Genomic DNA, 102688 nt, shown 5'->3' with positions numbered 1-102688 from the left:
CCGCCGCAGCTCCGAGCCGAGAGCCAGCTGCCGGGAACCGTCCGCCGCCGTGCCCCGCACCAAACGCTTCCTGGAAAGGGCGCGACGGAGTTCAGGGCGGCGCCCGCACCGCCCCCTCCCGCCCCAGCTGCGCCCCGTCGGGGCGGTGCCACGGGCGGGAAAGGGTTGAAGTAGCACGGCCCAGCTTCGAGAGAGCAGCGGCGTGTGGAGGGAAGAGTGGCGTGGGTGGCTCGTTCTTCAGGTAACGTCAGGATGGTTAGGTTGCTCAGTCGTTACCTGTTGGAAGGAGAAACTAAAAGTTTCTAGAACGGGCGATGTGGGGAGTGGAGGAGGACGCTGTGTCCTTAAGCTGTGGTGGCCGCACTGCTTGCTGCGGGGGCTCCGAGGACGGGTTACAGCTTCTTAACTACCACCTTCTTATGGCTCTTGCTTAGTTTCTCGTGCGGTATTTATCAGCTGCTTAGAGTGCGATGAACTGAAGCTCTCCACGTACCAAGGATGGAAACGCGGATGTCCAACCGAGTGCCCCCCCCCAGCGGGCTTCAGAGGGTGTGCACCCGGCTGGTTCCTCGCTGTGCCACTTTTAGTAAAGTGGGATTCTTTCATTGGAAAAACAATTTTATTCTGAATATGTCCTGACTTAGGACTTCCACACAGCGTTCACTGGAGATCAGACAAAATAAAATGGCTTGTTTGAAACTGAGCCCCCAAGCACAGGTGTGTTTAACATCAGAACCTTTGAGCAGTGCAATTAACATCCATTTCTGGCCTTTCCTGACATCACTTTGCCCAGTTTTGGTGAGGTACTTTTTGAGCTGAGGGGCAGCAGGTGCAGACTGAAGCACAGAGACACAATCCTTGCTGTAGTTGTAATACACCTGATGATGATATTGATTTTAGTGCACTTCATGAATACTAATTTTGTAAACAGTGGTGTTCAGTCTCTATTTTTTCTGCATGTTGTAGCTTGCCATTCTTACGTTGGTTGTGGTTTCTTAAAAATAGGTTATCGTATTATAGAGCCACGTAAAGAGAAGACTGAGTTTCATGCAATTTGAGGAAGTGATCCATGAGAATACTGGGGTTTTTAAGCTGAACAAGCCTAGAGAGCTTGTTAAGTCTCCTACAGAGACATTCAAGACCTGTCTGGATGCTTACCTCTTAGGTTACCTGCTTTGGCTGGGGGGTTGGACTAGATGATCTCCTGAGGTCCCTTCCAACCTCTGCAATTCTGTGATTCTCTTGGTTATTTTTGTCTTGTGGAACCGAAACACCAGTTTTCATCTCCAACAAAATAGTTTTAGTGATGGCACCTCAGATGTGTGTGCAATTTGTGACTCTTTAATGTTTGACTGAAGTTCCTTCTCGGGGTCGTGATCTAAACTGTCCTGCACAGGAAAGCAAGCAGCTGCATGACTAATACTGCACTCGGGAAGAGCACCACCAATGAACAATTTAGTTTTGGAGAATCTGTTTAATAAATGATACTATAGATCCCTTGAATTGTTGAGATGGCTCACGAAGGCAGGTAATGTGCTACATGACTGTTGTGGCTCCTGTAACTGTTTTTGTAATCGGGGAAGTTCATCTGAGTAAGAAGGAAAGAGATGAGTTTGGGCTGGTAGTTTGAGCATTGTTTGTATTCTGAATATTCACAGCATTCATACCATGCTATTATAATCTGACTTATGGGTGTGTACAGTGTCAAGTATGATAAGCATGTCTTATAGTTGCCCATTCATGCAATTTTTTTGTTATATGTAGTAGAAGGCTACTGAGTCTGTGTCGACACCGAGAATTTGAAGATATTTCCTTTGTTTCGTTGCTGTAATGAAAGTAGCTTGTGCTGGAGTCCTGGTATGGAGAATTGCAGGGTCCTCATTAACTTCTTCCATTAATGTAAGATAGTTAAAACTGCAACACCAGTCAAAGCCTATTTGTTTTTAATTTTTCTTACATATTCTGCTATGTGAAGAGGCTCTACTCTGTGCTGTTCTAATCATGGCCTGGACCACAGCTTTTCTTTCCCAGGGAAGAGTTTTTGGTGACAGTTAGCTTATTTTGCCATTGACTTTTCCTCTAATAGTTGAGATCTTGTCTGCTAGCTAATGTTCACCCAGACCTGTTGTTTTGCTTCTTTAAGTTGCTCTAATAGGGATAATAAGTAAAAATGCCTCCACTCAATCTCAGTTTTCCCCTCTGCGTTAATGCTGAATTGTTTCTCTGGGCAAAGAGTGCGTCTTATTCTGTGTTTGTAAATTAAGGTTAACATATTAATGAAGGTGCTATGTGGACCTGGCTGAGGTTTTCCAACCAGCTAATAATGAGGCAATTAATTATCAAAACAAGTGAAGAACTTGTTCTGCTTCTTTCTCCCAGCTGCACTCGGCATCATTGTTGTCAGCAGTTTTCAAAGAGAAGGAATATTTTGTTAAAATGGATTAACCAGGTTCAACAATCATGTGTGAATACTTTTCAGGCAGTCTTGCTTTTGTTCAGTTCAGTTTGCATGTTTAATTCTTGCTGTTTGTGTCTATAGCTAAGATATCCTTTGTTTGACTAACCAAACAAGAACTTCCTATTAACTTCCTAGGGAGGAGATCAGCTGTAACTGATTTCCAGTGTTTGCTTATTTACTTGCAGTCTGCCTTTTCTGGTGGAGAAGGGTTTTTAATTAAAAGAATTGAGCAGAATTCAATTGGTATGGAGCCCAGGAAAAGGAAGTGATTGAGGAACTTTTGCTGTGGTAAACTGACATCGATCACGTGGGCACTTTTCTTTTACGTGTAACTTTGGAAAACATCCTTTGAATTTTTTTGAATCTAGAAAATGAATGCAAAACATTCCAGCATATAAGTAAAATTATCAGATAGGAAATAATCTGGAAGATCTAAGTTACAACATTAAAGGGGATTGTTTTAAGTAATTGTTTCTTAAGGATTTTGAAGGTAGTTTGGCTCTCTGTATTTATAGCCTCATACTTATCACTTTATTTTTATATATAAAGGTGTTATTTCCCAGTCTAGACAGAGAAATTCACGACTTTCACTTGAGAGGTGGTGGCAGTGGTTAGAGTTCCTGTTTGAGCTTACAGGAAATGCAGCGCCCTTTCACAGAAATAATTTTCTAATTTATTTATTTGTGAAAGACTTGACTTTGTCAAGTCAACCAACTAACTTTAAAAAAACAAAAACAACAGAAGAATATACAGTTACCTTCATATAATTTGTATGTTTTTAGACATGATTACTTACTTAAGCAAGGAGACAAAGACTCATAAAATAACATGGAATTTAATACTCATTGAGTGAGGGACAATAAATTGTATTCCATATAATAAATTTGATTGGTACTTGAGAAAATTAAGTAGTAAGAGTTTCTGTTAGGATTGTTCTTGTACTTCTCAATCAAAAGAGTCTGAAGGACTTGATGGTCCTAAGGGACTGAGAGGCCTCCCTGTCCTGGTGAAATAAGCCCTTGGAGTCAACCGTGATATCATTATATTCAGCCCAGAGCTTGTGTTTAATAAAAGCATGCTGTTTTCTGAAGTATCTAGTCTTTAACTGAAGATGCAAGAAGATGGAAAATAGGGTATCACCAACGGTTCTTTGTTCAAGTCCTTAAAGGCCCAAGATCTGTAGGAAAATGTCTGTTGTTTTTGAGTATGAAAGAGATTGGATGAAATGATTGTAGTAATTATGCGATAGAAGACAAAGTGAGGTGATGGATGTTGTATTAAAAGAGTACTGAAGCTAAATAAAAGAATATAATGATGCAGTGGTGGAAGTACACCATGGGAAATACAGTACAGATATGAGGATGTGGAGTGTATAGGAATTGAAGTGATCAACTTTGAGATGTTTTATAAGTTCATCTGAATGGAAATGTATGTGTGGAGAAATCTAGGCACCTACTTCAAGCTAAGTGGATTATGTTTTCAAAGATGATGTTTCTCTTTTAGAGCAATTGAAAGAAGGTTTCTGATCTGTACATTTACCTGGTGAAAACATAAACACTTAGGTACATGTTAGACTGCAAGGATTTATGTACAAAATAATAGAGTAGTAAGAAATGAAGACTAAACAATATATCACCTGATGCTGTACAAATGAGACTAGAAAAGCTGTTCTGAAATGCCTTTCTTCCTTACAGATAGCTTTAATAGACTGCACTTGTGAAATCAATTTCTTCAGTATTTTTAAAACATTAGAAAACGAAACAAAAAGCAGTGTGCTACCAAACTGCCTTGAAAATGTCTGCTTAGGATTAATTTAGAGAATTCTTTCAACCAAAAAGTATGTGTACGTATTTATCATGTTAATAAAGATATATTCAATTAATTTTGAAAACCAGAGTAGAAAATTAATTTCCCTCCCACAGTCTTAATGAAGAAATAAAGAAACTAATTTCCCATTGCTGTTAGAGGGGTAATCCACTCCTTCACATATTAAGAAATTAATGTAATACATCCACTCAGCCAAAGAGTCCCCGCTTCCTCACCTGCCCCCAATCTCTTAGATCAGTTTGTTTTGTATAGTACAATTATGAAAAAGAAAACTGGTAGAAACTAACTCTTATTCTTTTCAAATGATGCTGTGCACTAAGCTTAGTCTAATACTGTTCCCAATGAAGCCATCCATTGAATTGGATGACATTTGCCAGCTCTGGATTTCCACTAATAATAGCAGCAACGAATTTGTCTACCTGATAAATTAACTTAAAGGAATGCAGAAAAATATTAATGAAAAATATTAATGAAAAATCGTCGTTGGTTTTATGTTTTTGACTTTTTCAATGCAGTAACAAGGCAATCCTTTTTGTTTGACCTAGAAGAAAGCTGTTTCTGTGGGGGGAAAAAAATAGAATAACTTTATCTGTTTTGTTTGAGGTATAGGAAATGTGCATTTGAAAGATGGTCAGGATTACAGTACTGGAAACTATATTTTTTTAAGACTGTTTACTTGACTTAAGTAGCTCGATGATTTTAGCAGTGCTGCTTGCAGTACGTGGCAGTGCACTTACTGTTAGTGTGGTTTCTCCTTAATGTAGGGGAGCAACAGAACATTTATGCAGTCTCAGCTTAAGGGAGGCAGCTTAGATTTAAAAAATAAAAATAACAGCTGTGAACTGTGATGCTAACAGCACATGGCTGCAGGACTTGGACCGTATCAATGATATTTGCTATATGTTGGCTTTGTTAGAAGCCAAACACTGCTGAAATAGCAAATTAAACAAAAAAATGCGTGTTCTCCACGAACGTTCAGTGAGTGTTGGTGAGTGTCAGTGGGCGCCATTTTCCCGCCTGCGGGAGCTCAGGGACGCCTCTTGGCTTCCTCCACGCTTCCACACCGGGCGCCATTTTGCCAGCGTGCCCCTCTGCTGCCCTCTGCCCCACGGCAACAAGATATCGATGGGAAGGGCTGCGGAGGTTCACACTTTTGTCAGAGACAGTATTCCTGCTGCAGCTCAAAGTGGTGTGAGGTGGATAAGCGGTGCAGAGCTGAGCACGGCCCCTCAGCCCTCACTGTGGTGAGGTGGGAAGGTGTCACCGTGCGCTGTGTGGTGGCTGCTGACTGGTGGTACGTGCACGTCTGTATTTACTGAGTCAAACTAAAATATCTTCACTGCAGAAGGTGTTGCTGTCCTGTTAGACTGCATGCACAGGGAGAGGGAGAACATGCACCTGTGTCTGCAGCCCTGTAAGGTCCCTTCCAACCCTAAACGCACCATCACCCTCCCACGGGAGTCCCAAAGTGTTTAATGGTAATTTAATGCAAGTTGAGTTGAAGAAGAGTTCTGTGGAGGAAGAAGTGTTAAAGTATTCCTTCATTATGCACACTTTGAAAAAAATAATAATAAAAAGCATAAAACAGAGGTCAGGGTTGACTACATCTTTGCACAAATGTGATTTTAGGAAATAATACAGTAGTTAAATTTTATGCAGACAATGGCTGTAATGACAGTGCTCAGTGCCAGCACAGTTCATTAGGTTGTCGACTAGGTGGCACTGTTGTTATTAAGGAAAAAAAGCAAGCTGCTTGAATCACTCTGCATGCAGGACCGACAGAAAGATGTACAATGTCTGTTAAAACAAAACAAAAACATACAATGAACAGTGCCCTTATACTAAGAGTTAAAAGGGCATCAACTGAATACTGAAAAACATTGGAAGGGAAAGATTAGGAAGAAGAGAACTTAACCTCACATACCAACGTGTTGCTAATACATGCACAATTATGCAATTGTCCTATTTTCTCTTAGATATTACTTAAAATAATTTTGTTTCTCCTGATTTTTTTAATCCTCTTTCTTGCTTGCACATGGAGAGCAAACAAAAGCTTAACTGTAGTATTGTCCTATAAACGACAGGTAACACTTTTTTGTTTGTTTTTTTTTAACTGAAGAAGGTAAGGCTCCTGAAAACTTCTGCATTTGTTAGACCTTTTAGCAAACTTGCATGATATGCAAATTTTAAACCACTTGGGTTTTTTTTTTTAATTTTTAAATGCCTGGCACTTTATGTATTTTAATCTTGAGAATTCTTAAGGAGAGGGAATGCAAATCTCAAGCAAAGCTGTACTTGGACAAGCAGTTGAGTTCTCTTAGATTTCATCCAGAATTCAACAGAAAGCAATACAGACTGGGGAGTACCAGACAAAAGTTTAAAAACTTCAAGTTATGTTTACTGCAGCTCCATGCTTGTTCTTCACTGGACTCTAGTCCAAAAAGCTTAATTGGAGCACTGTGATGGATTGAAATGCCTATTATCACTTGAAAATCTCATCTTACAGATGAAATAAAATAGGATCTCACTTAGAGGAACTTTCCCATGTGCTTTCCAGGTCACTGGTTTGGTTCTCTCAGGAATGTGTTTGGTTCAGTTTGCCTCACTTTTCATTTGTGTACACTTGAACATAGATACAACAAACAGCAGATTGTGCTTCTTTGGGGATGTAATTTTGGCCTACTCTGTCCGCATGTTCTGGACACCCTTCTTTTCCTGGAATTTGACAGAGGCAATGTTAGAACAAACACACAGCTCTCAAAGTAAAAAATCTTCGTGCTCCCTTGAATGTAAACAAGTGTAGTTGAATTTGAGCCAGAAGCTTCTAGTAGTACAGATGAGGACAGCTTAATGTGGCTATTACTGTTTTTTTTTCCCTTGGAAAAGAGGAAATAACAGCAGGTTCACAAATCTCTTCCTTGGATAAAATGTGCTGATTAATGGGGTATCTCATACATGGAATAAAACTGGTATTTTAATTCTTTTTTTGTTAGGGTGGTGAAGAGTAATCTCTTTTTTTCCATTATAATTGCTGCCTTAGTTTCAGAATTTGTTGTGTACCCACTGAGTAATTCTGTTCTAAGGTAAACTAACAAATGTATAATCTCTAATTTTGTGAAAGTGTGAAAAGATAGAGCTAGCATATGAAAAAGAGTAGGTACAATAAAATATTATTAATCTATCAATAAAGATAGATTGTGTTCTCCCAAAAGCAGCTTGGTTCCACCAATCCCCAAAGGTATACTGTCGAAACATAAATTGCATGCTGATAGGAATGTTGTACTTGACTCTATAAAAAGCAACACGTGATCCAAATTAGTGCTCTGGGCTAATTTAAGAATCCTGTAGTTGCAAGGTCAAGGAGAAGAATTACTGTTCTCTTCCATTTGGTAGAAGAGAGTTACAACTGGACTTTTATGTATTATCAATAAATTAGTGAGCTAGACAGACCCTTTGCCTGACCTAGGGCAACTGTTCCTAACTTGTATGTGTTGCCCAAATTCATATCTATGTAGTCAGGAGATAAAAGAACAGTCTATGGTATTTTTTTGTGTGTGAATTAATGCTTAACCAGAATCACAATTAGTGTGAAGTAGTATTTTAACATAAGTGCACGACATTGTCTGTACTACTTGGTTTTATGTAAAATTTGATAAATCGTGCTCTTCTGCATTTTAAAATCACATCTTTTAAATGATTTTTGCTTTAAGATCCAACTACAGATACGTTAGATTTTTTGTTGCTGTTTTCTGGTTTTGGTGTGGTTCTTTTTTTTCCTTTTAGCATTTCTGGAGTCCAATTTTTAATATGACTTTGTCATACGGAACAAAAATATTTGGGAAATAAAACAACAGTATCTTGGCTTTCAGAAGTGAGTTGTCTGCTGTTAGCAACGTACGCTTGAGATCTGAAAAGTTTAGTATTATTTTAGAATTAATTTGCTATGAAAGTTTTAGAAGACTGGAAGAAATAATGTGGTGGTTTTTTTCCATGATGCTATAATGCTTTTTAGATCCTCGTGATGACAATGAGTAGATGCAGTTAATATTTTTAAAGTAATGGTAAGGGAGCTCTTCAAAATGAGTTGCGTGATAGGTTCTCATCTAGGATGGAAATCCTTCTTTAAAATCATACCTTGCTGCTTGTCAGTATGTGGTTTCTGGAACTGCTAGAGGCAGAACCTTCTTCCCTAGGTCCTGCATCTTTGTGAGCTCTCAACTCAACTAAAACTTCCTCAAAACACGCATGACCTAAAAGTAGACAAGAAAAAGGGTTACAATACTGCATTTAATTCAGCAGTGTTATACGTTGTCTGTACATGCTCCTCGTGGGCAGGATGCAGTGCTGTCAGCACTCTAGAACCTGAGAGGAGATCCAGGCTGGGTGCTAACCTGCCAGCATGACTGTCTCAGCTTTTGAAGGGGCTGCACCTTATGGACCTGCATTTGAGTCATGGGTAGGCAAATCCTGCGTGTCAGTTGGATGTGCTTCCTGAAAAGCACTTGTTTGTCCTAAAGGAGTGGTGTGTATTCTTGTTGGAAGATGAAGGATGCAGGAGAAGGAGTGCAGTGTTCCACTGAAAGTAAAAAAGGCTCACTTTTCCATAAGACCCTATATTAAGAAATGAATTAATACAAAACGTAACTGCATGAAATATTTTTCATCCTGTAAAGGCTTAAAAATAAACAACCCTACCCGTGCAGTTTCTCTGAATCTAATGGGGGGGGGAAATAGAATACCATCATTAAAAAAGCCAACAAAACTGTGGTAGAGGGAGTGCTCTCTAGGAATAGTATTTTACTGAAGTGAGCCTAAGCCCTTTAATATGCTGTAATTCTCTTGGTCCAGTAACACAGATTTTAACTCGGATAAATATTTAAATGGTGGGTTGAGAACAAGTCTATGGTTCTTACCTGGTGTAGCTTATTTTAATCTTGTCTCCGTATCTTGTTGTCTCTATGCAGAAGATGTACCAAACTCTGTTACTGTCCAAATTTTATGGCACTGTGTCAGTGGGTTATCTTCTCATAGTGGAATCCCATCTGGTTTATGCAACGAAGGTGTAAGATGGACTTGATGGTTGGAATCTGGAAAATGGTGAACATTTGCTTCCCCCCCTACAGTGCTTTATAGATCTTTACAGAGCCCAGAACCTCTATGAAGGCCTTTGTAAAGCCTGTTCAGGTTCACCTGAACACTTGTTGCAGAAGAAATTAAGGTTTTATCCTTTATTTTTTAAATTAAGATGAGAAGCATGTTCAAGTTTAAATACTAGCCCTTGACTTGATGCAGCCATGTGCATGTGGATGATTTATGTACCTGGCTGAATTTATTTCTGTTGGTGCTGGCTTTTTCACGAGTAGTCATAGGAGCATTTATTGCAGTTAAAATGTCCAATTTATTGGGTTGCTTCTAAAGTATAGGGGCGATAGAATTATTTCTTATTGTTAGTGTCTCCCCAGCTGATGGGGTAGCCATATTTCTGTGGTCAGTCCTTGGATCAGAAGTCACTAGATGAATGCAGGTAAAGTTTCTTCACTGATGTTTCTGATTCCTATATTTCACCAAGTACACAATTTGATGCTACATTTCAGCTCATCTCTTTTTGCATGCCATGTTTGTAAACATTTTAAACATAAAGCACATGCCTTAAGGAAATCAGATCTTTATCTTTTTTGTGTGTGTGCCTCTGTGAATACCTTTAAATGGGCAAGTGACAATAATTAGTTATCAGGGATGATACGTACCTAAGAACTGATTAAACCTTAGCTGAAATACCAGGTATTACCATGTTTCCAAGCAGCCACTCAATATGTTACTAAAATACAGGTAAAAGGGTTTTATTAAAAAAAAAAGATAATAAAATTAAAAAAGACCCCCCCAGATTAATTCTACACACACATACAGTGTTCAGATGTGTTAAGTTGAATAGTGCTAGGAGGAATGTCCTTTAAAGTAGGGTTTTTTTTTGAGGTATCGCTGTCAGTTGCACTTCTGGTGTTTGAATGTTTTAGTTAATATCAAAACCTACAGTTGTTATTGTGGTAAAATGATAGTGTGAAATTGATGCTGTTATAGTATAACAATAAGGACGTGACTCATGTATTTTATGTACACATGCATTCAACTGTAGTGACAAATGGCTTCATGCTGAGTGATTAAATGCATATTAGCATTTGCCCTAGGCATTTGATTATTACCATCTTTACTTCATTACATTACTACACTGTATGGCCGTATAATTTATAAGATAATACAGACATCACTTTGTTGCTGATAGGAATTATTCTGTTTTATGGATGGTGTCCTTTAATTTTGCCTTTCATGGATTATAAAATTGGTTAATATCTGCTGAAGTGAATCACTGGAGAAGCAAATAAAGATGTTGGCCTCAGGTCACAGTGTCATTTGTGATACTGGCAAAATCTTACAGCCTCATTTATCCCTGTACATGATTGATAACACCATGGGTTAAATGGAGAAAGCTTTGCTTCCATTAAAGGATCATCATGAATGAAGACCTCCCACTTAAAAGTCAGGCATGATGAGAAGACAAGAGACTATCTACAGGTCAAATTAAATAACTTAAATAATTTAAGTGGAATGACAGTGTAATTTGTTCATTCTGTGTTATTACCCTGACCCCTATCAGGCTTATAGGCTAACTTACTTTCTGGTGTAGGGTATTTAAGATGTAATTTTTAATAAGTGCTTTTCAAAGTATATAAAGCCCTTTATGGCACTTAAAAATGTGTTAAAATGGATTTTACAACACGCTTTTTAAAAAGTAATTTTTGTTGTTCTTTTGTCATGTGTGAAGAGAAAGAAAAGTGAATGCTTCAAGTTTGGAGCTTTAATCATTTTCATTTCATTTTTACAATTTTATTGGGTGTATTCTCCGGAGCATTTTTTGTATTTAAGTATCCTGACAAATACCAGTTGTTGAAATAGTATCTACTTAACTAGGAGTATTTCTAGTTACAGGAGAATTGTTTTTGTGCTTGCTCTGTCAAAAGGGCACTTGTTATTATCGTGCATTTTCAGAGTATCTCTGGACAGCTGTATTGATGTGGTATCAGAAGTGGGCATTTCAGGAGTATGTCAGCTATTTTCAAGTATTTAATTTTGTACCTTCATCATGACATTTTGTATTGTTTTGTTTCTTTCAATCACAGCGTGAAGTACTTTGCAGGTGACAAAATTCTATGATTTCTCCGTGGTAGAAGAGACCCCAGGAGTGTCTCACATTCAGCTCAGTGGAGGAGTGCATATAACACTACAAAAATGCCTTGCAGTTTTCAGCAGTCGGCTGTGAAACGTTTTGTTGCAGCCTCAGAAAAAGCAGTCTGACCTCCTTGCAGCAGAAAGAGTACAAATTGCACATGAGAAAATGGAATTTGGTGATGAAGGGATGGGTGAAGACTCAATGAGCATCACCCAGAAAAGCCTTTCTCCTTACTGCTTTAGGGAGGTGAGATCTTGCTTGTCAAGTGCTCCTGCTGAGCTCAGTGAGCTGAGGGCAAGCCCAGGGATGCCCGAGGCCTGTTTTCCTTCATTCATTAGAGTATAACATTGGCTGCAGAATATTCCCCTAAGAAAGTAATTCTCAAATGTGATGGGAAAGGAAATCACAAACTCCAGCGTGTATGGGTTAATACACATTCTCCTACTGGTTGACTTGAATGGGAAAACTGACATTCAAATGCACCCAACTTGGTAGGTCGAGGCCCTGAATTTGGCCATCATTCTCCTGTGTCGAAATTTTTTACAGGAACAGTTATTTTTCATCTCCTCCGTAATAAAACAGCACACTGGGATTCTCCACTTGCCAGTATTTGATATAGTGTTAAAAATGACGTTGGTGCTTTGTGAGTTACTGGTACAGCAACTATCAGTAGGGAACAACTTTGAGAGCCTGGAAGAAAGAATTGCTATGTACTTTTGGGAGCCTGATTTAATCGATTCTAAATACTTTGGCTAAAAAGGTCTTATTTAACTCTAAAAAAATTTACTTTAAAAAAACAACACAAATAACAGAATAGGCCTGTGCTGTCTAAAATGCTGCAGATTGGCTGCAATATGTGTCCTGTACATGTTGGGACATTGATACAAGAGGTTGTCTGCCTGAAGTGGTAACTGTTTGTACATGGCTCTCATTTGGACTCCTGTTCATCTCTTCTCCTTTAGAAACCCTTCAAACATACGCATTTTGACACTGAAAAAGTAATGTAAATAATTATCTCACATTGAATTATAAATAAATATTGGTGAATATTAAGTTTTTGAGGTGGAAGACATAAATGAGCCAGAGTTTTTCCTATTTTTTAGCAAAAACATTTTCAGTAACTTAGTTGAAATAACATCTTGTCGTGCGGCAACAGAAGAGGGAATCAATCTATTATCCATGACCAAGCAGCTTAAATTTGATCTATGTTAGGGTTTTATTTAGACAACAGCAGAAAAAGTAGAGAGTCCTGATTTGTAGTTGTTATGGCCCCATGATACAGACCAGGTCTCTGCTCTTCCTGCAGGAATTCCTTCCCAAGAGCTCCGTGGCAGTGGCCAGGTCAGTCATAACTCCTGTGCTCTGCCCCTGCCTCTCCAGTGCTTAGTGTACAGAGTGCATCCTGGGGAAGGGCAAGTATGTCAGAGCAGTGCATGTTACTAAATTAATATTAGTGGACTGTTGGAAGTTCAGCTTCAAACGAAATCCATAAATTTTGGGTAGTACAGCTAAAATAGGTAAAATTAGATTTTTAATTTTTTTTTAAAATCAAATGCTGACTGAACTGACAAAAGTATACTAATAATCCCTAATGTCACTAACAAATGTGCTTTGTCCCTAGAGACATGTATGCAAGTGAGCCCAGCTCCTTGCTTGACAGCAGTTCAAGTGACCAGCTTAGAGCCCAGAAATCCGGACTAGATCTCATGGGGAATAGGAGGGAAACGTTTTCTTGAAGAATCAGAAATCCCAAGTATTGTCAGTTAGAAGATCTCCTTTAAAACTGAGCCTGAATTACTATTATTGAAGTCTCAAGCTTGGGAAAATTATACTTTTTAACAGTTGGATGTATTATTTGCTGTACCTGCATGCCAGTGTAGGGCAGTTGCTCTGAGGAAAAATTAAGTTCTACTTCATGCTCACCATGGTCTTCATTTAAACTGAAATCCAAGCTCAAAATATAGAGGAAAGTAAGTGAATATGGTGAGTGGATGGTAATGCTGGTGATCTTTCTTTGTTTTTTTCTTTTATCAGAACCATAAATTTACAGTGGAAATGTAAAGGACTGAAAATACCTTTAACTAGTACTTTTACTATTTGCAAAGTGCATTTACTTGCATATTTGTTATTTTAATTTCCTCTTCAAGATCAACTGAAGAGAAAATGTACATTTTTGCATTGCAGACATGTTTTAAGAATGGATGAAGACCTTAAAATGCAGGTGGTTGATTCTGCTCTTCAGAGTCCATCAGAGACACTGCTTTCCATTCGTCTCTTGGACTTTAAAACAAGTTTATTGGAGGCTATAGAAGAACTGCGTATAAGAAGGGTAAATGTGCTTATATTGTTTCTGATGTTTTAATTCTGTTTTCCTGCATGTCATGATAGAAAATGCTGCATAAGAATGGGTAAATTTAATGCTTTATTTTAAGGACTTCACCAACTATAATTTTGTTTATAAAATTACGTGTAATTAAGGCAGTGACTATAATAGGAATTTTCTCTGACGGTTTTACAGTAAAACAGAGTTGCATGGGAGTCATGAATTTGACTTTAATTGACATATAATTATGTACAAGTTGCTGTTGTTGATCACCAGGCTATTAACACATTGTTTACATTAGACTTCTGTAGTTCACTGTAGTTGTTTCTTCTCCTTAAGTGTGGCTATTGATAACAAAAGTCACTGTGAAATCTATGAAGTATTAATAGATGGATTTAGCATGTGCTAAAAGTATATGAAGGGGGTGGTCGTTCTGAAATAAGATCAGGATCATCCTGTAGTACTGAAGTAAAATTGTTTCTTCACAGTTGAAGGCAGCTATATTTTTTTTGTGGTTAATTTCTCAGTTGTGTATAGGTACACAACCTTTTTTTTCCTAACTGTTATGTTTTTGAAAGACCTCAATTATGTCTTTCTGCATTTGATGAATTTGACCTGTTCAAAGGATGTGTACTATTACTTTAAAAATATTAGCACCAGTGACATGTTTGATTTATGCTTATTTTGGTTTAAGGTAAATGCTTTAATCCTCTCATTAAAAGCTGCACGATCCCACTTCCTTGGTGCAGTGGTGTTTTTGAAATACACTACAGTTTGATCCCCAGACTCTTCTTACAATGGCAATTTTAGACAAGTCTATTTATTTTTCATATTAAAGACTCTGAAGGATGTAACTGCTGTGATAATGACTGGAGTGTACCTTAGAAGTTGTTAGCTAAACTTCATTTGCACTGTTAATCTAACTTTGTGGAGTGAGACCTCGCTTTGCTGTAATAGCTGTGCTTTCCATTGTGTTACAAATGTCAAGAGCCAACTCCATAGATAAGGTGTTACTCGTTTTCTAAAACAACTGTACTTTCCTTCATCCTTAAAAATAATTTACCTGCTTTGAGTTAGAATTATATCAAAAAAAGTTAACTGTTTTGCACCTAATCTATCTGAAAGCTTGACGTATCTCTACATGTGTTTTATTGGCTTTAATGATGAATTTAGGGCTGTTTGCTTAGTATCATTGAAATCTGGTTTTCTCTCAACTGTGTCTTTGGCCTGTGCCTCGACCTTAGAGGAGTAATCTTACATCTGTTTGCTTCTGTTTCTCTTCCTGTTGTTGGTCTTGCTTGTCGTTAAAGCAGGATTTGCTTTGCAGCAGGAATGTATATTTTGTGCTTAATAAACTGCCTTACCCTGTTGGTTGATGAGTTTAGCTCTGCTTCAGAGATAGTACAGACAAGTGGGGTTCAGTATTGAGGTGCAGATTGAAAGCTATAGGTTAGTACTTGAATATCCCACTTGTGCTCAGAAGATAAACTGGTGTTTGTGATATTAAGTTGATGAAATCATAAGCTTACTTATCAGTGGGAGCAAACCATGAAATTGAAGCTTGAGTTAGTGAAGATATTAAAATTTGTGGACAACAGTTGTGATCATGTTGGTTATACTATATCTAGACCTAAAATGGAAGCAACCAACACCATGCTAAACCTACTTTGAGGGGTGATCTGTGAAAGAGCAGCCTTCAAACGTGCAGAATGGCAGTGAAGTTGAAAAGGGAACCAGAGCCACCTGTGGTAGCTATATTAAGCTGTTTAAGGGAAACAATATTTTAGTGACCAAAATGGAATGAAACAGTTGCAGAGAGAAAGGTGTTTGTTTTGTTTTGGGGTGGGTGGGTGGGTAGGGAGGGAGATACTGTTGGTTTTCTTTGTAGAAGAACGTGGTCTATGAAATCTTTGAGCTGTTTCTTATGACAAGAATATAATCACAGGAGGAAAAAAAGCATTTCAGTACTGTACATTGAAGTTGTTATTAGTCAGAGGGGTACCTACTTTTTTTTTTTTTTAGAAGAAATGAAAGGCAGGAACTTGTAAAACTGGAAATATTGCCAGGGAACTGGAGTTTTTGGTGACATTTACTGCAGTAAATAGCAAATCCTAACAGCCTTATGACTGGATTTTCTGTGTAAATTAGGATACTTGTTAAAAAATGATAGGGGAAAAAAAAAGCTGAGCAATTTTTAGAAAGTGATAAATAGGTCTGGATATAAAAGATAAAGCAGTACTGGAATTGTTGGATCTCCTGACAAATATACACAGTGTGGTTATTGAAGTCAATAAGCACTGTGTTAGCTTGTAACTCCTGTTAGCAAATGTCTTTTGATTAGGAATTTATAACTTGAAGTTGGAAATAAGACTATGGATAAACTGCATTATGTGATGAGCAGAGCAGTGAAAAGCTTTCAGAAAGAGGTGAATGAAATACATCCCTGTTTCTTTGCTCATATGAAGAAATAGTTGATAGTGTGCTTCTGAAGAAGGACAATATTTGAGACTAAATTCTGTGTGAAATTTAGCTGCTAAATGGCAACCTAAGATTTTTACTAACTGTCATAGCTATGAAGAGCCAAAAATGTAATGAAAACTAGACTAAAGCTGCTCTATTTTTTTCTGCCTTTAACACTTTGTTTGAGATCAGAACTTAAGAAGAATTTCTATGCAGTCTTCTAAAAGTTCAACTTGACTGTTTAGCTCATGGAGGGTATTCTAATTACAGTATGAAACAATCATAAACTGCAGTTTCTGTGAGTACTATTTGATTGAGCTGCATGAGAAATTGGCTGTGCAATTTCGTAGGAGGTGGATTGTGAGTTTGAAAAAGATAATAAAAGTACCTAGGAGCAGTTTTGGCTGCTTGGACATGAGCCAGCTGTACTCCGTTCCTAAATCTGTTCAGGGTCAAGAATCGAGGGGGCTTGACCAATCCACAGCCCATCTTGTAAAACTGCAGCCTGAAGCAAACACTTTAAAGAACGCTTGACACTTTCTAAAGGTTATAACAAGTAAATAAACCATCAAATGACTCCTCTTTTATTGTTATGGTAGTCTTTTTATAAAAACCCTTAAATCCATGTAGTCCTAAGGCATCGAATAAAAAATGAACACTTTTAAGGCTTTGTGGTTTTTTGATACCTCATCAAAGTTATATATAACATTATGCTCCCAAGTATAACAAAAAATGTTTTGGTCTTATTAAACAGCTGTTGGAACTTCTTAAAAAAAAAAGTGCTTCACAAGTTTTAAAAGCTTTCAATTCAAAATGGGGAAACTATAAATGTCCTTAGAAAGAAGTAAAAATGATGGATAAGGCCTATAATTGTTAGCGATTTCACATAAGAACACTTTTAGCATATAATTGTCATTCTCACTTGAGTATTTACGATGTTTATTGTTTTTTTTCAACAGTAGTTACGTATGTATACACATTTTTTAGAGCTTGCAGGTTTTCCATTTTTAATCTGGGAGTGAATTGGAGGAGTGTTGTTCACGTAGAGAACTTCAGTTCTTGTCCTCTCTAGTATTCAAAGCAAAGTACTCATTGAAAACTGCATTAAATTCCATTTCCAAACTTTATTTCATTAAATATAAAGGGCTCAGTATAGATGTAGTGGTTACTGTTTATAAATGGGTCTTAAAATGTGACATGTTTCCTAGATCAATTGTAAATTTCAGTGCCATTAAGATTTAAAGTACATATATGGATATATGTAGTCTGGGAAGATTTATAACTGCATAACTGTATTTTAGTTAGTTTAGGAATAATTTAAATAACTGCCTTTAAGGGCCTTTTTTTGCAGTCTTACAGTTTTGTACAATGCTTTTTGCTTATCGTGTATTGTTTTAATAGCATTTGTTGCCTGGTGGCTTAAATTACTGAAGACCACACTCCTATGAGAAGCTGTAAGTCAGCCTTGTATGTCTTTAGGAGAATGCACTGTTATGTATTGTTTGTAGATCAGTATGGGAAAACAAAATCATTGTAACTGAAGTATGATTTGTTAAGGCAGAATTGACACACGCTTATTTCAAAATTTTAAATTAGTTTTGATCAGTTTTGATCCTAGAAATTATAAAATGTCATTATAAAAAAACTTATGTTAAATAGTCTTGGGACTTTTTTCCATTTTATTTCTATTGATAATATAGTGGGAATATTAATCAAATATTACACTGAGAGTGAAAATGCTGCACAAATTGAGGCATTGTGTCTTCTCTTAAAAGCTTAATACTCATTTGTATGGGATTTAAGAAGGAATTGCATTTCTTTGCAGCATGTATCATTCTTGCAGCTGGACTTTTGTATAACCTGCTTTAGGACAGGAAGAATCTTAGGAATAAAGGATATTCATTATTTTGGCTGTATGTAATAGGACAGCAGTATGTTGTTTATAGTGGTTCACACCTGAGGCCTAAATACAGTTGTGGCTTTCTCTTGGTAAGGGATTTTTAACAGTGATTATCAGCAGGTGTATCTTTCTTGTTATCATAGTAGTAATTAGATTCTTGACAAGGCACTTCTCTAAGAAGAGGAGATGTAGCACACCTTCCTTACTGTTACTTCTCCATCTCCCTTGCCTTCAGTAATGTTCTTTGCAGGTAGTTCATCTTATCAAGGTGCATAGATTATCCAGGAATTCTCTTCTCCTTTTTTTTATCAATCTGGTAGGTCAGAAGCCTTTACTGGGCACAGAAGGTTACAATAAATGTTTCACTTTCCATAATAATAATGTGCTTGCTGTGATGAACTTTGGGTTGTTGTGGGACATGTTAAGAAGAAAAAGGGGGGATAAAAGCAAGTATAGTTTTGGTGCTCTAAGTGAAATCATTGTGAAATCATTAAGGTACCCCAAAGATTCTGATTTATTAGCTGTGATTATTTGTATCATTTGTATCATTGGTTAGTTGGCTAATCATTGACTTGCTTCATCAAGACATCTAATCACTTTTCAGCTGTGAAATCAAGTCTGTTTTGTTGCCTTTGAGCCTAGTTTTGTTGTAAGATGTAGAAGACCTATGGAGAGTGGGCTGTTCCTGTCAATTAAGAGAACTATGATTCCCAGCTGATAATGTTCTGTTGTTCACTACATCTACATTGTTAATTCTGCAAATTTTCAGACTGAAGCAGCTGATCTGATCTGCTGTTTTACCACGCATTTAGGGCTTTTGTTTCCTTCTTGCTGTGCAGGGTATAAGTGCAATGTATAGTATTTTCTGTGTACTGTAGAGAAGGAAGAGTAAGAATGCTCAAACTATGTTGGTGTTTGATTTGCAGGTAGCTGTCTTACATTATTTATTTATTTTTAATTAGGAAACTGAGATTAATTATGAAGATCAATTACGTAAAATTGTCATGGAGAAACAGGAACTAGCATGGCAGAAGGTAACGTTATTTTAGTCTTTCAAGTGCTGAGATTTTGCTTTAAGATCATACTAATATGTACTGTGGCTTGGTACAATTCTCTTTCTTAAGTCTATTGCCACTTATGATTGTAAAATGTGGTAGACAGTAGTTCATCTAGTCTTGCTATAGTTTTTCTATTTAACTTAATTGTGCTCAGACTAGAAGTCTGCTTAACAAAAGAATCTCCTCAAAATATTTATTGTGACTGGAAGTCTTCACTCAAAAGTGATGCAAATACTGAAGTAATAGAACACTAAGTGTCTTGATACAGTAATGTGGGGGAAGCTACATGGCAATATCCCTGTGCTGTGCCTGGCTTTGGCAAGTGCCAGTATCATTGCAGTTGCACAGACAACTTCACCTGTAGTGTTCTGATTACATTTTTCTAAACTGCATTTGTATTTTTATGAATATTTTAAACAGTAACTTAAAATTTAGATATACTCAGAAGTTTGTCTGCTTTGCTTAAAATGAAGTTTACAGTAAAATGAGTCTAATGTTCTTTTTAGGATTAGGGCTCCTGAGGTTATGCTTTCATAGGAAATCCATTCCTCTCTCAAATACAATCAAACCTATGACCCTTGCCACTGGGTCACAAGATAAAAGGCTTCACTCTGTATATTTTACGATCACAGAAAAAACAATAACTTCAGCTCTATCCTTGATCTTGGGATCTTTAACATCTTAGTAGTAAAGGAAGACTATTTCTTCTTGGAGTTCATCCTAACCATCTTAAATTATTAATTCCAGCTATGTGCTTTTTTTTTCCTTGAAGATATATATGTACACACTGAAACAGGAAATATTTTATATTTGTAAAAGCAACAGTGCTTTCAATTTGTAACCTTTCTTTGCTTTTCTTAACATAGCGTTGCAGTACTTAATCATCAAAATTCTGAAAGGATATCTTCCATTCTTTTCCAGGACCTTAACAACAGTTTAATTTATGATTTTTAGAAACACAGGCATTATAGTTAGCTAGATGAAATCTCTTGTTGCGTGGTTGTTTGTTTTTCCCCATACTTAAATTTTAATTTGCATACAGCAAACCCAGTGTAAATGATGACTGGTAGATTTTAGGGACAAATTCAGATTGACTGTAGTAATAGTTCAGTAAGTAAACTGTTTCTCCTCTTGGCTCATCATAGATTCTATTGTATTTGTCCTACAGTTATCCCTTTCTGCCAACATTTGTGCTTGTTTGCATTACGTTTTACCTTAAACTTGGCAAAGCAGTTTCAAATAAAGATATTGCAAGAGAATTTTCTGATTTAAGACAAGAATTTGCTTTTAAATTGTAATATTAGTTTTAAGAATATTGTTGCTGCTGCTAAAAAAAAAAGAAGCTGAAGTACGGAAAGTCAGTGGACAAAACACTCTTAATTCTGTCAAGTATACTCATTATACTTAACTCAAAGATGATTTTGTTTATACATTTAAGTATTCTTCTTTATATCCTGTGCACAATGTATACATGTCATGCATGCAAAATGTATCCACAGGTTAAATTTTTGAGGTAGTTATGTATAATCAGATAAGTTACTTAGTAGTCCTAGATGAAGGTTTTTAGTAAAATACATCACTCAAATGCACAGGAAAAGGAAAAATGCAGTATGTATTGAAGAACTCAGTAATGCTTTTATCAGGTGATCAACTACATCAATGACAAAGTTGTATCAAAGATGACAGTTCTGTGAAACTAAATTTATATTTAATCACATTATCTGTCATCAGATTGAGTTCCTATAGAAGTCTTAATTTGACAGTACTGTGGTTATAAAACTTAATTATTCCTGTGGTGAGTAGGAATAATTCACCAGCAATAGTTGATTTGCTGGTACTCCAGTTACTTACTCCAGTATCATTTCTGGGTTTTGAGCATAATTGGTATGTGCTTTACCCATTAATTCTTTCATGTAGTATGTATTTCTTGCAAGTCAGAACCTACTATAAATATCTCACAACAAATTAATGAATGTGTACATGAATATAAAATGCCTTTCCTTCTCAGATTTCCTTATTACTCAGGTCAAAGAACATTGGCCCTCACTTGCAGAATTTGAAAGTAATGCTGTTTTGCTGGAGCTTGTACCAGTGTTTGTGTCTGAAAAACTCAATTTCTTGATTAAGAAGAGAACAGGCTTCTCATATGTGAAATGAATTATTAGTTTAATTTCTCATCAGTCACTTGTGGTCTGAATTTGTATTTATTTTTGTGCGGTTATTGCATAATCATTATTTCATAATCCATAGTAAGGCATCTTAGATAAATGCTCATCTGGTTTTTTTTACTATTGTTCTTGACTCCCTTTATTTTTTTAGTATCCAGAACTTCAAAAGAAGATCTAACAAAGATATCTTTGTATTACTTCACCTAGGTTGTTGTCTTCCTGTCTTGAGTGTAGAAACATGATATTTAAACATCTTGAAGACTCCCAACTCACAGAGCAGAGTATTAGACTATGAAATTATGAGAAAACAGTAGCAAAGACAAAAATAAGTGTGTTTTTAACTCATTTTCTTGTGTGCATAATTTTTGTGGGTGAGAGTAAAGCCAGGCAGCAGGATAATTTTCCAGCTAAGGTGGCAATGGATATTGGATAACTTCTGCACCTTGGTAGGATTGGTAAGAATTGCTTTTGGAAGTCTCAGCAACAGTATATCTTCTAGAGTTGATTAGTGCTTCCTGTTGTGAGCTACAAAAGGAGCCACTACTGAGAAGATATTACTGGTTAACCAATGTCTCTTCTTAGCCTCAGGTTTTGCTTTATATCAGTGTTGTCTTCATAAAGTCATGTAAGATGGAACCAGTGTTTTTTCTTAAAAGACTATATATACAGTTTGCTGTAAGATGAAATTTAAAGGATGTTATTTCCCGTGAGCAGGAGACTCTGCAGCACCAGACAGACACGTTACAGCAACAAAACAAAGAAGCTATGACAGCTTTTAAAAAGCAGGTAGGAAACTAAATCCTTCCAGCCTAGATGCTAAGAGTTCAGAAGATTAGAGCCATTTATCATTTGGTACTAAAACACCTGAGCTACATGTAAAATGATGGAATATACAGCTCCAAATAAATAAATAATTGACTTTGGTTTTTTTTAGGTTCAGACATGCTAGAATTGACAGTTCTTGGCAGTAAGCCATTCTTCCTGGTATTTTCTTTTCCCAGAAATCCTATAGAAATGTATATTTGTTGCGTCCCCTCTCACTCATCCCTTCTCTGCAACCTCCTTCCTAAATGGCATCTCTTCTGGAAATTCTTTCCTTAAAGCCTACCACGTAACTTACTCAGTTCTGCATCTGAAAGTGTTTCAGTCCTTCCAGCCAGGGTTGTGTTTTTATCCATCAGGTGTGAGCAGTTACAGGCATGAAAACTGTTGTGGCGATGAGTGACTTCATCACTAATGCTACAAATGTCAATCATATGAAAAACAAGCAGTTTTTTTCCTTCTAGAACAAATTATTTGTGATTCACTATCTTGCTACTGGTGTAGAACAGTGTGTTTGTGTGCATGTATATGTATAATGCACCTATATAAAGGGAATGGGCTATATGTATGAATAGCCTATAATATATTGTCTTGTCAATTTGTGTGAATAAAATTCGTTCTAAGTGCTGTATTGATCTGCTTCTGTTTATGTTTTTGGTTTTTTTATGCTACCAAATCAAGTTCCAGGCAAGGATGTTTGCTGTGGAAGAAGAAAAGGTATTCCATTACAATTTGTTTGCCAACTAGTGACACACATAGGCAACTTATAATATTATCTTACTTACCAAACGTTTACTAAGTATATTATAATTAAGTATTTTTCTTGCTGTGGCCTTTACTGAAGTTACGTGCTTATAACTTAAAAACCACAGTTCATTGAGAACTACTGTTATGCTTTCTTTTTAACCTATAGGATTTTAATTGGTTAAATGTTAATTTTTTAATCCTGCCTATGGCGGCCTTGTAAGTGAAGATCTACTATGTTATCTACATTTTTCTCTTTACAGCAGCGTAGATACAGATTTCAAAATATTTATCAGAGTGGTTTATTTTCATAACACTCTTGTTATGAAAAAGCTTTTGTCATAAAAGTATGTACTCTGCCCAAATCCTGAAGTACAGATCATGTTTTGAAAGGGGAAATTTCAACTTGCTGTAGAAATAAAAGAAAAAGAAATTGATGGACTGAAAGAAGCATTAAAGGAATTACAGGTAAGTTATTTTTGTTAATGTTGTTCATATAGGTTCCATGTGCCTTTTTCCTCCCCAGGAGATAAATTGTTTTTAAGAGGCACTTTAAGACCATCCCTTTTAATCTTTTTGGTCTGCTTATACCTCACTTTCTAACAATGAGTTTCTGTTCTAGCCTTTAGCTTCAAGCACATTGTCAGCTCAAGTTCCTTTCTTCCAGAAGAACGCTCAGATTCCAAAACCCAAATGGCATGTGAAATGTGACTTATTTTACTTCCTGCTCTCCACAGTCTTCCTTTATGCTTGTATTATTCGCTTCTCCCTGTCTGGGAACTGTGGATTTAGAAACTTCTAAGCAACAACAACGAAAATATTTACACTCAACCTCCAACTCACAAAGTTACCCATCTGTTGTATTGATCTCCCTGGTTAGTTTTCCAGGAGGTTTCTGGATTTTTCACCTAATATTTAATGAATTTCTCTAAGAATTAAAATGGAGAAACTCAATCAGATCTTTATTATTTACAAATTCTTGGGGTGGTAAAGTAGGTCTCAGTTGTCACCTGGGCTTATAATTCATTTTGGATCACCAAGGACTGGAGTAGTTTTCTGAATTAAAATAAGTGGATGCCTTGCAAGGGGTGCTACTGCTGCTTTGCCATTGTGGTTTGCCAACCATTTGGCACTCCTACAATGATGTCTGGTGAGCTGTTAATGTTATTAAGGTACAAGTCACGCTTATGTTTCAGCCTGAGAGGCTGAAGACTGAGATTACTGCTGTTGCAACCACGTGGTATTTCTTATGGGTATGTAGAAACCCAGATTCTGACCCAAAGTTTTAAATGTTTGCAAATTTTCCATGATACTATGATATTTTAAAATTGAAAATCAAAGATATGTTTCTTGGACATTTGTTGTGACTAAATTATCTACAGTTTTTTTTGTTTGTTTTAATATGAACTTTCCTTTTTACGTTTTCAAGTATTTCTTCTAGTTTCCAGGACAGTGAAATCCTAAATTTAAAACTTGATATTAAAATATCAATTTTCCATGTTTGCATGCAAACAGAATAGCTTTAAGATATTCTCAGGTTTCTGCATCTGAATGAATCTTCAGTTTAGAGAGACATAATTTTCATTTGATTGTTGTTTTGGGTATAGAAGGGATAGTTGAGTTTTGCAGTATGCTCTAAAGAAGCAATGATAATGCCCATATTGTCATTGTTACATATAAATAACACAGTGATAAGAAACAAGAGTTCTGGAGGAAATTCACTATTGTGTATTTTTCCTCTATCTATAATAATGGGTAATAATCAATGATTTTGCAATATACTTAGTTCTTAGTAACATTCCCTTATAATAGGTAAAGGATTTTGTTGCCTTCTTCAACCTTTGATGTAGCAGAGATGGTGTTAAGTACTAGGGTTTTTTTGTTTTTGTTTATCTTAAACAAGTTTAGCTTCTGTTGTTCAGTTGAGAGTACAGATCAAATGTCTAACAGTATAGTTAAGATCTAGAAAATGCTGCTGTGGCCTAAAGAGCCTGTGGGCTCTGAGAAATAGTTTATAAATCTGTTTAAAATAGGACTGAGCAATTTTTAATTCAGTACTGTAGTCCCATAAGTAAGAAGTCAGAATAATCTCTTTAAAATGATGGCTCTGTAATACTTACACACACTGGGTTCATTGCCACTTCTGTAATTTTTAGTTTTAGATGTTGTCAGTACATGTTAGGATGTTCAAAAAGCAATTAGCACTAAAGCTCTTGGAGGTTTAAATATTATAAAAATCTAAATTCTGTGATGTCAGTGGTGTATGAAAAATGGTAATGGCTTCGAATGTCAACCTTGTGTTTTTCAAATGTGCAAGATTAGTAGTGTGCCTTTATATCACCCTCTGTGGAACATCTACCTAAAAGGTTTCTTTTTCCCCAGCAGAAAACCCACTTTGTTCCTCTAGAACTTGAGGGAATACTTACATTCTTACATTTGTTTCCTTCTGTGTTTAGTGCTAGGCTTGAATTTATTGCTGTAGTCCCATTGCATTTTATTTTTGTGATGCATGTCAGAGAACATAGGTGTCAATGCATTTTTTAAAGTTACTGCAGATACAAATCAGTGTAATGATTTTTTAATGGAATGTAAGTGTTGAGGTTTTACAAATAATAGTTAAACTATTAAATCGACAACTGTTACTGTATTGGATTGGCAGTTACATCTTAGATATGAGAATGTTTAAAAAAATCTGCAGTTTGTTTTCAGAAAATTTTTACTGCAATTCAATTAATAGCTCCTTTTCATTTTACAGATTTCAAAATACACGTTACAGAAGAAGCTGAATGAAATGGTAAGAGTAAAATAACAAGAAACAGTTTTTATGAGAAGAGAATATCAGTTTATAGTACAACACAAGTACAATCTCTCATACTTAGGTGACAATACAAATAATCAGAAGAGGTTAATACTTCCTTTGAATGTAGAAAACTTTCAAATGCGCGTTCTTTTTTCATGCATTAAAGTACAGTTAGTATGTTAGGTCTTACTGTAGATTAGCATGGAAATCCTTTTCTCACAGTGCAAAAAATGTAATGTGAGTGATCTTACTGTACTTGTAGGACCTAGTATCTCAAAGAAGTAGTAGAGAATTCAAGGCAGTTTTTTCTTTTGATTTTTCTTGAAGAAAAAGTGCTCGTTTTTTTTTTTCATCCCTCTGTTCAGAATTACTTCTTAACATCAGTTGCTCTGATCAATTTAGATTTCATCCAGTCCAGTTTACTCCCTTTGATACAGAGAGTAAATTTATATAGAGTGACAGCTTAGTTACTCTGAACCCTGTTGTCTGTTTTAGGAAGTGAAAGAATGAGCTGCAGAAACATTGCTAAGCTTGATTGAATAAATGCTGTGAAAATTCTGCTGCTGCTCAACTGGAAAGTATAAAGATAATATTGTCAGACCATTATAAACTGTGATTTTAATTAAGAAGCTTAAAAAACTAGGGTCCAGTTTAGCTTTAAGTACCATGACATTTGTACTGAAAGTCATCTTCAACGCTACAGTGGTTTTACACAAAATATGGTGAAATTGAATAATGTGCCCTCTGACCTGAGAGATAAGGCTACAAGTTAAAGATCAAAGGCAACATAAAATGTGTTTTGTCTTACTTCACTTTTAACTCGCATTTATTCTTAAAATAAATATCATTTAGAGAGATGCTTAATGTATAAAAAATTATTGAATTTACATTTAGACCATTTCACTTATTACTTTTAATTAATAATTTGCAAGTTCAGTCTTCCATATGAATGAGAACATTTAAATCACAGGAACTTTTCTGTAAGGTAGAAATACATCTGTGCTGCTTAAATGATTATCCTCCTTTCATATGTTTATAAACTTTTTATCAACAATTGATTATATGGTATTTTGAAAATATTGGGTTTCTGTGACCTTGATATGGAGTGTGGTTATTAAAAATGTCACTGAGTTTGGGAAAAAATTAGAATTCCTCTTGCACATAGCACTAGACCTAACACATATGGTCTGGCCACATATATACAAGATGTAAAAGACAGAAACACAAGGTATTAGAAGATCACTTTTTCCTGTGACAGTACTCTGTAGTGGGCAAATACAGTTTAAATCTGGGTGATATTCTCCTAACCATTCATTCAGTGGTTGCACAGAAATAAACGGTGTGTTTAAGGAATCAAAAGCCCATGTGAAGTCTTTGTTATAATAAATTTGTATTGAAGCACTATTTAGACACACCAAAAAAAAGATAGCAATTTTTGTGTTATTGTCACTCTGCACGTTATTGCATATGGATGCAGGAGTTTTCAGGATGATTACAGCAGTCTAATAGAATCCACTTTGTGGCTGCTGTACTGTACTGTTTTCTTACTGCTGAAATGAAGGAGTCACTAGAGGAAAATGGTCTTGCTCAAGTCTTTGTTTCCTCCTTTGCTGGTTTCCTGGTGCATACAATGTAGAATGCTAAAACTGTGAGTGAAACACTAAAGCTAATGTGGTTGTTTTTCTACTACACAAGTGAAATTATCTATTAATATATTCCTCTGATGTGCTGAGGGTGTCTGAGAAAGTGAGCATTTAGTTACTTCTCCACTCCATTTTAACTTTTAGTACCTAGCCTTATATACATCAAAATGCTAAAAATAATAATAAAAGGATGAGACAAAGGCTAGCTCTGTCTGGCTTAGAGACCAAACCTTGTGTGCAGCTCAGAAAAGTAAATTTGGAGTGGAAGTTCTCAGTGTAGTCAATGGAGAGATGTCACTGTTTATATGATAGTGATCCAGTGCATTGTTACTAGTAAGTAGATGGGGTAAATACCTCTGTGAATGACTGGTAGTTAGTCTAGTTTAACTATATGTCTTTATTGGTCTCACAAACACTAGGTTCACCGTTTATTGAAGCTGGATTCCAGTGATATGAGATGGCCTAGTTACGTTAAACTCTGTTACTCTTTAAAAGGGAAAACTGAATCCAAATAAATGAGACGGTTCTCAGTAGACATCCGTCTGAACTGTGCCCAGGAGCCATCTGAGAACAATTTGGCCAAAATATGCCTGTGAATTTCTAACAACTTCATGCTATAGGCATTTCCTGAGAGCATCTCTGCCATCATTTAGCTCTTTAATACAGAGGTAGTTACCAGTGAAATATCAATCCTGGATGAATGAAAACGAGTAATATATATATATATAAACGTACTTATCCTGGATTATTAAAAACAACATTTAATGACTTTTAATTCCTTTTCATGGTAAGGGACTTGCCTGCAATTGTGTTATGTTGTTTAAAAATAGTGTGAACAAAGTGGTTCAGTAAAAACTGAGAATAATGAATTTAAGTAGAAGAACACTGGGAAATAGAGAAACTACTGTGGAAACTTTTACCCTTTTTGAAGATTTACAAGCAGTAGCCCTTTGCATAATTTTCACATGATCTTCCTTATGCCTCCATTTCATAATTCCTTTGGTTCCTCTGACACTTTCACCCCCAGTTACCACCTTCTGATTCACTGAGTAACACTGTCCAGTGACTCCATTTCCAGAATATTTCTGAGATATGAGCAATTCCCTCTTTGTCTTCCTCCAGTCACCTACCTGACCCTGAGCTTTTTCTTCAGTCCAGTTCTTCCAAGAAGTGATTGTACCTCAACAAACCATATGGCCAAAATCAGCTCCACTCCCCATCTCAGCTTATCTTTATTACTGGTGGAAGGCAGTACAATAATTCCTGTTCTTGTAATATCAGGCTTCAGGAAGGAGAACCAAGATTCTGTGGGTCTTGCTCCAGCTCTGGGTCAGATCCTCCCTATCCTGCGGAGTCTCTTGCTGTTTCTTTATTGTCTCTTTATTATTTTCTTCCATGGAAGACTGTTTTAAGACCTTTTTGCTGTGATGACAAGATCCATAAACACAGGTGAATGAAATTACATGCTGAGCCTGGAGAGCAGCTTGCTATCAAAAATCATATTTAGACCAGTGGTAAATCTTAACAGAACTTCTTTCAGGATATAGCAGGCCACTTCCTTTTCTCAGGAGGGAGAGATTTGGGAAATAATGAAGTGTATTTCTACTTCTCTAGCTAGGAAGAAAGGATAATGCTGTCTTTCTGACTTAAGAAAAGAATTGGAAGAACACTAAGAAGTGCAAAACCTCACATCTTGCCACAAAGTTGTTCAGGTTTCATATCGACTGTGCTCCATTACTCGTCGCTCACTTAGAGTAAACACATCTGAATTATTATCAAGAGAAACAAATGTTTTTTTTCTTCTTCTTTTCTGTGAAGCCTGTATCCTAGCATTAGCTAAGCACAGCTTTTCAAAAGTTTACTTATTAAGGAAAAAAAAGGAAGTATATGGAAATTCACAGCCTACATTTTGCTCAGTGATTCTGTAAGTGGTGGTGTTTCTTTACCAGTGCTTCCATTATGTCTTTCTATTTGCTGTGGTGTGTTTAATTTCATACCTTATAAAACATGAGAAATTTGTACTGTATATCCTGTTTTGCTAGCCTTATGTTGGTCATTTCTTTTGATTACTGTGAGCTTTTATTATCCTCTGATGCTTGGACATGTATTGCATTTGTTACTCTATGCAAAGAAAGCCTTACAGAAACTGAATAGCCTGGGCCGGATCCATCTTTGTGTAACCTGAATTTACACACTGGAATGATTTGGCCCAATTCATTTTAATTGCTGTGTTGCTCTACTTTAGATTAGAAATAGACTGTCCTTGCACTGTGCCTTTTCTGATTATGATCATGGAGCTGGAGTGGGTGGGACTGGTGGGCAGCACTACAGATCACTAGCTCCCTGCTCCAAGCAAGTAGAGCAGGCTGCTCAGAGCTGTATCCCAGTGGATGCATACAGTAGTCTTTCTTTCCCCTGAAGTTTATGTGAAATATCCTATATTTCACTTTTTCCCTGTTGCATCCTTATTCACTTGGGCATCACAGAGGAGAGTCTGTCTCGTTTTTCTTATTCTTTCCTCCAAGGTATTTATACAGTTTAAATATATATAATATCTATACTGTGTAAGAAACTCCAAGCTGGCCAGTCCCAGCTTGGTCAGCTTCTCGTTGTATCACGTGCTGTAACTCCTTTACGACCCTGTTCTTAGAACGGCACTGTATCAGAAAAACAGGAGTTTTAAGATTGTATTTGGACCACTGTGAAGTCCAAAAAGAGCTTTTCTTATAGACTTAAGCCATGCAATACTTCAAAGTATTTAGGTCCATAATAAGATGATGATTGTTGTCATAATAAAAAAAAGAAAAAGATTGAATATTGTTTAATAGCTCCAATTTCAATGGCTCAGACAGTTATGAACTTCAGGGGCAGCCTATATCAAGGGAATAAGACTATACAATGCTGCACTGAATAGTGCAGGAGGACAGGTATGAATCACAGGCAGATAGGAGCACTATTACCATGCTAGGTTGTATTTGCAATGCAGTGGCAAATAGAATAGCATGTTTCGAGTAAGCCTCATAACAAAGGAAAACTTGAAATCAGGTTTTGGGAACAGTTAATATCACCCTGCATGCATTTATATGAAAGTTCTCCTAAATATAAAGGAGAGCATATGAAAATATATTGAAATGCAGTTGGAGATTTTTAGTATTAGATGCTGTCTGGAAGTGGGAGTTGATAATCAGATCTGAAATAGACAGTTGAGATGCCCTGAAAATGATAGTGCGTTTCTGCCATTTTGATAAGCATTTGGAGGGTTGATTCATACGCAAGAGTTGGTATCAGTAAGCAGAGACTTCACTTGTTTCTAACAGGATCAGAAATTACAGATGCACTTAACAGCAAGAGAAGAGCATCATAAGAAACTGAATGAAGTTGAGAGGTGTTATGCTGCTATTGCGAATCAGTTTGGAATCGTTAAAAGTGTTCATGGAAAATTAGAGCACAGTGGTATGTATGTCTTAAATGTCTTCTAGCCCTCTTTTTTTCTTTGTTTTTGACAACACTGAGTTGGAGATGTGTGACAAAATCCAAAACATAGTATCTCTGATGAGCCAAGCATCAACATCTCAGTTGCTTCTTCAATGTTTCTATGACAGTGTCAGGTTAAGCAGCACAGGCCCTGTACCTCTTCTCCTTGCTGCTACAGGTGTGTGACCATATGATGAGGAATGGATTTCTGTTCAAAACCATCCAGTAGCAGACCTGCTCCTTCTAAAATATCTTTTGACTTAATTTGAATCAGTTTCTTGTTGCTATTCAGCAGTCATAAACAATTTTACTAGTGCAAAGGAGATGAAAGTAAAGCACCTGGCAAGTAATGGAAAAGAAATCCTGTTGGGACTAGCTTTAATCATGGGAAATGGACAGAAAGCATTAATTAGATGTATTTTTGTTAATGTATGTAAAATATTTCGTTTCATACATAGAAATATTGGAACTTAAAAATATTAATCCATTCTACTTACTAAAATAACTCCATATAATTACCATGGCTGTGTGGCTATTCAAGCTTTATGAATATGTGCGTTAATCCCATTCTGATGTCAAAACATTACAAAATTTGTGAACCTACCAACCAACAAATATATTATTCTGTGTGCTCTTTTTAATATAAATATATTTTTTTCATATGTAAAAAAAAAAAAAAAGACACATTAAGAAATAAAAATATCTCATTTATATGAGCTTTGGTACCTATTAATTTGGGAGGGAAGTCTTTGGCATAACAGTGTAATACACTGCAGTGTCTGCAGTGAAATGTGTGTGTGCTGTTTTATATACCCATAGTGTTCATCTGTGTTAAATAAGGATTCTTTTTTAAAGAAAGGGAGGACCAGTTGTAGAACTGAAAAACAACCAAAAAAGAACTGTACCAAAACTTGAAAGCTTTTTGCTGCAGGAAAATAAGTAAATAAATAGGTAACATGCTTAAGGGTATTTGGGATATTATTATAATTCAAGTTACTTTTTTATTGCCTTTCATTCGTTTTGATTGTTAAATATTAAACCACATTCTCAAAAAAAAAAAGAGGAAACATTCCTGTGTTTTCATTTTTATTTATATTGATCCAAGCTTTTCTACTATATGTCAGATACAGAAAAGTCTTTTTGCAGTTTATTGGAAAAATAATACTCATAGTATTTTTTCTTTTAACTACAGGTAAACATTTTGCCATATTTTTTTTCTTGTATTTATCAGTAATTACAAAATGATCCCCTGGAAAATATAAAATGCAAGTTATTAACTGCTTCTGTTCAAGAAGCCAATCTGTTCACCAGTTTAACTCCAGTGTCTTTTACTGCAGTGGGAATTCAATTTTCATTGCAGTGTGTAAGACCTGTAGCAGGCATGTAGGCACTTGTAAATTCTGAGCAAAAAAAACCTGCAGTCAGAGGAAAAAAAAAAGTCATGCAGAAAGGGTGTGAGTCATTTTTTGTGCAAATTGTTTACATTTATAAACTGTTTGTTCTTTATTTGCTGGATTAAAACAGCACATGGCTATATAACAAAGTGGAAACTGATGCCGTGGTGTTGACATGTGTAATAAATCTGTTATTGCCTTACCAGTGTCCTATTATTAGCATTTTAAAGATAGTGTGAATACATCACCCTTGTTCAAAATTTCACCAACTTTTGTCTGAGTTGTACCAGAAGACTTATTACATTTTTTCAAACTATTTTCTTTTGCTAATGTTTTCTTAATGGAGAAGCACTCCTAATAAAGTGACACTGAATGATAGTTACAATTAAAATCATTCTTTGAGGTAAAGAGCAACTGATAACTATCTGCTGTAATCCTCTCATCTATGATCATAATTTGTAGACGGAGTACTTGAGACCTATTTTGCATCCTAGCCTGCTTTCCAAAATGTTGTTTAACAATTGGAGGCATTATGCACACATACATAACAGGTATAAACCAAATTATATATACACTTTCACATTTAAACTATTAACATTTCAACTTTTGTTTGAAGTACAGGAAGCAATACAGCTCAATAAGAAACTAACATCAGTGAATGAAAGACAGGAGGCTGAAATAAGTAATCTGAAGGAAGTAAGTACGGTACTCATTTCTAAATGTGCAGGTGGGCTTCTTTTGGACTTCTTCAAGCTGCTTTAGTATTAATAGAAGTAGTGTACAGGCAGTGTAGAATTGCTCTTTATTCTGTCACTAATGATTAAATTTGTCTTTGTTTCCCATCTTAAACACAGAAGCTTTAGATGATTAGATTTTTATTTACTTCTATAGTGGCCAATTTGTTTCTTGCTAATTAGTGTCCACCTGTCTTCTTCCTGTGCTGCATAGTCACTGAACCTCCCATCTGATACAGGAAGGAGAATAAATACATAGAAGCAAGCTGCTATCTTGAACGTAGAATTATACAGCTAATTGAATCTCTGTTGAAAGTGAGAGAGTTTTGAAGCAGGATGACTGAGTCAGGTTAAAAGGAATGCTATGGACAAAGAAGTTGCCTGGCTGTTGAGCTCTTTCCTGCCCCTCCTCTATTCTGCAGCTAGTATCTGCTGGGTACTGTTGTACTCTCTTAAACTTACATAAAAGGAGGAAGAATTGGAAGTTATCTTTTTAAGCTGTTTTTTAAATGCTGCCACGAGAAGAGGTGACAGACCATCTGAATACAAAATTCTGTTCTGTAAAGACTATATCCTTCATATCTCATTGTTTTCATATCCTCTCTTTCCTGTATGCTATGTCTTTAATTTTTGATTCTGTGAGGACTTCAGAAAGGGAACAAACAGAACATTCTGAGTTGGAAGGGACCTGTAAAGATTGAGTCCAACTCTCAGCTCCACTCAGAACCACCCAAAATTCCAGAGAGTGGTTTATCTCTTGCTTTGCCAATGCATGATTATTTTTAGCTTCTTGGTCTAATACTAAGCTTCATTTTCACCTATTTCACTTTAGAAGCACTTTCTTTCATGTTTTATCTACTAAATAAAGCTATTTTAACTTATTTGGTGGGTGGAAGAGACAAAGAAAAAGTGCTGAGAATTGTGAGTGATGATCTATATGAAAAACGTATTGTAAATATCAGTAAGTATCAATACTCCAGAGTATTTAGAAACTTTCAGGCATTATTGTCAATTAGATTTGTTGCTTTTAGTTAAGAAACCAAGAATAAATTAGTTGCCATAGAAGTCTCCCCAGGGTAAGTAACTGGAGAGGTAAGAGAACAAATAAGGAATAATTTATGTAATTAAATTTGTGAGTAACAGGTGTGTGTGAGATAAACTAATAATGTTTTTTGTGTATTTCAGTAATCAAGCATTGCTTGATCCACTTTAAGTCACACTACTGACTCTTAAGCTCTTGGGTGATAAATTTTAAAAGAAATACTGCTAGGCAAAAGGAGCTTGAAATTTAGTCTAGCTGATTTTAGTTCATTAGGAAATGACTGTAGTGTAATGTGAAGGCTTCCTTGTTGTAAATAAAGTTTTGTAAATAGAAGTTGTATGTTGAAGGATGTTGTGCCTTTTTCCTGGAAAGGTAGAATTTCTGTGAAAACAGATTTCAAAATGAACAGTACGGTAAAAATTGCGTCCCATTTTTCAACATTCCTTATTTTGTCAGTTTGTTACTTGCAGTTTATAGAATGTCTGTGGAAGGTTAAGTGGTATGATAGTGCATTGCTGATGTGTACCTGTAAACACACAGCTTTTGTTTGTGAAAGGTGGTGGGCTCATCTGTTGGGTCAGTGTGTATGTGATGAGAAAGGAAATGCTTGGACCCCGAAGAATTGCTCTGAGCTACTTCTGTTTCATCGCAGTCACCTTTCACTTAACCTAACCATTGCAAGAGACAGCAGTCAGGTGTGTTTGCTCTTACTGGGCACTATATCAATTGGGCAGCTGAGGGGACCTAAAGAAATTATATATATATATATAAATATTTAGAATATATAATGGTATTTAGAATAGCTTGGAAGAAGGATTACCAGGCTATCTTCAGTTGCTACAAGGCTGAAAGTAGTCTTTAAATCTGCAGTACAAGTTGTGATATCTTATGCAACTGGTTTTATTTGTGTTGGAGAATTGACTAACCTCTAGCAGACCTTGCCACCTGTGAGCTGTTAACTCTTACCACAGCCTTTACTTTAACTCAGACTACAATGACCTCTTACACTTGTTCTTAGTAGGAATATGAAGTTAGTGAATTCTAGTCACAATTTATGGATAAACAATAAACTAATCTCCAAGTTTAGTGAAGTAAAAGTATGTGATGGAGGTGTTCAGTCATACATTGAGCAGTAAAACCTAATTTAGAGGTCCGTACTTGTACCAGTTTGGACTTAACAGAACTTCTGGAAAGAAGTATTTGGAGAGCTGGTAGCTTTCACTTTGCATTGTCAGCTTACTAAGCCAAGCTATCTACCAGGACTAATTTCCTTTTCAGCAACATTTGTTTTAGAATTTGAACACATTGTCAATGTGGGGGGGACTTTTTTTTTTCCAGCGTTGTGAAAATGCTTGCATTCAAATCTGAGCATTAAAAGCAGTAGAATGAAAAAAACCTTTGGAAAAAAAAAGAGCTGTGCTGCTTAAGGACTGAAAGATTACTGGATTATCAGATTGCAGTGGTTTGAGAGTGCACGTGGATGTGGTTGTTACCTTGGACAAGCTTTCAGTTTGCATAAGGTATGAATGCTGTCTCAGGAAGCAGTTACACCTGTCTGTGCTGGCTCCCTTTCCACTTGTGTTACTACCACTTTATGCTGACCTGTGTGTTTGGCTCTGAGGAGGAGTAGAATGTAAATTTTATATTGATCAAATAAAACTTTAACAACAAAAAAATCAGAAAGGAGCAACTTTTAGCTTAGATCAGCTAGCAGAAGACATGTATAAAGAACAGGACTATTTTGTGATGCTTTTTTCTTTTAGGCTGGCTTGAAGTGTTCTGAAACCACGTGCCTGAATGTTGGCTGCTAGCAACTCACTAAAGGAATAGATTTCAAGCCTTATTTTTCTTTTTTTAGTATTCCTCTGAAACTTAAAGAAATGTTTTCCAGACTCAATTGATAGAGTTCTAATATTTTTTAGTAATTGCATTAATGGCCCAAAGCTGCTAGAAAAGGAAGCAAGAATTCTGGGGCTGAATTTTTTATTTTTTACTTTCAGGATACAAGAAAATACACGTGTGTATGCATTAAAATTATTTTTACAGCTATGTGCCTTATGCTGTCACTGTGTGGTAAACTTCTCCATTATTTTTGGTGATCTGGTTTGTGCTTTTTTTTTCTGCTTGCAGCTTTGGCAGATTAGCAGATGTGGGTTTTATTCTGGACGGATCATACACATCCACCTGCTATATGTGAAGAAGAAAATCCAGTTATCTTTTCTACCACAAGAGTGTGGTTTACTTAATATGACTCTTCTTCCCCCATCGCAAAATAAGTAGCAATTAGGCACTCAATATGCCTTGAATTTTGCAAACTGTGAATCAGATCCATGGCAGGCTTGTGCACCTGCTTGTGTAGCACACACAACCTGTGCTCCATGAATAGTTCTCTGTAAAAGATTGGAGTAGTGCACTTCTGTTTTATAAAGCTGACACTCCTTGCACCTTCTGCCTCTTAAGCATAAGAACTCTACTTGCTATTCTAGAAAAACAGTACAATTAAAAGATTATTTTCTTTTTTTTTGCAAAGGTGAAAAAGCCCTAATAGATTACAGAATATCACAGCCGTAAAGTGTTGTCATCTCTGAATCCTATGATTGATTCTGCAAGTACACTTGGTCCTTGCTAGATCATTTTAGAATTATTTATGGCTCAAATACATGAGAAATAAAGTCTCTAGGAAACAAAATGATTTATTTCAAAGTGGTATCTATCCTTTGTATTTGTAAATTTCAGCGACATAATCTTCCCTTTTCTTTTGTACTGTTATTTGATTTTGTCCAGAACAGTTAAACCATTGGTCTGTGATAAGATGGAATTCCAGTTTTGTGAAGAAAAGTTAAACAGACCAAACTAAGTTGTTAGATAAAACTATTACCATTCTGAATGCATGGTTCACTATGGCATCGTGAAGAATTCTTGATACTATCTGTGAGCAGCATTCATAACCTCTGCTATTTGTCTGAGTAAACGTCAGAGTGCTCGAGGAGAGAGCGATATTAAACAGACTACCTTGTAGCAGAATGGGAGGGGTGGGGGAGAATAGGGCACAATATTTATGACTCCAGGAACTATAAGTTGTAATTTAATGAGATCAAAGCATTTGCTGTTTATTTGCTGCACTAGGAGCTTGGAATAAACTGGTTAGAAAACAGATACCACCCCATCAGAGTTGGGGGGGGAGGAGGGGAGGCAGGATATTTAAGAGATTATAAAGACTAGCAAATCAAAGGCATATTTTAGATGGAAAATCATGTTGTAGAAGCTTCTAATATAAAATTAATTTAGAATTCTCCTGAGATTAAGTAATTAATGTTTCAGGAAAAAGCAAAATCCTTCAAATTTATAGCCAGTTCCTGCTTTTACCAGATAGTCACTGTTCCTTTTTTTTTCCTCCAGAATCCAAGGAACCTATCCAGTAATTCAATATGTACTTAATTCCTGTTGTGTAAGAGGCCTTACCAGTATTAACTCAATGCTTACTTCTAGAAAGAGAAAATATCAGATACAGAAGTATCAGGTGTACTTCAAACAATGAAAGCAATATTAGCCCAATAACACTGTACCAGTGTAAATAATCTTTCAGCCACATTTGACAAGTTACAAGGGTACCAAGTCAATCAGAAATTTTCGTCTCTCCATTTAATTTATTTAGCTGTTTCCATACATTATATAAAAGTAGGGCATGACTCAGGATACTTTAAAAGATTTGTCTTTGTTTTGAATTGCAATGCCTATACTGGATGAGCTATTTATACGTGTTTCCTGTGTTCAGGAACTGAAGAAAGTAACTACAGACTTGATAAGGTCCAAGGTCACATCTCAGTACAGGGTGGGAGAAGAAAACATCAATCTTGCAGCAAAGGAAAAACAGTTTCAAGAACTGCAACAAAAAATCAGAATGGTATTTCAGAATTTAAACACCTTAAATTTTTGTTAAATATGTTCTGTTCTTCATCTGAGCATGAATGGAAGTACCATTTTTTAGTTAAAAAAAAGACATTTCAATATAATACTTAAATCATTTTTATATCTTTAGTTATCTCGTGAGCGTTCAACGTATACTGTTAATGGAATATTACTAAAATAAAAAAGAAAGTCAGCAATTTTTAATACCTTCAATAACACTTTGTGCTCCTTTTTTCCCTTTTTCTTTTCTTTTAAGGAGACAGCAATTAGTGAAAGAGTTCAAGAAGAAAACATGAACATTAAAGAAGAGAAGCTAGTGAGTTATATTAATAACATTGCTATTTAAGATTACTTAATGTCTTATATATTTAAGATCGTTAAACAATCTTAGCAATTAGAATTAACTAAAATCACTTGTGTTATTAATATTTCTGAAAAGTTTATAAGTGCTTCTTAATTTTTAGAAGGTAAATCAGCAGAATTAACTATGCTGACACCTTGTTCCAAGTCTTAACTTTTATTTTTATTTACCTGTCAAAATTGTTGTTAATATAACTCTTGAGTACAAATAAGCAATAATGTTTGCAAACTGCTCTTGCCATTCTGCTTTCTGGGTGCCAACAGTTTGTTATGATACTGTTGATATTGAAATCAGCTCTAATTCATGCAGAGCATATATGTTTGGATTACAAAACCACACCTGTACAAAGCTGATCAGTGCTAACTTTTCTCTATCACAAACTCAGTTTGTATTTGCCACTTTTCTGAGCAAAACCTAATATTCAAACCAGATATGTGGAATCAAATAACAAAGACAGCATGAAAATTTTATTCCCTGTAATAATAACCATGATACGTTGCTTTGCAGATATTATTTTCTAACACAGTTGCAGAATTCTCATTCTGCAGTTCATTAAACTGACATTTCAGAGATGTGTGATCATCCTTGTCCTGAGGAAGGGCCAAAAGAAGTAGCTTGCTTGTGTACTCACTTGAGCACATGTTAAAGCATAGGAGATAAAGGATAATCTGTACAAGTTTGATTTGCATTTTGAATCCACTTTTTAAAAAATCGCACCAATAGGGGGGAAAAAAAGAAAAAACAAAAAACCAATAACAAAATGAGATGTGCTCAGTTGTCATTTTTCCCACAGCTCTGAATGTGCTAAAAGCATCACTGTGGAGGTGCTTGTAGCTGAGTTCATGTGGTCTTCTTGTGTTATCAAATAGAAGGACCCGTATTTCTCTACTTTGTTCTGTGTGAATTGCAAGGATTTTTTGTTTGTTTTAATGTCTGCTTTTTTTTTTTCTAAATTAGAGGTGGGTATAGCTCTAATATGCATGTTAATCTCATGTTTTCTCCAAGGACTTAGAACACCTGGATTTTTGTATTATAGAGAGCTTCAAATTCACTGTCTGGACTAACTCAACACCTTGGTTTCAGTGGCTATTGGATTGGGACTGAATGTTATCTAAATTTTGGACTGATTTACACTGAAGAGTATATAGAGAAGCAGTCTTCTCTAGTTCAGAAGACACTGATCAGGGTTCAAAAGACATAACCAGCTTTGCTGTTGGGATGTCACGTGATACTGGGTTCAGTTTTCTGAATGTGAAGTGGTACTGAGTATAAATCAAACTTCAATGAAAAAAATACTTTTTCCTAGAAAGAAGGCTGAAAGAGCCTAGAGGAGTTCTGATTTCTTTCCAAAGCCCTTCCCAAATGTTGATGTTGGTTTTAATAAGATATAGGTTCTAATATACAGTATTTTGTGTACCACTGACAGAGTAAAGTTAGATACGTTAATCTCAAAGATGTAAATGGTTTCTGCTTAAGCTTCAGAAGCAAAGTGTTATTCAGTGTCTCCTTGTTTGTTTGCATTCACAAGGAAATTCTCAGCTCTCTACAGTCTGTGCAGGAGCAGCTTCAGCGAATAACTCAAATGAATGTTAGAATGGAAAGTGAATTAAATGCACTGAGAGAAGAATATCAGGTCAGATTTTCCTTGATTGGACAAGTTGCTTCTATCTTTATGTATTTTTTTCAGTCCAGGGCTGTTAAAGACATCTGTATGCTTCTCAGAACTTTTGACCTCGCTTCCATTGCTCCCTCAGCTCCTTAACTGTCTACGTGAACCTTGAAACCCAGCGTACAGTTTCTCTCTTTCAGTTCTCCCCACAAAGTAAATTATGGTTGCCATTCTGATCAGCCATTTCTGGAAGATAAAACCAGAATGTTTCTAAGGTTGTTTTCAAGTATTTTTAAATGAAATGATTTTATGACTTGTTTTTTATAATTAATTTTTGTGTAGGTATATGTTTCTCATTTTTGGAAAGTACTTCAAATGTTGAGTTTTCCAAGCCAGAGCATTTCAAAGCAAAAAGCCTAAAAAAGAATATATGTTTAGCCATTTCTTTTTGTGTTGCCTGTTGCATTTATTTTAGAGATGGTAAGTAGCATGTTTGAAGCATGCTAACTTCAAGCATTCCTCAGTTCCTCTTTATGGTTGTGAAAAAGGGATTAATAGCAGTTTATATTCTAAATTACACTTGCAGTCAAATTGGCCCAGTGCACTGAAGGTGAAGATCACTATCTTTTCTGATCAGATCTGCCATGCAGAGAACAGGCACAATCACTAACAAGACTTAATAATTATTCATTATATTTATCCATATATAACTGTCACCATTCATTGCTGCGCCATTAAGGCTGAAGCTTTGAACTAGTATCTTGGTTAGCTTCAAATTGAACTTTCTGTGTGCTTGTGTACTTTTGTACCTTTCTCTTTTTTTATGGATGTGAGCAGTTTGCCATCTGCCACAGTGTGAATACATTAATTCTGCTTTTTGACTGAGCAGGGAAGTCTAAATGTGAGTTTGTTTTTCAATAGAAACTAGATAAAACTTCTGAGAGCTAAAATACCTTCTTTGGAGTATTGGCTAAAACTGTAGTGAGCGGAAGAGAAGGCACTGATTCCAGATGTTTAGGTTGCTGCATTTAGTCTAGAGTACTGAATCTTCATGACTTAAATTTCTTACAACTCAGAGTGCTGTAAAACCAAAAAGAGGAATTTCTGAATCTGGAGGACAGTCGCACTAGTTCATTGTGAATCTTCAGAGTTCTCCAGTTCTTTTTTTCATGAAATTGGCTCTACCAAAGTTTTAAATGTGACAGAGCAGTTTAATGGAGAAAGGTTAGTGTTAGGTTAGAGTTCTTAGCATTTTGAGAACTTTTGGCCAAGATTAATTTAGGTAATTTACAGGCAAAGGACTGTTAAAAGTAACACGGTTTATTGTAACCTCTGTTGTTTGTATGCTGGCTTATCAGCAGAAACAGTGAACCAGCTGGGTTAGGTGCTATTCATACATCACTATTTTTTCAGTGTATTTTATTTTTTAAGTTGATTGGAATGACTTTGTAAGTAAAAGCAGAAATTTGCAGTAATCGTTTTGTAACATTACTGATGATGATGTTCAGAATACAAGGGCCCTAAAGGATCTTAAAAGTGGATACTACACTCTGCTCCTTATGATCTATGGACATTATTTTGATCTATCAGAAATATCTGATATTAATATTCTATTAATATAGAAATAAATATCTGATACTAATATTCTACTCACTTTACTGCTAGTTAGAGAGCTATTGCTTTTGCTTCTACTGATTCTAGTATCTCAATATGATAAGTAGGTCCTGAAGGTGATGCATTATTTGTATGCAGTACCCTACATCGCTGCTGTATTTGTGGACTTTGTTCATCAGGAGAATTAATTCTGACAGATTGAAGGAGTGGTAGTACGGTACTATGGAAATGTATATGTATATTTTTACTCACAAGAAGTCCTTATTTTTGGGGCTGACTGAATGCTTAGACTTGCAAGGTAGCATCAAGGAAGATCATACTGACCTTTCTTGTTCTGTCTATGGGTGCACAGTGCTAGGATACAAATGTGTTGCACCTATTTGTATAAGATATTGTCAAAAGAGAGGTACAACCCTGAGAAGGGCTCAATTCTGTTATTCTTGGTTGCAGATAAACACAGAGCTATCTATGTGAGCCTTGTCTAAAATGGGTTATATGAAGGTCTTTTGGTACCTGTTGAATCATAGGACTAATATAACTATTCTTTAATTCTGCAAGTTACATCCAAACCTTTAACTCAGATGATTGTGCTTGACTCTGGCTTGGGCATGTTCTGGTTTCCAATGCTGGGATGGTGTTCACACGTAGTAAGGGATCCATCTACCCTTCACTCCAAGACTTCACAGTCTTTTTGGGATTGCTGACTTAATACTTTCACTCACTGCGCCTCAAAATCAGAAAAGTTCCACTTCTTGATCTCCAAAGCAAGAATATTCTTACTGTTGGATCTATTGACTTATTTATAATGAATGTAGCTGTATTTTGTACTGCACGCCTGTCTCTGCAAGTTTCCAGCTTCAGTGCTGAAACAATGCTGTAACGTTGAAACACTGGGGAATGTTCTGTTTATTTATGAAAGAAGTATTTTATTGTTGATAAATCTACATAAGATCTTTTGGATTTTAAGTGTTTACAGTCAGTTAATATCTTTAGTTGTAAGGCTTATACTATTTTCCTGACATCCATACTGTTTCTCTGTCTATGATTATAAGAAGGTATTTGAGATGGTTTATTTTTAAATGATTGTTATTTCAGAAGTGTTTCAGTAAGCAAAGGCTGTCAAACTGTGAGGGCTCAGTACTCAGTAGGCATATATTATGCAGTGACCTCTAACATTAAATGGACAAAGCTAAAGTTTGCTTTGGGTGCAGAGATTTTTCAAGGAAAGCCTGGGTGAGGCAGCTAACTCCTCTTTCTGCAGAGTTTGTACTTAAATTTGCTTCTTGTTTTGCCTGAAGAGCTGTGCTGTGATTAACAACACATTCCACTTCAGAGGAAGTTGAACTGGAGATGCATTTCTCTCAGAACCCTTTAGTTAGGAAGAGAAAGGACGTTATTGGACTACTGGTTTGCACAACTGTGTGAAGGGTGCTACACAAGAGTACAATTATACAGACAACGTATTGTTGAGTGGTTTCATCCTTTTAATTGTATAATATGTTGGAGAAAATCGTTATATTCTTATGGACAACTTTTTCCATGTGTATAAAAGTGCAAGGTAATCATGATTTTCCTAGCGTTGTACCTTTGAAATATATATATTTTTTAGTAGTACGGATAAATTAAAATTAGGTATTTTTAAAATCATTATTGAGTGAATAAGGAAGTAGACTCACTTTTAGTTGAAAGATTAAGTAGTGAGCAACTGTTTTGAAATAACGCCTCAACATTTTTCTTGTGGACTTCCAAAAAAGCTCAGCAGAGTCATTAATGTATAGCTGGTCATATAGCTATATGCATTAAAAGCATGTTTACACTATCAAATATATATGTGTCATCTATAATAGGTAATGGGTGCAGTAAGTCCTTTATCTTCTGTATTGTTTGCTGTAAAAATGTGATGCAATAAAAATTCCAAAGTACCTGAGATGTACCAGAAGTTACTGTTGATTTATATAGGTGCATTAATTTGGCACAGTGAAGTTTGAAAGAGTTAACTAAAAAAATGTTGCAAGTACAATTAAGATGGTATAAAATCTTAATAGTGATATTATTTTAATGTGCTCTTATTCTGTTTTGCTTGTGTAAAAATGTATTAATTAAAAAAGGATAATCAGATACACAGTAAATACTTCACGTTCCAGTAGATGTTTTAGAATTTGAAGTTTATGCAGTTTATAGGATAGGTTAATAAACAGTTGAGGATATAAAAACAGATCAGAAAAATATTTTTTTCCTCTTGCTCTAGAGTAGCTTTTTCTTTAAGTATTTTCTTTAAGGTCTAGATTGTGCTACATTTCACATTTCTCATCTCTGGACTTTATATTACTTTTTCAGCACATTAAAACTTATGCAGTGAAACTGAATAATGGCAAGTGTTTTTATACCCTTTTATAGCCATTTCTTTTTTCATAACCTCCCCCTGTTTCCTGTTAGCTAAACTATAAGCACCTTTCTGTTAATTTATGAAAATTATTGTTGAGATAGCACATTATCACTGATCTGTATGGCACTTTCAGCATGTTAGAAGCAAAGGTCCAAGCAACATAAAACACATCAAAATTCATTAATGTGGTATTGATTATTTTTTGGATAATTAATTTTATTGCAGACACTCGAAAGAGATAATGAGCTGCAAAGGGAGAAGGCAAAGGAAAATGAAGAAAAGTTCCTTAATCTTCAGAATGAGCATGAGAAAGCACTAAGAATTTGGAAGAAAGACGTAGGTTTATTAAATTAAACGTTATAGTATTAAAAGGGTTTTGAAATAATCATCGAGTAGTTCAGATAATTCCTAAAAACCAGGAAAATATTGCAGAAATACTACAATAAAAGCAACTGATTTATTTTCCAGTAATGCAAAGTCATCTAGAAGTGAATATTTTTAAAAGGTATGTTTAGGGGAAAGGTTGAATTCTATGCTTTAAAGGGTCAGTGCAGTTCTATAAAGCAGGGTCTCAGGGTGTTGGATGGTGTCTTGTCACTTTAAAATGTTCTAGAATTACTCCAGGACATGGAAACTATTTTATATATTTTTCAGAACAATTTTATACAGAACTTATTAAGGGAATACTGGCATTTCTAGGCTGCACTCCTTTAACCCCTAAAAAAAAATCCTGAAAAATCAGTAGTCAACTGTTACCTACTTTGGGGGTGAAAAAGAAAAAGCCAAACAGAACTACCCTATCTGGGGTACCCTGAAGGTGCCTGTATAAGGCCATCTGCCCAAAGGTGGGTGATGGGAAAGCAACCTCAAACTGGGTCAGGTAGAGCTACTGAAGGCTCACTTTGAAGCAGAGGTCCACATTTGGCTGGAATTATTCGACTGTGACTGAGGAGTAAGAGGAGATTAGATGGGGTAAAACCCTATTTGTCTCTGCATACATCTAAACAATGTTTTATCATCAATATTTGCTATTCTTTCTACTTTTTAATTATTTTTTTAAAAATCCTTCAGTAACTGCTGATTATTTCTTCTATATACATGACATCCTCTGCTAGAAAGGTTTTGAAGTTGATAGGCTGACGCAGGGAGTCTGTGGGGAAATTGTAATCTGTTGTCCCAATTCCTTGACTTCTAGCCATTATGAAGATGACTGCAACCATGAGACTACAAAATAACTGCATTGTTCTGATGCTCTCTGCTCTGAGAACATTTGATATCCCTACTTTCTAGCAGTGTCTTATACTACAATATCCTGTGTAGACATGAGAATCGCATCTGTTTATTTCTTAAGAATGTTTGCATCTTTGTTTTTGAAGATAATGTCTGTCTTCGTGTCTGACACTCCCCAGTCCACCAGCCATCCTTCTACTGTGGCTAAATTTGGACTTGTGATTTCTTAACAGTATGATCATGGATAAACTTTGTTATACAATTCTTAGGAAATAGTAAAATCATAGCAAATTATTTTTCAGAAATACTTCAACTTTTTTTTGTTTTTATTTTTTTACCACTTGCAATCTTTTTTTGTTCTAAATATAACAGGAGCAATAATTGCATACTCACTGAAGGATCATTGGTTTCTTTTGGCTATTAAAATGTATTGCCAAGAAAATCCTTTATTGTTATATTTCCTTGAATATGTGGTAGATAATGAATATTTGCTATCGTGTTTATCTCTGAACAGAAAAAGGAAAAAGTCTACAAATAATAATCCTAAGCCAATGAATAAAAAAGGATAGTCTGTGAGGTGTTGAAATGTGATTGAAATCCTGGTGTGAATGAAAAGCTTCAGAGTTGTCCTTTTTACACAGAATTCCTTATTATCTATACTTTTTTCTAAGGGATTCCTTTAATTTACTAAGCTGTTGCTAAATAGTGTGTTTGTGTTTGAACATGCAATAAGGCTCTGTGTTTGTGTGCTCTGCTTTATTTTAGGAGGAGAAACTGAGAAGAGAGGTACTAGCTATTAAAAATGAGCTGAACTCCCTTAAAGAGGTCCAAGGGCATCCTGAAGATTGCCATCCTACTCAGGGAAACCACTGTCCTGAGCAAGTAGAAAATGTGCGGGTAAGTGCTTATAATGACTGCAGTACTTTTCGTTTCTTCTTATAAATGAGTTGAGAGAATGAGAGACGTGACAGTTTTCCTAGTCTGGCTCTCATAGTGATCTTCCTTTGACATTACTTAAGCCTAAAAGTTTCCCTGGTGTAGTCAGTGATCCAAGATCCCCTTAAAAGAGCTTGCATTGCTGGGTGAGCCAAATCCGCACTCGGCTCCATATTCAGGACATGAATGAAAAGTCAGTACATGGTTAAGTGTGCGGAGGTGGTCTTTTGAAGTAAAAGGAGGAGCACTTAGCACCATAGGTATGTGTTATCCCTCACTTACATTGGTTTGCAGATTTCTGTTCTAGCCTTTAGTACGATTGAATAAACAAGGTCACAAGCTATAGGAGAAAAATTCCTTGTGTATGGAGTACATCCTGTTATTTGGTTGTGTGTTGTCAATGTCCTTGTTCCGTTCATTTTTCGACTCAGATAATGGCCTATCTTTAAAGAAGGGAAAAATTGTTTTACAGCTCCATAATTTTTTTGGTGTTAAGTAGAAACACTTCTTTTGATGACTAGGCTGTGAATTGCAATAAAATGACAAACTGAAAAGACCTTAGAATTTGGAAGAACTTAAATGAATTTCTTCACAATACGTGAATGCATTCATTCAAACATGTGCATGTGACTCCACACACATCTGGTGTGCACTTAACAACGCTGTGGAAATGAAACTTGACGTGCATATTCGTCTTGCGATATCTGTGTGAATTCTCCAAGGTATCATGCAAACTGTGTAAATTTGGAAATCCATAGCTTCTTTGAATTCAAATAAAATGTGGATTATATTTAGGATGCAGAATCAAAGCGTGCTGTCAACCCTTTGTGATAAACTATGCTTGCGCTCACTGAGATAATCCCAAGTGTTTGAAAGTGCTTAAAAGATACCACTATGAATAGGGGAAAAAAACCTGGGATGTTATTTAAATACATATCTTTAACTGTATTACAGTGAATTGCTGTACCACTGTATAAGAATTCAAAACCTAGACTAGTTAGGCTGGGGAAAATCTCCAGATTTCAAGAAATTAAAGGAGCTGCCACAGATCATATAGATAATTCTTACTTGTGGAATTTCATCTTGTATCAGTAATGAATCAGTGCCTAGGATAACACAGAAGGACAAAGCGTTGGATGTGATTTGGGTGAAGGAATACTGCTAGGAAATAGGCACGTATATATTTTTTACACTTAGTGCAGTCTGAAGTCCCTGTAATTATTTGTGGGACATGAAATTTAGCATGTATGTAAACTTCATATTGATCACTCACAGAACAGGAATTAAACCTTCTTTTAACAACAAGTACAATGTTAGATCTCATTTCAGAGCCAAATTTGAACCTGAATAATTACACTCCTGTTGTCTTATGCACTGCAGTTTATTTTACCATGCTTGACATTTAGTTTAGTATTGTTCTCTAACAGCTGCATTACAGAGCTGTACCTCACGGCAGATTATTTTAGTATTGTGCTTGTATGCATACAGGGAGATGTGGTTTTGAGAAGGTTTTGAATTTAATGGTATGAAGTAAGTTGAGGGGAAAGGTCATCTTCAATGTGCATATGTTGCATAGATGTTTTTACTAAATTACAGGGAGGGGGGAATGAATTCAAATCTATGTCAGACAGCTTTGAAATTTAGGCATTTAAGTTTAGGAATCTTAGACCTTATTTTTGAAAGATGCATTCAGTCTGCCTGAAAATCAGGAGAGGAATCACGTCACCTTTCTCCCTTTCTAGAAACATTTTTATCATATTTGTTTCAGATCAGTTCAGCAGTTAATCTCCTAAGTTCCAACACAGCAGTCATTCTATACCCATACAAATGTTATATTGGGTTGCTTTCTGTTTCTGTCCAGAGCAGCTGCTCTTAGAAGCAGATTATGAAATAATTATGGCTTTCATGAAAGAAAATATCTAGTTCTTGTGCTTGAAAAGAAAAGCTTGAAAGCATACTGTCAAGGCTGCATACAGCCAAAAAGCAAAACTAGCTCATTAAAAACAAAAATTAAGAATTAGAAAACAAAAGCATTAAATGTTTACAATTTCAAATCAGAAAAAATCAAGTTGAAGGTGGACTATTTGGCATTAGGAAAGTAATTTCAAGTCTTTCCTTCATTTGCCATGACTCTTCCCTTCCACAAATAAATTAAGCTGGGAGCATCAGGATGTTTGTGTGCCCTGTAGAAGATTGTTTCTTGCACGTTTCTATTGTATATCATCTACTACCACACCACTGCAATAATCCAATTTTGACCAGTGTTGTATATACGCCTCCTTCCATTTTACTATATACTCTGTCCTCCCCAAAGATCTTATGCCCAGGTACAGCACTTGTAACTTCCTCCCACATCCCAACCAACCTTCCTTCTCTAACACCTCCAGCCACCCAAGTAGCTTTCTTTAGCTTTTCCTTTCTCCTTTTATGGACTAAGCCCCTTCTCCCTCCCACATCCACCTACTTTTATCTGAGCCAGCATGTGCTCCTGCCTTCAGCTGCAGATAGAGGATGGAGGCTGCTTCTTTTCCTTTTTTTTTTTATGGGAAAGGGTGGGTGGTTTTTCATTTAGGTTCATTTCTTCACTATTTAGCTGACAGCTTTAACAGAATATAATGGAAATTAACATCTTTCAGGTTTTCTACTCCTGCTGAATTTGATTGTTTGGATTGAAAGCCCACCTGGGAGGGAATGAGGAATGGGCAAAGAGCAAATTTATAAGCCTTATTTGTGTATGAAACTGAGTTAAAAATCCCAGCTGGTTTGTTAGGGGGCAACAAATAAAAAGACTTAATAGGTGCGTGTGAGTTTGAGCAGTTAGTGATCGTGCAGGTTTTTTCTACATATAATTACTGAGCAGGTCACTGATTTAACCTGCAGACAGAGGGCATCATCTGGTGAGCACACTTAGAAAACACCCTCCTTCCTCTGAAACACTGTTGATTTGTGCAATTTGTTTTTGTGGACTGTGATTAGAAATTAGAAGGGCCTAATGTCTTTCCTGCTCCTCTAGGGTCCTAGCAGAATACTATTAAAATATGTATAATCTCTTTTCTTCTTATGCAAGAGTGGTCAGGAACAACCAAAAGACAGTGAAATACAGATTATTCAGAAAGAAAATGATTGTATTCCATCTATACTGAGAAAAGACAGCATCTTTGGACATGAAGATGAAACTGAAGTAAAAAACACAGTGAACTTCTCCTTGAGCACTGAGGAGTTACGGATAAAAGAAAGTAATAAGATTACATGGATAGAAGAGATAAGTAGTATTGTTGATAAAGGGATAAATAATTACAGTATGCCATAAGATAAGAAAATGTTTGAATCCCAAATTAAATGCTTCTCTAACAGCAGTAAATTCTTGATGTCAGTAGTGCTAGTCTGTGGTAAATTCTCAAGGCTCTGTATGAAAGCAAAGTGGTTCTAGTGGCTGCCCTGGGACATCAAGTAAGATCTGTATTGTTGCTCCTCAAGCTGCTTAAGTATCTTCTCCTACACTCCAGTCAAGTGGTTGTGGGCTAGGAAGAACAATGTATACAGAAGTGTTTGGAAGAAAAAACAAGGAAAGATTTCCCCTTTCTCAAAAAAAAAGAGGCCCCATGAGTGCTTGCACTGTGATTGTTTGTGTGGATGATCATAATACTTTTCTATACAAAGTGCTTTATAACTCTAGTAAGTGACATTTTTTTGAAGCTTGAAGACCATATAGTTTTTAATACTTAATTTCTAAATTGTTGCAAAATTAAGTGGAAACTTAAGTGATAAATAACTGTAAAATGATTGATTTATAGGATCAATGCTGATAACATCTGAGTGCATTTTTCAGAAAACACCTTTCAGAAAGTGAAATGCTTTAATTATTCCTCACTGGCTCGCTGCCATCAAGTTATAGCATATTCCCTTCTGTATGAACACAGTCAGTTCAGCAGGTTTGGTTCTTATTAGCTGAACATGCCACTTTCAGAAAGATAAATAGTTGCAGTAGTAGACTGCTTACAAACTGTATATAAATACAGGGTGGGTTGATTAAGTGTTATAATTTCTCAATTAAGACCTTATAATAAAAAAAGAAGTAAATACTAGTTGGGAAATATTTCGATAAGTTTTCAATACAGTCAGTAACTAAAATGTACAGAGTGTTAAGATATTTTCTCTTTGAACAGTGCATGTTTTGCAAATTGTGCTAACATTTATCTTCAGTAACTTTTACTATATTTATATGTGGATTTCAATACTGCTGTAACATAAGAGAAAAAATCTGTATTGATATAATCTTAAATCTGTATTTTAGAAATCTTAAACTGTAAAAACAAGGTTTTAATTACTGTCTGTGTTCTGTCACTAACTAGAAAATACACTTACTCTAACAGAGTTACAAGTTCTTGAGAACAGCTTTAAGGATGAAATTAATGTAGCTAGCCCTTTGGAAGGAAAGCAGAGGGAGGCTTCTCCCAGGAATACCCTCTGCACAGATACTGATTTAATTACCCAAGGGCAGAATTTGGAAATGCACGTCACTGAATGTAAAGAAGCAGAAGATCAAGGAACAACATGTAGAGTGCTACTGGAGGAAAACAGTGCAAATTTACAACAAAAGCTACAGGACAGCATTGGTCCAGCAGCAGCACATCACACAGAAACAAGCAAGGTACTTTTAGATGCTGCTGACAGAGTAGCTGTCTGGGAGAAAAATACAATTCAGGAGATGAATTCTAGTAACCAAGAATTGTGCAATACTACACATGAATCAGTTTGTACTAAGGCAGACAAAAACTCAAGCATCATAGAACACAACGACGGTGTTCTTGCATCTGAAGCATCCAAAAAAGAGCCTGAAGTACCTGTCTGTGCTGTGAAGAATGCTGTGTGTGAGAGAAATACAGATAATCAAGCAAATGAATTCCATTTTGACATCCTATCATGTGCTAAAGATAATTCTCAGACAGAATACCAGAAATGCAGCTTGCTAAACAGTGATGACGATGCAGAAAACAGATCACGTGGAATAGGAGAAAGCTTGCTAAATCCGAGTGGTTTACCTAGAGATAAATTTCCTTTCAAACAGACACACATAAATAATGAAGACAAAAGTTACAACGCTGATGCCACAAACATCAACAGAAGTGGTATGCTAAGGCGTGTTGGTTTTCCAGCAATGGATGCTCGAAACTTACTAGCCATTTATCACAATAATGTGAGTACTGATGAAGCTGCAAAAGAACATAATAGTAATGTGCCTCTTGCAGGTGCTTTATGCCCTGAAAAAATAGATCAAGGAATAAACGTGGATGATGTGCACAGCAAACAACCTGAAAAAGGTGACACTGAGCAATCAGGAGGTGACAGAAGTATGTGTACTGAAGCCATGGCTTCAGTAAAGGCCGTGTCTCCTGCAAAGGCTGATGAAATAACTGTTCAAAATATCCCAGCAGATGGAGTTGGTATAGATAAACTTAATGAAGAAATTCAGATACAGTCGATCAAAAATAGACGTTCCCTGGAGGTTAATGATAATTCAATAAATAACACTGTGTTAAAACAGAAGAAAGACTTGCTGCACAGTACAGTTCCCGGAAGGAAGTTTGCTGAGGGTCACCTGAAAGAATCATGCTCTTTACCCATGAGAACATCTGGAAATTTAGTAAACGTAAGTGGAAGGTCATCCTTTGATCTTTCAACCTCAGATAAAAAAGCTGAGAAAACTTCAGTATGCTTCAAGTTTTTAGACCTCAGTTCTTGTTCAAGAGTAAATCAAGTGAGAAGTCAGGCTACATGGATTTCATCATCCCAAGAACCTTTCGTTTTGAAGGAGAAACTGCCGTGCCTAGTGGAAAACAAAAAGGATATTTCAAAAGCACTGTTTCAAAATGTCGGTGAAAACATTGCCAGGAGAGAAATAGGACCAGGTAAGAAAGATAAGCATGTGTATTGTTCAGACTGTACTGAATGTGTGTTTTTTTTAAGTTACCAAAATATGAAATTTCTGCATTAAGCAGTGGCGTGTGATATTAGAAAGCTTATTCTAAAAAAAGGAAAAAAAAAGTAGTACTATCAGATTTCTCAGTTTATTGGATAACTGCAGCTAACAGGTTTTATTAATTAACTGATTAAATACACTATTCATATTTTTTGTGGAAGGATTCAATTTTAGATTTATTTCACAATAAAAATTAGCTGCGAATTAAACTTAATCTGTTCCCAAAGTAAAATACATATATCATCTGTTTCCACAGTAAATCAACTTCAGTAACTGGACAGAATAAAAGATGGACTTAGTGTTGTCTTCCTTTCTCCAAGCAAAGCCTGCATATGAGTTGTTTTTAATGCCTGTGTGCTGTAAGCTTAGAGAAATGTTTTTACTCTGTGAAGAACTGGAAACCCCTAGCTTTGTTAAAAATGGAACTTTGCGTGCTTGGATGTTTTTCACAGGAGCTAGGACTACCATACAGGGGGATGTATATGTTTCATTTTGGTGCTTGAATGTATGACAAGCAGAATGGATACCCCCCTCACCTTGACCCCTCTGTAGCTGGGCAGCCACTGTCAATGACGTGGAAAACTAGCAGTCTGATTTCCTAGGATTGTTCTGGTATTTTGAATTTAGTCTTATTGGTTATCTTGTTCCTGTAGCTGGTCTCTCACATACTTCTGTATACAGACACAATTTCTTCAGTTAAGGTTTGTTCAGTTTCAGATGAGACGTAATTAAAACCATTGCAGTGGTAGGAGAATCCTGATCTCAGGATGCCACGCTATTTCTTTTAGTAACATGAATGTCAGAAGCAGTTTCAAGAAAATCAATGTGATATTCTGCATGGACTTTTTTCTGCAAGAACAGATTGTGCTGTCTGAAGTTAATTCGTGTGCCATTCCTCCTTTTCTTATATGCAAAGTAGGGTAATTCCAAGAAGTGAGACTAACAAGTTCATCCAGAGGAGCCAGTGGGGATTCAAATATGACTGTGCTTCCACAAACGAGTTACCTAGTGACCGGTACAGTCACCAGACCTCTTCAATTCTGGCAAAACTTCACAGCTGAGGATCTTGGGTTGGGTCCCAGATCTGCCTCTCCCTCTCACTGTGCTGCCTAATTTATTTAGGCCCCTACGTCTGCTTGCCTGCCTCCTCTTAGAGAGTAGAAAATCTTACTGACAGAGCACCTAAGAATTAGTCATTGCAGTACATTCAGCACTGCAACTTCCATGATTTATTGCACTTTTTTCCTGAATATTTTCCCAAATGACAAACCTGGGGTGGAATAAATGTGGATGTGTTCCTGTTTTTGCTTTTATTTGTCCTCACCAAGGCACAGCTAGCCTCGTGAAACACTTTGAGTTTACTAAGCCTGTCTAAGGGAACTCCTTTTGCTGCCTAGCTACAATGCAACCCACTATTTACGTAACATCTCTGGTTCCAGGGAGCAGCCACAGTGTATTGAGTAGAGGAATTCACTGAGAGTGGGCAGAATCCTCTTGGAAAACTCTCCTATTTGATTCTGCGAAGTAATGATTTTCCTATTATATCAGTAATTGACAGGCATCTGTGTTGTGAGAAATCAGTGTCCATTTGCATTATAAGTAGTTTTGAAAGTATGCTTGCTTGGATTCTGCTCGTAGTTTGGTGTTGGTTTCCGTGGAGTCTGCTAGCAATGCATAAAGTGACTGCAGGACTGGAGCCTTACACGGCCACAGTTGATCCACTTATTTGTCCTTTTTACCTTTAGTAGATAGCTAGAGCCTGATTTCATTACATACTAGGTCTATTTATTTACAAAAGGGCTCCTTATTTTAAAGATGTTGTCTGCCTAAATCACGTTGTATTTAGGATGTCCTTATTACAAGTCATCCTGCAATATTAAGTCAGGATGCCAGTAATTAAATACTTTATAATCATTATTGAAGGTGAGTCTTAGAGGTGCACTGTTTAATAAAAGGTATATTTAGCTGGTATACTGAAAATGTTTGTATTTTGTACAAATCACAGTTTGATACTGTGAACTTAGTAACGTGAAAAGGACACGAAACATCTTTAATTGGAATAGGAGCAGACCTCATCTTTGCAGAAGCATCAGAAAGAAAAATGAGGGAAAATTCTGCAACTGAGATTCGGTGATTTAAACCAAAAACATTTGATTATTGTTATTATTATTTTTTTAAGATCAGAGGTGAACCAGAAATGTAGTTACTTGACAATTAGTGCCTGGAGACTAAATTGCAGTTGTTACCATTTCCTTTTTGTCAATCAGGTTCCACCAGTTCTAACGGAGCTGCCGACACTTTGAATACCTCTAGTATCCACCGAGACCCCCAGGGAGACCCTACTGAAGAATGGAATGCTATAGCAAAGACTTTTTGTGATTCTTCTTTTCCCACAGAACATGTAAGTCAATTAAAAATATTGCAGACCAGACCTCAGTGAGCTAATTCCACAGATATTTGTACAACTGTATGCATCTGGATACTTTAAGACTGAGTCAATCTCCAAAATAATATCAAAAGGGCAACTAGGCACCATTTTTCACAATTAAGGTTGATAGAAAGCAGCAGGAAAAAGTCACAGCATATGAATCAAACAGATGCTAACCAGTCTGTTTGGAAGGGGAAGAAGAGGGTAGTTCATTGTATACCTTAAGAAAAATCATCACCTAGACCTTTTTCTAAGAGAAAGGTAGCATATAAAAGTACAAAAACAATGCTTCCTTTACTATTTGATAGGAAAATCTTATTTAAAAACAATAAATCCTGTCAATGGCTAGAAATTCAGCTGATCTAAGAATGAAAGCCTATCAGTTTACACCATGCAGCATTTATGTAAAGCCATATTTTAAATTATCTTACTGTTTAGTATTACGATACTCCGTGTGTGTAAGAGCAGATAATGAAAAAGCAAGCTGCTGTTTTCCAGGAAGATAAGTTGATTTGGAGTGACACTAGCAATGCCTCATACTGCATTCTTAGATCTATGTTAGATACTAAGCATAATATTCAAGAGTAATAGAATAACTGCCAAGTGCAACAGGCCTCGTTCTCCAGAACTGATTGTAGAGGAGCCTCTCAGGTAGAAGGGCTGTCACTTCTGGATAACGTTTGCGATCGGGAAGTATATATATTATTTTCAGTTGACAAACCTGTCTGACTTTCACTAAACATAATCAGTTCAGTGGTACAGGCATTCACGTTCTCTGAAAGCTAGAAGACTGTTGTTGCTGAATTACTCAACCTTCCTAATGTGGCGATACTTGAGTGTGACAATGAGGTGGATTTTTCACAAAATACCATTCTGTGCCTCCTGCTTTTCTTCTCACTGAGGTCGAGACAAGAATTGATGAGAGCACTCTTCTTGCTTTTCCTTGCTTGTTCTTCTGTACTTTCAGCTGAAAACTTCTGGAAAAGGGGTGGACTAACGTGCCTAATTTACAGCAAGTAAAAAGCTGTATTTCGTTATCTGATGGTGGTTATGCTACTTCATCACCTCCAAATTAAAGTTCCTTACGTGCAGGCTGAGTAAAAGCTGAGATGGACGTGAACAGCATGCCTTGCTGATTTGACCTTAGATTATTTTCTAAGTAATTGCTCTATGAAGTCTCAGCCTGGGACGTTACAGACCACTCCTTCCCTTTTGTGCTGGTGCTATTCTAATACCTTCTTTCTTTCAATTTGTCATTTTTATGACTGACGTGTAAAAGCTGTTGGGAGATTAAGAAGAGGCTCAGCAGTAATTTTTGCTGCTCAGTTTAGTTGTTTTGATTAACTTGTACGTTTATAACGAGAGCAGACTTACGCCTTCTTCCGTTTGGATAATCTCACCTAACCATACTGCAGCACTTCAAGTGATAGAAAATGAAGAAAAAAATGTTTTGATGCATGCCTCCCCCCCACGGTATTGAGAGTACTTACCATATTTATGCCTTTCAATCCTTTTATTTTTTTAACTGCAGTGTTTAGTTGTCTTTCACTGTGAAAATGCTGAGGATTTTTACTTTGACAGATGTGTTTTTTATCTCTAGTGCCAGTCTGTGAAAATGGCATTTAGAATGTAAACCTTTCAAGGTGCAAAATACACACTGCCTAATAGCAGTCGCTTCTCCAAAGAGGAGAATGTTTGTTGTCTTCAGTGAAATCCAAGTAGTGTAGCATGGCTTTATTTCACTGTAAGTACTACACAGAATCATAGAGAAGCCCGAGTTGGGAGGGACCCATAAGGATCACCGAGCCCAGCTCCTAGCTACCAAAACAAAAAAAATCTGTGCTAAACTGAAAACAGGCCTGCAGACTGTGGTTTACAAGGAGTTGGGCCAGATATCCAGCGTTCAAAAATGGCTGAACAGAGCCTCACCTCACACTCTGTATAAAGCAGAATTGCTCTAGCATGTGACTTCCTTGACATCACTTTTGAGATCTCTGCAGTGCTGGCTCGACATAATGTGTGTTTTGAGCTTGTGTTCATGCAGGTGGCTGCTGCTGCTTGTTGGGCCCTCCCAGGAGGCACTCAGAATAGGGTTATGTGAAGCAAGCTCATCATCCAAGCAGAAAATCTGCTTCCCTGCTTTGTTGCTTAATTGGGATATATATGAAATAGTAGTTAAAACTATTCAGAGAACAAGAAGATCTTTTAATATGCAAAGCCAAATGCTTACAAGCCTTGCTTCTGTTAATGATGTTTGTTTTCTCATTTATATAGCTAAGCAGAGAGGGAGTTAACACTATAAAGCTCATGACTTCGGGTTTTGTTCATCAAATTATTGCATAGTACTAGAAGTGTCAGTTGCAACATTAAACTGTTTAATTGAACTATTTATTTTGCTCATCTGCATTCTAGTTCAAGGTTGTCTTTTTTTAATTCATCCTCTTCTGTATTAAGTCTTGCATTATGGTTGGGTTTATAAATTTATCAAGTCTTCTGCATTCAATCTAAAGCAAGCATCTCAAATGAAAGGTTTTTTTTTTTCGATTTACTTATATTTCTGTTCATGTTTCCCTTCATGTTTAACATCAAATTATTGCTAACACTGAACATTTCTATATGAATTTTGTTGATTAGTAACTATCACATTTTTATTCTGACAGGTGAAAGAGGGATATACTGCTTTGAATGAGCAGAAGTCATCTCCCATGACTGGGACTCCAGCACAAAGTGAAAGAACTCTGGCAGATGAAGCCAACTGTCCTGGACATAATTCTGCTGTACAACATCAAATAGAAGAAATTGAGAAACTCCTCCATTTGGAAAGACTCTGTTCATCAAGGAAAAGAAAATATGAAGACAGACAGTAAAAAGCAGTTGTAGGAGATGGTAGTTAAACATGGATAAACCTCTCACGTAAGCTAAGTTGGTAGGGGTATTCCGGTGTAGTGTCTATTCGTTGTACTTTCATGTTTAATACAGGATAAATACTTTTTGTTTTAAAATAGATGCAACCCTCATTAATTAATGTTTCTGCAATGGAACGCAAGCAAGATGTTACGGATTTGGCCTGAAGTTAAAAGTTCACACGTTAAACACTTCAAGAAACCTGTAAGCAACATTAAACCACTCGCCAGAACTTGGAACTGAAATAGTTCAGTTAGAAGGTTGTCACACTGCTCGGTTTTTGAACACTTTGGTGCAACTGTTTCCAAAGACAGTTGTTCTCATAGACTCCTGCCACCTAGGAGTTACTGAGGTTGTTGCAGAAGAAAATCTTCTGTGTACCTTTACTGCAGAGTGATTTAAATATATCTGTTGTAGTTGATTCTGTCCAGATAAATGCCTCTTTCTGCACTAAAACATGGGGTATGCCTTACAGCAGGTACTGCTTCACAAAGTTTCACATTTTTCCTCCTCTAGGATGACACTGATTTATCACTTCAGTTACTTACACTATCACTTTGCTCATCTACCTCCCTTCCACCCCATACCTCTTGTCAAAGAGCAGTCCTCACATAAGAAAACTAAATAAGTAACAAGAACAAAAGAAACAGGGTATTGCTACTGTTAGTTATTTCTAATTCTGTAAGAAAATGAACAAAAGATTTTCCCACATTTTATTGCTTTCACGCTGCAATTTAGAATACTTGTCTTCTTTAAACCAATTGTATACATTTTAGAAACATTCACAAATGGTCAAAGTTTTGAATAAAATGTTTCTGTAGCAAAACGTGTCTAGGTTATACTTTCTTTAGGTGTCTGAGAGACTGAGGAGACTGTTTTTGACTTGATTCAGATTTTGTTTCCAGGTGTTAAGAGTATCATACAATTGCTGCCACTGCTGCTTTCCGAAAGTCCGATGTGTGCTGTGACTAGAGAAGTAAAACAAAATCAGAAGGTGATTACTAGATGTCAGAATCACCTAACAACTCTTTTACAGCGTTACTTTAATCTCACATGTGAACATTTTCTGCATGTAAAAGGCTGCACTTCACTAGTTACAGAATTCTGTAGCCTTCCCAAATATTTAAAGCAACAATAGTCATTAGTATTCTTGTCACTATTAGGTCATTAAATGAAATGTGCTGGAAAATAGGACTCTTTCATTAAATAAACTAATCACATTCAGTCTCAGCTTTAATAAAATTATGATAAATAGCAACTACTTAACTACCACCAAGTGATAGGAACAATACCTTGCCTCTACTTCAAATATTCTACAACTGTAAGTGGAAATAATTAGAATATACTAAGTTCTATAAAATGCTATGAAGAATTAAGTCTTACCTGACAACTACTTTTCTCTGTGTCTGATCTATTTTGCAGTATACCATCTTTGTCTTGACAGCTGCAAAAAAAAAAAAAGCTATTTTAAGCTCTGTTTTCAAGATAGAGTGATGTTATTTTTGCATAAACCTCCTATAAAACAGTAGTTAACCCAGTATTGTTTTGTTGATGGTTTTAGCAGTCTGATAGTCAGGAAAGCAGAATTATGCTTTTCTCCCTGACAAACTAATAGTGTTTTAATGACAGCAAACAAAACCAGCTGACAAATTAAACCTGGGAACAATTTATTATAAAGAATTACTTGAAATACAGTTCCTATGACTAAAAAAGTCCCTCCTTCAACGTCAGTTGTATATGTAAGCATGCAAGTGTTACAGATGGATCTATGTTGGTATAGAAGTGAAAATATATAATAGTAGCTCAGAGGTCTATAAAAGGCACAGTTCATTAGCACTGTACAAAGCACTCTGTTACAGTTCTTACCATCAATAACAAATGCTTCTACGTCATCAGCTCCAATCTGAAGTTCCTGCTGCATTGTGTCAAATGATATTTCTTTATTCTCTACAGCCATGCCCATGAAAGTAAGTAGCCTCATTTTTGCCATATTCTGTTCATGCAACAAGCCTGTGTGAAAAGCATTGATAGTTTATGGATATTAATTCAAGAATATCTAGGTTGTCTTCCATGTTTTTAACTATGTAATTTAGAATTGCACAACAAAAACATTCTATTTGGCTTTGTCAATCTTTTTTTGAGGTAATATTTATTCCTGCATCCTCCTTGCATTCTGCTAAAACAGTTCAGTTACGAATTCATCAAGACATCCAAGAAGAGGAAGGCAGAAATTTTTTTGAACCATGAAGAACACCATTTTTACAGACCTCACGTGGTAAGAGCACGCATGATTTTTTTTAGTTGGATCATCAGGAAGAACAGTAGTGCAACACCAGAAAAATAATTGGTGATGTCAGAGCCTTCCTCCAGCCTCACTGCTCATTCTCATGTAAGTGCTTCAAAAAATCTGTCGTGGTTCAGCAGTGTTAACATTTCTGTCCCACAGGTACGTGTTCTGAGTAACTATTTGTACTGTATTGTAAAAGCAGAGAGTCACATGCATGCTTACTGCATCTACTAGCACAAAAAAGTGCTCTCCAGGAACATGTAAACACATAATGAGTTAGATCACTAGCACGGTAGTATGAATGGCAACACAAAGAACTGAACCATGGGCTTGCACAAGTACATCTGAGTCCTTTCTCCTGAAAAAGGGCAGCTGAGTAGAGGTAGACCTGGATGAGCCAAGGCCCACCTTTATCAAGCACTCTGAGGCACCAACTGAGCTCCTCTGAAAGTTCCTTTAAAACGAACAGCCACTGTTTGGTTTTGGAATGACATTATAAGCATCCAAATGGCTCCAGTAAATATTTAAGTTTGGAATTTATAACGTCCATACTCTAATAGGAAAGCACATTAGTGCAGGGCATCATCTTGTGTTAATTAGCTGTAATTATGATGCAGGCTCCCTATTTGGCACCAATTCAACAAAAATGTGATCCCTATAACTCACACGAATGAGAAGCATCAGAAAACATACCTAACTGGGTTTAATGGAAACCTACAAGCATCAAAAAATCAATTAGCGCACATTAACCCTAATTAACAAATGCAAATGAGATGCTGATTAACTTTCTGAAAAAGACCACTGATAATACCAGATCGGATGTGGACATGTTAGGGCGATGCAGTTGACACAGACAATGCTACTGCTGGCCTAAGTTGTCAGCATTAATAAAACAACAAATGGTAACCATCTGATGCCACCTGTACGAGCCTTCACTGCACAGCTTTCAGGGACTAATTTCAGTTGGTCTTGACCCAAGTGAAGCTGATTTTGCAACAGCCCTGAAATACTATTAACAATGTCCTTTTTTTATTGTGAAGCCCGATACTTGAGAAAATATTTATAGATATACATAGAGAATGGTTAAAAACCACTTGCTCTGGGGAACAGATCTTGGTGTTTAGAGAATTTGGAATGCCTCGTCAAATAATTGTACTGTTCTCTATACTGATCTGCCTTTGTTTTTTTTAAAGGCATAGCTGAAAGGAGCATCCCAGTTTCAACTGCTTCAGGATCTCTACCTTACCCATTGCTGATAGACATGGACAATTTCCTGAGTACTACATAAAGAAGGTGATAAAGCGAGGTAAGTGGAAGGTTGTTTTTCAGAACAGCTACACAGATACTTAAGGATTTTACTTGCATCACCTGAATACCAGACATACTGAAAATATGCACACCTTATACTGACAAGAGTTAAACAGAGATATGGGAAGGCAAAGCAAAATAAATCATGACTATTGTATGACACACAGATTTAAGCACAACTGCATTTTCAGCAAATACTTCCATGGGCAAGTACCAAACAGATAAACTCTTTCAACACATAAAAGTATATATTAAAAAAAAAGACTCTCTCCTTAGGAAGGGAAAGTATGAAACGTCTTTGCAGCAAACATTCAGATCAAAAGGCAAAATATAATGTTATCCTGTACACACATATTCACACTACTGAAAACTTGCTGCTGATTCTTATATTTAACAAAACACCAGCACTATCATTTTAATGCTCAGACTACCAGCACTTTTAAGCTTTGAGGGTAATTATTCTCAGAATTACACCACACCCCATTAAACAAAATAATGCATATGTTAGAAGGCTGCACTAAACTCAGTTTTAGCAAAACTATGCCTTCATTCAACTGCATTCACTTAGTGTTCAAGTGTCACTTCAAAATCAAAGTTATAAAAAAAAAATTGATTTTTATGGAAACATTTATTCATTACTAATATGTCAAAACCTTAATGCAGTAATAAAAAAAAATCTGCATCATTGAGCAATTTCTGCATTGTCACTGACCCCTGTCCTAAAAAGCTGGAGTATAAAAAACGTAATTTTAATGCATGCAATAGCTTATGAACCAGTGCTCCTTTGAAACAGTCAATTACACATCATCGGGGGAGTGTCAAAGTGTTAATTACTACTCCTTTTTTCCACAGTGTGTAAATAAAGAGGGTGCTGACATTAACATTCCATCACATTGCTTCATGCGATGAAACAAATTAACTGGGACAGACTGTGACTTGCTAGGTCTGATGCATCAGCACACGTACGGGCGCACGAGCTTGCACCTTCTACCTTACTGTTCAGGGGAAGTATTTGAAGTATTTGCTGTTATAAAGTTACTGATCATAAAAAAATAAATAATAAGATTTAGACAAGCTGCTGTCTCATTTACTGAAGTAGTTATCTCTGACCCAGCCTGATGTATCAATGCATTAAATGTTCCCTCCCAAAAGATTTAAGTGAAAAGAAGTGGAGAAAAGCAGATTTCTCTTCCAAACCCCCAAAACAGCTTTTCCTAGCACATATAACAAACCACAGTTAGACAGTCCATTTCTGATCTAGCAGGTTAGAGACTAATCCACTGCTTAAGAAACACTGCTATTAAAATTCTGCCTTCGATATTCAGGTTGGGACTGAAGTCCTTTGCAGGTTCCATTATCTTAAGCCACGTCAGAAACATTACGATTAGAAAACTTACCAAGGGAGTCAATGAAGTCTTTGTTGTTCTGATAAAACTTGACATAGGATACTAGTTTAGCACTTACAAAAATTGTCAAAAGCTAGAAGATGGGAAACAAATGTAAGAACAGTTTAAACATTTTCTGTTCCCTTCTTTGGAGAATGCACAGATAGATAAAACACCCCCAATTAATATTGAACTGGGAAAACAAGCAAACAAACAGCAAGAAAACAACCCCCCAAAACAAAAGGCAATTCTTAAAGTCTCCTGCCAACAGCTGAGGGCAGTCTGTGCTGTGTTTTTCTCAGATCAGAAAGGCAGTTTTGCCAAAAGAATTCGTGCTGAAGGTGCAACCTGTAACCCATTTTCTAAAGCTTCCGAAGGAGAACTTTGTACTAGACATCTTACATGTCACACTTAAATGTTCTTAGACTCGGAATATTAAGAAAAATAGTACATTGTAGCTCTAGATTAATGACACAGACCACTATTCTAATGAATTTCCAAAGCCACTGATAGAGCAAGCACTTTCTAAGATATTAAGCCAACTTGCTAAAAAGAAAGCTACTCACATCATGAATAAGTTCGCCCTCCAGAAATTTGACTGGCTTTAAGGCAAGAAGATGGTCAAAGAGAAAGGTATTTGGATCTTTCAGTGCCCGCACAATACATCTAATTAGAAAAGAAAAATATTCATTTTAACAGCAGTACACATTTTAAATGCAACTCCGTTCGTTTTTCTTTGCTTTCTAGGGTTTTCAACTATGCTTAAATATAAGGCACGTCACATTCCTAAGTAACTTTAATTGTTCTCTCACAGATGGAGGAAAAAAAAACCCAAGAAACAGCAGGAGTTCCGTACTTCACCCCTTAGCACATCTAAAATTTGCCAGGTGGTAGGACTACAGATCAACCTCCTGTATCCAACTGTACACTTATGACATTCACTTCCAGCCAAACCTTCATTCCTCATGCTGTTTTTACTGTCCTCCTAAAATTTCATAGAATTAAGTCGTTTAGGAAGATTAATTGTATTTGAACGTGTGACATAAAGCAGAGAAAACCTCAATACCAAACACTGCAAGACCTATGATTTATCATTTGAAGCTCCAGACTATAAACAGTCCTAAAGTGTTTCTAGAACTCTAGATGAAAGCATTTGCTCAACAGCACATTAGAAGGCTGTTAGTGCTATACTAGTGCTGATGGCCTAGACCATGACCCTGCCACATCACATACACCTAGAAGAACCTAAAGTCTGCCTAGGCACAGCAACGTGGTCACTCTAAGTAGGTCTGTTCTTTCAGATGTAAAAGGCCTGGATGGCACTCACTGAGGTTTCCACTCACTTATGCACAGAGGTTTTAAGTTCAAAATGTGTCCTTCTCATTTTCCTCATGCTTATGTATGAGCTCTTACACACACAGTACATCTATGAAACGTATTAAAAATCTAGGTTTGTCAGAGTGATGAGAGGCAGAATGCAAAACTTTGCCTGTAGGGAAAATACATTAAGAAGCAATTTTACTTCCAGCATGTCCACCAAACAGTTTTATTTTTGTGCAGCTCATATTATCATGAATACTTGCTCCTAAAAAAGAGAGCAATAATTTCAATAGACCGTGCTATTTGAAAGGAACAATTAAGTTAAAGATTCAAATAACCTGCAAGCAAAAAAATCTGAAAAACAAGATGCCAATTCAACTTTTGATGAGATAGCTGATGTAAATGACATTATGTCGTTTTATTCATTTTATTTTATTATTCAGCAGTAAGCAGAACCATTCCTTCATGCTTCCACAGTGGGGTGAACCTGACAGCCTAGAAACATCCAGAACTACTATAGGCTGCAACTCTTCATCAAATCAGCCGTGCTATAGAAAAGAAGGCCCCTGCCTGCAAGCCCATTCCGTACTCTTTAACATAAGGCAATCAACTGCCACACACTAAACACTCCTCAGGAAACCAGGAAGTCAGCCTTACCTGTGAGCATCAACTCTAGCCTGGGAAGCATTGTCTTCTGTGTAACTTCCCAAGAGTTCCACCATTACTTTTGCTGCAGTATCACTGAAGGAGAAAAATAAAGTCACCTCAGGATTGCTGAAAAAAACCAGTGCCAAAACACTCAAATATTTAAATAATCCTATCACGGTGGCACAGGTCAAATAAAATTACACTTGAAAAGATGTAGACGATCCATTTGAATTCTAGTGGAAAGAACAAATTAACTAGATGTACTCTTTCAATTCTTGTTCTACAAAATGTTTATCTTCACCCTTCATTTCATTCTCTTCAATTGATAAATTACCTGCTGGTTATGGAAAAAGCTTTCTGAGCTAGGAACAGCTTTGTATGGTTCACTAGAATGCTCCTCTTATGCACATCTGGATTTAATCATTGCAGAATAAGTAGCGCTGCAAAGTTTATTTCAAATGTAAAATGGCATATCTTAAAGAATATTTATGTTCAGAATAATGGCTGTGTAAAAGCTCCCTTTTCTTCTTTCACAGATTGTCTCTGAGTAATCAGAGTGAGAGCTGCTTGTTTTGCTGATGAAGTTAAGTGGCCAGCGATGCAAGCGAGTTTGGCTGCTGTGAAGCAAGCAGCTTCCAACACCGTGCTGACAGACAGCTTTTGGAAGAAAAGCATTCATCCTAAGGAAATGGAGTAAACTCAGAGCCTTGTCTACCCAGGTGATGGTTTAAACAGCTCCTCAGTGTCAAACCGTCTCCAAGACAGATAAGATACTGTGTCACTTTAACTCATTTTTATTTATTTATCAGTTCTCACCACGAGCGAGGCCAGCAACTTCTGATGCTTCTTTACAAAGTTTTCAGCAAGAAAACAAAACAAGAAAAAAAAAAATCACTGAAACCAATGTATTTCCTATTTCTCATTAGCTACTACAACAGAAGGCTGTGACAGTTTGTCCACACAGACAACAGGTTTCACTGATGCCTCCTTAGTACTTAATGTAGACGCAGTAGGGTCTGCGTGTAGATACAACCAGTATGTGATCATAGCAGCATGAGCTTTCCAGAGATTCCCCATGCTTTGCTGCACATGTTCTTGGGATCCCCTTTAGGCAGAAGTCTGAGGGGACAGGGAGGGAGGATGATACTGCTCTCTCTGAGCTACAGCATAAAGCTAAATTTTTCCTTCGAAGTACTTCAGTTGTAGATACAGCAAATTTCCCCATATGAAGAAAATGAACAGTATTCCAGTCCAAACCCATACACAAGTATGGTCTGGTAGACTCTTAAATGAATAAACTATGTAACAATGCAGTATCAGATTGCTTTAACTACTTAAGGGAATGGCAAAAGTTGCATGAGAGAGGACTAAACCTGCACAACGCTACAGGCAGGTACTGTGCACGTATGGATTTAACTAAGTGGCAGCACAAGCTAGAATGATTTTGGTTTTTAAAGTACAATGACTATCTTTATATGGGCATTTATTGTAAAACTCACAAAATTGCTATTTGACAGATTCTCTGTAGAGTGAGGTTCAGGGCTCCTAGAGACAGCATAGATGTTGTGTGCTCCCAGATATCACAGATGTCACGACATCATGGGAAACTGGCACTACCTATAATTATGAGGTCAGCCTATGCTTTGTCATGGCACCTGATATTAGCATGTAGAAGAACAGACAGCCCAAGTAACAGTGAAATAAAACACATTTAGACAGTGTTGCACATATGCAGGTTGCTCCAGAACTAATGCCTCCTCTATTTATTTCCATGAAAACTACAAAAATCACAATAACAGTGTTTGATATAGCAAATTCCCAGCTACAAAACAATTTTCAGCATAACCACTGCCATCTGCTGTGCATTTTTGCCAGAGATGAACAGAAGTCTGCATGCTGCACCTGTAAAAACCTGCATGGCTTACCAGAACATCACCTGTCTTTCACGCTACTGCTATACATTATTCATCTCAGGTGCATACAAGACATGCATGCCTGCAAGCTTTGACTGTAACTGGAAAAGAAAACAGGCTGTGTTACCTTGAAGTTTCACACCAACATAGCTAGGAAAATGCTGAATGCTGAATGAAGCAAGCTGACACAGAAAACTACTGAAGAACCTTTATCGTAAGGATTGTAAGTAGCAGAGAAGGTAACTAACCTCTGGCGAAGTTCATCTGCCAAATACAAAAACCCAGAAATGCGTGGTACCAGCTATCAATTTTCCAGCTGCCACTGCCTATTTTTCCTTTAGCTGATCAATGGAAAGATAAAAATCCTTCTTCAAAGAGATCAAGACAAGTTTGATCATCAGAAAAAAGGAACTTCAATCAGAAAGTGACTGGAAAAGATTTGATAAGGCAAGTTTTTGGGAGCTGTCTGCTACCAAGCCAGCCACTGGGGAAAGCCTATGAGGTCTGGAAAGCCATCTCTCCTGCCACATTGACTGAAGTCAAAACATACAAGAAGCCAAAGAAACAAGATTGCATTGCTTTCAACAATGTTTTTGTTCCTTGGTTATAAATCAACAAAGTAACTGAGGTATGATTTTTATTGCTTATGTTTCAGTTCTCCCTCATCTTCCCATACCGTGACGTGGAGCAGCATTCCTGTGTGCTAAAGCTGGAATGCTGCTGTGTGTTTCCCATACTATTGCAAATACTGCCCACTGATCCAGGAGAGTGAACCAGGTCAAAGGTGCTAGGGTCACTTCTTGTTTTCTTTCCTGGAGAAGAGTGTAAGTGCTCTGAAAAATTGCTCCATTCACTGCAAAGCTTGCTGCAACAGATGGTAAGGACACTGAGTGCAGAAGTAATATATTACAGACTTTGTGGAAGTTTTTAATGCCTCACTTAAAAAAAAATTACTGGTAAGCAAAAACTTTATTTTTTTTCTGAAACTGGGCAGCTAACTGCTAAATAACCTCGGTAGGAAGCTTACTGGTATCACTGAAAACAAAAGCTAGAGGTTTCATTCACATATTTTGATAGAAAGACTAGTTAAAACATAGTTAGCTATGGAATATAGAAATCTAGTTAATTAAAACCTCTCTGAATCAATCAATAGGATTAGTAAAGTTTTAAGAGTTAAGAGCATTATGGAGTATCGGTGTAATACTTTAAAATTGAACTGCCATGCTATATATAAAATCTGTTCAACATTTTTGAAATGATTTTGACCAGCTGAAATCTGTTACGAAGCACCAGCAATGCAAAAGCATTTTAGCATTAATGACAGGAAACTGCCATAACGTTGTAGCTCAGTGTAACAACTTCATGAGGATTAATCATCCTTAAGCAGAGATTCAGTAAAAATGATCCTGCTGAGCTGACACAGCATTTCAAGGATACAGTTGCGTGAGGCCAGAATAAGCTGACTCTCCTGCCAGAAAAAACTCTCCTCCTACTATGACAGCTCCACACCTGCCTTTCTTCCTCAGAAAGGTCACCTCCTCATCCAACCCCCTGTACAGCTGCACAAGTGCCTACACCAGCATGCATACACACAGAAATGGACCGGGGACAGAAGTGCTTCTTTCTGCAGCAGTGCAGTGTTATGCAAATACAGGAAATGCTGCTCTCCCTCCTCCCACAGCAGGGACAATTTAAATAGATAGGCTGATACAGCTGTGGAACTATGCACTGAAACCACTTCTGAATACCAGCCCATCTCAACAGCCCTGGCCAACGCATTCAAAACACCCCATCTCATATCCGAGATAAACTGATGACAGGTCTCAGTTAAGATTTACATTAATTTACAGGCACGGAACAGACAGCATTGCTTTACATGCCAGAAAACACTGGTCTGCCAAGTTTGTTAGATCAAAGATATCTCTTATGATCCAGGATAATGATTTAAAATGGTCAAGCAGGTATTCTGCAGACATTAATTTTGATGACTAGTGGAAAGCTTTGTCCTAAAGGTAATGTTTATATTAGAAGACTGATTCTGTTAACTGTGATTGATAAAGCCTCCCAACATCATTAAAGAGACAGCGCTGCCATGCACTAAAATGTCAGAAGTGCAATTAAACTTATGCCAAGTAAATTTGGCACAACACTACAATGCTCGAAGATTAATATTTAGAGAAAGGAACAGTTTAATTCTGGGAGTCTGTAGCTAATTGGCTACTAATTAATATCCTCTAAGAAACTGGTTTAATGCAAGACTGCTTTAAACAAAGGAAAAAGCAACAGGCGTATTTGGACTGAATGGTACAGATTAATTTTGAAAGTGCTGTGAGAAAAACTTTTCCTAATATCACATGCAATACATAATTTAAAATGCAGTAATCCATTACTTGTCTTTTATACCTCTTTTTGCAGTCTACGAGGACATCATACAGCAGTCTTAGAAGAGTGTGCTTTTTATCTGTGCTGAGATTCCAGTCTGAAATCCATTTTCGGACCTATGTAGAAAAACAAAACTGAAAATATTTATTGGCGAAAAACAAAACTGAATATATTTATTTATTTATTATCTCAAGCAGAAAAGGATCCCAAAGAATCTTCCACGCAGATTTCTCCTCTGCATCCTTTGACTCTCATGCTTCCCAAGCAGAATGTGGAAGTTTTACCACAAGAAGCCAGAAGTCTGCATTCTCTACATCATTCCAATATGCTGCGATTCCAGAGCAAGGAACACGATGCCCCCAATTCCTGATCAAGGCTCCTCACTTTCACTGCTATCACAAGAAGCAGACTCATAGAACTATGCTCAGAGATGGAAAACAAATGATTCCGTATGTAGACCTTTGAAAGGTAAGAAGTTTTGCATTCCAGATTTCTTATTTCATAGTGCCTAGCAATTCTTAGCTGGAAGAGATGGTCCGCATCAACTAATATCTAGTGAAATGCAGTGTGGTTAATACAAAGGCCACAACTTGAAGCACCACAGTAATTACCTGATCTAATTCAGTTGGAATGTACTGGATGGCACCACATGATGAGGCCACTTTAAGAAGGCTGCAGTACACAGTGTATCTCACAGGAGTGTTCTTATCCATCCCGTGGAAGAGATTGCTCAGTCTAAACCACAAACAACAAACAACTGAGTTTAAAAGGCTGAGGAAAAAGAAATGCATATAAATGTCTCTAGTCATGTGTATGCTACTACAAAGCACCTCGTAGCACCATTATGTCCATGCTGAATTGCAACAGCATTCAATTTTACAACAGGTTCCAGCAGAAAAGCCAAAAGCTCTTTGCATTTTTAAGTTCACAACGCTTAGCAAAGAAAGTATAAAAATAATTTATAGTATGACAGGTAGAATCCTTTTATTTATTTATTTTTTTACACTTTTTCCTACAGCAGAGAAGTCTTAACCAACATCATGTGCTTTTGTCTCACTCCTCTCTGAGAAATACTTACAGCTGCAGTCTGAGAGATGGGCGCTCTCCTTCCCGAAATTTCACTAATTTCTCACACAGGTTTTCAATGAGTGCTTCTTGTTTGTCAGGTTCCAGGATAAGAAGCAAAGAGACTACACTGTTCATGACACTCTCAACATCTGCACAGAGCAAAATATACAGCTGTTTAGAACGATCACCATCACAAGCAGCTATTTGGTGCTGCAGAGTTACTTCTGCTATCCATGCTTATTTTGCAGTGGCAAAAACTGCAAAAAATAAAATGCCAACATTATCAACCTGGATATTCATCAGGATACACATGAGATTTGGCTCAATGTGGTCCTGCAATAACAAATTGTAATGTAAAGCAAGAATTGCCACTCGAAGGTAAAATGGGATTTTGGTGTTTGATATTCTAATTGCTTCACGTTTTTTATCCACACAGATGAGAGGCCAAAGGAACTTCAGGTTTTGGTCTTGAAATAAATTAAGCAGTAGGTTGCTTAATTAATGCTCAGTTAATGTTTAGGCCTTAAGACTTCTAGCAACAGATGTTTAGTCTTAATTTTTTTGCTACCTATTTGATCTGTCACCAGAACCATTAACTAGCAGTGAATCTTACTTTATCTCAGAACTTCTTCAGAGAGAAAACCTGTTTCATATACAACTCATGTGCCTTTGTAACAGCCAGTCTAGCTTGACTGACTCCCTCAAAGGGCAGTGCACGTTTGAAGAAGGGAGGGGCACAGCACATGCAAATTTTACATGGCAGCACTCACAAATATATTGTGTTAACATGTGAGCCATGCCACACAGCACTAAATTCTGCTCACAGTTACTCATCTGAAAACATTGTGGTACGTTCAGCAAAACTGACTGAAGTGGCAAACCTTTGTCATCCTCTTTCAGGCACACATCGCAAACTTCAATGATCTGTGCCAGGTCAATGTGAAGTCCACCTTCAGAGTTTTCTTCAGAGATTTCAGCTCCTTTAGACTTCAGGTAAGCTCGAAGTTCTGCAGCCTTAAAAGTTAAAAAGAAAAACACAAAAAACAGCAAAGGTAAAGCATTTCAGTTTCTGACAGACTGTTCTGACAGACTGATTCCAGTGTTGCTCTCTCAGTAGCTCCCATCTCTCTATCCCCCTGCACTCCCTCTCCCTCCCTTCAGTGTGTAACCCAAACAGCAGCTCAGTGTGAGACGCAGTAATGGAGAGCATCCCCTCTCTGTTAAAACTTCCTCACAGTGGGTACCTGTCACAACTGTGGAGTGCACACCTGGTAATGTTGTGTGAGAAAGATGCTTTCTTATTAATTTTTACAACCTCCAAGGATTTCATTCCTCCTACGAATGTTACACGAAACCGAATCATTTAGTTGTGTCTTTGCCAGGGAAGCGTATAAACAGAACAACTTCAGAGAGGGCAGATGTTACAGACATCAAACAAGTAAAACACAGTTCCCAGTGCAACTCTATGACCTGCTCTGCTTTATCAAGGTCTAACCTTTTTGATCTGGATGCTACCGTAACGAGATGCAACTTCTGTCAGTGCCAGTGTTAAAGCAACACGGTGCTGTTGGACATTACTGTGCTGAAGGCATTCGGGGCTCACTAAGCACCCAAGGGAGATGTACTAGACACTGGGGCAGAGTGAAGGCTGGTATTTCTGAATGCAGTTCTTGCAGATTTCCAAGTCGACCGCTTAAGAGAGACTGCAAACAGCACACGCTGCTGCTCAAAGACAAAAACGAGCGAAGCCCACAACATGTGAGCAGCGCTGTAGCTAGCACTGACGTACTTATCTCTTCATAAGAAAGCACTGTTCAACAGGCCCGAAGGCAGAGCATTAGAGAGGTGGCAGTCCCTAAAGAGACAGCACCAAGACTCAGAGTTTCTCTAACGTGCCCCGCCCCACCCGAGCGAGGCAAACCCCGAACGCCAGGACCGGCCCGCCGGGTTGTCCCACAGCCGGGGCCGCTCCGTCCCGAGGCCCGGCTCCAGGGACGAGGCGCCCCGCCTCTGGCCTGCCCGCCCGCCCCACGCCTTCCAGGTCCCCGTTCCCCGACCGCGGACCTGGTCCTCTTCCGTGATGTCGATAAACGCGGGGACGCTCATGACTGCAGCGGAGGCCGCCGCGGCCGGCCCGAGCACGCCGCCGCACCGGAAAGGCGGAGCGACTTCCGGCGCCGCCAGACACCCACTTCCGCTTCCTGGGGGAAGGCTGAAGCGTGAGGGGGCGGGACCAAGAAGGCGGGCTCTGAGAGCTGAGGTGGCTGAGGAGGGCTGGGAATCGGCGACGACGAGCTCGTGGGTTTTACAGAATAAAGGATGGCTCCGTGCTTTGAAGCAGCACGTGCCGTCTCTCGTTGTCCTGGAAATTCCCTCTAAAATGTTACCGTCCTCAGGCGGTGAAATCTCGACGGGTTCGTCTTTGCTATGTGGAGGGTGGGAGCTCCATCCCTTCTGCAATTAAGGGATTGCTGTCCCTTTGGTGTGGGGCTGCCGGGCAGCGTGCAGCAGTCAGGCACAGCCCGAAGCAAGAGTGGACGCCGAGAGGCTCCGGGGCAGCGTTTGCTCCACTGGGCTGCGTGCTGTGTTTTGGAGGCTGACAGCGTTTGGATCGCAGTTAACGCCATGAAGGTGATCTTACCCGTAACCACCTTGGGTTTCCCCTCGCCAAACGTTCTGGGAAATGTTTGGAGCGTAGGCTCTATCGAAAACATATAGAAAATGCTGAAGGCGGGGTTAATTATCAATCACATAGGCATTATTGCTAATTTTCACTTGCAGAGATAAAAGCGTTTGAAAGTTTAACCTAAATCCCCTCAGCCAATCAGACTGCTGCACGCGGCCCCGCCCCTTCCCACCTCCCAGCCTGACCACGTGACTGCCATTGCCCTGAAGGGCGGGGGGGGGGGGCTGCGGCGTGGTTCCGCTTGATGTCCACTTGTGCTCCCTTTGAACGATGCAGCTGGCACGCTTGGGGGAATGGGAATAACACGCGATACCCGCGATCTGCCTCACTTCCTCAGGAGGCGCTCCGGGTGCTGAAGCCCAGTGTGGCTTTGTGCTGTAGGATGTTGTGCACGGCTGCAGGCTGCCACGAGGCTCGCAGAGCCTGCGTGCTGCATCGTGCTTGCATCTCAGTTGCCCCAGGGTACAGAAATGGCTCTGTTCATGCAGGGAACTGCCCCATCCCCTCAGTGTCTGCTTTTTGTTTAGTTAGTGTACCCAGATGGAGCTTTGTCCTGTGTTATTCTAAATATACAAAAATAAAATGACCGTTGATCATAGAGGGATGACAGGACATGCCTCTAAAGAGCTCTGCTGAAATATCCACATATGGTATGTTGCACGATACTTTATTTCTCCCAGAAGAATTAAGATGATAGATGATAGCTGGGGTTTGAACTCGTGCATCAGGAAGTCCACTTTGAATATAAAAGGGGCAGTATGTGTTTTGTGAAACTACCGATGTAAAGAGGATGTTACAGAAGAATGGGTTTCAGTTTTATCAGAATAATGACCTCTCTGTGGGAATAAGGCAATTGTTTATGATCTTGTTGCAGTCTGTGAAGCCAGTTGAGAAGCTGGGCACAGATGGGATAAAAGCTCTGCCTGGAAAGCCAGAGATATTGTGGAGGCTGCTCGGGTGCACAGCTGCTGCGGGGCCTGGGGCCAGGCAACCCTGCAGCTCCAGGTCTTTGGGGCAGCTGGGAGCTGCACTGTGGGACGAGGGCAGAGCAGGAGCTCACCCGCAGGAGGCCTGGCCATGTCAGGAGTGGTTGCTGCACACCTGTGAGAACACACGCAGGCGTGGATGCAGAAGCATCCCGCTAGGGGTCCCCCGTCTTGGCTGCCAAAAGGAGAAGGTGCATTGTGACCGCAACCCACTGCTCACTGGTTTGGGTTTCACTTAGCACTGGTAGACAGGCCAGAGGGAAGCTATATTCTGTCCTGCACGCCTATGACAAGTTCTTTGGCTGTCACGCATTTGAAATCAACAGCTTTTTAACAAACAGGTTTTAGAGATGAACGTAGAAACCGGTCCTCTTTTGTTAAAAATATTAAGGAGGGGGGTATTCTTCAGCATGAAACAGATGCACAGATTTTACGTTGGCATATTTTCCCTCCTCAGATTATTTATTTATTTATTTATTTTTATTACAGCTTCGTATCTGTAGCGATGAAGAGATGGAAGCTGAGTTGGCCCTCTGGAAAAATGGTAAGGATAACTGCTTTTTGTGAAAACTGGCCTGGGGTTGGAGCACAGCCAACTGCTTGGATTCCTGGATGCCTGTAATGCACTATGTCTTGTGCTGAGTGCCCTCTTGAGGTCTTCAGCATACAATGACTTGGACTAGTCCCTAGCACTATGTCTGCACCTGAGGGATTGCTTGTCCCTCCCATTCAGGGCTTTTCCTGTATCTCTCTTTCTCTTTATTATTTTTTTTCCTTTCCTTTCTCTCTTTCTCTCTTTTTCTGTTTTGTTTGTTTTATTTTGTTTTGTTTTTTTCTTCCTGTGGGAGATGTGTTCTCACCAACCTGGACTGGGGGAACACAGTTAGGACAGCTGCTACTTTAAAACATAAACATGGCTTACCCTGAAAAGTTCAAATAAATTCCAAATGCCATCCAGAAACTCAGCCAGCCAAACCGAATCTGTTCCATGTTCAGGAGCTTTGATTATCTTTATTATTGTGTAGAAATGTGCCTCCTAGTGAGGTTTCTGATTTTTTTTTCCTGGTTCTGGCTGGGACTAAAGCAAAAGTGCTAATGTACCCAGTGAATGTCCTCTCAAAGACTTAGCAGATGTCTCAGGGAAGGCTGAATCTCCTCCTCATCCCAGCCAAGTTCTGTCGTCAGAGGAACTTGGGGCTGCTTCAGTAAGGGCAATAACTTTGGGTGCTTCTCTACTTCTCTTATCAACTGTTCATGAATTGTTTGCCTGCTTGTTTTGAACTACTGGAGTTAAACCAGCTAACCTGCAGTGATGCTGACTGGCATGCTATCTACGTTCAAAGTATTTTTTAAATGTTCTGAATTGAACAGGAAAATACTGCGTTGTTCTTATTCTGAATAATAATTTGCTCTGACATGAAATATTTTGCCTTTGAATAGCCATTAGAAATACATTTTGTCTGGGGCCTAGATGCACTTATTTTGCTGCTAGTGTAGCAGGTGTTTTTCTTAACCATTTTTTTAGGATAAATCCTAAGTTTAGAGGAAATGAGTGCTCGATTATTTAAATTTCCTGAGATTAGAGGAAGAACACTTTGCCAAACAATGCCTCTTCACTTCAAAACCTCTCCTCATAAATTATGCTAGGAGATCTTATTAAAAGTCTGTAAAAATTTCCTATTAAAAATGGTTGATTGCAGTCCAGACCATCACGGCTTTTGTGCTTTCAGTGAAATACTACAGCTGTCTCAAAGAAATATATTGTGAGACAAAAGGTTTTGTTTCCTTAGTCATAAATTATTTTTGTGATATCCCAAGTAAGATAAAACTTTCACTTATGTTTGAGTGAAGGAAGATGCCAGTGATAAGTTGTTCAAAAATCTATAAAAAGAATATAAGAATGTAGATCTAGATAGCAAATTAGAATCAGACTTCCTTTTTGTTTAAGCAGAGCAATTATTTCTGAAGTCACTGAAGATTATAACCAGGGATAATAGCATAACTTAGCGAAGCACAGTGCCTTTATTTCAGTAGAACCTGAAGTTTAAGCTTTCAACTCTGACCTTTGAGAACTATACAATAGAAACCCTTTGTGTTGGCTAGTTTTTACACCAAAGTTAAACAAACAAACAAAAAAAATTAGTTTGTATACGAATTATACCTGCAGAAAAAAGACCTTTTTTGAGATTTTAAAGAAATATTAAAGAAATTGGCTTTGACTGTGTTTGTTTCTGTATTGGCAAATTGGTTTTCTACTAAGCAGTTGTACAGAAGCAGCAGTTTCTGTAGAGGGGGAAGGGCTGTGTGCACGGTGACTGATGAGACACAAGTCCAGGACTGCATTCTACCTATGCTCACCCAGTCAAGGAGTAGCATTTCACATATGGCCGTGTATGTAACGAAAACATAAAAGCACAGCATGTGCTAAAGGTTACTTTCCAAAATTCATTGCCAAGAATTTTGAGTGAAGGCTAAATTAAGGTCATCACCAATTGTTCATACATCGTTACTTTACATATAAAGGCCAAATTTATCAGCCTTCTCCCTAGCTCGTTATGTTTAGAGATTATTGAATAAAGAAAGATAATTATTGAAGAAAGATAAATATTGAAGGAAGATATTATTGAATAAAGAAAGGTAATCAAACTCAGTTTGAGGAGCATTTGGGGGTATGTGTGGAAAAATTGCTATGCTTTTCCTAATCATTGTCAGTGTTAATAAATAAGCCAGTTCTCTGTGCCATCTCATGAGTTTATTGTAATTTGTTTATATACATTTAAATCAGGAGCATGCAAAACAAAAGCACAAAATGGTAATCTCTTCAGCTGTGTGATTTAAAGCATTTCATCCTTTAATAAGATCCACTACTGTATCACCCTATTTTTATTTCCTTCTGAGTGATTTTTCTTGCAAATCGGATTATCTCTTCATAGAGCTCTTTAAGGCCATGTGTGCTATGCATTCCTGAGTTCCCCAACTATTGCTCAAACTAAAAGAACTATGAAGATAAACATCTTCAGCACAAAGTCTAAAGGAAAATAATTAATCTTTGGGAATTTCCTTTGTGAGGATGAGGATGCTCGTTTCAAGTCCCATATAGCTGGGGCAGGGATGAAGTGAGTGAGGATTTTGGTTGGCACACACCAATATAGATGAGGAGTCTTAGGCACACAGCTGCATACTGCTCTGGTCATTGCTAAGGGGTGTTGTGGGGGCAGTTACAGGGTTGGGGAGGTGTACCTAAGAACTCTGTAGCCCTTTGTACCCTCTTAGCAGCAAACTCTGCGTTCTCACTCATGCTGAACAGACTTTTACAGGTAATCCCACCGATGTCAGTGGGACTTTTGTGTAATAAAATGCTGTCTGACAAGAATATGGATATGAGAATCTGGCCCTGCTTGTACTAATTCCATTTTAATGAATACTTAAATGGAGTTGTTATTAAAAAAGTTTATTTCCTAATATTCAATAAATCAAATCTATAAAATCAGTTTGCCAGTTGCTGCCACTCTAGTCAAAGCCAGTTTCTCTTGTACTGAAAAGAGTAATACATACTGTTTCCATTCAGGTGAGATTAATTGTAATACTTTTATCTGCTTCATAAGATTTATTTCTAATAATGAAGAGCAAAGAAAAGTAGGGGAGCTTTACGAATTCAATATTTGTGTTACAGCACCATCTATTCCTGGTATGTTTCACAAACACAGAATTTGCTTACCCTAGGAAGCTTGTTCAGCGAATGTGCGGCTTCAAAACAGAATTAAAAAAAGCAGAAACATTTGTGTCTTTGATCATATCAGTTTAATTTTAGAAGATGGAGCATTGGGTGCTATATGGGAATGCTGAGAGTCACATTAAAGCCTGGTAAGATTCTGTAGGCTCATCTAATGGAAGAGTATTAGAGCAGTAGTATAGTACACTACTGAGGAAACATCCTGACTTGAACCCCCACTGTTCTGAATGTCTCTGTATGGAAAACTTGGACTCAAGATGATGGTTACCATCACACTGTAGAGGACAATTTAATTTCTGCAATGAACTCCACATGAAAGAGTAGAAAACATGCTAATGATGCTATTTTGACTTTGTTGCGTGCTGGCAAAATATAAGTAAAAGCAGTGAACGATCTTTAAATCCATATGTTTCACAAGGGCTGGAACTACTCAGTTCCATCAAGATGTTCCAGCAAACAGGCACTTTTCCTGATTTTATACCTTTGCATGTGCCAGGATTCCAGAGTCTGTAGTTTTGATGCAGTATACCAGACACCCCAATGTGGAGCCAACGATGCCAGCTCCTCCAATGCTCTGCAGCAACCTACCAGGTTGTTTTCATAAATTATGCATCTTCTCTGCCCATAAATATTGCTCCTAAAAGGGATACTGAAATGAAGATAATATGACTTTTCAGTAATAGGTCTTCTAATGTCAGCCATTCTGTGTTTAAACTGTTAAATTTTCAACAGAATTAAAGATCTACACAGTATATTCTACCTCCTGCAGACTTCAGTTGTTAAAAGAAAATAAATCACTTAAACAGGGTCATGAGCAACAAAGGCCAACGTGGGTTCAAAGTTTACAGGTCTCTGCATTTATCAGGTAGAAATATGCTACATTTCACTGTTTCATAAAATATCCTTTTATGAAAAAGCCATCAATCTTTGTATGTCCTACTAAAACTGATTTCTCAAATGAAAGAAATGAATGATGACACCAAATCAAGAAATCGTTTATGAGTTTATATTTTTGCTAGACCACCGTGACTTTCACATACGTTTTCAATTTTGGTAAGGATGTGATTATTGTGTGGATACGTTTCACTCCCACCATCTGTACTGAGGGATCTGTCAGAACTGTGTACTCTCGGGCAGATCAGGATCTGTTCAAATTATTTTATTAATCTGTAGTGGTTTTTAGGCAGTGATAGTTATCATTTCTGCATGTTATCTAGAGACTTCCTATGTTACATCTATGTGTATGCATGTACATACTCATCTCGTGTAAGCTTACATTTAAATCTTCTTAAAGATTTATGCAGAATGATTTCCATGTGATTGCTATCTGATGCTTACTCTGCAAAACCTTGCTTTCAAGACCAATTTCCTTGTAGCCTTCTGGTCTTCATTCAGTACCATTGCTGCTTTTCCCCCTGGACTCAGCGAGTTCGTTGTCCGGCTGAACGATTTTGATACTTAAAACCAGTATTGAGTACTCACACTTGAACTATTGTAGGACTAGAATGCAGTAGTTTGAGGTAAGAATAATATAAGAAATTACTACGTTGCTCAGCTAGCAATGGCAAGCAACACAGCAACCAGCATGCTGTGCTGTACTAAGGGGAAGTTATTTCTTTTAGGGAAATGGCATAGTCTCCCTTTGTTCCTACACAAGCAAATGATGTTGGCCTTTCTAGGTTTCCAGTGAAAAAGGAAATGGTCATATTCACATAGTCTATGAAGAATTGGTCTCGGAAGAAGAAGAATGGAAGGGGAAGTTAGTCTAAACTGAGAAGGAGCTCACTGCTTTTAAAAGGAGCGTTTTGAGTGAGAAAATTTTGAGGGAGGAATCTCTTGCCAAGTAGGAGGAATTCTGTAACAGCTCACCTGGACATCATAATAATGTCCCCAAGTACACAGTATCATGAGAGTTCATCGTACTGTTGCTTTGCCACTCAGTACCGTGCTCTGTGCAGTTCTTGCAGCTCGAGTCAGTGGCTGATTAATGCACCAAAAGCATTCAAAGTAGCTGAGAATCTGAGGCCGTGTGAAATGTGAAAAGCTCACAGACCTGTTGGAGAAGTTGTGCATCACTGAATGGATTCTCTACCTTAAGGAAAGCATATCAAGAACTACATGGTATGAGGTGTCAAAAAAGGCCCATGTAAGTGGAATGGAGGCATTGTCTTAAAAGTACCTTAGAAGCCTTTCCCAGCCTTTGACCCTTATAAAATCTATGGAAGTCTTGTTAAATGTTCAAGATATGGCAATATTTCTGACATGAGTAAGACAGTTAAATTCCATTCTGGTGACCATCTGCACTGCAAATAGTAGTGTAATCTTCAATTTGAAGAGGAAGTCTCTAAAGAAAACCTTATTAATGTGTTCTGTAAATGCTTTCAGTTTTATAAAAGCATTACCATATAATATGTCACACTGCATCACGTAGTCTGGCATGCTACATGTGATCTGGACTGCTGAGAGACAATTTGGAGGGTGATGGAAGGGCCTCCAGAGCAGGATGTCAGAACAAGCTGTCCATGGAGGACAGGGGAAAGAAAAGGAGTGGAAAGGTTCTTTCTTGTCCCTCCTCAGCCACTGTTTGACGTGCCATGAAATATAAACATACTTTCCTTCTTTAATAAGACATTGAATGTTTTTATAATCTGTCACTGATTACCACATCAGCATGGTAAGAAATCCTTAGCTGATCCATGGAATTACATCATCTTTGGAGTATTTTCAATTATAAATTTATTAAAAAATGAAAGATGCACTGTAGAAAGTATTGACAAATATCTGCTTCAAAGTGAACGGGAAGTATATAATGTTTTGAAATGCTATTCCAACTCCAGGTTTCACTAGTTAATTATGTGCTGTTTGACTTTCTTTCATTAAAGCTAAGTTATAACACAGACAATGCGCAGAGTGCCTGGTTCCTCTGTATCTTTCAATATTTAATATGCATTTGCTGAATATCGTCTTGCACAACAATTCTCTGAGCTGTATAGTCCTTATTGTGACTGCCTCTCCTCATCAAGAAATCTTTTCATACTTGTAATCAGTCTGTGGCTCTGACCTTCTCTATGAGAAATGGTCCCATAGGTTCTCTCGAGTAAAAGATTTTGAAGGATATATCCCTCTCTAAGGTACCAGAAGTTCAGCATGCTACTATTTTGCAAGTCTCAGAAGAGAGTAGAGTTAGCTCTAAAACAGTGCAGCTTTCCATTTCTGAAGAATCTCTCTCACTAGGAATTACACTACCAGTATTATTCTCCCTCGCTGTTTAATTCTAACAATACAGTGATATGTGATGTGTATTTATCTTGCTCTGTCCTCAAGGACATACTAATGTGCAGCTCAGTTAGAAATGCCCTCTTTAAAAGTACTCAAATGATTGAAAACCATTCTTTTCAGAGTCGCTGCAACCTGAGACATCTTTTCTTAGGAAAGAGAAAAGTTCAGAAACTTCTTAACCATTTAAATGCACGGCTAACTTTTGCTTTTTAACTTCCCCTTTTAAAAGTTACAGTATATCATTATATGAGCTACACATTTCGAATGACCTGTGCATAACTATCACTTTCTTTCTTTGTGGTCAGCTTTTGTGATAAATCTCATTTATTTAGGAGCAGTGTCTTGTTTCCATAGCTTAAATTGGTGCCGATACTACCCTTCGTGTTATCTTTGCTGTTTTAGAGTACACAGTGTTGCGTTGTCCTTCTTGTCTGGGAAATGTCTTCACAAAACCACGTGAACTTAACGCTGTCAAGAAATTTGTGCCTTTACATGCACAGCAGATTGCAAGCTTTTGTTACCTCCAGGCTGTGTTAGACCACACCAGGGTCTAAATTTAACGAAAAAGCAACCGTTTCTCTTATTCCTTCATGCAAATATTTGAATTGGATACCTCCCATCACACAGCATTTTATAGCCTGCTAATTCTTTAATTAACTGCTCTATACCATACTCACTTCTCAGTGCTCCTTCCTGTGTTTGCAGGAGTTGAAACTGAGCAGAACTTATAACCTTGTAATGTTTCGCATCTCTGCTGGATTTAAAAACATTTCCTTTTTTTTTTTTTTTTTAAACACATGCAAAGAATTCCAAATAGTAAAACTATGGGTGCTGTACTTCTCTAAAGCACTTCTAAAAAGTACATCAAAAAATGACACGATTAAGGACCATACCAGCCTTGTAGCCAAGCTTTAGTAAGACTACTCGGTGAATCTCAAGGAGTAGTGTGAACTTGGACTCTCTAGAAAGAAATGCTTCATGTTCAGACCCTGAGGATGAGATTGATCTCTGTTCAGTGTAAATATCTGCATGTGAACTAGTCAGAGAAACAGAGCTAATGAAGAGAAAGTTACTTATTTCATAAACAGTAACTTCCTATGTCAAAATTTGAGCTGTGCCCACATCATTTGTTATTTCTGTAAGCTTGTGAGCATCTTCTGTCAAGTGTGCCATGTACTATAAACAGAAAGTGACACAGTGAAGCAAGGGGTATTTCTCGTTCTGCTGAGAAATAAGCACCACTAGAGTATGTGCAGCTTTGACCATATGTCGCCCAGGAGAGCTTTGCTTACTCATTGCTGTGACTTTGTAGCATGATTAGATACTGAAGAGTGCTACTGGATAGTTTCAGAAGTTTACTTCCAATTGCTTTTTTCTTTCAAACCTTGTATTTGTGATATTAAGGTGTTCTGCAAAGTAAGTGTTTCTCAGTAGAAAATCACAGGTAACTTATGTTGGGAAGTTTTTATGTTGGAAAACATTTCTATGCTTTGCTGCTCACTTGAGACCATGGCCTCTAGTGGTAATGGATCTCTGCAGAACCTCTTTGGAGCAGATCACTAAACAGTGCAGGATTTCAAGAGCTGATGCACTTTTACTGCAGTAATACTCTTGTCACAAAAGTGATAGGGTTATGGTCTCATGTATCACTGTGTGGTTTCATATCTGAAAGCTAGTCCCTGGTGTAAAGCTAGATAACTTCCTTTTCCTGAAAAAAGAAAGTCTTTTGTTGCTAGAGATGAATTGTTTCTAAGTTACAGGCTTCTGAGTGTATGGATTCATGCATGCACTAGTGAAAAGATAGATGCCCTACTGTGAAGAACTGCAGTTCCACACAGGCAACTGGTGGGAAGTGCTGCTGTTACTGGGGACTCCAGATCTGAAATCTTTCCCTAAGAAACCATCATAAAATATATCAAAGCATGGCTCGATTGCATAATAAGCCAGACTTGTCTGTGAGAGTGACACCTTGTAGCAGAAATGCTGAGTCACAGCCTGAACCAGTGATGGGGCACCTGGTGGGAAGGCAGGGCCAACCCAGGGGAACTCAGGTGCATGCAATTTACTTGAGTGACCAGAAGGGGTGGAGCCAAAATCCATCCATTTCCAGGCCTCATTTAAGGGCTGGAGTTGAGGGTGTTTCTTGCTGGTGGTCCCTGTGTATCTGAGGCCTTCAGAAGGTATGTATGGTTTTTTTCCTTCTCTTTTTTTTCCTCTGGTGGCTGTTGTGTATAAGCAAGCCCTCGTTTGTTGCAGTTTAGGACCTTGCTACTCTGCTCTTATTGCTGTGCTTTTTATTGTGTTGCTCCCCTATAATCAGATACATCTGTTGGCCACAAGCAGATTAGTCCTGCTCTTGGCCAGGGTGCATTCTACTCTCAGAGTAGGTTTTAAGCACTGTGATTTAAGAACAGCCACTTGTGTGGCTGTGTGACATCCATCATAATGTGGCTAAGCCTAATTGCATCCCTTAATCTGTTAAGGCGTGTTTTGCTGCAGCCAGAATTAGTTAGTCTAAGGGGATTGGCCACCACATTAGATTATTGGTAAGGCCTGTCCTTGGCTCCTTATTTTTATGTTTCCTCTTACAGTTTCTAGCAAGGTGCACTGAAGGACTGGAGAAGGTGAGGAGGACTAAGGTACCCCATGTTCGGTCTTGCCTCTCTACTGTAGGACTGTTAGGCAAACTACAAGTGCTTGGTAGAGGAACTGAGCCTCAGGACGTGCTGTAGACCCTATGTAGTGTTACAAGGAAAAAAAACAAGAATCTGAATAATGCAACTGACTAGATGACTTTGTCTGGGGTATTTTGTTTATTACTCTAAGAAGTCATATAGCTCTTTTCTCCCCCATTTTAAAAGGATTACAATAGAAGACTGGAATTTCATATCCCATCCTCATTGAAATCAATGTTTACAGATAAGCTGTAAAGTACAGGAGTGTGGATTATATCAGATGCATCTGTGTTACAGCCATGTATGCTGGCTATTTATTCGTTGTTTAGTGAAGTAGAAGGTTCTGTAACCCTGCTGTAATAGTTACAGCAATTAAATTCCATAGTTACCAATGATTATTCAGATTTCTCTGTAGCTCCCTACTGACATCTGTGTAGTTTACATTTGTGTGAATGTTTCAGCATCATTGGCTTGTGACACCGTGGGTCACAGCATTGCGCTGGGCTAAGTAACCACAATCTCACGTGGCTTGCTTACAGGAGGAGGCAAGTCTTTGGAAATTCCTGTGTTGCCTTGGAAAGTCGTTGCTTTAGGAAGTCAGTATTAACAAGCAAGCTGTGAGTGGCACACAGAGAGATGTATCTCTATCAGATACTGTTTTGCATTTTCTTTGTTCCACCATAGTCTGAGCTTTGCTGTTCTCAGAAGTCCTGGTCTTGTGTGCAGGTGAGATGCACCTGACCTGCTGACTGCACACTGTGTTCACTGAAAAGCAGGGGAGCAGTGCCCTGGGACGTTGTGCTCTGGGTGCTCCAGTACTCAGTCTCTTCAGCAGTAACTTGGGAAGGATGGACAGTTTGTTCACTGAATGTAGAATGCTACTGGTAGCAATGAAACCTCCAGGAAAACAGTGTTAAGCAAGGCCTGACAAAATATGGAGGGATGAATCTTGGACCGAAGGGCTAAGAAATACTTATTAATTACAATTAAAGGATTAATTTTTTTAAAAACTGAAAAAACGAAAGGTTTTTTTCTTTAATGCACAATATAATGAGATCTATAAAATTTGCTTCCCTATTTTTTGTGTGAAACATATGTATGCATGGTAAAGACTTTTAGTGCTATTTTATTTTGTGCTCTTTAGCAAATGAGACATGAGGACTTTTGAAAGCTGTTGTTTTTCTTGACTTCACCTTCATTAATCTTATTTAATTTCTGGAAGAGGTTATTTTGTGAGCTCCACCGATGGGTAATGTTTTCTTTTCCAAAGTTCATGATTCTCCTATTCAAATCACTAATTTTCCCTGTTACACTCCAGTGCTTTAGTGCTTCCCGGGCCTCGAGGTATGAGTTTAATTAGCAATGCTGAATAAATTCTGAGACACGATTCTTCTTTCTTGTCTCTGAGATCTAAGTAACAAAAATACAATTTTAAGATGCACTTTAAAGCCTTGTCACGATGGTTTATTTTGTCTAATTGGGAAAAGATTCTGATGTATATTTTGAAGGGAAAAAAAAAAGTTTTACCTGTCTTCCTGTTTTCAGTTTAGCTAAGAGAGATGGGATTCAACCTCGTGTCCTTGAAATTGCTGGCGTTTTGTTTTCAAAATATGAAGCTATGAGCTTGGCACACGAATTCCAAACCAGAAGTTCATTGGGGCATTTTAGATCAAGTGATTGATATTCTTCAAACACACTTCAAACCTATTCCAGATTTAATGTGCTTTAGTTTGGAAGTCTGAGGCTTTTTGTATTTCTAACAATGTATAAAAGTCCATTGAAGAGGAAAAATGTGATTTTTTTCTGGTAATCCTAAGCACTGCAGCATTGTTGAAGTTCTGTCTTTTTCTCTGAACCAGAGCATATTCCTAAGGCCTAGGGTATACAAGAAATGACAAAAGTGGGCAAAGCAGGAAATCAGGGCTTAAATGTAAAGTCTGTGCTTTAATTTGTCCAAGTAGGCACTGCTGGCAGCACTGAAAGCAGTAGTGCTGTGCTGCAGTGTATTGCCTTCTGTGCCTCGTGAGAGCTGTGGGAAGAATTCAGCGTGGCTTTCCCAAATTTACTAAAGGGATCAGGATAGTAACCTGCCCAAGGACAGCTGTAAGGCAAACAAAACCTAACTGCCTGACCGAGAATCCTAAATTCAATTCTGTGACCACTTCCACTACTCCAGCATACAGAGTGCTATGAATAAAAAATATGGATTGTTTAGTGTCTTTCTCATCTGGGCTCAAAGAAATTAAGGACAAATTGTGGCTGTAGCTAGTTCCCTGGATTTTGTCAGATCCAGACAGATCCCAATTGTTATTTTAATGTAACCTTAAAAGAAACCTCTTGCTATTAATTTTGTATTTATTGCCGTTACGCTGACCCTAATGATTTTTTTTAAATGAATTTGACAGTTGTCACAAATATTTTTAGTGCAGTTTAATGTCATTAAATATTACCTTTCCTAGAGAAGGACTTTTATGAATTAGAGTAGACTGACTGCAAGCACTAGATAATGGAAAGTCAGAGGTGTTGCATTTTCCTTAGTACACAGAATACATGCAAGGGAATAGTATTTGTAGATCAAGACCATGACGCTCCACATCCATGTCACATTGGTACACCTCACACAGAAGGACGAGCTCCTTCAGAAGAGCACCCATGTATGAATTTAGCCCTTAGGTATTAGGTGTAGTTTGCTATGGCTTCCGGGGAGGATTCAGGAAATCTTAAACTCTTTGGGAACTCATTAGGGAACAATTGTAGATTTATTTTTTATTAGTTTGCTCTCAGTTGGTAGGCAGGAATGCTTAAAAAAGCCTCTGAAAAGGACAGATTGTTCTATTTCCTTGCAAGCATTAACTTCTTGTGTTGTTTTTTTTTTTTTGTGAAGTGTGCACAGTTTTTTTGTACCTGGTGACCATCATTCTATTTGTAAGAAGGGCAAAGAATGAAATGTAGTTCTTTGTGTGAAACTGTGAAGTGGTCTGAATACTTAGTAATTCAGGTCATCAGAAATATAAACATTACTGATTTGAGATCCAGATTCTTATTCTGAGTTCCGATACTTAATAAACTTTAGAGTGCTTGTGATGTCCCTAATTGGGATATAAATAAAGCAAGCTCTCTCAAAGGTTTATAGGACTATACTTTCTCTCTTACTGCCTTAATTTATGATGTTGCAAACTCACAAGCTGTGAAATGTGTTGGTCACAGAGCTGATGGCAATAACTTCAGAATAAGAATGAGAGCATCTGGATTGCTATTTACCTTTGTTTCACCAAGTCAGCTTTTTATCTTTGCATCATTTAACCTCAGAAATATAGCTGGGTTACACAGCCATGTGGAGCCTCCTATGGAATAAAACACGTGCTTTCTTTCTGTAACTTTGCTAGTTACTTCTGTGAAAAAATATACAGTTTGTTTTCCCACCACTGTCTTGTTCATCTGCAAGAATACAAATCAAATTAATGTAAGTAAAATAAGTAACAGCTTCCTTGGATGAAAAGTTAGGGGGTGAGTCTCAGAAATGCTGTTTTATGTTGGCTGTGTAGTGACTTTGGTAAAACACAGGCAATGCCTGCGTAGCACACAAATCTTGCTTTAACCCTGTTTTGTAGACTTTCATCAGTGCATGTATGTTTTGCTTGCTTTTAATCACATATGAACTTCTCCATGGCTAACTTTGATGCCTCTGAGTTTCAGTTTCCACATCTGTAAAAAGGCAAGTATATCATCAAGCTTTTAAAAATCCTTGTGCTTTCCTTGGGCTAACAGCTACTGTATTGAGTCTTCCTGTTGCTCACCAAAAAATGTGATTCCATTGTAGGTGATGTGCTAACACTGAGAATACTTTATCTCTATTTTTGCTCTTCGTGTCCAGAATATTTGAGTCTTGATGCGTGGATAGCTTGGTTTAATTTAATGGGCTGTATTACATGGAAGTTCAGATTGGGTGATGACAAGGGCTACTTCAGGACTTCAAATCTATGCTCCAGTATGTTTCTTACTGGAGAAAAAAAAGGGAGAAGCTTACCTTGTAGCATGATTGGTGGTTCTGATCTGAGCCTCTGCCACTGCGTAGTTATGAGCCAGGGACTGAGAGCCTTACCTCAGAGAAGGAGGTAAATAGGGAGCTCAGTCCACCTTTTGTCTCTTACACCAGGCTTTGGTTCAGGCTGTTTGTCAGGTGGAAGGATAGTCTCAGACAACCGTCTTAAAGACCATGTTGAGTGCAGATGCTGTAAAATGGCTGGTTCCTGACGTTGAGGGAGAAAACAAAGCCTGTCCTTTAGTGTCTGAAAGCTTAAAGGTGAGGCTAAACGTCGTCTAGTGCTGGGAAAGACTGCCTTTGAGCATGGATGCAGAGGTATCCACTAAGTGTACTGTGCTGCATGGTGCCATGCACTGTCCAGTTGCTGGCCCTCCAGGTGGTTTTCAGCAGGTAACCAGTCTGAATTGCTGCTTTTGAGATACATATTCCAGAAATGCAAAGGAGGGAGGAGCCCGGTGCAGACTAAACTTTTTGATTCAATTGCTTCATGCATTTGAGTTTAATTGTTCTGCGCTGATCTCATGCAAAACAAAAATAGTTGCTTCATTACTTACTTGTCTGTAATGCTTTTTGAACAGCTTACTTACGGAGGCGTCAGCTGGGCTTTGCTTATTTGTCATACATGGCGTAAAATGGTGAGGGATTTAATTAGAAAGCTACTCTTCTCATGCATACCTTCTGCCTGTTGGGCTTTGTTTATTTTGCACTGTTTTTTGGGGTTTTCATGGGTTGAGGTTACTTTTCGAGAGCTGAGATGTTGAAAAGTTCTTTGTTAAATGTTGTGAGAGGAATTCTACAAATATGTTCAAGTATCCTGAATAGTAGGTGGTGTTGAAAGAAATCTAACATTAAGAATCATAGGTAGCTGCTGAGTCCAGAGTTTATCCTTTCCAGGCAGAGAGTATATAATGTAATAAAAAGGTTCCTTGATGTCCTTCTATTGTCACGTTGGACATGATATGGAGATAGCTGAAATACTTCTGCAATGCACTATTGGTAGGAATGAATGTAGTGTGTGTGTGCATATCTTATTTATGTCTTATCCTCTTTTAAAATCAATAGCTATTGACAGTGTCTTTATGACTTTCTTCCACAGATTGTAAATGGCTATAGTTCCAGCTTCTTTTCTTGGCTGAGACAAAGTTTTTCTCTTCTCATTAACTCTCACAGAACACTGTACTCAGATATCCAGTATTAAGTGTTTATAATTTGTGTTTTATTCCAACTACTGAATTCATCTTCTTTAAAAGCTAAGAATCTTACTGCAGATATCAACTCCAGGCAAACTTTAGAGTTTGTTCGTTATCAGAGCATAACTTTTTCCAATCAGGTTAAATTTTAGTCTTGTGTTTGTTTTTGTTTTGTTCTATTTTGTTTTGAATAACTTTAAGAAGGAGTGTTTTACTTAACTGATGGGTGGGTGATTGCTAACAGTGTTTCATTAATCTGTTATGTTTTTAATTCCTCTGCTGAATGCTGGAGCTGAAGTTGCAGGGAAGTTCATCCAAGATTCTCGGTCTCTTAACTGGATGATTAAGTTCCTAATAAACTTAGGTAATGTATTTCTCATTTGGATCTGTGGTCATTTGTTCCACCGTTGAAATGAGGAACTCACAAGAGAGGCTCAGGTTCGTGTCAGAATTTTTGTTTGAGATTTCCCTGTCCAGAGCCCCAGCCACTGCGTGTTGGTCAAGAGTCTTTCCAAACTTCCTGAACTCAGGTGATTCTGAAACATTCTAGCACTCCACTGGTCCTCCATGAGATCACACTGGGTGCCACCTTTTTCTCTAGGGGCAGTAATTGTAAAAACAGATGTAATCAAAGCTAAGTTTCATTATGATATCAAATGGGCCGCCAGGACTGCTCGCACACAAATGTAATGCAAGCCTTTCTCCAGAACAGATTTTAAAATTGTTGCTAATCATGTAGTCAAGCTTTTCTTTTAAGAAGGTGCAATGTTTAGGACTTAAATTAATAGTATTTACTTAACGGATTTAAATTTGCAATTCGAACTTCAGCTTTAAATTCTTTCCCAGTCAAAACCAAAATGCAGCTGTGGGACTCTCACAGAGAAGACTGAACAAACAGCAAGGTCCTAGTGAAAACAATAATCATGGCATGAGATGCAGTTTATCTTCCTATTTTGCATAATAGCTTTCGTAAATATCTGAAGATTTTCTCTGCAGTTTATAAATAACTTTTATTCAACAGCAGCTGCAGTGGAGCAACTCAGATTATGAAAGGACTTTAAAAGAGCCTGGGCTAAACAAGCCTAGTTGTAATCAGGTTGAAAATTTGTTACCTGGGAGTTGAGAAATGAGCCTGAAAGAGGCAGGAAATTGCTTCATAGGGTAAACGAGACCCAAGCAGTCAGGAAGAGCTGCAGTGGGTGGGAGCTCTGCTGGAGAGGGCTGTGGTGGTGAACGTTGCATTGGCAGTGACGCTAGCTAAACTCAGCAGCAGCAGGGTCTGCAGTTCATCAGTTCTGACATCCAGTAGGTGTCATTACAGCCAACTGGGATTATCGGTCTCAGAAGGCAAGGGTGATTTGTCAGGGTGTGGGGTGGGAGAGAGGGAAACCCAAGTTGAAATACACAATTTCAGAGCTGTGAATCTGCAAGTGCTTGAGGAATAGGATGCCTCTATTTATATTTAGGTGTTTCCAAATATGTAAAACTGTGATTTCTCATCGTCGGCCTCGTGCTTGTGGAGACATCTGTGTTTAGTTTCCTGCGGGTTAGAAATAGATGTAAAAAAGAAGAAACTTTCAATCCTTCTCTATGAATTTGGTTTGATTAAAAATGAGCTTGCTTTCTGTGTAATGGAAAGGTATTGTTTACATAAATTACAGCTCAGTCAAATGATTATCAGGAATATTCTTGTAATCTCTAGTTGACAAGTCACAAAAGTCTTGGTGAAAGTATTTTACAGTGGGTCACAAAGCTAGAATGAGACAGTCACGTTTTTATCTTCAAGGGATACTTTTATAATGATCTGATTTAGAACAGAACTACTCGCAGATGTAAGAATTATTCACAAGTTAGGAACTGTCATTTGAACCCATATCTTCATATATGTGATAATGATATAAAACAATATTTAAATGAAGCGTTTGGGCTAGTTGCAGAATTAGGCACTTCATAAAATCATTTCTTGTATTGTAATATTTTTTTTCCCTCGGGACCACGCTTGAGTTCACAAGATGACAGCCGTGGTGTTTCTCAATTAATCACAGTGGCAGTTAGTGCATTATGCATAAGGCTTTAGCCTCTTCATTTAGGAAGTTCCTCAAATATCTTTTGCCTTTTAATTGAAAACCAGAAAGCGGCTCGTACGGATGGCTTTAGTGTCTTTTAAAAGCTAAATTATCCATAGATAGATAATTGTTATACATTCAGGACTGATGTGGGCTTGCTTCAAGGGGTCAGCTTCTGTGTGTGTTATTCAAAAGACCGTATGAGTGAGGCTCGATTTAAACATTTGGGAATGCAACATATTGCTCCCTTCCAGTGTGTTTGGGCTGAGAACAAAGAGCACAGATTAAAATTACAATTAGATTGTAAACTGTTTAGACGGCCTTTCAGAATTTGCTTACAAATAAAGAGTACAGCAGAAGCCATACCTGATCAGTGCAGATGAGCTATTCATATTAATATTTACTGAACAGTACTAGCAAGAATAGAGAGATTGTGAGCTTAATTTAGAAAGATATTTGGCCTGTAGCACACCATGTCCAGTACCTCCAGCAGAGGCACAGAAACATGGCACGGCAGATAACAACTCCTTTTAGTCTCTGCAGAAAACAGGACTACACAACTAGTACTATTTCTGTGGTGCCAAACACAAAATAATAATCTGTGAAATAAAAATAGCAGAAACAATTGAAAATGTACTTGAGGAATGTTGGGCCAGTGCCACAGAGACATAAGTAAACACTGCTTTAAAAACAAGTGGAGCTGTTTATGAGTGGAGAGGTTCTCAAAACTGTTCAGCCCTCACTGTGATGATGATACAAAATCCTTTCTATGCAATACCATGTTCTGAAGTGAAGTTGAGCATGTGTTCAAGCAGAATGACTTTCTAGATAAATATCTGGTAATTTTTTTTTACAATTTCAGCTTGCTTATTATCACAGCTACTTTCAGTCGATTAGTTGCACGCAGATTCTTGCCATCAAAACAGCTTTTACTTTAGAAGGTGCTAGCAGAGTGGGAACACACATAGGCCTCCTAAGGAAACCATTTATCATCTCTGCATCCCAGCAGGCTACAGCATTCTTCCTTCCTAGGTGAAAAAGGAAAACCAGCTGCCCAGCTCAGTGGTTCCTTATTACTGTACAGTAAAACTTCTGTAACAAATGGGTTTCCTTCTGGGTAGAAGAGGGTAGGTCCACTCCAGATCTTTTTAGACTCACAAGAAGCAGCTTAATTCTTCTGAGCTGCTGTGTAGAGTCACTAGTGTCTGCCACAGCAGGCAGAAATTTTGCTCCAGCTTAAATTGCTTCTCCGTGTCTGTGTTTTCCTTGCAAAACTGTCTTCCTTTCCCCCCATCACCCATCCTTCCAATGGCAGAGAGAGTAGGTAAGAGAGTGCATGGTAGGCAGTTCTCTTCCTGAGAAATGGACTCTTGTTGCCAAACTGTTCATGACTTATTTCTGAATCAGCACCTGTGACAGGTTAGGGGCTCAGGCCTCACCCTTTCATTTTGGAAACTGGATTAGCATTCCTCCTGTACAAATGAGAACTGGTTAATGTTGATATAAGCAGTGAGACCAAGATTCACCTTGTTATACTTCTGACTGCATACAAGCGGTTATGCTAAGCTTGAAAAGGATGAAACTATTTAACAGTCAACATAAACAGAAAAGGTCAAAGAAAAATAGGGTGAGAAAGAAAACAGCAAACAGATATAATAATAGAAGCACTAGCTGCTGTGTAAAAGTATTATACACACATACAAATGATTTATCTTACAAATTACTCTGATTTGGATCCAAGTGTGAATAATGTAAACCCTTTACTACCGTATTTCTGACTGAATCTTTGTTCCATCCTTTTTAATTCCCTTTTCCAAGTTTTGAATGGCACAGTTGAGATAGCTACTTTCTTAATGTACTGTAGTAGCTAAAATAAATTCTGATCCCTCCCGATGAAATAAATGGAAATCTGTATGAATTTCCTTTACATATATTTGCATATGGCTTTATATAACTTCAGCTTAATGGATGGTTTGATTAAATGTTCAAAGAAACCTCTTCACTGAAGTAACACTTCAGTTTATTGTTGATTAGGCTGGAAGTCTTTTGTGTGGTTCTTACTCAGGTCAGTTTTCTCTCTGTGTTGATCAATAATCAGTCTCTTAAAACTGAAATACAGGCCTGATAACTGTAATCCTGCCTTTTAACTTTGATAACTCCTTTAAGCTTAGGAGATAAGGATGCTGGAGAATCTCATATACACAGCAAATATTTGCAAGATTAAGTTGACCCCGTATACCTTGACTTAGAAAGTTTTATGTTCTCCTGTGGCAATCTTTGAGTAAAGGAGTTGCTCTAATACTTATTTGTTGAATAATTGATGTTAGCAGATAAAAGTCCCTCTGCTTACACAAACTGTTTTTCGCTGGCTGTAATTCTAAGAAATTTTGCTTAATTTTTCAAAAGTAACTTTAAACCTTTTGCCAATGAGATTACGTGCCTTGAAAAACATAGGCACTTGTCCCTTCAGTGTCAGCTTCCAATGGAATAAATGTTTTTTCATACTGGAATTTATTCAGATCTAGTAGAATCACTTAGAAGCTTAGCTGGAGGCCTTTAACATATCATCAGGATAAAAGTAGAAGGATGCAGGAAGAGGTGAGAAAAATCATGTTCTGTCTCTTTGCATGTATATTAATATATATGCTATAGTTACTGAGCAGTTTCAATAATGCTACCCTACTTTGGTACTCTTAATGTACTGAGTATTGGGCAGTATTTCTCATTAGTCTGTGTCAGCCAGCAACACTGTTGAAAAGAAGGCATGTGTAAACAAATTTTGCAATTAAACTGGCAGTGTTGTGGATGCAATATAAAAGTGGTTTACTTCACAGTCACAGAACTGTAGGGGTTGGAAGGGACCTCTAGAGATGACTGAGTCCAGCCCCCCACCCCAGGTGGGCATCCAGGTGGGTCTTGAATGTCTCCAGAGAAAGGGACTCCACCACCTCTCTGTGCAGCCTGTACCACTGCTCCGTCACTGCACTGTGAAGAAGTTCCCACATATTTGTGCAGAACTTGCTATGCTTCAGTTTGTGGCCATTTCCCCTCGTCCTATCACCACACACTGCAGAGAAGAGTCCAGCCTCATCTCTTTGCCTCCCACTCTTCAGATATTTATAGATGTGGATCAGATCCCCTCTGAGTCTTTTTTCCAGGATGAACAGTCCCAGGTCTCTCAACCTTTCCTCTTAAGGGAGGTGGTGTTCTATGCCCTTTATCATCTCTGTAGCCCTCCACTGGATTCTTGAGGAGATCCCTGTCTTTTTTTATACTGGGGAGCCCGGAACTGGACACAGTGCTCCAGGTGAGGCCTCACCAGGGCGGAGTAGAGGGGGAGGATCACCTCCCATGACCTCCTGGCCATGCTCTTCTTAATGCACTTTCTCCTCTTGATGAGATATTCAGTGTCGGAATTTGTCTTGACGCTTCCTTAAAGTGGGGTGTAGTAATAATGTAAAAGATAACAGATAAATGCAAGCATCATCATATAAGACACTAGATAGTGATTTTGAATACTGAAATGTACACAGGAACTAGAAGGAGAAAAGAAAGCTAGGACCCTCAAGAATCATATTCTTGTTGCCCTCTGTATAGCAACTGAACATTTTCTGTCTTTCTTCTTAGTTTCAGCTTCCATTTCTGTCCCCATTATTCTCTGAATTTCAGAGATTTTAAAGTAGCAGCTTGGAGCAAGGAGCAGTCAAAACAACAGTTTTTTAAATCATAACCAAGTTAGAAAACCCTCCTGATCTGTCTGATCAGCCTTTTTTTTTTTTTCTTCTCCTGCGTGCTACTGATGTGAAATAATATTTTGTGGCAAGAAAAATATTCCAAATTTTGCCATAATCCAGAGAGAAAAACTGACAAAGATCACTGAGAGGCATGAAAGCTGTGCTGAGAAAAAAAACCCAAAAGCAAACAAACAAACAAAAAAAGCCAGAACAAAACAAAAAAAGAAAACACACAGGAAACTCTTTTGTTGTTCTCTAATTGCTTTAAAAATGTCTGTGAGAGTTTAAGGGAACTGTAATGTTATTAGGTTAAGCTGAAGTGTTCTGAACAGACTCTCAGTAGACACTTGGATTCATTTGGTGATTTTTCTTTTACTGTTGTTGTATTAAACAGCCCAATGCATCTGTACTATCATTTTATAGTTGATAATGAAAGCAAGGTCATTCCTCTAGTCCTCCAAGATAGAGATGCGTTTGCTTGCTCTTGAAAATTCATTTATAAATATCTGTGAAACATAAAGCAGGCGTTGGCCCGGAGCGTTCTGTGAATCTCACAATGCTGTGTCTTTGCCTCTCTGATCTGTAGACCAAACACTTCTGTGCTAAGCACTATAGATTTTTAGCAAATACTAGTAGAAAGAAAAAAATAATAATAAAAACCTAAGGGAGAAGTGGGGGGGGGGGGAACAAACCTGTATGTTTATTTTCAGGAAATTTTCTGGCCTTGATTGTGCTAATTACAGTTCCAGAGGGAAGACATATCTGTCTGGGATTCTGGTCCCCCGTTTTGGGGGTTATTGTTATTTGTACATATTACTCTGTTAGTTCATTCATATGTACACCTCACTTTTCCTTAGAATATTAAGCTAATATTATTCCTTCGTACTGAGGATAGGCCATTTTTCAGCATTTCTCATAATCCATAGGGTTTTGGTGACAAAGTAAATTCTATGTTAGGTTATATTTTTATATTTCTAAACTCAAGTTGCCTAACTCAATAGGCATTATGCAGTTGTCATCGATGATCGTTGCCTTTTAAGCACTGACCTTCCCTGTTCTCAGGAAAAGGCTTGCATGATTCTTGCTATGGAAATTCTTACTTATACTGGGTGGCTCTTCTAAGGCAGGAATTTATTATGACTTTAGCGTGTAAGATTTAACAGGCACATGGTAATTTAACTGTTTTTACAGCGATTCAAGTTTTTTAATTTGAAGTGCTTAAATTCCACAGTTCCTGACACCACTGCTGATATCGGGAGAAATTATTTAAGCCTGGAACGTAGCCTTTGAATGCAGGGAATGAATAAGAGACCAGAATGCAGCCTTTTGACAGGAGAGGGAAACAACATTGAAAACAAACCTAGACTGGCATGCCAACATGAGCGGGACTGTAAGCACAGCCTCTTCAGCAGCATCTGCATAAGCTGTAAATGAGATGGTGTGAGACTCACCGAAGGCTGTGAGTTTGAGTGCTTCTCAGAATTGACCATTGTGGTGGAGGCATCCAGCCGTTCCCAAACCTGTCTCTGTTTCTCCTTGCTCCCTCAAAGTCTCTTTGAGCAGGCTGTGACAAGCTTTCCCCTTGCCTAGGTTTTCATCTGTTGGGGAAATAAAGGTAAAATTCTGTTTAATTCTCACTCTTCAGTGGATAATAGGTTTCGTTTATTTTCCTTTCCTTGTTTGATGGGGATTTTTTTTATTTAAATAAGGTCTTTATTTCCCATCCTCAGGTTCCAGATGGTTTTCAGGGATAAAGATGAACAAAAAACTGTTCCTACTGTGCTGAACAGCTTTTCCCCCTTAATATCCAAAAGACAGCATTTCTCTCCAAAAACACAAATGCTGTCTCTAGAGTGTGAACTAGCAATCACCAATCAGGAGACCACGAGCAATGGCATGAGGCTTACACACACACTTGCACACGTACTCTGTGTCTACCTTCCTCTGTTCTGTCTGTTCTAATAATAATAATTAAAACATTTTCTATCAGGTTGCTCTTTTTTTAGAGGGCATCTCTTGTACTTCTGTAGAAGACCATGAAATGTGTGAGCCGTGCGTGTTTAAATCCATGCAAATTTAAACAAAAGATTTTGTACTTGTAGCCTCACTCTGGTATTGCTCAATGAAGTGAAACAAGAGCTTTCTCTCCTTGGAGACATTAGTATTTACTTTAATGTCAGATGAAGGTGTGGCTATCAGGAAAAAAAAAGGGAGCAGGATTATCGCAACATCTCTTTCCTTTTACAAACTACAATTAAGAGTGATGTTATTGGTAATTATTTTAGACTGGGATTTTTCAAAGCTGCTCAACATTAGCCTCATATTTAGCACACAGCAGCTTTTTCTTCCCCTGAGAAATAAAGCTGAATTTCAGTCTAGTGCTATGGCAGTATAAAGTGATTAGCAAATCCCTGCAGCTGGGAGAGAAGGGAGCAGGCACTCCCTAAAATCTCCCTTCTGTAGTTTTATAAATGGGCATGCTCCGTAAATGACCTCATCTCATAGTGTATGTTGGAAGTGAGGGGATTTCACTGGGAAGCAGAGGTGTTCCTAGTGGCCTGTAGACAGTTGTGTTTGAAGCCCTGAAGATTCTTAAAATTGCACCAAGCACTGCTGTGGGTGATAGGACGGCCTGCAATCCAGGCATAGAAATATCAGTTGTGCTGTTCATCTGGAATAGTCGGTGTTGTGTTTTCAAGTACTGAGCAACAGAGTTATATTGATTCCAAATCCTGGATCTACCTAGCTGCGCAGGGGGGTCTTGGCATGTCTTCTTCCCTAAGGTAGGAACCAGGTCTTTTGGCACAAGCATTACCTTCTCAGATCAGCTCTCAGTGTCTGGGATTACCTGAGTGGGAACTGCAGGAGGAGATGCGATTGCAGATAAAACAACGCGATTATTCATGGTTTTTAATGAGCTTTTTTTTTTTATGATACCTCGTGGTAAATATGATAAGGAGAGAAACAACAGCAAAGAGCAGTTATAGCCAGTTCCCTGTAGTTTTGGTTTTCAAAACGTTTGTGTCAATTTTGGCAAAAAATGTGGGAGTGGTAGCAGCAGTGAACCAGAGAGTGCTTAGCCTGGAGTGTAGTTTCCTTTTGCCAAGAGCAAAGAAATTATAAAAACAAATTCTTGGCTGAAAACTTAAAAGGATAGGTTTGGAATGTTATCTTAAAGGACGTTACAATCTTGGAGCTTCCAGTCATACCCCAGATAAAGCACCTTGTTTATACACTATCCTGTTTCATGTGCAGTGGTTTCTATGGTAGGTGAGCTACAAGTATTCATCCTGGCTTTGGAGAACATATAATTTAATTAGAAGTTTGCTATTTTTTTCCTTTTTTAATCTGTTCTTATACATGACGTGCACATTTTGTATTTCTGCAGCAAGAAGTGTTAATTGAACTGTTCAGAGGCATTTCGTATTTCAGTTCTGGGTTTTTTTTCCTCTTTCCTGTGCAAATGCTGAGAAGGCTGAGGGAAAGCTACAGAAACATACGAGATTTACATCGGTGTGACCTGCAGCAGAATCCCAAAGAGGGTTTTCATTAAAACCTTTTACCATCCACTTTGGGCTTTGATTTTAGATTTTTATCTTTGTGCTTTGTTTTAAAGAAAATGAGACTTTCAGAGTTGTCAGGATAGGATTAAGTAAATTGTACCGTTTTTATACTGATGAATTACCTAAAGTGCAGCATTTCCAGAAGTATGTGTTCCCTGATGACTGAGATCACAGAGCGAGTGAGCATTTAGCATTACCAGTAGTAGAAAAATCCATCAGCTTAGAGCAAGTGCTGCATACTTCTGTGTGCTGTTAAATCACGAAGGGCTGAATTTAGAGCTTATTGATTTAGATGAGGGTACAGTTCTAGCTTCCACTGAAGTTAATAGCAGAACTCCTGTTGGCTCCACTAGCAGCAGGATTTCACTCTGTACGGCAAAGCACGGCAGAGTGGCACATGATCTGTAAATGGTTTTGAAACTTGGTGCTCTGGTTCTCGATGTGAAAGAAGTAATTTGATTTTTCCTGTGAATGAATGGTGTTTTTCCTCCTCTAACTGTGTGGCAATTTGCTGTTACTCGTGCCTAACAGTACCGAGAGCTTGTACAACAGAAGGTGTGATGTTTTTTTACATGAGCTTGTATTGTTTCTTAGGGGGTCTACTTGGTACTTCACTCGTTTGCTATATAGTAAAAGTGACTTGTGCTGACAGCTGGAGTAACTGCTGTGTGTGGAATAAAGCTATCTTTGTTTTCTCACTCTGGTTCTAAAATATAAATGGATTTTAGCAGATCTAAGCTGAAATCATTTTCTATGTATGCAATAAGTATTGTTTAATCGTTTTTCTGATGCTTAAATGTTCAGAAGACGTGTAATCATTGCAAGGTAAAAAAGAGAACGGGGCAGATAGAGGCAATAAATTTTATTTTTACGTTCTATTCTTCCTCATTGCTTTTCATTTTTTAAAGCTTTTCTAGTGCTTTTTCCAACTCCCCTTGAAATTAACGAGAACCAGACTAAGTCCCATTTAAAGTGTGCCTGGCTGAAGGGAGTTAGGAGCCATCTGCTGGTGCAGCAAGTAGGTACTCAGCCCGAGTGGAGACACAGCTTTAACAAGCATCACTAAGTGATGCTCCTGTCGCTGCATTTCCCACAATTTCTGCCTGCTTCCACATTAAAATATTGCCAGGAAATATGTCTAATACGTGAAGCTCATCAGATTTGTGCTGAATCCCACTGGAGGTGGGTGATGGTGTGGGCATTTTCACTATGACCACTTAAGAAACCAGCAAGCCACGCGTACTTTAGAGGTCAAGTGGAGGAGGAAATAACAGCACGCCTTTCCCTTTAGTTTCTTATCTCTCTGGTCATTTTTGTCACGTCATTATAAGGAGCCTACTACAGAAGTTCTTTTTTGATGTATTTTGGCCCCTTTTTTTTCTCCCCCCAGTATGCTTTCTCAGAAACAGAGGGATCTGTTTTCAATGCAGCATACTTAAGGAGGGTAGAGATGCTACGTACAGCTTGTGCTGTCTCGCAGTGAGAATGAACTTCAAGAATCTTTTGCAGCAGTTCAGCTTTTATCTGTAGGTTTTGTTACATCTCTATCAGAGCTGTGTAGCAGCTTGGGGTCACTTTTGCTCAGAGTTTTTGTGGCATCCTTTTCCCCACCTTGCAATCTCTAAAAGCACATTTTGTCCTAAGGTGAGAGCAGTAGAAATGCAAAGCTTTTGCAGCTCTCTGGGGAAAAAACATATAGCAACTTTAAAGATAAAGGATGTTTTTTTTGACTGGTCATTACTGACTATATAGCAGACTTTTTTTGATTGCTATTACATGCCTTTATGACTGTGTATAATTCATGATTTTGGTTTAGATAATGACTATGTAATAGTCGTCATCACATACAAGCTTTATACCCCAAGGACTAGAAAACAAGACATATGAGAAGTGGCTGAAGGAACTGGGGTCATTTCATCTACAGAAAAGGAGGCTGAGGGGAGACCTCGCTGCTGTTTCCAGCTACTTGAAAGGAGCTTGCAGTGAGGAAGGTGTTAGTTGGTTCTCTCAGGTGGCAAGTGGTACGATGTGAAGCAGCAGCTTCAGGTCGTAGCAGAGGAAATTTAGATTAGATGTCAGGGAGAATTTATTCATGGAGGGAGTGGTCAGTCATTGGGCTGCCCAGGGAGCTGCTGGAGGCACCATCCCTGGATGTGTTTGAGGCATTAGGTTTTGTCCTTAGAGACCTAAGTTAGTGATGGGCTTGGTAGTGACAGGTGATGGTTGGGCTTGATCATCTAATGGGTCTTTTCCAGCCTAAACTATTCTATGATTCTACAACTGCAGGAAGTGCAACTGTGTAAGATAATTTCCATTGCCTGATAGAAGAGATTTACCGGGCTTTGTTTTACCTGTCTGTGATAGGAACTGAAGAGGTCTTGAGATGGGATCAACTTCTGTGCCAGATAAGCCTGGTGTGTTCAAGCTTGTAAAGACAGGGAAGAAAAAAAACACGTGTTGCCTGTTTAATTTTTCAGCCCTGTGTTGCTAGAAGACTTTTAAAGCATTTTTGATTTCCATTCTTTTATACTAAGTAGTAGTATTTTATGAAACAATATCTGGTTGAGCCATATACATGGAGACAAATGCTTTTGTGCCTATTTTAACAAAACTTGTGATAAATGTAAATGGAAAAACCCACATTCTTGCTGCGTGCTGGAATGCACAGCTGCATTCCCAGAAGAGCCAGCCAGTTCGACAGCCCTCTACTGTCTTTTCTTCTTTTGTTTGGCCTTGGGTTAGGTGACTACATTTCATTTCTTTGTTAATCTCATTTGCAAGACCATTTCGTGTTTATCACAAAACACCTGTCTGTAGTCTTAGTTGTGTATGTGCTGATTTTTGGTCAGAGGAAATGATTCTGTTCTGAAATTCAGTGGCAGAGAAGCAGCAAACAGCATTTCCTCCGTGTGTTAGATTACTGAAGAGAAACAGGTAGTTTACTCAGTGCCAAGTGGAAATACATATTTAGTCCAGTGTCCATCATCTGCCTGGTACATTCAAGTTGCAGCTTGTGTTCTGTTGATTCTGGCATAAACGTTTTCTTGGAGCAGCACACCACCTTACTCAGTATTAAATCCTCAGATGGACTGCCTGGTTTACAACTACCAGAGCTGTCTCAGTGTGACAGCAGTGGGTAGCTGGCATTCACTGCCTGATGTTAGTGCTGAGACAGGGGGTCAGCAAGGTACAGCAGGCCAAATAGACAGTGAAAACTGTTTGTAACATGAATCAGAGTGTGACTGAATGCCATACAGCGATGGGAGGCTACATCCAGCTGATGATATCTGGCACACTGTAAGGACCCAAAATCCTGGGGGTCTTTCAGCTGTAGGATTGTACCCGGTGAGTCCCCTTGCTCTGCTCAGGCAACTGCTACTGTATGCACAAACCAGTGTTGTCAATGGAGCTGTAAAAGTTAGCTTTGTATCTTCTATCAGTACTCTTTTTGATATGATTCATAAAACCGGAGTTAGAGTACATGAAAATAGTTTATTGTCGCTGTCCTATTTTCCCCTCTTAGCAGATAAAAATTGTCATTCTTTTCAATTAATAGAATAACTGCAAGCAGAGAAAGAAATCTATATTCCAGTGCAGTGCACTGTCAGCCATGGAATTGTAGTTTTCAGTTACGTTGTTTAAGTTGCAAAGAAACACATATTTATCTAAAGTAAGGTAATTTTATAGGCCTATAAAACCTGCATTTTCTCTCATGTTCCTCTGCCCTCAATTTTAGACATTCAGAAAAAAACCTAAAACTGTAAAATAAATCTTCAAATGCTGCAGAAGACTGAGCAGAGCTTTTACTACATACCTCTGCAATTAGAACTAATTTACTGCCCTGTGAGACAGGGGGAAACGTGCAAGGTACTTCTTGGATAAATATACCTCAGTAAGAAAAGCATAGCTGCTCTGTGAAAGTTATCTGCTTGTATTCAACAAGTATCAGGGTCATTCTTACGGCTGCATACCGCAGAGCCCTAATTAATGGGGCTGCAGCTGGTGGTACCACTTTGGCTGCTTCAGCCCAGCCTCTTATTCCATATTTCTCAGGTTTGTATGGCCAGTCTTGGACCACATCCCATCGTTTTTCCCCCAAAGTACAAAAAGTACTTAAGTCTCTGCTGGAAAACTGCCAGGCTTTCATAAAAAGTACAGAGCTGTTTTTTTCTTTGCTGTTTTTACTGTCTCTGCCAAAAAAGACACCGTCTTGTATTGGCAGTTGTATATTTAAAATTGCCTTTTATGTTGAGCTTTTTAGCAGAAGATGGCTTGCCACTGTCGCTGGCCCATGTACAGCTGTGTGCTGTGGTTTGCCATCAGGAGAAGGTCATGGAGTACGAAGGTGAGGTGGAGTGAATCGGAAGTAAAAACAAGCTAGCTGTGTGACAGGAGAGGGACGGCAGCGCTCGATGTCCCTGCTAGAGGCTACATGCTTCAGCCTGCAGAGCTGCTGAGGATTGCACCAGTAATTCTTGAACAACGCTAAGTCTTCCTTAGAAGCAGTTTTAGTGTATACAGTTGTCATTATCAGTCATCATATCAAAATGAAGCAGCATATCTCAATATGTTAGAACTGCACTTCAGAAAGGTGTGTTTACTGGAATTAAGAAATGGGACGTGTATTTATCCCATGATGGTAACTGTATGTGTTTATACTGATGCTGCACGTGTTCCACTTTGTGCTTTTTCTTTTCACTGAATGACTGGAAAACATTTAAAGCCCATGAAAGGCAAACATTTTTGGCATAAATATGAAAGTATGCTGCTGAAAGTATGTAAAAAATAAAACTGCAAAATACCATAATACTTAACCTTAGCAATACTTCTCATTCTGGTGAGTTATCGTGTAAGATAATATGTTGAACTGTGAGAGGTAAATGTTCATTACCACAATGCTGTCTCTTTCTGTAACTCCTGTATTTAGCTTTGAATGAATTAGTAACATGACTGGCCCCTTCTGTAGTTGCTGCGAGGTCTACTTTGAGATG

The 102688-nt window shown here is 37.8% G+C and overlaps 2 protein-coding genes across 2 annotated transcripts; one reads left to right on the top strand and one right to left on the bottom strand.

Annotated features, from left to right (window-relative positions):
* The first annotated feature begins 13707 nt into the window (after positions 1 to 13707).
* Positions 13708 to 57392, top strand: CCDC73 (coiled-coil domain containing 73). Its single transcript, XM_065755622.1, has 17 exons — positions 13708 to 13839; positions 19156 to 19227; positions 22134 to 22205; positions 22923 to 22958; positions 23379 to 23453; positions 25741 to 25779; positions 30746 to 30881; positions 32913 to 32992; positions 37848 to 37976; positions 38238 to 38297; positions 39871 to 39975; positions 44177 to 44287; positions 45947 to 46078; positions 49185 to 49353; positions 50491 to 52026; positions 54365 to 54498; positions 57186 to 57392. The coding sequence occupies exons 1-17, from the start codon at positions 13708 to 13710 to the stop codon at positions 57390 to 57392; spliced, it is 3225 nt and encodes a 1074-aa protein (XP_065611694.1).
* A 722-nt stretch (positions 57393 to 58114) lies between these two features.
* On the bottom strand, positions 58115 to 71909 carry EIF3M (eukaryotic translation initiation factor 3 subunit M). Its single transcript, XM_065755459.1, has 11 exons — positions 71805 to 71909; positions 70622 to 70754; positions 69751 to 69889; positions 69284 to 69407; positions 68694 to 68788; positions 64387 to 64470; positions 62976 to 63075; positions 62422 to 62503; positions 59296 to 59439; positions 58813 to 58873; positions 58115 to 58397 (listed from the first exon to the last, which is right to left on the bottom strand). Exons 1-11 carry the CDS (start codon positions 71844 to 71846, stop codon positions 58277 to 58279), a joined length of 1125 nt encoding a protein of 374 aa, XP_065611531.1. The 5' UTR covers positions 71847 to 71909; the 3' UTR covers positions 58115 to 58276.
* Between the last annotated feature and the right edge of the window lie 30779 nt (positions 71910 to 102688).

Source organism: Cyrtonyx montezumae, unplaced genomic scaffold, assembly GCF_038088225.1.
Source record: "Cyrtonyx montezumae isolate F1298 unplaced genomic scaffold, pur_monq_1.0 scaffold_10, whole genome shotgun sequence".
In the NCBI taxonomy this organism is placed as follows: domain Eukaryota; kingdom Metazoa; phylum Chordata; class Aves; order Galliformes; family Odontophoridae; genus Cyrtonyx; species Cyrtonyx montezumae.
Note: the sequence above shows the minus strand (reverse complement) of the source record. Positions and strands in the feature narration are given on the sequence as shown.

Bases quoted from the DNA above. Each gene is read 5' to 3' on its own strand.
- EIF3M (XM_065755459.1), bottom strand. From the start codon at position 71,846: ATGAGCGTCCCCGCGTTTATCGACATCACGGAAGAGGACCAG. The intron at 64,471-68,693 runs GTATAAAAGACA...TTTCTCCTTCAG, and splicing joins CTCGTAGACTGCAAAAAGAG to TGATACTGCAGCAAAAGTAA. The intron at 58,874-59,295 runs GTAAGAACTGTA...TTTTTTTTGCAG, and splicing joins AGAAGCATTTGTTATTGATG to CTGTCAAGACAAAGATGGTA.
- CCDC73 (XM_065755622.1), top strand. From the start codon at position 13,708: ATGGATGAAGACCTTAAAATGCAGGTGGTTGATTCTGCTCTTCAGAGT. The intron at 32,993-37,847 runs GTAAGTACGGTA...TCCTGTGTTCAG, and splicing joins AAATAAGTAATCTGAAGGAA to GAACTGAAGAAAGTAACTAC. The intron at 39,976-44,176 runs GTCAGATTTTCC...ATTTTATTGCAG, and splicing joins CACTGAGAGAAGAATATCAG to ACACTCGAAAGAGATAATGA.